The sequence below is a fragment of the Vanellus vanellus genome (assembly GCF_965231255.1).
Source record: "Vanellus vanellus genome assembly, chromosome: 2".
NCBI lineage: Eukaryota > Metazoa > Chordata > Aves > Charadriiformes > Charadriidae > Vanellus > Vanellus vanellus.
In genome coordinates, this window is record NC_138906.1 from 59,881,442 (window position 1) to 60,025,620 (window position 144,179).

At 40.3% G+C, this 144,179-nt stretch overlaps 2 protein-coding genes across 2 annotated transcripts in view; one reads left to right on the top strand and one right to left on the bottom strand.

Moving 5' to 3' along the window:
* Window positions 1-5,674: 5,674 nt before the first annotated feature.
* On the top strand, window positions 5,675-66,887 carry NPSR1 (neuropeptide S receptor 1; the record flags this gene model as incomplete). Its single annotated transcript, XM_082499052.1, has 9 exons — window positions 5,675-5,821; window positions 20,175-20,307; window positions 47,141-47,244; window positions 47,598-47,691; window positions 52,537-52,738; window positions 62,232-62,308; window positions 64,291-64,380; window positions 66,490-66,670; window positions 66,794-66,887. The coding sequence occupies 9 exons, from the start codon at window positions 5,675-5,677 to the stop codon at window positions 66,885-66,887; spliced, it is 1,122 nt and encodes a 373-aa protein (XP_082355178.1).
* A 30,934-nt stretch (window positions 66,888-97,821) lies between these two features.
* The window catches only part of DPY19L1 (dpy-19 like C-mannosyltransferase 1), a 50,164-nt gene continuing 3,806 nt past the window's right edge, over window positions 97,822-144,179 (bottom strand). The window contains exons 3-23 of the mRNA XM_082479642.1: window positions 141,301-141,325; window positions 139,906-139,993; window positions 139,122-139,259; window positions 134,110-134,230; window positions 132,312-132,405; window positions 127,160-127,217; window positions 123,538-123,629; window positions 121,399-121,498; window positions 120,049-120,126; window positions 117,904-117,990; window positions 116,284-116,343; window positions 113,702-113,782; window positions 112,821-112,922; window positions 111,998-112,069; window positions 110,524-110,573; window positions 109,391-109,415; window positions 108,160-108,279; window positions 101,461-101,635; window positions 100,558-100,657; window positions 99,093-99,218; window positions 97,822-98,100 (exon numbers count right to left, since the gene is read on the bottom strand). Coding sequence (XP_082335768.1) covers window positions 97,944-98,100; window positions 99,093-99,218; window positions 100,558-100,657; window positions 101,461-101,635; window positions 108,160-108,279; window positions 109,391-109,415; window positions 110,524-110,573; window positions 111,998-112,069; window positions 112,821-112,922; window positions 113,702-113,782; window positions 116,284-116,343; window positions 117,904-117,990; window positions 120,049-120,126; window positions 121,399-121,498; window positions 123,538-123,629; window positions 127,160-127,217; window positions 132,312-132,405; window positions 134,110-134,230; window positions 139,122-139,259; window positions 139,906-139,993; window positions 141,301-141,325 — 1,949 coding nt within the window. The 3' untranslated portion in view covers window positions 97,822-97,943. The remainder of the gene's footprint in view (window positions 98,101-99,092; window positions 99,219-100,557; window positions 100,658-101,460; window positions 101,636-108,159; window positions 108,280-109,390; window positions 109,416-110,523; window positions 110,574-111,997; window positions 112,070-112,820; window positions 112,923-113,701; window positions 113,783-116,283; window positions 116,344-117,903; window positions 117,991-120,048; window positions 120,127-121,398; window positions 121,499-123,537; window positions 123,630-127,159; window positions 127,218-132,311; window positions 132,406-134,109; window positions 134,231-139,121; window positions 139,260-139,905; window positions 139,994-141,300; window positions 141,326-144,179) is intronic.

The following is a 144,179-nucleotide window of genomic DNA, read 5'->3' on the forward strand; positions in this document are numbered from 1 at the left end:
TCAGGAGTCTGTTTCAATTCATGGGGCTTGGCTCTTTTTTCGCTAAAGCTACTTGCAATTTCAGTCACTGAACAGGGAGCAATCCTCCTCTGCAACAGACTGAATGAATGGAGAATCAGGCCCTTGCGAAATATATGATTTTCCTGGTGGTTATATTGAGGAGAACAGGGCAAAGGGATTTGAAATTTCAAGTTGTCTGACAGTTCTGCTAACACGATATTCATATTTAATGGCATTCTTCTACATGTTTTCTTTATCTGCTTGCTCTTTTCAAAGGTAATTCCTTAAGGATTACTTATTCTTCTGCAAGAGTTTCCTAGCAAAAACAGATAAATGGCTGTATATTGTTTTTGTAAAATGGACCGATCTGAATTAAGTCTACAAACTGTAATGAAGATATGAAAAAAAATCTCCTCCTTTTTAAATTTAAGTTATCTATGGAAGAGAAAAAACATGCTCATATTTTATCATTACTATTATAAAAATGCTTTGTAACAGCTATGAGTCCAGTACTTTACTATGGGTAAAATTTAGACTTTTGCAAATGATCTGATCCAAAACTTAAAACAATAGGAAGAATCCACTTGCTGGCAGTGTGGGGATCTGATTCAAAGCTGGATAGACACTGGATAGTCAGAGATCTGTCTGGAGCCCAGCAGAGAGCAGTCCTCTCATTCTCTGAAGGCTTTAATATTTCAAAATTGAATTTGTTCAGATTCTGGATGAAAATCAAATACAAATTCCTCTGTAAAAGGGAAAGGCTCTTCAGCTCCAGCTGCCAGGCTCTAACTCCAGAACTCAGAAATTTGGGGAACTGAGAAACTCAGCGGGCTGTCAGCCCCATGGCCCAAGGTGGCTCACGTGGTGCAGCTGGGATGGAGTCACAACCTAGGATTCTCTGCAGTGTGTAGCTGAGATTCACACACTTGCAAAGAGCAGCTTGGTGTGGCTGAGATTGGCGGTGTCAGCATGCTGCTGCCAGCCTCCCAGGCATCACAGATCCTGAAATAAAATGCTTGGGAGTGAGGTTAAAACCAGCTTCTGAAATCTTGCTGTGTCCCTTGAATCTTCAAATCCTGTTACAGCCATTTCATTCAGAAAGGTGGAGAATGGGAGTTACAAGTTTCTGTCAAGAAAACTCAGTGACTGTGTACTTAGTTCACAAAAGATCATTGCTATTTCAAGTCTTTGAAGATTTAGAAACAATCTTGTCTCCACCTGGAGGGGCTAAAGAAAGTGTAAAAATGTGATTGCCAATTCAGGGTGGGATAGTTACATCCTAGCTAAGGCGCATAAGGAGCTCCCTTGCTTCGCACACAGCACTGACCTCCAAGAGTCCAGAAACACGGGTGGGCGTCCCTTCCCAGCCACAGGCTGGGCTGCGGGGACACTTGCAGCCTTGGTTGGTCCTGGCTCTGAGGGTGGCACTTCAGCCTCTTTGGGTATCTCCTACCAATGATGAACAGACCTGCTCTCCTCCGGAGGCACAGCGCCAACAGAGAACAACGGGCATACCAAGCAGCTTGTAAGGTAAAGGAAAATGACCTCACGTCAAACATCACAAATTGTGTCATTAACATGTAATTTCTGCTCCTCTCCTGTACAGTGGGGCTGTGGGAACGCAGGTCTTCAGTGGTCTTACGCTCCCAGAGTCGGCAGCTGAGCCCCTCTGCACTGCCCCAGATGTTCGGCTTCTGGAGAGAAGGGCTGTGCAGTGGGAAGAGCAGACTGACCTTCCTCTTCCAAGGCTAGCATATATGGGTTTGGATAAGCATGTTTTTTTACAGAAAAGCAATTTACTTGCCTCTCTTTTAAGAGCAAGAAATATCTCATTCTCTTTCTTCATGCAGTCTGATAGCATTATTTCTTCTTTGCATTTAATGTTTATGTCTAACTACGCCAGGGAGCAGGAAACTCCAAACAGAAATAATCCAAATATTTTTTCAATTTACTCCCAATACTGCCTAAATGCAGCAAAGAGACAATTACTATAAATTCCCTGTAAAAAGTTATGTAGACTTGAGCAGATGTTATTTTCTGTCCGTTTCAGATGTACCTAATGGTTTTAAGAATTAGACACATCGGAACAGTTAGATTGACTGACTTTTGGTAAATTATCAACACCGTGCGCAACAAATATTGCCACAAAACAGCTTCGATCAAGGAGGACAAAATAGGGAAAAGCATAGAACAGGAGGAACTACATTTTCCTGCATAGTCCCCCTTTCTACTGCTGCTGGGTTTTGGAGAGCAATGTCCAGCATGTCTGCAACGGTACCCCTGCCTGGCGTGGAGTGTCCACACAGTGGCATACAAAATGACCCATTTCCACCCACTGTGTTTCACTGCTGCTGTACAGGAAAGACCAGAGTCTCTGTACGAGGAATTGCTGGCTCGAATGACCAAAATCACTGTCTTGTACCTGGTCTTTAAAAACTTTGACTCATTGTGTCTTTTTTTTTTTTTTCCCCCAAAGCACCTGCTTTTGTCTCATTGTATTCATCTCTGGATTTCACTTTCTGCAGCTCTGCAAGGTTTCCTTCTCTTTCCAGTAAGGAAAATCACGCCACCGTAGGGAGATACAAGATATGTGTTGCGGTGTCCCCTATATATCTGCACATGGGGGATATCAGTGTTGTTATACACTGCAACTGCAGAGTATTCTCTTCAGCTTTCACTGGAGCCACTCACACTCTTAGGCTTTCTGGTCCTCTGGTTCAAGGCTATATTAAAGAAAACTAAATTTGTGTAGCTTTTGAGGCCAAGATAATAAGAGTGGCCAATGAAGTGGCCTCTGAGACAAGTCCTCTCTATTCTTCTTCCAAATAATCCATTCCCCTGTTTAAATATTATTTTCCAAATTGCTTCATCTTTCCTGTGGTATAATACTAAAGTATGACTTTAAAAAAAAGCCATTCAAAAAGGTTAAGAAAGCAGTATCACATTTTATTATACATTAGGGAAAAAAAAAAAGGTCTTAGAATAATAATTTGAGAGCATTTTATATTTAAGTAGAAGGAAGACTCAATTTCTCTCTCTGTAAAACTGTATAAATCTGTTCAAGTACTGAAAGTTCTCAGAGACTTTTCAATATTCCAGCTGAGGAAAACAACAAAGTTGTAGGAACCAATCAGCCATTCCTTCTCCACCGAAGAATTGTGAGGATATGATCTTGCCTTTTATAAGCTTTTAAGACTCAGTCACTAAACTCTTCATTTCACTGTTCATTTCAGAGGTATTCAAATGGTTTGCTTAATCTCAGGGTCAGGATTGGGGTGGGGTGGGGGAACACAAACCCCAAACACCAAATTTTGGAGAGCTGGCATGACTTTGTAGAGGTTTGAAAATGAAGTGTTGTATCCTAGAGAATTAGGTTAATTATAGATGTGGTACCGTAGACAGCCCATGGCTTCAAATTCCAGGAGTAAATGGAAAGAAAAGAGTGTTTCAGCAAAACCAGCCATCAACAAACCAGGGCAGTGACAGTGACTGAGAAACACTCAAAGGCAGAAAAGCTAATAGTAATGGACGACCTGAATTACCCCTGTGTAGACTGGAAATTGCTGGAGCAGGGCATGGTATAGCCTTTTCTAGCACCATAAGCACTACTTAGAGCAAGTAGCTGGCAAAGCCACAAGAGAAGTCACTCTTGGTTAGTCCTGAGAGCTGTGCACGATGTGGCGGGCGATGTAACTACTGAAAAGCCTCTTAGTGCCTGTAATATGCTCGAGCATATCAGCTCTGTAGGAATGAGAGCACCAAAAAAAAATCCCACATTCAGTGCAATAGCTTTTAATTCTAAGCAAGAGAATTCTGTAAATATAAGAAAGCAAGATAAGAAGGAAGGAGAGCAAAAAACTGTTAGGATGCATTCAGGAAGCTTGGATTCTACCTAAATACTTCACAGCAGAGGTTCAGATTCAACCTGTATGATCAGTTGGAAAAAACTTCAAAAGGTTTTCTTCCTCTCTTTTAGATAATATATTAATGACAATTTCCCCAATGGTTTTCATCAAAACATATCGGTTCTGGGATATTTCTTTTTACCTGATCGCATTCCAACCTATGCAGCATTTGCTGCTGCTAAATATTGATCACTGGTGCATATGGATCAGTGCTGACCCTTTCTCATGATCACTGGTGCTAATTGTCTATATGGATCTGGACCAACCTCCTCCTCTGAACGACTCCAGCATCTCCTGGAGAGTTGCTGAGAATAATGCACAGACATCCGAAGGTTTCTCCGGTCCCTAGAACAGCCTGGTCCAAAGCTCCAGATCCAGACATGTCCTAAATTGGGAGGGTTCAGGGTCAAAAGCCTAGATCTGAATTTGGGCCTGTGCCCCCATCTCCTGCTATTATCAGCCCTGAGAGCTGGAGGGCCCTGCAGCCACCCCTCTCTTGCCAGGGGTGGGCACAACCCCACCTGGACTACGGGTGCGGGTGCTGCAGGCATGTTGTGGAGACCCCTGCTCCAGCAGCTGGGGAGAAGGTGTGCTGTGCTGGCCCCAGCGAGGAGTTTAACTCCTCCTGAGCTCCCACATGGCCACACGTGCTTACACACACGTAAGCGAAGGACTAGGTTCTGCCGTGAGCGGGTAATGGGAAACCGAGTTGCGGGGGCATGGCTGGGAAAATACATCATGTTCCGCTTAGGGTGGCATTGGTATTGAGGCAGAGCATCCGCACAAAGCTGAACAAGTTCTGGATTTACAGGTGATTTTGCACTGTGGTCAGAGAAGGTGTGCGCACTCTCATATGCCCTCTGGCTGCAAATCCAGCGTAACGCCGCTGGAGATGGGGAAAAACATCCGATCCAATGGAGGGTAAGAGAACTAGGTGTCCAGAAAATCGGTGACTGGAAAGGTAATTGATTACCTTGTTCTGAAGATTCCTTGAGCCTCTAAGTGACACCAGCAATCCCTAGGAACCGTACCTTTCCAGACAGGCTCTTTCCATATGGCGAAGAAAGTACTGCCTGCGCTGAGCGCGCAGCAGGTTTGAGCTCTTTGCAAAGGTTAGTGCGAAGGCCTATGTATGGCATTCTTTTTTTTTCTTGGTAAAGACGACTTCAGAAGTCAGGTGGACACTGACAGGGAAATTGTGATAGCTTAAGCCTAAAAACTTGATAGGGTTTTGCTAATGCAGGAGAGCGTGTTGATGCTTGCATGCGGATATACTGTAATTCTGCATGTGATCGGAATCAAAGCGGGCTGAGCTAGGGTAAGTCAGGAAAGCTGCTGGGTGGAATAGCCAGGCTCCTGAGCTTAATGCAGGGAGGTGGTCCGTGCTTTTACAGGTGTGCCTCCCTCCAGAGCTGGCAACTTGGGGTGGAAGAAAATCCAGAGTCCGCAAGGCACATGGCTGGGTCCACACGTGCTGACTTTCTGACCGGCTGCCGCTCCTGCTGCTGGAAAGAGCGTGTGGATGGCTGTCGTCAGAGTTGTACCGAGGGAGAGCTCAAAGGGATGATGCCAGCTTGGCTTGCCTTTTTTTTTTTTTTTTTGCCTTTTTTTTTTTTTTATCACTCAGCTGCACTGAAGCCCGACGCCTCTGGTAGCCAGTGGTGGAGCAGTGAGAAGCTGGTTTTGTTGCTGTGCTTTTACAGGAGAAGCCTGGCTGCATTAACTCTTACAAAAACAAGCACCTAGACAACTCGGAACGAAATCCAGTGATGGAGGTCGGCTCCACAGAAGCCAGCAGCAGCTCCCAGGGAGGCACCGGCTGGCTGGATCTTACCCTTGTCACCTGCACTGAAACGGTGACTTTCACTGAAGTGGTGACAGAAGAGGAGTGGGGATCCTTTTACTATTCTTTTAAGGTATTCATTTAAGGCGCGCATTACTTTTCTCATGTGCTTGCAGCTTTGGTGCATTTTCCGCACCTCTGCAGGGAGGCAACTAGGATTATTGAACTTTTTTGCCCACATGTTTGGGGGGGTTTCCTCTGCAAAGACAGCGGACAGCATGTGCGAGGCGTTTACTGAAAAAAAAAATAGTTGTAGGAATTGGAGTTTGGACTTTGAGGTGTTAGCCAATTGTATCCCCTTCCAAGAGGGGACAGTACTGTTTTTCTATAGAGGTAACGTTAATTATAAATGCACCTTTAATCAAAAGCTTGTATGAGTTTAAGACACCTTTTATGTAATTTCTTACAGCCGTCACCTTGACGTAAGGGATTTCCTTTCAATTTTTCAGCTGCAACAAACATCGTACACAAGTGAAACGGGTTTTTTGCTGGGTTTTTTTCGTTGTTGTTTTGTTTTTTTTTTTTTAATCATGAGGGACAGATTCTGATTAGTTGGTTGGTTCGTATGCTTTTAACTTGAGTGGCGAATGCAATGCCTCTTGAAGGCTGCTGTTAAGAATGCACCAGATGAATCATTCAGTAGTGAATGCTGTTGAATGACATGGGAAGTGTATTCATTCATCTCCCCAACCAAACATCACCCTTGCAATTTGCGAACGTAGGAAAAAGATGAAAGAGGTACTGAAACTCATCTTTCCCTCAGATTTCTGTGCCTGTTGTCGTTGCTTAATTTCATGCCGCTTGCCGTGTGTCTCTTCACTGTTGTGGCACATTGTACAAGTTCAAGTTATTAAAAGTCTGACAAGTTGTACCCTGCCGTTCCTCCTGGAGCTCGGGACCAGAGAGATCACTCTCAGCTGGAAAGATATAGGCACTTAGAACATTTGACAATATGTTCAGAGGCAATTTTGATTTCTGTGAGATTGTTAGTGCTCTGATGCAACGCCAGCAGGATCAGTGGAATTACAACAGGTTTGCACATCTGTAAAGGAAAAAGTTGATCTGTAGTTCTACTATTAATTAATGAGGGCCTCTTTTAACATGCTGCTGATACATTTTTTTTTCTTGATAAAACAGAACTTTCGTATCTAGGATTTCAAGGATGAAAATCCTTTGTTCTTTTCTTTTTTTTCTCTCCATGTTAGACTCCTAAAATGCTCTTGAAAAAAAGCAGAAGCAACAAGCAAAATATTTTTAACAACTTTCTTTTTATCTCCTTTCTTCTCTCCACGCTTAGGGCTGTAAATCTGAACAATGTCACGGGAGCAGTATTTTATAATGTTAAAAGTGACAATTAATTTCATGATTAGAAAGTCCCCAGGCAGAAAAATGCTCCTTAATAGGGGAGATTGAGTAAATTACAATAATTAGGAAACCGTGGATAGTCATGCATGTTCATCCATTGCTAAAGGAAACTTGATTCTGTTAGCTGAGAGCTTCTTATTAGATGTGCACTCCTCCGTCAGACGTCAAGCTCTGGCACACATAGCATGAACTTTGCAAGGAGGTTCACTGATTTTGCATCAATTACTAGCTGCTGATAGGCATGGAAATATTTTGACTCTGGAGACAAGTGACAGCTGGTGCTGCTGCAGGAAAGGAGGGATGAAGCACCTGCTCTGACGACTACGGTGCAGGGAAGGCAGGGCTCCCTGCCAGCAGTTTCAGCTCTCTGTAAAAGTTCACGTGTGGAAGGTGCTGCTGATACCTGCTGACTCGGCTGGCTGTCCTTCATCAGCATTGCCCACATTGTGGCCGTGGCCGGCAAGCTGAACGGCATCTCCTTCCTCTTCACAAGGGTCTGGTTAAGCAGCTGAAAGAATAAACGGTTCAGCTTGGAACAGGCTGAATGGATTAAAAACCAGAGCCCAGTGCTCAAAACGTAGCTATAAATGGAGTTTTGGCCTTTTATTTGGATTTTCAAACACATTGTAGCCCACGGCTGACAGTAAAGGCAGGCTGGATGAACCACAGGTTGTCTCCAGAGCCTACATGCTGGGATGCAGAAGTCCAACACAGGGAACAGAAGCTATTTCTGCTTGGGAAATGCAGGTGTAACCTATCTTATGAACGTAGTTATAGGAAAACATGATCTAAGTGGATAAATGGAGAGAAGGGAGTGATGCTCACCCAGTACCTGGAACAGTTCCTGTGTTAATGACTCTTTAATAGTTTTACCCTATGACAGCTACATAGTGTATCTCACACAGTGCTCACAGGAGCAAGCGCTGGTTTCTTCTTTTCCTCCCATGCTTCAAAAGGACAGCCTGTACCCACCTAAGGTAGTGACTGTGTTATACTGTGGTGGTAATGTAAAATAATGCACCTTAGAGCACTTCAGTGCCAAAAAGTCCTGTTACGGGATGATCTGTGAGTGCTTCCCAGCTCCCCCTTTCAGAAGCATTTGAGTTTCTGTCTATTCCTCTTCAGACCTTAACAACTAAATCCTGAACTGCTTCAGATTGGAAAGCATTTTGCCAGTTCAATTAGAATTCTTCTCTTTTTTTTTTTTCTTTCTTTTTTTTCTTTGGCTGGGAAATGGAGCATTTCATCCACTTGGAGGAATAAACGTTTGCCTTCTTGCAAATAGCTCTTTGCCCAGCTGCTAGCCAAGGCTTTGCCCATGAAGTCTGCTTTGGGACCATGGCCACGTGTGCTAACTAGGCTGGCTCTTGGGGCACAGAATCACTGCTTTTGGGGCAGAATTGGGTGCACCCACACACCACGTGGCGTGCAAGATGAGCTGGCGCTTCCCATGGCAAAGGCACTGGCTCATCCCCACCTATGTTCAGGTCTTCCTGCTGTGTCATGGCAAATGGTCCCTGAAAGCCCAGACTGTATTTCTTCCTGGGTGCCTTTACATGAGGCATCCAGGTAGCTTACTGTCTTAAACCACATGCATCAGAAGTCCTCTTGGCTGTGTCAGCCCCAAATTCGGAACAGATGTGCAAATTGGTATTAATTACAGCTGTAACCTCCCAGGCCAAAGGAGAGTTCATTACATCCCTTTACAATCTGCCTCATATGCATTTAATCTATGTGTAAAAAGGCTCTAAGCGAGTGTCAACTGCCCTCTGCCAAATACAGTAATGTGAAAAGAACGGAGACCATCTGAACATCTGTGGCCTTCCTCCACTTTAGGACCTTCTTAACTCTGCAAGCCTGACAAGGTGCAAACCAGAAACCTGCCTGGAGAGAAGCTGAAATCTCAGAATAGGTTCACCTGGTTGTCCGTAGGGCTGGGAGGCTTTGTCAGGGTTGGAGGAAGCACCTCACCTTGCCAGGCCCCCAATGGCCACAAAGCTTCCCCAAGGGCAGGAGTATGTGCTTGTCCCCAGAGAGGAGTAAGGCTCATCTTTTATGAGAGGTCTGCTGAGAAATAGGGTGCCCTACTTTTATGCAACAGAGTAAGGGTTGGAGTGTTTGAAAGGAGAAAAATCCCATCTGTTATTCTTTTCTCAGTGGGACTGTGTTCCCACCATCATCTCCTGCCTTCCAGGGGGGCTGGCTGACTTCCATGATCTAGTGCATTTTCTTGTTTTGTTTTCTGATGTGTAGAGTTGAACGCTCACCTGTGCAGAAGGACACAAAGATTTGGTCATTTACACCCAAGGTATTTTGGGAACCCCTGCCACTATTCCTCGTGTTGACATCTCACTCCCTTTGGCCCACAGCAGTGACAGCTGAAGTGCTAAAGCTCTCAGGAGGAACAATGTGCACATCAACTCCACCACAAATAGTTTTACACATGTAAGCTAAAGTCTCATTTCTTTTCAGGAAGGAATGTTTGACTCTTTGACTGTCCTTGCCCCACACTGTAGCATTCCCAGTATTCTCATTTTTAAGCCCACGTAGCTCAGATGTTAAACAGGACTGTGTAGCCATGCCAGAGTAAGCACAAATCTAAGAGTATGTGCTGCTTATCCATGGAGCCTAATGCTCTTTACAAAGGTCAGGGCTTACCATCTCCATCAAAAACCTGAGGACACCAACGCATGGAGAGAAAGTTTGCCTTGACTTGTTTTGTAGAACTGTCCAGTAACAAGGATTTGGCTTCAGGTGTCCTCAGAGCATGTTTAGGTCGGAATCTGTTGTCCCTATAATTTTCTTCAAATGCAGGAGTCTCTTTATCTCCTGGAAAGCATTCATCTATGCTATTGCTCATTCTGATTTTCAAGCACACCTCACAGAACATCCCATCATTGAATACATAATAGAAAAATAATAATGGGTGCTGTCAAATTTCTGGAGTAATCTCTGCAAATGCAATCATACATTTTAGAAAAATAGGCATATCAAATAATTCATAAATAACTTCACAATCTTTCGAGGGGGGGGAGAGGAGGAGAATTAAGTTTACACAAGTAAGGCGTCAGGAACTCCTGAACGCAGCCTCTGCAATATGCCATAATGGCTTTTGCTATTCCTGAGATGCTGCACTGAAAATGTAATAGCTGATCTCCTTGTGAAACAAATCTGCAGTGCTTTTGGCCAGGCTGGCTTCATCTAGCAGCTTAAATGCAACACAGAAGTGATTTGGCTGTTTGACAGCCTGACTGGGGGTGGCTGTGAGCCGACTGGTTTGGGCTGTTTTATACTAGCAACCCTCATACTTCTGATTTTGGCAGTTTAATACTAGCAAGCCTCATACTTCTGACTATGGTCCATGCAGCCACATGGTTTACGTCTGTCTGCCTCTCCTGTATAAATATGCCTAGAAAGTATTAATTCTCTAGTTTTTAAAGATGTTTTAATTGTACAGATTTGGCATACTTAATTATTTTACACCTTTTTGTGATTAATTAAAAACAGCATTTCACAGTTTTTAGTAGGACTATCAAAATCATACAATTATGGATGGACCATTGAGTGACCTAATATTATCTCTTCATGGAGAAAATGTTCTAGGAAAAAATAGATAGATACACCATGAAAAATGTATCTTTCCTGATGACATTAAAATTAGGGACATGCTGGAGGGAAGGGGTGCCATCCAGAGGGACCTGGACAGGCTGGAGAGGAGGGCCCATGCCAACCTCATGAAGTTCAACACAGCCAAGTGCAAGGTCCTGCATGTGGGTTGGGGCAATTCCAAGCACAATAACAGGCTAGGAGGAGAACGGATTTGGAGTAGCCCTGAGGAGAGGGACATGGAAGTGTTGGTGGATGAGAAGCTCAATGTGAGCTGGCGACGTGCACTGGCACCCCAGAAGGCCAACTGTATCCTGGGCTGCATCAAAAGAAGTGTGGTCAGCAGATCATGGAGGTGATTCTACCCCTCTACTCTGCTCTGGTGAGACCCCGCCTGGAATACTGCATCCAGCTCTGGAGCTCTGAACATGAGAAGGACAAAGACCTGCTGGAGCAGGTCCAGAGGAGTGCCACGAAGATGATCAGAGGGTTAGAGCACTTGTCCTATGAAGACAGGCTGAGAGAGCTGGGGTTGTTCAGCCTGGAGAAGACAAGGCTCTGGGGGGACCTTATAGCAGCTTTCCAGTATCCAAAGGGTGCCTGCAAGAAAGCTGGAGAGGGACTTTTTACAAGGGCATGTAGTGATAGGACGAGGGGTAACGGCTTGAAACTGGAAGAGGGTAGATTTAGAATAGATATTAGGAAGAAATTTTTCCCTGTGAGAATGGTATGGCACTGGAACAGGTTGGCCAGAGAAGTTGTGGAAGCTCCATCCCTGGAGGTGTTCAAGGCCAGGCTGGATGGGGCTTTGAGCAACCTGGTCTAGTGGGAGGTGTCTCTGCCCATGACAGGGGGGCTGAACTAGATGATCTTTAAGGTCCCTTCCAATCTAAACCATTCTATGATTCTATGATATCTTCTTCTGTGGAAGATTCTTAGGGAGCAATGGGTAAAAAAATCCTGCAATAACTGAGCAGCACTGTCACCACTTATTATCCATCTTTTACCAAAACACAGCAGAATGGCAAATATGAGCTCTCTGCTAGTAAAATTGTATTATTACCATTTGTTATTGACTGAAAATCTTGCCCTCTATACCAGTCACACCTACGGAGGATTTTCGGGCAGGTTGGGGGGTGGTTTGTTTGGCTGTTATTTGAGCTTGGAAAGATCACAGCAATTCACATGCATTAAATGTTGTGCACTGAAAGGACCCTGCCTCACCTGTGACAGTGAAGTTAGAGCTAGGAGAAACATTTTTAAAAACCTGGAGATTCACAAAATAATGTAGATACAGTTTTGCTAGATTTCAAAAAGAAGTGAAGGTAATCTTAATAACATAATTACCCCTTTCCATGAGAAAGTGTGCTGATTTAGTGAACAAGCTTCCTGTGTTTGTCTGTTTCCCTAAGTCTAAAAGGGAGAAAATATTATAGATTTTTCCTCTATATAACACATTAAAATTCAGAGAGTATGAGTGCAATACCATATAGACACAAGCTCATGCAAAACTGCTTCTCAAGTTTGGCAGAATAGAAAGCATCAGCTTGGGTCCCTTCCAGCTGTGCCTTTCTTCCAGCCATAGGGACCTGTGGAGAAGTGACTGTTGCCAGCACCTCTGGCGTGTTGTGAAGGCCTCGTATGGCAACGCATCCCAGGATCACCAGAATGACCTGTAGCTATGTGCTGGGAGGATAACACAGCCAGCCTGTGAGAAATCGTCTCAGAAAAGCAGCCTCTGTACAGAAGGAGATATGAAAACTATCAGGCATGACCATTGCCACCGAAATGGGAAAGCAGCAGTCCCAGAGGCAAACCTGGGGTTGAACTAACATTTATGCAGTTTGAATTGGGTTCCATTCCAGGCAAACCTACCAAAAAAAAAAAAAACAAAAAACAACCCAACAAAAAAACATCAACTCCTGGAGGGCCGGTTGCCTGCCCAAGTGTGTTTCTTTCAAATTCAGTCATAGTTGAAGCACTTTCAAGGACAAAATATAAAACTTAGCTTTGAATTTTCTCTTTTCTCAGCCTTTCTTATCTTCACACGGGTTTTCTCAGAGTTTTTCAGTGTCAGTCAAATTACTTTCCCAAAATTTTCAGGCACATCTTGTATGAATGCTGTATAGAAAAATCTTCTTAGTTTTGCCTTGCTAGATGGAAAATATTCTTTCAAAACACACTGGTACTACAGGAATGGCCAGTACAATTTCTGCTGCTTGTGATAATGGGGGTATAAGATTTCAATGATCTTCCCAGTTGTTAGTGTGTTTCTTTCTTGCTGATTAAAGGTTTATCTGCAAATGAACCAAGAGCAATCCAGCCATTTTTGCATTTTCCCCAAATTCTCCTTCCTTTTTATTTTTTCTTTCAGATTCCTGAAGCATTAGGAGGCAGTTTGAATTAACCACCTGAACTTTCACGTTCAGGTGTCTAACATTTACTGTATGAAGCTTACTTCTAGACGAAATATTCCCACCACTGTCCCTCTTTCGGTAAAATATTTGGTGCCCCTTATATTGTTCCTTCTTGACATCCAGAACTGCTAGCTACAACTAAAGTGTGTGTAACACACCTACAGCACACACCTGCACACCAACAGAGATTTCTGCGCTTTTTTTCACAACCCAACTTGTGTTGACAGTTTCAACACAGGAAGTATGAATGCTTCCAGTTGGCACTTTAACCAAGTTTGTTCTTTGTTATGTGTTAAAGAACCTTTATTTTGTAGCTGATAAAACCAACAATAGTGATGATCCCTTCAGTGGCATCGTACTTTACTTCTGACAACTCCTTGTTTAAGCTCGTCACACCCTGGCAGAAATTCTTCGTGTCAGGCTTCCACATAACCATAAGACAAATGCCACCTTATGCTTTTTAAGTGCTTCTTCCTAAGACTAATATGTTTGTATCGTTCCCATGCCAGTAGCCTTTACACCCATACTCTTGACTTGCAGGGTGAATTGTACTTTATGTAAAGATTCCCACACTGATCTGAGTTGTTCATGTTTGTCTCATAAAACAAATAATATATAACTTGTGCAAAGCGCTCATCTGAATACATCTGTATAAGTACCTTTTAGTTTTAAGTACATTCCTTAAGGAAATAGGTCTTATGCATACTTGTGTGTGCGTAATAATTCAGGTAGGGAAGGACTCCTGGAAGTCACCTGCACCAACCACTTGAAATCAAACTCAAACTATGCCAGATTGCTCAGGGCAGTGTCCACTCAAGTTTTGAATCTCCAGGGATAGAGATCCTGCATCCTCTCTGGGCTTCCATTCCAGTGTTTGACCACCCTCACGATGAACATTTTTTCCCTGATATCTAATCAAAATGTCCCATGTTATAACTCTTAGTCATGGTCTCTTGCCCTTTCATTGTTCACTTCTGAGAAGAACCTGTCTCCACCTTCTTTGCACCCTCCTGTTAGGTAGGCAGTAATTAGACCCTACAAGGATCCTCTAGGGTTTCTGCTGTGGAGGAACATGGCAGTATGAGACAGAAGGGTTTTTATTTATTTTTTCTTTGTTTATTTATTTTAAAAAGCTTTATGAATTTTGTCAGAGGTTGTGCCAGTACCTTTAAGACTCCTTAATTAAATTGTGCTGATGAGTGTCGGTCTTTGATTTTTTTTTTTTTCAATGTTGCACTCCAAAGTGCAATTTGCCTTAGAGGTAAACTGACTATAAATCCCTGACTGGAATCAGTCAAGCTGCATGGCACCTGTCTGCCTCGGGAAAACTAATCTTCCTGGTTTGTGGGTTGGTTTTGGGTTTTTTTTTTTGAGTGTTGGTTTTTGGGTTTTTTTGTTCCATCCTGAAAGGGGGCTGTTAAAATAGCAAATCTGTCCGGAACATTTTCAGTATTGAAAGTTCAAGGCTCCAGAAGTTCTACAACAGGGCCAAAATAATGCAAAATCCGAACTCTTCCATTTTCTTGCATGGCCTACAATTAAAGTGATTATTTCAGAGGGTGAGAAAAGATTTTTGTTTTTTTTTCCCTCCTTTAAGAAAATTTGCCACTACTAGTGGCGAGCCTGACCATGAGCACAACAGTTCCCCAATTTAGCAAGGACATTTATGTGTTCTTCTTATGTGTTAAGGAGAACATCCTTACAAAATTGTTTCGCTTGCTCCATGATTACCACTCTCTTACAATCTCAATTGCTGCAATCAGTCATACGAGGAACAAAATTTTTAAAATATACTAAAAGCAAGCAGTCAGACATTTTGCATATTCCCAGAATTTAATCAGCTGGCAAGAAGCAGCTGTTCAGAGACTTAAGCCACTACTGACCTGTGATATGAGGGATCAATGCCTCTTCTTCACCCAGGTGACCAGAAACACAGAGCAGGAAGGCACCAGGTCAGTGAGGACATGAAGGCACTATAGGCCTCCTCTCCTCACATTAGGAGAGCCAGTCACATTAGGAAGGGAGTACCTCTCCCTCTCTTTTTCTGTTTATTTGCTTATTTCTTACCTGGCAACCTATTTTTTCCGGGCTCCATCCCAAACAGCCTCAGCAGCTAGAACAAAACTTTTTCACGTTAGGTTCCTATTCAAGTACAAATGTGCTTCGTCCATTAGTAATGGAACTTCTCTATTAGGCAACTCCTGTGATGTCAGGCAAAGGTTTCTGTACCTCAAGACATGAGCAACAGCATCTCCATTGGGATGGGCTATCAGATATATCCCTGTTCCACAGCCACAGCTGGTGTCCCCCAACGGAGGGGATATAAATCCTGAGAAATGAGTGAGCAAGGAGGTTGGTTGGTGAGAACTGGAAGGAAGGATGGCACCATGGCACCAAAATGTCTCCCAGTGGCTCTGAGAGGATTTAACTACGGTCTTGGTTAAAGCTGCTCACAGGGATGATCTTCGTCTCAAATATAAAGCAGAATAACCTCATGCTAGACTTATTGCAGCCTGTGAATTCAGAAATTTTGTCAGAGAGACAAAATAACAAGCCTCCTCTACAAGCAAAGGAAAACGCACCCAATCTTCAGACAGGTTTTCTGGCTTAGATTTCCCCCATGAAGAGGCTGGCTTCCTTGACTAAAGCTGGTTTTAATCTTCAAGCAAATTAGCAAAACATGAATATGTGCTCCAGATGTCAAGCACTTCCATGCTCCAAACACATCAGTCTTGTGGAATAGCAGCGCATGCAATGGTTGTAGTCAAGCCAAGGAAATCCTCTTGACTTTGATTTGTTCTGTGACCTTAATTAAGTCACCAGCATTTTTACGTTTTTTAGTCTAAAAGAACTGGTGTGTTCTGTGTAACAGGTCTGTCTCATGGCATTCTCATGTAATGTAGTTAGCAACGCCCATTGCAAAAGCAGCTCTTCCCAAAATAAAAGCTTCCACACAGGGGTTTGGGAGATGTTATTATCTTTCTTTTTATCCAGAATGCTGCTGATGTCTGTGGAACCTACTATTAAACAATGTTTTTTGTAAATCGCCTTGCTGAATGTTGTTGCAAAAAGAGGATTTCTGCTTGATGAACAAACAAGACACAAAATGAAACACGTCTGTGTCTAAGCAACCTTAAGGTGACCAATAAACCAGAATTATAGAAAAATGCAGCTGGAGTGAAGTTCAAGGATCAAGCAGCTATCCCTCTAATCTAATAGCTACGTTTTAAGACCTTCATAGATAGGGGTTTCACTGACTCAATCAATCTACATATATGGTATATTTTTCAGTCAATTTTTTTAATATGATCAACCCGTATTCTGTGCTATATTTTTAGTTCGCTGATTTTTGGCCAATCTGCAGTAGATCTGAAGACGACATTATTCCTTTCCTTTTTTACATCAATCTTTTTGTGTCTTCAAGGTTCTGTTCATATTTCCCTGCAGTCTGCTTTTTCTAGATTAAGCAACTTAATTGATTCGGGTTTGGTTGGTTTTTTTTTTTGCCTGGCTATATCCTCTAGACTGCTGTCGATTTATTGCTCAGTGTCTCTCTGGAAGCCCGGCGCCCAGGAGTGGGCATAGTCCAGCAGCTGGGTACAGTGGAAGAATCAGAGCAGAGGAATGCGAGACTAGTGTTGATCCCACTATGGTGGTTATCACTCTCTTGGCAGGGTGACATTATTAAATCATGTTCCACTTGTGGGGCACTTTGCCTGCTGCATGCAGGGGAGATGTTTCGAAGGCTCGCCCAACCTGTTGTGATTACCCCCGTTGCACTGTGCAGTCCTGCACTTCTCCTTTGTTGAACAGCATCTTGATTTTTTTTTCCAGTGCATGTTTCCAATTCATCAAGATCATTTTGAATTTTAATCCTAGCTTCCATGAAGGCCTTTATCAAGGTGGGCATCCCATTAATAACCACAGAAGTTTTTGTTCTGCAAGCTAACACAAACTGAGAGAGACTGCAGAGATTTAAATTGCCTATTGTTATAGCTCCTTAATCCCAAAAAATGAGATCTGTTTCTCTTCTCTCCAAATGGCAGCTACCACAAATAGATTAATAGAAACTTTGGCTTTATTCCTTTGTCTATGTCCTTTCAAACTTACCTCTCCGCTATTCAGCTTTTGCACCTTTTAGGTTGTCTTTGTAGTCTGGTTTAATTGTATATTTCTGTAGAGCCTTAGCCTGAAATTGCTAAACTGTTAAGCACTGCTTTTTAACTTGGCAGGAGGGGATTTATACTGACCATATGTGCTGTGCTCCTATGGTGGAGAAACACCCCTCTAACACAATCTCTGTTGCTCCATAGGTATTTCTTCTGTGGGAATCGGAAGAATATTTGAGTGTCAGATCCTTATTCTGTTTGTACCTGTATCGGTATAATATAGGAATACAGATTTTTTTTTTTTAAGGAAAATGCTCTCCTGAATTTTATACCAGAGAATATAGGAACAAGCCTTGCCCCTCAATTTTCTTCATGAGTGAAAGATCTTTTCTGAAATGGAAAAGACACACCAAATCCAGAGGAGAACCCACTGATTTCAAGGACAGCAGTGATGTGAAATCTTAACTTTTTAAATTTTAATTATCTTCCAAAAAGACACTTCCTTCCAATTCATTTACAAAGCAAAGCATCCCTGTAAAAATAGTTCCACCATGTCTCTGACACACAATTTGAAGGGAAAATTCCAAGAAATTCAAGACATTTGCAGACACCCAAAAAAAGGTGGAGTTTTTTTGTCTAAAAGCTAAGCATCCAGCCCACACAAGTTGTCTTATCTAGGTCACTCTATAATCAGTGGAGACAGACCATCCCAAGGTAGGTGAGATGAATGGTGACTCATCTCTGAGATACTGCTATTATCTAGGCTATGCTATGACAATTTAGAGTAGTTGTCTCTCTTTAGAGCTTTAAAGTTAGGTGAGATGACCCAAATGGTAGATCAGGCTGGCAAAAGTTATCACGCTGGGAAAAGCGAAACTATCTAAATACAGCTTTCATTGTATGCTTAAGATAATCTGTGGGTTCTGGCGCAGAATGCACCCTCAAGTTGCTCATACATTGAGTCTTGCCTTTCCTGCACGCCCACGTAGCCCACAGGGTAGCGTGGCTACCTACCTAGAGCAAAGCTGAGGCTGGTTCCCACAAGTGGGACCCCAGTAGAGGAGGGACCATAGCTGCTGACCAGGAGGGAGCAAAGAGCTGACGAGGCACTAAAGCTCACAGCAGAGCGAGAAGCTCCTTGCCCTGCTCCTTTCCTGCCATATCACCTTCCCTCCCCATGCTCACAGCTGAGCTCTTTTCTCTCTGCGGGCAGCAGCAGCCCTGGTTTCTGCTCAGCCAAAGTTGTGGGTTAGGGGCTGTCAAATGCTTTTAATGAGTGCTCTCCTCTCCGTCTGCTCCATCATCAGCCCAGTCAGGTTGTCTCACTGACAACCTCCTTCCCCCCACCCCGTCAGGACAGTGCCTTGGGGGTCGTTTCTGTAGGGCCAGCAGCTGGGATGCCTCTTTAACTACAGCTGGGACCCCTCTTTAACTGCAGCCTTTATCTGTCTCCTCCATTTTCCACTAGCTCCCACATTACAGGTTTGGTATCAGGAACTGGAAGATCCCAAATGACTGCATTGATATAATCCGAGACTCTCCCCAGTTGCTAGGGTGTGAATCCAGGCAACTGACACATCTGAAGCACTGGAAAGCCATGAGAAGGAGGAGCAGAGGGTTGAAGGCTCTTCTGTATTTCATTCATACCAACTGTCTCCTCCTGAAACATCAAAGGCAGGTGTGTGCTCAGGAGCAGCAGGCTCTGGAAGAGGGGTCCCTTATGGAAATTTGGTTTACATTTATAACTACCAGTTCTGCTGAGCCATATATCTTTTTTTTTTTCTCTCTTTGACTATAATAATAATAATGTGTATGTTATTGCTGCTGGATACATTAGGGTATTTTTTCTCCTCAGCTTCCCTGCTCTATGTCCTTCAAACCTAACTGTTACTGTGAAAAATGCCCTCTCTTCTACTTGTCTTTGCAGAAGAGCGGCAGCAACATCTTCCTCCATGCCACTACATGCAGCCTTATACAGGACAGGTTTTTATAAGTGAGGATTCCGCAGAAATGCAGAATATTTTCTCCAGCTGACCCCATGCTCACCAAATTCAGTGCTTCTCAGGCATCAGAGCCAGCTGGCTGTTATGGAGAAAACATAAACTTCACGCTCTCACGTGGCAAGGGGAAACCTACAGAATGGTCACTGAAAAATAACTATCCTGCATCTAGAGAGGAGCAAATGGGTTTTGGTAGGTCAAAAGGAGGGAGAAGATTGGGTGCACGCTCACAAAACAAGCAAACATGGGTACATACACCCTTGTTCTTGCAGGCAGATGATCCTGATGCTTTGAGAGCGAGAATAACTTTTTTCCTTTCTTTTCTTTGTACACACTACCACTAGGGGACGTTTTGTCATCGCGTATCGCTCGCTACAAAATTTTGCTTTTCCTTGCAGTTGGTCATGCTTTCTTTTCAATCAATCTTGGTGCCCATCTAGATCATGGAGTGGATGTCTGAATTTTGCAGGGCTTGTGGATGACCCGGACTCACTGGAGCTGGGAAGGAGAGAAGTATTTATTTCCCCCGTTTCTCCGAAGGAGCCCATCTATCAATATTCCTTGCAAAGTGAGGCAGCTGGTTATTTCACAGCTTGCTGGAGCAACACAAGAAAACTGAGGGCTGCCTCTCATTTTGGTGTTAAGCGCCAAACACAGACACTGCTAGTGGTTTTGTGAAGATAGAAGTAATATACAGCCACTGCAAATCAAACTGGAATGAACGTCCCCAGCAGTGATGCATGTTAAGTATTTTCTGAGAGAACAAGAATATCTTTTAGACTAAATAATTGGAAATCAATTGGCAAAACTCACATTTCACTCCTTTTTTTCCATTCTCGTCTCATTTGTCCTAGGATAACTGACTGGCTTAACCCAATTCACTACCCATCTACCTACTGATACACCTTTTCCCCTTCTTTCCAATGCAGACAGAGCAGCTGGTGACTCTTTGGATTCTTTTTATTGTCACAATTGCTGGGAATGCCATCGTGCTCTTCTCTACCTGGAGGAGGAAGCGGAAATCTCGAATGACCTACTTCGTTACACAGTTGGCAATCACAGGTAGTGTGTGGGAGGGGAAAGGGGCATCTGAAGTGCACAGGAATCATTATTAAAATGACAAATAAGAAAATACAAGTTGAGTGGTGAAGAATTCAGTTGCCACCTACTGCCCAGCTCCAGCTTGCCATAAGATAGGTGGATGGCTGCTTATCTTAGGGCTTTGATCTAAAAAGATGTTGCTAGATGTAGTAATGTCTATGTCAAATGCAGCAGCTGCAACTCATTGATTTCACTGAATCTTATCTTCCAGCCTGAATTTACATCCACATTTCCCAGAAATTATGTCCACAGTTATTGTCATGGAACTGTTTAATTTAAACTAGTTTAAGATGAATCTCTTGTGTTTTTCTACTAAAACCCTTTCTAAAGCACTTCATAACACTATTGCTCTATCAATTACACTCTTGCATTCAAGAGTGAAAATAACTTCATGTTGTCTGGTTTAACCAAGTCAGGGAAATATAAAAATGTAAATGTGGAGAGGAATGCATTGAGCTAATTTTTTTTTAATGGAAAAAAGGATGTTGATCCAAGAACTTTGGAGTTTCTAAACAAAATGGAAAATGCACAGAAACCTGGTTTGTAAAATGTCAATCTCGGCAACTAGGAAAGGAAACGAGCATAAGAAGCACATTGTTTCTCTGTGGCCTTGAATGGACTAAATTTCTGGCGTTTTAAGTTTCCCAAGGGAAAATATGTGCTGTTTCTATAACAGTGTCCTGCTACTAATCCCTGCTTACAAGACAGCTGTGTTGTATTGTTTGTGTATATAGGAAATGTTTATATGCTTTCTGTTGCTTTTTTTTTGTAAGATATGGTAGGAATTACAGCACTTTTCCACTAAAGATCTATTTAACATGTGATTTCCCAGCAATATTGCATCCTCCTTTGATGTCTGTTTTGTCTCTGTTTAAACTGGAAAAACAAAGGACTACACTCTCCAGTTTTCAACATGCATTCTTTGCAAGCAAATGAACTCCTGCTCATGGTCTCAACCACATCTGCCCAGGAGCTTGTCACGTTTGAAGAACTGCTCTTGGTTGAAACAGTTAGACCAAGGTGTGCAAAGTGATGCAGAGGGACTGGCCTGTAACTACAGGCGATGTAAGAGGTGAGGAGGTGAAGGGTTGTGGTGAGGAGGTGAAGGGTTGTGGTGACTCCTCTGATGTCTGTGCTGATGACTGTTTTTCCTGTTCTGGGAGTCATCTGTAATAAATGGTTTTGCTCCTTATCTCCATTGTGACTTTCATGTCACTTCCTTCGAGTGCCAGCGGTATTTTCCGCCAGGGAAGGCATGTTGCTACAGCCTCACAGCACAGTTTGGAAGCATCAATCACAGATGAAGTGTTACAGTGTTCACAGGAGTGTGAAAGTAGCCAGTTTCTGCTCAAAGAGCTCCCAATCCCAGACGAATATATGGAAGATGGTAAAAGGTAGGCAGTCAAGCACTAGTGTGGGCAGAGCAGAAGAGCAACTGAAGCCCTAGGCGGACACTGTCCATTTTCTACCTACCATCATCAGCAAGCAGAGTACCGGAGCAACCATCATGAGAAGGGATTTGGAAAAGAGAAGGGTGGAAAATGACCCTCTGTGTCCATCTGGCACAGAAGGCACGAGGACTGGGCTTGCTGCCAGAGCAAAGGCACACGTAATACATACACCAGCATGGTACAAGAAGATGGGTCCTAAAGCGAAGAGGTCAACTAAACATAAAAGGGTCTTGTCCTAGTAAGAAAACAAATGTATTTATTGCAGCAGAGAAAAAAACAACATAAGGACGTAGGTGTCCAGTTCACAGGAATAAAACAAGAAGCAGACAGAAATGTCTGTACCAGGATAACGCAGGAGAAGGCTGGTCCACATGAGATGTCCTAGGAGGAGGCTACTGCTGTTGCTGCACTGGATAAGGGCCCGGGTGGGAATTTTGCCATTTTGGACCCATAGGAAAGGCTGACTTCTTGGATTAGAATGGAGGTGGATAGAGAGTTATTCACCAGGGCTTCAAATACCATCTACATGAAGGGAATGGAAAGCATTGCCAGGGCAGCTTGGAGGGACCTGGAATAATCAGTGGCAAAGACAACAAAGGCAAATACCCCATTAGTAGTGGGCTGCAAATACTGCTATGCAGCTGACGTTACAATATTTACTGAGGTCCATGGGTTCTACTTGCTGATTCTTCTGACATCCCCTCCCTAAAATTATCCCTGAATTTTAAAATTAGAGCTTCAAAGTGCCTGAGTTCAACAGTCTGTTCCATTTCATATTACAGAAATTCACAGAGAAAACTCGCTTGACATTCACATCTGCAATATTAAAAGAAGTAACACCAGCTTGAACAGCAAGGCTCCTTTCAAGCAGCATTGACTTCTTTTTTGTGATGCAGGAGTCAGAACTCAAATTTATCTTCCCGCATCAAGAGTTCCTGTCAGTATTTTGGCACAAAGAAATGACTTAATTCCTGAAAGGGAGCCATTTCACTTTCTTATCTTCAAAAATATTAATAAGAACAAAGCAAGCTGGCAACAGTCATCATTCTTTCACAACAAGTTATGAGGTAGACGCAGAACATTATGAAAACACTGGCTTGTCACATTGCTTTGACATGCCAGGCGTATTTAAATCCTACCAGCTAAAGCCTAATCTCCTGGCAAACAGTTTCTGCTTAGTCAATATTACTACTTCCATCTATTTTGGGATTCTTGAAATATTTATTATTTCTACCCCGGTAGCAGAGAGAAGAATAATGGATATAGCTTTATCAATGCAGGCATTTGAAAGCCATTTAAAAACTTTTTGCCTATTGATCTGTGGCTCAATAGTTGAGTAGTGTTCTCAATTCTCACGTCTTCCCACTAATGTAGTACCAAAATGAAATTAAAATATATACTTCGTGTTAGAATAAACAAGGTATTCAAAGCAAATTGTGCATAATACATGAATAGGAAATGAGCACTGTTGTTCTCCTTGACTGGTTGCCAAGCCAGATGCAGAAGAGAGTAACTAACTGATTGAGGCTTCTTTCAACACCGCCAGGATTCAGTGGTGCAAGCCACTCGGAAAATTCGTAGATAAGACTCATACTGATCCCTTACTACCCCATAATTCAACATGGTGCTCGAGGGTGCAGGGATCTGTAGGAATGTGAGTAATCCCTTCAACTTCAATGTGCTTAAAGATGTTGCTGAAGCCTGGATTCAGAATGTTTCATATTAAAAATATGCCTATACAATGCATGTGTCGGTACCGCATTTAAGTCTATGATGTTTAACTCTCAATTCATGCATAAATCTCTTTGAAATTATCTGGGAATTAAGCACTAGGAAATCAGCTAAGAGTTAACAGCTGACTTGAACAATAGTACTAATCACTCAGCATCAGCTAATTTAACGAAGAGGAATATTACTATGTTTGCCTTGTGTTCAGTCTGCTTTTGGGCATATCCCCTTTTTTGTAGAAATGTTTTTCTTAGAAATAAGCTCGTCTATGAAGGCTGAAACTAAAGCTAAGTTTCCTGCAGATTTCTATCTCCAAGGCAATTTAATTTCTCAGAAAGTGTAAGCTCTGAAGATTACCCTGGGAGGACGGTATTTCTAAACACTTTTTCCCAAATAGATTTCTTCTGAGTTTAGCACAAGTTATGCTCATGGCATAGCTATCTGTCCTGGCAGGACACCCCTCACATCTCTCCCTACCTGATGCCGTTTCGTATAACTTGCAGAGTCTCGGTGTCTTTAAGATCTTTGCCTCTGAATGAACTCGTTGAGCGGTTCGAGAACAAAGATTGCGGTCTGACAGAGAGGCGAGTTCCCAGGTGCTCTGTCATGCTGGAAATTTTCAAGTGAAACACGGTTGTTTTCAGAAAAGATGGTTTGTCCACATGTTTATATCCATTTAGATCACTTTACCCAGCTCTACCAAATGAAGGCCTCTTAACCCTACTCTCAAAATGTAAAACCAGCAGACATGAGCATGTGTAAAGCACAATTATTTGAACAGAGTTGGACAAGGAATATAATTTATTGGCTAAACAGTCCATTCAACAAAAACTGTTACTATTTGACCAATTCTAAAACTATCAAGAAATACATTAAAAATATCTGCCAAAAAGTAATTTACTTCTCAGTTTTCTTCATGCAATTTCATCAACCAGTGACAGAGGGATGTATTTAAGTTCCTTTTAATTAGTGCATAGTTTATTGAGTTTTTTTCTCCAAAATTAACATCTGAAAAGTTGGATCTGGAAATGTCATGACCATTAGCTCTGTGAGTTTCTCTTTCTACTCCAGCTTTTAGCAGAAATTGGTACCTTAAGAACAGTGTTAGATTTCGTTTATTAGTAGCGGTAGAAATGCAAGTTGGCACTTTACTGCATGCCCAATTTTAAGCTGTAGGCCAATAGACTGGATTGGAAATGCATTCTCACGTATGTATTGCTGTGGCTGTAAAGAAGAGAGAAAGTAAAAGAACATCAGCTAACTTCTGTGGTAGCCTACATATAAACAAAAAAAAAAAACCCAGAAGACAACTTGTAAAAATATTTAGCTACAGTCTATATTGTGATGTAAATACCAAATCCCAAGTCTGCCAACTAATCTGCTAGTTAGATGCACTAAAGAGGTGCATCTGACTCTACTGCTGCAATGGCTAGATGTGAACAAGCAGATTAGAAGTTGCCCTTCTTTCTTTTTTTTTGTTTTTTTTTTTTTTCTTTTTTTCCTTCCTACACCAAACCCATTATGGTTCTGGCCTCTTTAACGGACTTTGCCTGTCCTTCATAATTTTGCTTCCTTGTCTATGGGACTTGAAGGAATGAAGATGACTTGTTGCTCCCTGATCTGTACAAAAGCCTAATATAATAACACTATTACCAAAATTAACATGTAGAACAATATTAACAGATAATTGTCTCTGTTCCAGCTTTTCATCTGGAAAATGGTACTTGTAATATTTCCCCACTTCAAAGAAATCATATATATGAATTCATCAGTTTTACAAGTACCTTAGACATCAGAGTGATTATGAGCATTGGAAGTTAATTGCATAGAGCCAATTAGCAGCTAACTCAGCAAGTCACCTTAATGGAGGTGACTGTTGGCAGCCAAAGAACCCATAGAATTCCCAGTTAGACTGGAAAACTTACACCTTGCCAGCTGGGTCTTGGCTGGAACTTGCCATCTGATTTACATGATTGCCTACCCAAGGCATAGAAACCTAATGCATACTGCTGAACCGAAATAGAGTTTATTTCAACAGTTCCCAGAAATCCATGCCTTTTTCCTCTACTTTCTGCTAATTTGTTGGAAAAAAATGAAGGCTGAGGAAAGGGGAGAAGCGTTTGCTTTTTTTGTTTCCTTTTATGTGAAGGAAATGGTTCAATATCTGACCTGCAGAAAAGAAGACTTGGAAGAAGTTACAACAGTACTGCACAGTTCATTTATAAAATTGAAAGGAGGATATCTGCATTTCTTGTGTTCATTATGTCCTAAAAGCTCTTGAAACTGTAGTTAATATATGATAAGGAAACAGTCTCTGCTAATGCATCATCTGTTTTCTACACTAGATGTTCCCATCACTACTGAAAAGGATATGTCAAAATTGGGAAGGAAGACTGGGATTTGTTTATATTCCCTCAGGCACAGACACTGAAATTTGCTGGAGTACCCAATGGCAGCTAAACTCCCCAATTTTCGAAGTAGCCTGATTCCCAAACACCTAACTGGAAGTCCCAACAACTCTGCAAATCACCCGAGTGTACACACAGCTTGAAAAACAGGGAAAGAAATAGATTATATCCACCTTTCCTCTGCAGGCTAGAGAAACTATAGTGTTTAGTACGACTGTTCATTTTGTATTCACAGAATAAATGAGAATCAATTTACCAAGAGCAAAAATGTTCTCCGGGAGTAAACACAGCAATATTAACATTACTTATTCAGTGCATCCCATGAAACTATGTCTAGTTGTCTGGACTCAGAGTGAATAAGAAAATTCATTGCATGGCTGCATTAGTTGCCTGGAGAAGAAACTATCATTCTCCATCCTGATCCTGCCAAGAAGACTAATTCAGTAACTGGAAAACAACGTGGGACTTAAATTAAGTCAGGTATGTATTAGTGTATGTATCAAAACTGAGACATAACGCAGGATAAGATAAATGTGGTCACTGCCTGCAATACCCTGTGGTAGCACATGGCAAACCAGATTTGATATCCGTTGCCATTTCTAGCAATTTAATACCGCCTAGCAGAAACTCAAATTCTCTTTTGAATGTTAACTCAGATTTGAAGATGAGTCATAGTACCCTAGATTGTAATAAGTAACTTGGACACTGACGCTATACAATTCCAGTTTGATATTACGAGTCATGTTTTAGTATACTCTTAGATTTCTTGTGTGAACAGCCAGGAATATTTCTGTATGTCTATATATAATCATTCTTGCCTGCATATAGGGTTGATCAACACAAGACTCAATCTTTCCTGAGGAAAATAGAAAATATCCAATCCATGCGTCCCACTTAAAATGCATTTTCTCCAAAACCAAGCCTGAAGTAGATGGACTAAAAAGTGGAATATCCTCAGAAGTTAGGCAAGGAAACCAAGAGTGAGCATTAGCATCAAAACCGAGCGACAGAAAGAAGCTTTATGCAAAGGAGGAGACACAGTCTCTTGGGCGGTATCAGGACCTCTATTTCACGGTGTTTGGTCATACAGCCAAAGGAAAATGAACACGGAAAACAAAGTAGATTTCATGTTTTAGAGGTGAAATCACGAAGCCAGAGGTCTGACATAGAGAACTTGGCACCCTGAAAATACATTGCTCCAATCCAGTCTAGTAGTGTAAGAAGAACAGTAAAATTGAGGCTAGCACACAAACATTCGGTCTATTTACACAACTTCCTTGTAAGGTTTAACGTAAAAGAAACTGCTTTTGGTGCAAGACGGGCTCTCTTTGGAAAGGTAAAGTTATGCTCCCACAAGACCAGGTCTCTAAGAAAAAAGGTGGCCTTGGAGGACTGGCAGTAATCATGTGGTCTAAGGCAGTTGGATTGACTTTGCCTTCGCCTTCTATGTATGCAGGCAAGAGAATGGGAGTCATGGAAGTATGCTCAGAAAGCCAAAGAAACAGCGATGGAGCTGATCTTGATGCAGTACCCAGAGAGTTTTAGTCTAGAATATGGTACTCTCAAAAGCAGGCTGGTTAGTGCCCCACCAGGGAGCTCTTGTAGAAGTGGGACCCTCCGAGAGTGTAGAAATGAGCTGTAGGTTTGCTGACAACTACTTCTTCTGCTTTAGTTTCCAATTCCAAACCAAATGCAAAGTGGTTTTAACCAGCCTGAACCCAAGCCTGTGTACTCTATATTTTGGCTAATGCTCGCATGTTTTTAGACACCTTCTTAAGGGCCCACTGGGAAGTCCAGGGCTGTACACAATATTCGTGTTTGCTGTGACTCTATCCACTGTAGCTCACTGCAGTCAGAAACAGTAGCGCTGGCACAAAACCAAAAAAAAAAAAGCTGAAGTGCTGTATCCATAACAGTAGAATGCAATGGCCCTCCCATTAGTGGAAATATAAAGATAATGAGCTCTCCAAATTTGCTACTGGAAGCAAGAATGGTCATCCACTTAAAAACCCTGTAATGACTGTTATTTATATAGCCTACTTTAATCTTACAAATGCAGGAACAAGATGTCCATGATTCATGGTTTGTAATTAATGCAATCACAACACACTAGGCAGGCATCCTTAAACCAGCGTATTTCAGCCTGTTGTCTCTGAGCAGTGGTCTTCAGGTAGCAAAAAACTCTCTGCCGCATAGCTCCAAGTGTAGAGCTGAGGTCCCCGGAGACAAAGAGAACTCATGAAATAACCCCCTTCTTTACTATTTACTCAATGTACAGCATCTGCATACTCGACTAAATTGTTCCGAAAGAGGACAGTTTGTGTGTTCATCATCCATAGGTGCTCAGAGTGCAATTTTCAAAGTACCTAGTGATACAAACTCTATTCCCTCTGCAACTGCAAAACAGGAGACACACTCTCCCTGCTTGCCAATCACGCCAGTACCAGTTTCGGTGTAGGATATGGTGATGTGGGTTTTTTCAAGTTGCACAGGACTACCTGGGAGCCTGAGAATGTAGCAACAAAGATGAGATGCCCTCATTTCATCTGCATCTCAGTCACTCTAACACTCTCAAGCCAGGGAAATCTTTTTGTAACTTTTATTTTGTGGAGCCGTAACATATTTTCAGTAGAGGTGTGGATTCCTGTGCAAAGAATTTCTATCTTTCCTTATATAACCTTTGGAGGCTTAATAGGCTTTATTCCACAAATCCCCTGCTTCTAAAGCAGTGAAAAACTAGCTCCAGCACACCTGTGCATGTTCAATACAATACACAATGATTATTCCTTTCTAGTGTACGTGCATATTTAAAATCACAAGCAGGCACCAGACTTCTGTTCCTAAGTCACCCCTGAGTGGCTTCAAATGCTATCCCTAAGGCCTGGGACCCTGGACACTCCCACACTGGAAATAATAATATAGGTGGAACATCTTGTGACGATCCTATCTTCCGAAATTCTTCCTAGATCATACATTTTTAAACTAAGATGGAATCAGTTGCCCTGTTTGCTTTTCCGGGGTAATAAGTCATTTCTGAAAGGATTAAAAAACGATGAATGGACCTTAGATGCCCTATCTTCATACAAAGGCACCGTCTTCTCATTTCAACAGACACACACAGCCTAAACTTGATTCCGCTTCCCCACCTACAGATTTCCACATAGGAGACCCACATGTACCATTTCTATTATTTTAAAAGGAGCTGTCATTATTTCAGATCTTTGCATAGAAATGCTTTTCCTGACTAGACATCCGTGTGACTAAAATGAAAGCCTTTCCTTTCAGACAGTTTCTGCCAGTAGCTTTTTCCCCATCTTTCACCTTCAATGCAATTTCTCTAACCCTGTGCCGAGACCTGCGCTGTGCAGCTAAATTACTGCGCCATCGCAGCTCTGCTGATACCGGTAGGGCTGTGTGGAGATTATAAAGGTTTGCCTGGCCAACTACACAGCACTTTTGAGGGCTGTAAGACAAAAATGCAATGTGGTCTGGGCACGTATGCTAAAGTCACCACACGGTATTTGAAAGGAAACACAAAAAAGAACAACGAAATTCTAATCTCAGTAGCTTTTCTAGTTAGCCTAGTGAAATGTGAATTAGGCAAATACCTTCAGACACCTTCTTTCTCTTATAGCTAGGTGGTTGAGTACTTTGGTGGCAACCTACATTTGCAGGTCTTTGAGGCAAAGGGATTTTAATCTGTGACCTTCTTCACCTGGGGAAGTTACTGTTATTCAAGGCGTTGCAGCTTTTGCTTTATACAGCATCATTATTAGCAGGGAGAGTGGAGAGAAAATGCTCTGTTAGCTTCTTGCCACGCGTACAGAAATAGGTCTAAAGAAAGCATACGGCTCGACATCAGTCCTGGGAAGCAGAATGGTACATAACTGTCATAGAGATAATTGGATTAAGTTTCATGACTGCATTCTTGCACCCTGGTATTCATTTTAGGGATTATTCATGCCATCTATTTTAGGTGCCTCACTTAGGTATGTAAGATACGAAGTATCCCTCCCTGTGCTCCATTTATAGCCAATAGAGGAAAACACTCTGAGCTGCCTTTAAGTTTCACTGACTTGGACAGAAGGATTCAATTCCTAATTTAGATCCCTAAAGCTGACTGTATAGATCCCCCCTATGTTCATACGTCACCAATTATGCCAGGTTTACTATTTGTCTTTGATAACTATGAACCTGATATTCCACCGTTTCAATCCGACCTCAGAAGGCTCTGACTCAAAACCCACCCGCAAATACAAAGTTTTACAGACAAGTTATTTCTCAGTACTTATTTATTTACTTATTTATTAAGCACAGCAGGACATATCAACGTGTTACACATTTGTCAGTGTTAAACTGAGGTGGCTAAACTCCATAGCCCAAACTTTGAAATCCAAAAGAAACTTCCAGGTACGTCATATATTTCTCCGTTCCTAATAAGTTAGGCAGGCAGCCACAAGAAAGAGAAAAGGGTGAAGAATTGCTTAACAAGAACAGGAATAGGCAAAACAGGATGGAAATTACATCTGGACAAACCCCCAAACGTTTAACTTCCAAGTCAGACTTTTCGCTGCTTCTTAAGGAACAGGGGTAACAGCACTGAAAAGCAGAAGTGGTTGGTTGATCAAGCTGATTTCTTAGACTGATAAGGATCTTGCAATTTTTCTTGCAAGATGTTTGTAAACATCTTGATGTTTGTAAACATTTGATTGTAAACTAGCATAAGAGAAGGACAGACAAAATATTATCCAAACATGACAGAAGGCTGCAGACTAGAAGTGGGGAATAGGGGGTTTCAGCACAAGGAAACAGTTTGTTTTGAAGCTGTAGGAACCTGAAAAAAAACATGACAAAAAGAGAAATTTAACTATTTCCTAAAAAAAATATTATTTTTTTTTCAGCCTGAGAAGAGAAGGTTCCGGGGAGACATTATAGCGGCCTTCCAGTACTTAAAGGGGGCCTACAAAAAAAGGTGGAGAGGGACTCTTTATCAGTGAGTGCAGTGATAGGACAAGGGGTAATAGTTGTAAACTGAAAGAGAGTAGATTTGGATTAGGTAATAGGAAGAAATTCTTTACTGTCAGGGTGGTGAGACACTGGAGCAGGCTGCCCTGAGAAGTTGTTGAGGCCCATCCCCAGAGGTGTTCAAGGCCAGGTTGGACGGGGCTTTGAGAAACATGCAAAATTTTTAAAAATCAAAGGGCCATTCTCTCTTATTTAAAGTCTTTTACTCAAGAACTGCATGGCCATGGACCCTTGCTCATGGAAGTCAGTAGCAGATCCTCTCTAAAAGGGCTGAAAAGAAAAAGTGGCTTTTTCTGTCAGCCTTAGCACGGAATCCAGCGTCACCACTTCTGAGGCTAGCTTTGTACATAACCCTGGAAAAGTGAGGGTCGTTCAGTGTTTTGTTCATCTCTCTAAAAGGAGGCTACCATGACACCTCTTCCATCTTTCATTTACAGAATCGATTTAAATTTGGGTTCCTGGATTTCCCTGACAGAAGTACATGCAGGCACATAGCAAGCCTGACACATTTTAAATACTGGGCTTGTTAGATGGCACGGCCCATTTGGAGTAAGCCTCACAGTACTGGCTGCATGGGACCCGTGAAGACTGTGCTACAGCACTGCTTCGCTTGTCCAATGTATGCATTTCCAATCTCTGATCATCATCTCTGATGAGTTCTTACAGCTCTGTGATACTCAAACTCCCTATGAAACAGCAACTAATTTTTTTTGTGTCAAAGAGTTATTAGTGGCAAATCCCATTGCTCTAAGTCAGACACTCTCATGAAATTTTAATGTACAAAAGACAACACAGTGAAAAAAACCCCACCCACCTGAAATCTTTGCTTTGCAAAGGTATCTGATCTAATATTAATAAGTGTCAACCACATCAGTTGCACATCAACCGGGTTTCTCACAAGGATCCTCTCATAATATTATGCTGCAAAATCTTACCTCTCTCAAACACTGAAGCTTCTTAAACAAACAAATCAGTAGTGAGTCCTGTACCTTTGCAACCTGGCTATAAGCGAAGACTGTCTCTAAGTCTCCTTGCATGATTACGCCGGCACTTGTAGTTTGGCAAGTTAACTGGAATGGCAGCCCCATCACCACAAACGTGGTTTTCATCAAGTACTTTCCAAGTGCCCAGTTTGCTTTCCATGCAGTAAGTAAACTAACAGGGTTTGTTCAAAATATGGCACATTTTGCACTCTTCAGGTGTTTCTCAAAAGCCCTTTTTGTCTCTTCCACAGCAAAAACTTGTTCAAACAGAAGTTTTGAGTTGTGTAGGTATGCCACATCTCGGATGACAGCGATCTCATTGTAGAGTGGGTGGGACGGAGGTTGTTGGTCATCTTCTGAGGCCTTGGAGCAAACGGGTGGCTGATGGAAACCAGCACGAAAGTGTTTTGCGCTGTGTCTGGGGGGGGGGGAATGTGAGTGTATGCTACCTCAAGTATGGATTTTGAGTCAGCAATGACATTAAAACCATGTATTGCCCTCTGAAGCTAGCTTGCTGTAAGCACACACTGTCTTCAAAAGCACGTAGCACAGAGCAGCTAGTGTGCTTAAATTTCAACTTCAGCTCATTGCCTGCTGCCGCCTTCTGCGTACGGTGAAAACGTAAACCGCACATTTGAAAATAACTTTTAAGTGCTCTTTCTGGGAGGAACAGTCACTCTCCTATCTAGACCAAACTTGTCAAATTATCAAATATCAGCATTTAGAACTGTGAGTGGAGGATGGGGAAGGGAGCAGTGGAGAGGGGGAAAAAAAGGCAGTGCAGTTTACTCACTATGAAAAGGAAAGTGTATTCCACTAATACACCAAAAGGGAAAAATAATCTCCCTTTTGAAGGAAATCATATGCCAATAGAGAAATTGTTATTTGGGATCCAGATCTTGAGGCCAACTGAAAAAATAAATAATATGTTGACAATTTGATACTGGCTAGATTGGTCTCTGCTGTCTGCATGAAGATTTTAGATACTCCAACATATTCTGCAACCTTTATAACTGTGATTTACAGAAAGATTTCTTAGGCTACAAAACCTGGACCCTGTAGGCAGTGTAAAGTTTATGCTTAGTTTAAAGCAGAAATAGGCAAGATGATAGACAAAAGATTAAGAGAACTGCAGCAAACCTTACAGCAAACAAAACCTATAATGAGGAAAAAAAATACACTGAACTCAGGGCAGCTGCCATAATGGGAAGAGTCCCCAGTAAACTATGAGGTTTGGCAATACTCATTCAGCTGCTAAAGCTGTGGCTCTCCACTACCTGGGGAAAGCTGCAGGCCACCTGCACAGGGTCTGATTTTGAGAGAAAGCACATCCTCAGATGAACTCCCAGTTCTTTAGGTAAAGGAGTAAACTCACATGTCTGAACATTACATTCATGGAGATTGCTGAGCAAGGCATGACCTCAGAAGAGGGGAAGACATCTGTTTAATGCATCCAGAAACTAAAGTGATATGTGAACATCTCCGTGAACATCGAGGATGTGTTTAAAATAGCTCCATTACTATTTTACTGAGTGAAGTGCTCACAGCACACGGGCACAGAAAGTCCTCTTTCCCTCTGTGGCCTTCACAACTTTCCCCGAGCCCCAATTTTTGGGACAGGCTCCAGTTAGCAGGTAACCCAGAGCACCTTCGTAGGATTTGGCATCTTCTGAGGCCCCATGGTTTGGGAGGAGGACACTTCCTGGTACCAGGGAGATGCTTCAGCGTGCTTTGAGAAGGATCTTTTTGTATCCAGGAAGAGTGTATGTGCCACCTGCCTGTCATCGAGCTCCCCAGCAAACAACACTCAGACACGTGTCTTCTTGAACTAGAGGGAGAGTCAGAGTCAAATCAAAACGGTGACTGACAGGAGAGCACAAGCTGTCCGCTGGAAACCAACAGCACTGCCTCCAGCAGAGCACATCTCAAGATATTACAATGCATTAGAAGTATTAAAGCACTTCAGCTTGCGTAGTTTAGAAGTTATGAGCACAAAGGGCATTTACCTTTTAATAATGTTTTTATGAGCTGCCTGAGTGGTTTGCAAGCAGTTCAATATCCACTGCTGCATACCATTACTGATGTATTTTCTAGAAGACTGCTTGGGAAACACAAGAAAGAAAATGACTGTGATCAAAGTGAAATTACAATACACAATTGCATTTCTGTGAACGCTCTGCATAGCTAATACAAATAGACTGGAAAAATTGATTCAATAGGATCCATCACAAAAACAAAGCACTGCTTCCAAAACCATATCCCTTACAGGTATGCTTTTAAATAACCCTGTGCTTCACTTACACGGCTTAAAATGTCAATGTAAATCTGAAAGGATCTGGAAAAGGAAATTATTTTGACTTCTCTTACTGGACCTCTTTGTGTGCAGATAACGTCACAAACAAAACATTTTGCTCTTGCTCAGAACTAATTTGATCATCCTGAAACGACACAAGCAAATGGACTACCTACTCTTGCGTGATAGCATTATGCATTTTCAATTGTATTTCTAAATCCTTAAACACCCACTCGTTAGTGTATCAAATACATTTTCAAATAAGTGCTTTGCCAAGTTAGCATTGTTTTCAGCAAATAATGTTTCCACAATGTATTTCTCTATACTTTGCAGAAAATATAGTGATGTTATAAATTCATCAGATATTGCTGGATTTATACAGTGTGTGGCTTATGTTATCTATTTCTCCTAGGAGGTTGCTAAAAATATTTACATCCCTTCTTAGTTGATCATTCATTGCTGCAGAAGTGGAGAAAGACACTGTGATCTGCATGAAGCTTCTTCTACTTTTTTGGTATGAACTGTAAATAAATATAAAAGTCCATATTCATTCACTCTTTCTGAAGACATTCCAATTTCAGAAGAACTTTGCTAGGATGCTGACTTAGAGGATGTGGAAAAGGCACAAGTAAATTGATTGTAGCTTTAAATGAGAGTTGTTGTTTACAGTCTACACTCATCAATCTCACTGAATTATCTGTATATTCGTCTCAAAGATACCCAGACCCTTTTAGTCAGGAAGAGAAGCCAGGTATTTTGAAAAGACTAATTTCCTTTATGTTTTTAGCGTGCCGTGATTTCAGTTTTGGGCCGGGATTGCAACTTTGACACAGTTGCTGGCGGGATTAGCCCTCAAACCAAAAATCACATCTCATGCAAAGACTCTTGACACTGGTGGGAAACTTTGACTCCATTTTAGCAAAGCTCGGCGCAGGTCTCAGGGACTCTGCTTGCCCTCATATCGTTGTCAGGTTGACCACTCAGGACCCCAGGGAAGGAGTATGCACATCCAACGCTGTCAGAGAGGTCTGACTTGGTCATACCAACAAACAACTGATGCACGAGGTCCATACTGTGCCACAGCCCACCAACACGGTGTCGTCGGTGGCTTAAGCACACCCTTTATTTATATTAGTAACGTGCTTTGGGAAAACAGAGCAGCAGCATCTCTAAGTCTGGCTAGCGAAACGTTAGTCCTGTTTAATGTATCTTTTTGTAAATTACTTTCATCAAAGCAACCCATTTTTTGGTCAAGGCAGAATGCAAGAAGAAAAGTTGGTTTTATATTCCTATCACCCTCAGCACACACAGCGTGGTACAGTGAAGGGCAAGAAGTGAACTCGGGGTTTTCTTTGGGGCCCCAGAGCAAAAGCAGACTTTAGGATGGCTGATATTTTGATAACCTTTCCTGTGTCCCAGTGGTAGCCCTGAATATGCTTTGTAGATACACTCCGCAGCCAACGGACTGAACTATGTATTTTTTACATCAGCAGCAGTCGGCTTTTGCTGTGTCAATTTATGTCGGTTTATAGGAAGGCTTAATTCTTGTTTTGACAGCTACAGAATTGTTCTGTGGTCCTGAAGGACTGATTATGGTTTTCCTACCTTCAGCCTGTTTCAGACATTCAAATCCTAATGACAGTTGTGCTACGTTTGTTTTTGTTTTTAATAAAAGGTGCTTGGCAGCCAAGCTGTATAATCCTTTGGGTCCAACGTTTCAGCATTAAGGAGGGAAGTGGATTTCTTTCTGAATCGCTTGGAAAACACATTGCCTCTAATTTATATGGATTCCTGTTTGATTCCCTGCTGAAAGTACAGGCAGGAGTGTCATTTGACACAGGGGATGCTTATTTTATGAGAGAGTTTGACTTTATTTGATAAATTAAGCTGGGTGCGCCGAGTTTTCTACCTGGTTTCTTCATACGCTGGCAGTAAATATTAAAACAGGATTGCACGAGCATTGTGCTGCCAGCAGTACGGCCATAATGACTACGCTTTACTCAGAATCATCATTTAGGATCTCATTATCTCCCGTTAAAGGATACGACTTTAAACTTTTGACATTAGGTGTACAAATACATCATTAACACCTTTTAGTCCATCATCTCTACTGCAGCATTTCTAATCGCAATCGAATGGAAATTATGCTGGAAAGAGCCTTTGCATGCACTAAAAAGCACTGAAACAAAAAGCTACATTAAGGAGGCAGGGATTTTTTCTGTTCCCTTCTTGCATATTAAAGTAGTGATATTTATTTACTACCCTGAGTGAGACTGTCTTTGTGCCACCAACCACAGAACACTCTTTTTCCCATCTTTCCAAAGGGCTGTAGGACAAAACACCCAGAATTTTCATGCTGTACTTCCTCACCTGCTGATTTGTACAGTTCACATTCACGTGTTTTACACGAGTCACTTCCTTTAACTCCATTGCCTATCTGGTTACCAAATGCTTACAAAGGTTTAACAGGATTTATGGAATTCAGGTCAAAGATATCATTTGTGGTGCAATAGAAACTTAGTTATTCTAATCAGGCCAAATGCTCAGAAGTCCATTTTGGCCAAATTCAGCCCAGTTATAGGACTGAGGTCCAGACCATACGTAAATGATGATTCTACAAGGCAATTCTCCAATCAATCTTACCAGTATGCTTTTTTTCATGCTATCAGCAAACACCGGGGGAGACAAATCAGGTACAAAAATGGGAATGAAGATCGTTCTACTGTTTTGTAATTGCAAGCCTACGATTGGCAAAATATTGAGCTGCAACATGCAATATCACTGCTTGAGCATCGTGGGGATCTGATTTACAATTTGCTGCAAGGGTCAAAAGAAGGCTTTATTCTTGCCGTTCCTACTTAGACTAAAGTACCTACATCAACAATATCTGAGACTACGAAGACAGGATTGTAAGAAGTGCAGGTACTCGGTGACTATAAGGACCAGAATGCCTGAATTCCTGAATGCCTGAATACCAACGGAAAGTATCACAGGGCAGTCCACATTTTTTAGATTAGAATAATCATGCAGCTGCTGTTGTGACCAAGATATGAACGTGCGGTCCTTAAAACATTTGGGGTAAAGAGTTGCCAAAAAAGGACCCATTACTGGGAAATAAAAGGAAATAATGAAAGAACCTACATACAAGATGTTGGGGGAGGATAGAATTAAAATGAGCTTGTTTGGTACTTGGTATCTTAGAAGGTAAATTTCTTCTGGAAAACTCTAGGACAGGCACCACTTGAAATAAATGAAGAGGCAATGAATTACAAACAGTATGATTTCTAGGTCCTTTCAGGAGGCATGTCCTTGTTTTCCAGTGTGTAGGTAAGACAAGCTGATCCATAGGAACTTTACTTCTGCATTTACACTAATTGAGGCCATCCTCCCCTATGCAGGTTTTTTCCCCTCACTCGTCTTGTTCTTTCTACCTGTTCTGCTTTGCCTTCAGGAGAGAAAGGGAGTTAAATTAATGAGTTGCTTTTGAAATGTACTCTCCCAACAGTTAAATAATAGTGATCGAACACTTGTTCTTGCTTAACTTTGACTTACATATTCGGGCATGCATAAGTCATATGTTCATATACCTACAGAAGCTTGATTCCTATTTCAAAACCTACAGCCACAGGACTCGACTAAACAGGAACCTTAACTATGATTTTTGCAGTTTTGCTGTTACTTGTTGTGTAAACAGCTGCTGAAACTCTTTGTCCGCTCTTCAAACCTCGGTGTAAAACTATATTCACCTGATTCTATAAGGTCTGTTCAAAGAAATGTCTCTCTTTACGCAGAACTTCCCACTGAGCAACTGTATACAGCAAAATAACATTTTATCGAGTAGACCATGGTCTCATCTAAGTGCAAGTAACACATGATGGGAAGTGGGAACTTTGTCCTAACATTCAGAATTATCATCGACTTCATCTGCCCCTGCACAAGACCCCTAAGGGGAACTGCCAATCCCAAACCATGGTATTGGCAGAGGTCTGAAGAAGGGGACATTTGAATGGAAATCATTTGCCTTTACTTTCCTGACTGTTTCATGATACATCCCGATTTTACAAGAAAACAATTCTCCAATCAGTTCTTCACCTTTGTCGGTGGACTGAAACCGCCGCTGATGTGGATGACCTGGTATTATAAGCCAAGTCCTCCCCCTTGCTCACCCTCAGCTGCTTTTGATGTGCTGCCGCTGTTCCATTTGTCCTACCCTATTTTGGCAGATGCCGTGCTCCCTCCTGCAGCGCTGCCAGTTCAGTCTAGACCCCTGTGCCCCTCCAGCTGTATCTCCACAGCAAGGGTGGGGTGGGAAGGAATGGTAGGAAGAGATTTATTAATAAAGGCAAAATAAACAAAACCTTAATGCCCTTCATAGTGGCAGGACATGTTGCTTTTTCATTCCTAGGGACCTGCTCTCCAGCTCTTTTGTAAATGCTGTTTCTTAAGAGGTTAACGTTGTGCAGTACGTGCTTTTCTCAGCCCTTCATCTTTTAACCTGGATGAGCTCCGGATTGAGGCTGGAACCTCACCACATTCCCCATTTACAAAATCTAGTCTAGCAGGGCTGCCTCATCTCAGGGGGAGGGGGACCTCAGAGCAGAAATGTAAGAAATGCAATAAATAAATAAATGCTCACTGAGTGCAGCAAAAGCTCCTGTCACTTCGTATGAGCCAGAAAGAGAAAAAAAGCATCAATTCTGCCATTGAAAAAATCCACATAGCTTTAAGAAGGGAACTGAACAGATTTCCTCTTGAAAATTTTCAAGTGGGTTTTGTTTCACCCATTTCATTTCGTGTTCTGCTCCAGGCTCCCAGGCCTGAAGGAGAAAACACACAAAAGCGGTGTAGTACACGTCGTTGGTACACGTGGCAAACCTGCTGCCTCAGCCCTGCTGCAGTGCAAGCACTGCCGCGGAGCAAAGCGCTTGTGGGTCTGCTTGCTGATTCCCCACAAGAGCCTAGTGCACCCCAAATTTTGGCCCCTGCTTTTCCCCCCCTTTGCCTGGGATGCTCCAGCAGAGAGCTGGGATCCTTGCACCATTTAAAGCACAACCACATCTGCTCCATATCAACACTTCCAAAAGAGCTCAGTTTAGGGTGGGTTGGCTCACAGCAGCCCTTGGGGGTGCCAGCCATTCCCCCCCCATTGGTGCCATCTCCAGCACTGTGCCCAGATGTTCTGCAGTGCAAGGGGTTGCAAACAGCTACAAACTCAAGCAAAGGCACCTGGAGTGATTGCAACGGGGATGAATGGACTGCCGGGGTGCTCTCCTCTTGCAGAGGCACTGCAATGGGTTCCTGGGGGCCCAGTGTTTTAAGAGCTAAAATGTAGTCATTTTAAAAGGCATCTTCTAGGTATCTTGTGGGTATCTTGTCCTACTGGTGCCCAGGTACGTATAGGTACATAACCTGTTTCACCATCAGCTGCTGAATGAGAGCATCGGGGTGGGTATGTTTTCTAGCTAACACGGTCACAAAATTATTTCTAGTGCAGCAAATACTTGCAAAGCCACCTGTGGTGTTTTCAGTGGAAAGCACAGACTAAAGGAAGAATGGGAGTAAGAATGTAACGAAATGAGCTGCAGGGGTGTCTGCGGGAGGTGGGGCAGCTTCTCTTGCTCTGTCTCCCCTGCGCCTGTCCTCGAGCTAACCAGCCGCTTCAGGAGCCCTAAGTTCACTTAAATTTAAATTGCTTGCACCCTCAGGTCTGTAACAAAATCAGCTACGGGTTTACTAACTTGCAAGGCAAGTTCACAGCGCTGTCTCTTATTAGCTGACAGCACATTAAGCGTGATACTGAGCAGCAGCTGCAGAACAGCGATGGCTGCCTCATAACTTCAAAAATCACAGACAGGACCCTATTGCTGTAATAGAGCAGTGATGCCATTTTTGTTTTTAAGTCTCTGTCACTCTGTTACAGGCAGGTGTTAGTAAACTGCTGCTTCTGACACTTCCAGAGGATGTACTCTTTGGGGAGTGGCAGGTGATGGGAATGCACACGGAGAGGTACCCAAAAAATGAGCCATGGGAAAAAGCTACGCTCTGACAAGGAACTCGCACCCCCTGTCTTCCCTTAAAAAACATTGCTGCTGCTGCGGTGCCTTGTGCAGCGTGGTACCGTCAACAAAGCAGAACAAAACATCCCTCGTTAAAATGGAATCCCTCTGTAAAAGATATGAAAAGAGGGATGAAATTTCAGTAAGAAGCACAGCTTCACCAACAAGTCACGGATCACCACATCCAACTTAATAGGACTGTTCTCATCAGGGGAAAAAATGATCAAACTGTAGCTGAGATGACATATGGAGCTTTTTTACCCACAGCAGTTTACCAACAATCTGCTCTCCACTTCTTACAGAGAAGACTCAGCATCTTTAGGCTAAGTGTCTAAAGGGAAGAGTGGTGTCAGTACTAATAATCAAATGATAGAGATATTTTCTTGCAGACTTGCTAGCACAGATTTTTGTCTAAACCTCCTCAGTTGTAATGAAAGAAACATCCTGAAGTCTGCACAAGGTACATCCCTTTGGCAATGCCATCAAATCAATGAATTTCTATGAACAGATTGACTGGGACAGTTGTAACCTGTCTCTATTCCCATGCTAGATCGCTAATTACCTCCATTTGTTTTCTATAATGGACTTCTATCTCTGTGGAGGGTTTTTTGCTGTGAAAATTTGTCTGTCTCACAGCAACAGCAAGTCCACATTCAGATTTGTCCCTCCAAGGGCAGTGTTTTCTTTTTCACATTTTTGTGCTTGTCGGCCATATGAGGCAGCACCCACCACCCAAGATGCTGCGATCACCTCCTGACCTGAGTGGTTCCTGTGCCCAAATGTGTTGAGGCAATGCCTGTACTCAGTCATGCCCAGAAAAAAAATCCAAAGGGATTTTGCTGACCATGACAGACCCTTGGATAAAATTGGTCTTTAGGGCCCAGGATTTTCATAGGTTGTTTCAGTACCTGCCATATTTCCCAGCCATAGATGCTGTAGCACTATATTCAGAGTGTTTCAGTCTCCTCTAGCAATAACAGGCTGCTTCTCAGTCAGTTTTCTTGGTCTTTTTGATAAATGCTATTTAAATATCCCTCATTTTGAAATGCTGACAGGTTTGTAAAGGCAGATAACTGGTTCTGCCTTTGAGGACTGTCTGCGGCCATGGTGGCGACAGGGAGGAGGCAGCTGAAGGGTTGCAGACCTGCCCGATTCAGGCGGCTCCAAGTTGTGCAAACCCCAACAGGCTGTTTTTCCTTTCCTATGCACCCCAGGCAAAGACATCTTTCCTCCCTACCTCCCTCTATTTTTCCTTATTATTGAAGTGTCATGGAATTTTTCTTTTAAATTAGTTTATAGAAACGCCACCTCCCCTCAAGAGCAAACTGCTACCATGCCCGTCATACTAGTGCTGTTGTCTTCCCTTCAACAAGGAATGATTTTGTCTGCATAATTTTGTGAATATACATTTGGCTTATGTTAAAAGTCACAAATTATCACTTGCTGGTATTTTTATTTTCTATCAAAAGAGAATATATGTAATTAATTGATTTTCTGCCTATTTTTCTGAGGAATTAAATGAGCCTATCATCACACAGTTGCCTAGCAATACACAGAACCACAGTACATGCACCACTTCTTGGTAAAAAAAAGAGTATTAAGAAAGCAGTGGCAATGACAAGTTCTCACACAGTTGCGAATGAAGGTTGATTAACACTCTTTTCAGGAACTAACTTGGTGCCTTTTGGCCCAGGAACATTCATCAGTGAAGGAATACAAGCATTTGATGTGCAAGCCACCAGTTTAGTAAGGAGCAGTGAGGATACCAGCAGTAATGAGGACACTGAGGTTTAGAGTGATGTATCAGCTACGTTGGTTTCCTATACCTGACATTTACCACTTAGGACATCAATGATGTAATCCGGTGACATCCATCGAGGTGTAGGCTTGCCAAAAGGAACCAGGGAACGTGTGATCTGCTAGATGACATCGCTGACATCAGCTGACTTCTAAACACTAACCTCTGTCACAGCAATTCAAATTACATGGCGAATGAGGATTTCAAGACACCGTGATTGTGGCTGTAATTGCATCTGAGATGATACGTGGGTGAGGAGGATTCATCTACCAGTGACTAAAGCTCTGCTGGCAATTCATAATGTGTGTATCAGATTTATAGCGCTGGTACACTGGGGCTTTGTATGAAAGGGGGCTTGTAGGCTAAAGCAACGTTGTGAAGGTGTGAAACAACATGAAGTCTAATTATTGTGGCTGTGATGAGCAGTAAGATAATGTTGTCCCAAATCTGGGTTCTTTATCCAGTATGCAAGCCAATAACACACAGAGCAGAGGTATTTCCAAGTTTTTTCCATTAGTGCGCAGAAATGGGGTGGTCCTCCCAAAACAAGAGCACACCTTATTTTCAAAAATCTCTACTTTTATACACTGATTATTACATATTAGACTATTAATACACATTCATTGTTATTCTCTTTAATGATTGGTTGAGATTTCTTAGTGCACAGACTCTGTCTTCTTCTGTTGTTCACTTTTGAGTAAGTGGTATCATTTGGGTAGGTGGTCAATGAGTCGGTGGCCGTGATCTCCCCCTGCCGAAATTACCTTTTACCTACTTCTCCTCTGATCTTGGCAGTTCCAACTGGTTTTCTCGGTTTGCTGACCAGGCAGTGGTTTGCTGACCACAGTTCATGACTCTCTTGACAGGAATACCCTGCTTATCAACAATGCTACATTGTCTGGTGGTTAGTTCCTTAATTGAATCATAGATAAATCATGTCTAGTTACTATTTCTCTATTTTAATATTCAGTAAATAATTAAATAAGGTTGGGGCAGCATAGAGGACTTGAGTAGCAGCAGGTTTCTTCGGTTGCTTCAATTACATTTCACATTTCATTTTCCTAGTTTATGTCAATTTTACTGCAACAATAACAGAACAATGAGCAGCATATTCATTGTCTAAATCACTAATAAAGATTTGCACCAGGTACTTGTGTCACTGGAGAGGGGAGGACACAAAGCAAGAAATAGTCAGGTGGGACATTCAGGGTATGAAGTGAATACGGTGCTGCAAATCGGTGGAGCTTTCATGTATGCTTAGCACAGGGGTAAACGGTTAGCTGGCTAGAGACTGAATAATAGATGTGATACAGAAAACGATGCACAGAATAAACAGATTAGAGTGTGTACAGCAGGGAGCAGTAGCACAAATTCTTTGCTGTAATTTGTGGGTTTGCTGCATTTTTCCTGCGTGTTGCCTGACCACCTGCATGCGGCACATTATTTACTTGGTGGCCCTATGTAAAGTAACCTGTGTCTGCATGACAAATCCTCTAAAGATGTGCAGTTGGGTCAGACTGGGGAAGTCTGGTCCCTTTGAAGAGATGGGGTAAGAAACACCCTCTGGAGCAGGCGGCAGAAGAGCAAAGGAGTGAGAAAAGTTGGTCTGGTACTTGGTAGGATCAAAAAGACCGGAGAGATTTCTGAAACCTGCAGAGGGCATGAGGATGCTGTGCAGGGGAATGTTTCTATAATTAAAGAATACTGAGAAATCTGGCTAATTTGGCGTTCAGGCACAACTGGCTGCATCTGCTTTGGCACCCACGTGTGTGTTGTGCTCAGGGGCGAGCGGTTGGAAGAGCACGTGCTTAGCCCTTTACAGGGGTCCAGAAACTCAGCACAAAGAGCTCTTAAAATATACCGCTGGGGGAGAGAAGCTGAGGCTGCCAGCACAAAGAAGCTGTGAAGTTTAAACCTTGCTTAAAAGCCTCTGCAGTCACCTGAAAAACCTCACTCAAAGGCTTTCAAGGGAAAGACAGTTTCAAGTTGTCTTTAAAGCTCCCAAAGTACTTAAGGCTATAGCTATATTGGTTGATAACGCCGTGCAGAGGGAACAGACTTGCAGCATGACAAAGATGGAGCTGATATCCACACTGTACATTTGGGGGGGTTACTTTAGCTGAGTAAACCCCCTGTGGTCTGTCAGCCTGAGCACTGGCCGGCAGCTGCATGGCGTGGCATGCATGAGGGGCACCCCTGGAGAGCATCCCCAGAGTTGGCATCAGCCAAAGGGAAGACTCATTCCCTGGTGGCTTTTCCATCACGTGGGGGCCAACCACAGGTTAAAAAAATGCACTCCTGATGCAAACTAAAAAGCTGATGTGGGCATACGCTGGAAGTATGCTTCTGGGCCTGCCCAAATAGCTTGCACCCAGCAAGGGAATCTGCACCCAGCGTCCCAGAGACCACCAGGACACCGGCTCATCTCTCACCTCACCTGCAGGATCCACCTCTATAGCTGTCTCCTAATGCGTTGGCAAGGGGTGGCAAAATGGCTGTGAGAAGAGGGAATGAGGAGACTGCTGCCGCGCCTTCCCTCCTCCCTCCTTTTCCTCTAGAGAGCACGGAGATGGGTGGGAGGAAGAGCAGCCCCTGCACCCTCCTGCTCCAGTGGGAAGCTGAACCCCCATTTACCGCTTGCTTGGCAGACGCTCAGACCATCAAAAGCTGGAGGATACCCTGAGGTGAAGCTCTATTGATGTGTATTACTTTGAACCAATGAATATTTCATTACTGAAGAGAGAGAGAATATGAATCAATAATTCAGGAGTAAGGAAAGGGGAAGGGCTGGGTTTGAACCACTGCTGGAAGATGCGTTTCACTTTTTGAAACTCTGTGGTTTCTTCAAAGACCACCTTAATTATACACACCTACAATCTTTTCTGTAAAGTCTTAAAGCCATTATACCCATCAGAGGAACAATCATCCCATACCCCATTACCCTAATCAATGAGCAACATTTAACACAAGGTTTCAAACCACAAACTCTCTTTTGGAGGTCATCTCTGATCCAGCCTCCTTCTGGAGGTGGGGGAAGAGGGAAGAGAGAGAAAACAAAGAAACACCAGGAGCAGAAAGAATAAACCAGAATTAATTGAACAATAAAGTCATGAGGAGGAAGGCAATGTAGTTACATGCAACAGCAATGATATTTCTGTTCTAATTTCATTTTGAACTGAGCCTTGAAGAAAAAGAGGGCATAATGGATTACTGATACAGAAAAAATAATCCTAGCTTTCCAGTGAAGCAAAACAGGTTGCTTCTTCTGTTCGTAAGTGTCCCTGCTTATGGCAGGGGGGTTGGAACTCTATGATTTTCAAGGTTCCTTCCAACCTAAACCATTCTATGATTCTATGATTCTAAAGCATTAAGCTGAGATCTCAATTTCCAGCTAGAAGTATCTGGAATTTCTGGAATTTCAAAAGGTTTGGAAGAAACTCATTTGGCCAAATCCATACCTGTTTGCTTGGAAATTCTTGTTCAAATTGTTCACCGCTCAAAAAAATACATTTTGAAATTGCTGAAATATCTTGTTTCCAAAAGCATACATTTCAAACCAAAATCTTCTGATATAGGGGTTAGAATGCCTTTATCACAGTCAATTTTAGAGATGTTTTTCGAGTGTGTATAATGGTAGTATCAAAGTGAAACATTTTACCTCACCACTCCAAATTGTTTTTAAATACGGATGGAAGCTATTTCTTTGTATTACTTGGTTTTGTCCTGATAAATTGTACAAAATGTTTTCCCAACCTGCTCCCTCCCTTTGTGGTAAACTGTGCAAGAAGAGCATCATGCTGTGTTGCTTGAAGCGGCAAAACGCTGGACTGACGCACATTTTCTTCCATGGACAGCACTTAAAACATTCATCCTGTCCTACAGGGAGAGAACTTTCTCATTATCTTGGTTATAAAGACAAAACTTAATATTGCCCACATGTACAACAGCAGTACCAGCTTTTGCAATTCCTTTGTAAAACTTGCATTGCTGTGAGCGCTCATTTGTTCAATGAGAAGCAGAACAAAGCCTGGAATATCTCCTCAGATTTTCTCAAAAAAAAAAAAAAAATAAGAAAAGATGGCCTGAGGTGTATTTATTTTGGTGAATGCAGACTAAAGCAGAAGTACAGGCATAAGTAGGCTAACAGGGCAGGGCTAGTCACTAAATAATTAAGTTTGAGAACAAAATCCTGACAAAATTTCCACTAACTTCAGCAACATTTGGATTTAACCCCAGGTGCTTTCATAGGAGACATATTTCTTTTTACAGTGAAACGAAAGACAGAAGGACATTAAACAGTTCAATATTTGGCACAGCTGGGATCAAGCTGACGCACTTAGACACTAACCTACAGCTTCTCCAACGCTATATTTTATCCACACCTTATGGAAAACCTGGGGGCCCTCAGCAGCCGGCGTTGAGCCCAGCATGCTGCAGGATCAGGCCCACCCAGCAACCCCCTCCACGTCTCTCGTGGAGAGGCCTGAAACATTTTGGTGTACGTGGGAGTAACACTCACAGGTGATTTTTTTATGCATCTCCACTTAAAAAAAGCAAACTGTTATTTGAGGAGGAACTGATGTAATTTTAAGCATCTTTGGTATAGATGCGGATACAGACCAGGACCTGCATCCAGCGCAGGGCGGACGTGGCCATCCCAGCCTCATGTCCCTTTATTAGCAACAGAGAAAAAAAGGCACTTCAAGGGTGCAGCTCATCTGACCGGTTTGCAATGCCAGCCGGGCTGGACTGCAGCCCAGAGGGCAGTGGCAAGTCGTGCTCGTGAGAAACCAGGTGTGGGCTCTGACCTTAGAGGAAGCCCACCTTGTCTGTCTGAATGGATTGGCTTTAAAATAAAAGAAAATACATCCACAAAAAGTGTTTTCTGAGGCCCTCCCAGCTCCTCTAGCATCCTCGACGGACCAGTCACAGCATGGTTGCCCTCAAGACTGGGGGAGCTGGTACATCCCGAGGATCATACCTGCCTCTGTGCCTCACCTGCAGTCATGGGTTTGCTCTTTTTAATGTTTCTTCAGTTAATTTTCTTTGCAGATTCGTTCACAGGAGTCATAAACATAATGACGGACATCATTTGGCGCTACACTGGAGATTTCATGGCTCCTGATATCGTTTGCAGAGTCGTTCGCTACTTCCAGGTATAGAAACCTCACACTCCCCTGTATGCCCAAACTCATATGGCTTTGTGTCCCCACAGCAGTAAACCCTAACAAAAATGCTGTAAAGACACTTTTGTAGCATCAGAAGTGCTAAATGCTAAAAGTGCTCATTTAAAGTTGAAACACTTTTAATTAAATATTTTATTAAATATTTAAAATTTTGTGGACAAGATAAAGGAAAAAGAGCTGGGTGACAACACGAGGTTTTTTTCTTTATTCTTTTTTTTTTTTTCAGTAGAAGTTGTCAAATATTCTTAGTTCAGTGTTCTCACTGACATTATTTCCTGCAATAAATGTGTCTCAACTGCTGCTTCATATACCTTCTGCCCCAGGTGGTCCTTCTATATGCCTCGACTTACGTCCTCGTGTCTCTAAGCATAGACCGGTATCATGCCATAGTTTACCCAATGAAGTTCTTGCAAGGAGGTAGGAGAATTTCTGTACCTTGCTATTGCTACAGATATTATTGAATAGTTCTTTAGTTTCAAAATTCTTAACCTTGTTGCCATGAACTATTCATTCCTGCTGTAGCAACATTTGGACTCTGTTACAGTTTTCCAAATGGCAAAGGAGCTGTGGTTTCGAGATTTATTATCTGCACGTAGCCCTCAGCAGTTTTTTTAAGCATTGTGTTAGCAAAGAATGAAATGACATTTTAAAAAGTATAGAGGTTTTCATTATCTTCCAGCATTTTGAGGAGGTTATTACGGGCAAAAGCTATCCCTCGTACAACTGCACTGGCTCTAGGAGCCACAACAGCTGTATTGTCTATTTATTCACACTAAAAAATAACTTGGATAAAGAATGCAGTACTGAAAATTCATACCGTAGTTTGATAAGAGAACATCAAAAGCCATAGCATATAAATTTGGATTCCTATTGTTTCTTGTAATTTCTTCTATTTGTTATTTTTACACACTCAAATATATCCCGGCTGCTTAGCAGTACAATTTAAACAATATGATTTCTTTCCTACAGAGCCTAAAGTGGGATGTTAAGTGTGTTACACCGACTGAATAAACAGAAATAGCAGGTGGGGAGGAAGGGGAACAGTTACAAGAACCATGAGGTCTGGAAGATGCACTTTAATCAGACGCAAATATCATTCTTGTTTTGGTGTAATGATGGCTTTTGACAGCCTGCTCTATTCAGGGGATCAGATTAATGGTCCTTTCCGGCCTTAAAAACCTATGAATCAATCACAGCCCAGGCAGTAGTGCTGCTTTGGCAGATGTTAAGGTCTGAAAACTTCAAATACTTTGTGAAATTTAGCTTCATATTCCCCAGCGTGCAGACCAACTTTTTCAGAGCGGGGGGATTGATATCAAGGTTTTCTCAGCAGGTTTTGGGAGGCGCGGAGTGCTCTGCAGCTCCTGCCGGCATTGAGCAGGGCTCGGGAGGGCTCATAAACCACCCGAAGCACGGACTGTCGGCTGAGCGGGGCGAGCTGTGAGACAGGCTCGCTGACATTTCGTCTTCATACGTGGTACAGGAAAAGCAGCACTTGCTAAATTACCGCCTGGGCTTAGCAAAGAATTTGGTGGTTAATCTCTGCAAAGCACTTTGAAGTTGAAAAAAACCCCACCGAACCACCTCAAATATTTATAAAAGCCTTTTTTTTTTAATCTCAGTCCCATTTTCTATACCTATACCATAAAGTTTTTCTTTTCTTTTTAAGAGTGGAAAAGACATTACACCCAGCCGAGGGGCAGCAGAGCCATCAGCTGGGTGCAGCTCTGGGGGGAAACGGGCCACAAGCAGAGATAACGCTGGCAAAGCCCACTCGCCACTGGCAAGGGCTGGCTACACACTGATGGACAAGCAAAGACCATGTTTAAATGGAGAAAGGAGGCAGCTGTAAATTCAAAAGAACGATCTAGAGAGGTATATTTACCATAGCAACTTCCTGGAATATACATAAATATTTTGCACCCAGCTATTCCTAGCAGAGGTGTCGTCTGTGTGGCTTTTGAAATGCCCTCTTAGCCATTCTGCAGAGAGAACAAATTGATTTATGAAACTTTTTCATTGGTAATGACACAAAGAAACTTTAAAAACAGTTCTGAGTCAACTTGTGGCAAGTTTCTTTCCAAAAAGAAACGCTCATCCCCCAAAATCGTTCAATCTGGAAACAAAAGAGTTGTTTCTCCTTACCAGTTTTAAAAATTACGTTGTCATGTAGCCTTGAAATATCATTTTGGGAAAAAAAATCAAACATTTTGCTTTGAAAATGTCAAACAATTTATTTTTTTAAAAAAAATGTGGTTTAGTTAAAAATCATTTGCACGGCTTCTAAGCAAACAAACTTCAACAGTTAAATATTTTATACTCACTTTGTGAATATATAGACGACCACAGAAAGTGCAGGATGTGGAAAAATTATACATTACAACCCTAATGCTTTTACTGTGTGAGGCACCTAATTCAATAACCAAACGGGTCATTAAAAAAAAAAATAATCATAAAAGAAAGATCACAAAGAAAAGAACCTGAGAAGTCATAGCAGAAGACATTGTATAAATATTTCTCCATATTGAAAAGATGTATGCAAGCAGTATACAAACTAAACAGCAGGTGACAACAGAACTGCTTAAGTAAAAGACGAAACCCAAGTAGGTGTAAACTGTCCGTTGAGCGGCTGTGGGCTGCAAATGATGCTAAGGTCCAGCAGATCAATGAGATTCTGGAACAGCTCTCTCTCTCTGGATTTAAAACCTCATTTTCAAATGGCACTCACTTTATGGAAGGATTGCATAGCACTGCCGTTCATGGTAAAAAGGACCAAAACTCCTCCCAAGAGGTGCCTCCCCACCACACGTTGCTGGGAGCAGGCAGATGTGCACAAAACCACTGCCACAGCGCACGGGTGGTGGAAGTGGAGCAAAGGGGACGGTGACATGAAAATAACCTTTAGGAGAGTCTGTGCCAGAACTCATGACTGAGATTCCCGCTCCAGCCCCGGGGATTTAGTCTTGACCACCCCAGTATGAAAAAACCTCCATTTACAGAGAAATATTGTTTTTAAAGGAAAATACAGAGACCGGCTGAATAGACCATCGTATTTCAAAAGCTGTTATTTATTTGATTCCATTTATAATTGATATAGTTCTAGTTATATGATTTGCTGGCATTTAGAGCATAGTAGAGCATTTACAAAAAGACAACATAAAAAAGCCCCGCTTGTGAGGCAGCCAATTAACGTTAGTCTGATAAAACAGAAATCTACTTACCTCGATGCTATCAGTGCCCTGTAAAGCCCTTTAGACCAGCAAGGCCATATTTTACCAAACACGAGGGACAGTTAAAAACAAGATTAAATGAACATTGCAGGTAACGTTTTATAAAACACAAAGATAAAATACCACTCTTGCCCAACCCAAATTGCCCACTTCTCTTCAAATTAAGGGTGTCGCTACACAGTGCAAAGAATAAAGCATGTTATCCAAGTGTGATCTTTTCCCCTTAGAAATAGACACGCGGGCCCCACTGAGGCTTGTATGTATGTAGTTTAAGTAGCCAGCTCACAATCGAAAAGCCCTTTCTGTCAGGAAATATTTTGTGAAACTTACTCTTAATATTCCTTTCGTGAAGTTTATTCTGTTATGCTTTAGGAAACTTTACGTTTCTCTTCTGCCTGAGCAATATTTATAGACTTAATCTAACCCTCTCACTTACGTCAATGTCATCAGAGTTCCCTTAAGCCCTAGATTAGCAAGACTGTATTTTGCTGAACGTGGGTAGCATTTAAAAATGAGCAGGATAAGTGAATATTTGCAACTGATGTTTTATAAAGCATAAAATTACTTTTTGAATGTTTCTCTCACACACTTTTGTATTGCTCTTTGAGCTTCAAGGAGGAAAGACGTTCTTCTTGATATGCATAATTTAAAGTGATTTTCCATTTCACACACAACCTCGGGTATTTTGTAGGACAATAAAGTATTTCAACACCAAAGCTTCCTAGATCAAAAAATCTGTCCCCATCTGTTCCTCTCACAATCTGACTCAGGAGGAATAAATGCTGCTGAGAATCACTGGTACTCCACAAATCAGCCTTTTTTCCCCACACTTCTCAGCTAGAGATACATGGATTTTAGCCAGAAGATCCAGGTTCGTGGGAAAAAAAAAAACAAACAACAACAACAACAAAAAAAACCAAACCCAAAACAAAACAAAAACCCCCACACCCACCAACAAAACCAAAACACCTTGGGGCTATTTACTCCAAGCCATTGATTTTTACGAAATTGCATTGGTACTATCAGATATCATTTGGTTTACCACCAGTTTTCCCCACGTGGCAGTAGAGGAGGCCAGAAGTCAAGGAGAAGCAGTAGCCCAAACCTGCCATGTGCTTTGGGATTCTTCAGTTCCTGATCTTTGCCATGAGGTCCAGCAGGAACTTCTAGTCAATGTCAGTTGTAGCAGACAAAAGAGGGCTGAGCACTTGAGCACCAGACCACCACCATTTGCCCTGTCTCATGGTTAGCAGTCCACCCGTAGCATGGCTTGGGCATGTTCCCATCGACAGGAGTTGGGTTTGGTCTCCGCTGTGCCACGGGGAACTGCAGGAGGTGCCTGGGCTCTCCAGGACCATGCTTTTTGGGGCAGTAGAATTGCAGTTGGAGTTAAAGGCAGGTGCCTGTGCAGTTTTGTCCCAATACTGAACAGAGGTGTTTTCTGTTTCCTGATAGGAAGTGTTTTGCAAGATTTCTCACTACAAGGTGCATCAAAATGTATAATTATCATTCCAAGAAGTATATTTTCCCCCTCCAGTACATCCAGTATGCTCCAACCTAGTGTGTGCTTTAAGTAACCCTTCCTGGTCTTAGCCTTCCTCTGTTATCTGCAGCACAAGGGCTTCTTCTTCTTCTCTGTCTATGTGTCCTCCTACTAACCGTGGCTTTGCTGTGCCATGATAAGAGCACACAGTAGCGGAGACCTGCGGTCCTTTGTGTTTGTTCATGATGTTGCCTTGGTGGCACAGAGGAACCTTTCCCATCTCATGTTTCTGACTTGCTGACCCTGACGGGTGCCTTTCTCATTGCGTTTCAGATTCATTGGACCCTTAGCATCTTTAAATAAAACGTTTAAAATACAAGCCCATAACAACATAACTTTGCAGTCTTTTCAGCATCAGCCTGCTGCAGACAAAAGTTCCCTTTTTTCACCCAGTTTCCTCCCGCTCCCTGCCTTTCTATCAGTACTGCTACAAGGGGCCGGTTGCACCAGCACCCCCATTAACACCGTCTGTTTGACTCTGTTGCACAGAAAGACAGGCGAAAGTTCTTATTGGAGTGGCCTGGAGCCTCTCTTTCCTGTTTTCCATACCGACTCTGATTATTTTTGGGAAACGGCAGCTCTCCAACGGGGAAGTGCAGTGCTGGGCTCTCTGGCCTGACGACTCCTACTGGATACCCTACATGACAGTGGTGGCTTTCCTGGTGTACTTCATTCCTCTGATCATTATCAGGTAAGCCTGAACTGCTGTCAGCAAGCGTGTGGTGAAAGCTGTCAAGTGTGCAATCAGCTTAATGCTTTAATTTCTACTCATTCATTACAATTTCATTTCCACACCTGCCTTATAGCTGCTTCAGTTTTTATCACATAATGCACGGGTCACTGTACGTGCCCTGGGTGTTCTCCATGCCGTATTAATAGCCAGAAATATTTTCTCTGAAAAAAAGGACTGAATCTCTAAGTGTGTCCACTTATCTCCACGGATTCAGGCTTGAAACATATCGTTATAAATCCAGTAAGAATGTCTAGCTATTATGACAAAACATAGTTTTAATAAAAGAATAAGAGATGACACTTAATGTTAATTAAACTAAAATTAACTTAAAGTACTCTCAAGCTTCATAGTACTAGAAGAGTGTTTCTTCACCAGGATCAGAAAGAAACCTCCAAGTGTTCGAAGCTGCCAACCACTCCTAAAATACGAAAAAATAAAAATCTTCCAGTTTTGCAATGGGAAACCTGAGCTGCAAATATTTGAGACTGATTTGTCCAAAATTGCAAAGACAATCTGCAGCAGAATCTACTTATAAACTGAGGTCAATCAATATCCCAGCCTGTGCTTGGTGATCAGCAAAGTTTATTGCCTCCCTCTGGGGTGCTGCCATCAGCCACCGTTAAACAAAAATTACCTAGCCATGTCGAGCTAGTGATGCAAAGGAGCAGTCAAAAACTGATGTGGAAGAGGAGTGAGGCTTCTTAACTGCCTTGAAAGGCTGCCGGTGGCAATAAATTGTTCTCCGAGCCCAGACATAGTTCCTTTCCTTTCTTTCCCTTTTATTCTCTTTCAGTAGCACGGTTACAATAGGATTTCTTGGTGTCCATCTCTTCTTCTTAGTGGCAAAGACAACTTGCTGGGACTCCTTTTGTTCCCCATAATTTGGTGACGTGTTCTTTGGGTTGTGAGAGGAGCTGCATTTGCATGTCCCTCGGACATCTCTCATGGTCCATCTGCTTTTCCAGCAGGTGATGAGCCATGAGTTGCAGTTAGCTTCCTGTTCATTAGCACCCCAGGTGAGAGCAGGGAGCTGGGGGGGACGGCTGATCTTTTCTAGGTGATGATAGGACTGGCTACATGAGCTAAATAGTAAAGACCATGTCATGGTTTTAGTTCCTTTCCAGTTGTGTTGTGCCATGAAGTTTCTTACAGTTTGATCACAGATATTAAGTCCTACAGCTTCTAGTAGCAGAAAGTTTATCTCTGATAGAACTGAAACCACAGGAGCATGAAAACTGTGGTGCTTGAGTTCATTTAGCTGATTTTTTGAGACAAATTCAACATTGACTGGTGTTTGTCCTTAGAGAGAAGGGACAATTTTTCTACTTTGCTCATAACGCGTCACTTTGCCAGTCCTTCCATTTTTGTGCCAGATTGCACAGACAGACAAGCAAAATCATGAGAAGTTCTCCTTGAAGAAAGGACATGATAGCAATAGAGAAAAGCTGCTCCCAGATTATCCAATTGCTCTTCCTTCCTAGACAGCATCATTTCTCTTTGTATGTTTGCCTGTATCTTAAAACCGGCCTAGCTTTAAATAAACCAAAAAATATTCTTGGGAATATGTAAATAAAAACATGCATCTGCAGCGCGGCACTAGCAGCAAAAAGAATAAACACGGGCAGAAGTCACAAAAAGTTATTTAACTGTGCAAAAGAAAAGGCACTAAAAACTTTAAGGCTGGCTGTTACTGTGAGAGGAGTTTTGTTGCGAATTTTCTCAGGTAGCTAGCAATCAGGAAATTCTAGCCAGCACCTTAAGGGTTTTAGGAAAAAGGTCCATAGCCTGTCCAGTTAGCAGTCATTCCATGGGTGTGTGAATCATCTCTCTCACACTCAAACTTACAGCTTCGCACGCTTCCTATTACAGTTCAGCCACTCCTTTTTACACAGCTTAGATACTTGTTTGGCAAGAAAAGGCAAGCTACACAGCAACAAATTTTTTCAGAGCTGCTGACATTATGCTCCCCTCCTCCCTGCCAAAGGGCGATATTCAAACCAGATCAGCTCTGTGACTTGCTTTACAGTAAATCCCCAAGAGCAAGAAGGCGATGAAGACACGAGAGGAAAGGGAAAGGCAGTGAAACTGGCATTTCATTAGATTGCCCTGACAGCTTGAGACATGAATAAAGCATCCTAAAATTTTTGCGGCTTTAACCTTAAGCGACTTTCACACGAGAAGTTTATGGCAGGACAGGAACTTAAAACACTGGCCTTGGAGCCACGGGGCAGAGCAGTGCCCAAACACGTTCCTGGTTTCAGTGTACACTAACACAAATGCTCCCATGTCCTTGCCAGCAGAAGTCAAATTTTTGACAAGTCCTAAGTGGTGTCAGGCACTGGGAAGAAGGAAGGGGGGCGGCACAGGGAAGGATTTCTTTTTTGTGCCCATTTATTTCTAGTTGTCAGTGATGCTATTTTCTTCAGAATAGAGAGGATTGTCTGAAACCACATAAAAAGAGGATTACCATCAGGGCAAGGTCAGCAGAGACATTATGAGCAAATGCTGTGCAGTTTGGAAAGAACTGGCCATTTTTTAGAGTATTCTTTCAAGTTTCAAACATACAACTGAAGGTTGCAACTTCCCAGCTGATTCATCTGTAAAACATCTGTCAATGTAGCTTCAAGGCACGACATCTATTTCTTTAAAATTTCTTGGCAGTCCAGGAGTTTAAAGCTAATCTACCTGATGTGGCTGCAGCATATAAATACTCTAATAAGCAGTTCGCAGCTAAAGAACAGCAATAATGACTGTTAACATCTGCAGAGACTCAATTTCTCCACAAAAGTTTTGTTACACTGAATAGCTTCAGAGGCACAGTAGGTTTGATGACAAACGAGACACTGTTTCCTAAGGGCGAGTCAGGGAGATCATGTACATTGTGGTTGTGTGTCACTCTCTCAAAAGATTAATTATAAAAATGAAAAGTTGTTATTCAGTGAATGAAGGAAGGCATTTTGCATTTTTTTTTTAAATTTAACGGCCTTTAGCTGTAGATATTATTAAAAAAAAGGCCACAACATAACAATGGAGAGATGATCCATAAATGTGTGACTGAAAAGTCAAGGTTCAGTATCTAAGAAGCCGGGAATACGAATAAACCAGAAGCTGAGGCACACACCACACTTACTGAGGAAGTGAGGCAGGGTGCACACAGAGAAAGAATAACCTTTTCTGCAATAATTCATTTTTTTTGCGCATCTACTTTATTTTTTCTGCTGAAGCACTCTGATTTAGCTGCATGACAGGTGCCTGATGCAATGTGGGACACTGGCTGGCAGAGTTAATTCTTAATTAGTTCTGCTGCCTGAATCTGCTGAAAACCTAACCTCTAGAGCAAAGCTCTCACTGATGACAGCACTTTTTCTGGTGCAGTTCATCTGAAGTGCATACAAAGGATAAAATTTTACTTTTCAGGTGCAGGACTTAATTCCACACTAGATACGCCGCTTTGGCTGAGCGGTTTTCACTTGCTACAGTCCAGGTACCCTCATATTTTAAGCCCCTCTCATCCATCCCTCAGCTCTCTTGGCAGAGCTGATTTCATACGTTCCTGACACAGCCTTCAACTAACTTGCAGGAGTTGTGTTATTCATAACACCGCAGCCTGTGGAATTAATTATTTAGCTGATAACCTTATGCTCAGTCTGGAAAACCCTTCTACCGATCAGCTAATCCCTCAGATGTGGTGTGAGCAAACCTATAGCTTCCAAGCCAAAATACAAACCAAACCAAAACAACAATCTGTCCTTTTTTTTTTTTTTTTTTTAATTTATCATGGAATCATTTAGGTTGGAAAAGAAATTTAAGATCATCGAGTCCAACCGTTAACCTAGCACTGCCAAGTCCACCACTAAACCATGTCCCTAAGCACCATGTCTACCTGTCTTTGAAATACCTCCAGGGATGGTGACTCAACTGCTTCCCTGGGCAGCCTGGTCCAATGCTTGACAACCCTTTCAGCGAAGAAATTTTTCCTTATAACCAATCTAAATTTCCCCTGGAACAACTAGAGGCTGTTTCCTTTTGTCCTATCGCTTATTACCGGCACTCACCTCGCTACAACCTCCTCTCAGGTAGTTGTAGAGAGTGATAAGGTCTCTCCTCAGCCTCCTTTTCTCCAGGCTAAACAACCTCAGTTCCCTCAGTTGCTCCTCATAAGATTTGTGCTCTAGACCCTTCACCAGCTTTGTTGCCCTTCTTTGGAGGTATGTATAAAAAGGCAATCTATGAAAAAAACTGCAGCAGCCCTGAAATATTTAAATACTTGGGAGGTCTGTTCCCACCACTTCTTCACAACTGGAGAATCAGCAATCAGTTATCAACCAGCTTGTGGTTTTGTGGTGAGTTTTTTATCTGATTACAATACAAATGAACAAGACCTGAATAATGAAAAGAGAATGAAAAGCTGTGATTAGATTTTTAACCCAAGTGCGTGGTTATCTTTGAGAGCTGAGAAAAGGGGAGACTATTCTTTTCATGTAAAAGCTCCCCTGCTTCTCACTGTCTCAGTGCTGGTCAAGGAGAGCCACAGGTCCTGCATCAGGTTCTTCTTTACAGCACTTAAAAATTTGGCCTGTTCTTCCCTTTTACTTAGACTAACCTACCACTTTTTCTGCAGTTGATACTGTCAACCTACCAAAATCCAGGAAATTCGTGAGAATTAATTAGGCAACCTGCATTAATTAGTTCTCTCCTATTCTGGGACAAGTGTCATCAGCCATTTCTCCTATGCCAAGATATGTCAAGCAAAGCTCAAACAGTATCTGTGATAGCTGAATACCTCTGGGGCATTGCTGAACAGAGGTTAAATATGGGTCAAATCAAGATTACAGACTGTTTTCCTGCAAATATTTGCACCCCTGGGCCCCTCAGGTCCAGTAATGGTGGAAACAGGAGAGCTACTGGGTTCCTATTCTGTGTCGCTACTCTGCCAAATCATAATTATATTCTGGCACTTCCAGAAATTCAGTCTTTTTAGCTGTTATTCATGATTGCCAAATCTATTTTTTAGATTTTAACCTGATAAATGTAATACATAGGCATTTATCTAATATAATTCCAAACTCAGCTTAAAAAAAAATGTGAAAGCTTCTCTCGCAGCACAGAGGAAAAAATATCCATCTGCTGTTTAAAATCAAAATTCCAAAGAGAACAGTTGCTTTGGAGTAGCAGAAAAATAATTAGAAGAAAAAAAACAGAATCAGCTAAAAGGAAAAAATATGGAACTAAACCCAAGACATTGCAATGAAATTAAAACGATTAAATAAAAGGTATTTGTCTGAATTAAATCAAATAAAAGGAATTAAAATACCATTAATAAAAATACCAAAGGTCATTTTTTGAGCTTGAGTTAGTGAGCACAATCATTTTTGCTCGCAATTTCAATTTCTACATAAAAAAGTCTAGACCTTGCACATATGTTCAAATATCTGCCCGTCTATTCACTTACCCATTACACACGCCTACAATGGTTTGCTTAGATGAAGTTACATATGCCTTTTGTCTTTGGATAAATAGTGCTGCAAATTAGCTGCCATAAAACATAACGCAGCTGCATCACTTTGCACAAATAAAGTACAAGGAACAATAGGAAATGCTGGATGATAAATACAAGCAATTAGCAGAGAGCTTAAGTGCATGTTTTGCCATGGTAAAGGCTCATTTTACTGGCAAATACTGAGGCTGGGTGGGGATGCTATCATAATGCAATCATTTATTTAAAATAAAAATAAAAATCTCTGTTTGAAAAGTGGACAGATCAATAATTCTTATGATTGTTAATATCAATACAGAAGTTTTACCAGAAGATGTTTTATTTTCCAAACCAAAAGTGATCTATGAATTAAAAATAAAGATGGAGTGGAACTATACATGGTAATCCTTTGTATGACTCACCATAAATTAGTTATTTACATGGACAAAGAATGCTGTAATTACCAACATATTAAACAACACCATTAAGTAATAGCATGCTACAATGAACATGCTTCTTAGTCCTTCAGAATTTGGATCAAGCTAAATTGCTTTTGGAGATGCAATGAATTTAATTTGCTGAGACACATCCATAGTCTGAACCATATTCTTGTATTTTCCTGCCACCTTTCCAGATATGTATTTTGTCAGGGCTAGAAAAATCATTACATTTTCAGACCAACAGCATCTCCTTTCTATCCTCTGGTTTTCAAATTCTGAGCAGCTCCTTCTACAAAAGCCTTGAATTATTTTTCCATCCAGGTTTGACTACTCCACCTGAGCTCTTTCTTCCCTTCCATTAGTCTCTCACCTGCGAATAATGGGCCACAACAACTCATATAGTATTTTAGCATCATACTATGCATTGAAATGACTACAGGACGTGTTTATATAGCGCCCAAGAATCCCCACTGAGGGCTGGAAGACCAGTGCACTATTTACAGGCACAAAGAAACCTGATGGCATCTGGACCTAACACACTGTACATCACATCTCCTGGTGCTTTCAGTGGAGGCAAGAGCAAGCAGCATGCAAGCTTGTTACACATGTTGGAAAATGAGGTTTGTGGCAATGTGTACAGTGTACTTCTACATCTTGGCAGTGAAGGCTGAGCAGCTTGATGTTGAGAGGAAGGAAACAGAGTTTACGATACCGTCGGAATGATGCAGCTCATTGCCGAACACCCTCCTGTCCATCTGAATACCAGTCATCAGCTGTCCTCTGCTACTCTTTGCTCATCTGTCACTTCATTTTCCATCAAGTGGGAATTTATTCCCACTCTATGAGATGTCACCAACTGCCACGTCCTCCTCCGGCCACCTTTTACAGAAAGAAGCAACTACAAATGCATTCTGAAAAAAAAAAATGCTTTTCCCTTGTAAGAAAAATACAATTCTGTTCCTTAAGTGCTGTCTTTTTATTGTTGTGGCTTTGAAACACACACACAGATGCTTTTTAAGATCTTAAGCTTTGGGTGGCACATTTCTGGAAGCTCCAGTTTCTTAGCTCCATGCCAGCATAGCTGGGGAAAAAAAATAGATGAGGCACTAATAAGATCTGGAGTTCCAGAAAGATCAAAGCATAAAGGCATAATTGTGGCTGGCAAAACAGTCACTGGGAAGTGTACCTAGCATGACAAGTGACTCGTCTTTCCTGACACCCACCCTGAGCAGCTTTACACCACCTCTGGTCCTCTCCTGATAAGGAAGGCTCCAGTGGGTCCAGATATAGACAAAAGAAAGATGAACAGAGGCAAAACAACCAGTGTTGGCAGCACTTTAGAAGCAACTGGATTAAACCAGGAATTAAACTTTCCCCTGGACTTCTGAAAATTAAGGATTCAAATGAAACAGCATGTAATCTCCTATGTGAAATGCCAAGTGTAATCCAGGGCCTGATGTCACATGCCACAACTGGTCCATGAAGAAGACAGCCACCATAACTGCATCCGGTGAAAGGGATGCTCCTAACAGACTCTGCAGCCAAGAGAGCAGGATTTCTGGGGTTGGAGGGAAGACAAGAGAGGAGCCTGACTTCGTAATTCAATACTTGTGGCTTCTGGCTAGAAGTAGGGATTCTGAGTATTTTTACTACAGAGTTAGTCTCCTTTGTCCTCATTCTTAGGCAACGCTTAGTGTGTCCTGCTGGACACATGCAGGTCTGCATCGGAGGGGATATTATTTCAACTGCAAATAAAAAGGTCAGGCTAGAGATAGCAGGCTAGGGAGAAAATAGAAACAGGGCGTTTAGGAACTGGCTGGAAATTTTCTTACAATTATCATTATAACACATTCTTATTCATTGGAACAATCAAAGGAGAAATGATACATGAATTTTCCACCATTGTCGGTACAAAGTACAAAGGAACTTTCAAGTGCACCAGCTGATAAATAAACAGGTTCTTGAAAAGCCAGGAGATAAAAGGAAAATGTTCAAGTCAGCTGGGAGCCATGCTGGACCTTTGAAGAGATTAACGAGGGCAAGCCGGAGTCCGCCACAGACGCATGCAAAACCTTCGCTGGGCAAATACGCTGCTGCTCTGCTGCACAGCCTGAACTGCATGTTGAATTTCCAGCTCGTGCCTATTGAGCCTGGAAACCAGATGGTTCAGACTTCCACAGAAAGGAAACCTCCAAGGCACACAAATACTGCCTTTGCAAGCGTGTCTAGGAATTGAGGGTGCTGTAGGAAAAGGTCATGTATCAGTCTGAAAGCTCTAACAAGTGTAATGTCTCTTCTGATAACAAAAATAAGCCACATGGTAGGAAGACACATTTTTGTCTCTATGAAACACCCTGAAATAATCTCCCTAGTTGCACCTTTTTCACAGAGTCACCACTAAGGTTTATGGCAAATAATGGTCATGCTGCCCCAGGCCTTCTGTTATGATGCTTGGTTTTTACATCAGGAAAACATGGCAACCCAAGTGCATTAGCTTAAATATTTTAAAATGATTTTTGTCTTCCTTAGCATACTAAAAAGGAAAACACCAGTCAAAAGTTTGCTGTTGCTTAGTGATTTTAGCTGCACATTATGCACGCTTGCAGGAGAAAAGGCAGACAGAGCAAGGCCTTGTATTTTTTTTATGTGAAGTGCTGAAAAGGTAACATCCTCATCCGGGATGCGGGTTCAAACAGCTCTTCAGGTTGAAGGAATTATTTTTACCTATTCTATATTAAATAAATAGACTTCCAGATTTGTTATCGCCTAGGGAAAAGTCATAACTATCGAAGGTCATTGTAGATTGGGGCACTTTTCATCTTTCTCATTAAAAGTATACATATATTCTCCTCCAAATATGCAAATTGTGGAGGACCTAGTTTTAATTCATCTAACTCTTCCCATCTACCTGATACTTCTCTCCTCCTGGGTTTCAGTCACAGGACCCTGAGACCTCAAAGAGAGCACCACGGTACTTAACTGCATTTCTCATGGATCTTGTCCCTGTTGACATCCGCAGGGTACCGTTTTATTTGTCAGCTTCATATTCACAAAGTAACAATAAACCAGAAGCGTACACACAGCCAAAACAGGCCCGTCCCCTTGCTTCCGCCATTTCAGGGCTAGGGTCCTTCTTGCAGCTCCCAAGCCTGCAAGCATACCCCTGTGCAGGGATGAGGTGCCTCAGTTGGGGCTGATTTGGCCCCAGCTACCTCAAAATCCCCAACAAGCTCTTGCCTGCAGGATCTTGGCCAAATCGTTGCATTCCTCTGCACTTCAGATTTGACAACTGCAAATCCAGGACAATGATAATGATGTCCATGGTGAAAACTCTTCAGATCTGCTTCTGGAAAGTACTATGGAAGAGTCACATTTTGTTTATTGTTGTTGTCATTATTATTATTATTCCTATGAAGTCCCGTCATCTCTATGAGCTCGTTACACATAGATAAGTATATTCATAGAGCACGAATGTCTGGGATGGCATTTAAATTTACTGTAGATCATAATCTCAATGACTCTTTCCCTTCTGTAGTGTCATATACTCAATCGTGATTCGAACCATCTGGATGAAGAGCAAAGCTCAGGCTGTTATCATATCCAGCTGCCCTGGTGAGTCTCAGCACACATGTGTCTCCAGCCTCATGATTCGAATCCGTCTGGTTCCCCCAAATCCAGGAATGCCTGGACACACAGTGTCACATTGGGCTCCATCACTGGAGTGGGAAAGAGGTTTCTGTAATTGCTCATTCATAACTCTTTTCTACATTTTTTACCTTCTTTCCTTTGCCGCTAAATTCCCTTTAGAGAAACGATAGAAAACATGCATGAGAAAAGAATTAAAAGGTAAAAAAAATGTTATTCTAGAACTTAGAATCCCTATTCCTAGAATTTTGCCCATTTCCAGAAATTTTTTCTAGTGGATACTGAGGTAAGTCTTTTGCTGTGCTTTTGTATGACCTTGCAAGGCTGGATTTTGGTCAAGATGAAAATTCCTGGCTCCCAAAAGCCATAATATGAGCTGAGCTTTCCACCCCAAGACCATAAACTTTTTCACTGTTCTGATTGATTTTGGGAAAGAATACAAGCACAAATCATTTCAAGATCCTCTCTTGTCAGCTACCTTTCCTGTTAGTTATGAAGAAAAGTATGTTAATTTATGCGAATGTGTTTTACAACACAACTGGAAGAGCACACGACCAGTTAGTGCAGCCAAGTGGTGAGTGGAAACACATCAAACTAAGGGGACCAAGTTGCTGCTACTTGCCTGAAGTAGGATCACGGATCATGTCTGGTACATGAGGAAGCATCCTAATGCGATGTTGCACATATTTAGGTATCCTTATGTCATATCCTGACATCTGTCAATTATAATCTAACATTTACTTCTCTTTTGACAAGCTTGAGCAGGACTGATTTTTAATGATCCTGCCTTCATGACACAATCAGTATTAACTAGTCGTGAAAAAAAGAGGTCATTCTTCTTGTCCGAGAGGTATACTCTGCTCTATAAGTCAGTAAGTGATTTCCAGTAATATTAAGTATGGAATAATTTCAAGCTTCTAGATGGGATGTTTCACCGATAACAAGCCCAGACTAATTTTATTTACATTTTTTCCCTTACAAATTACACAGCCTTGATACGCTGTTTTTATAAGAGGTGAAAAAAGTTGTGGACACAGAGTTATTTCCAGTTACATTAATCAAAATTCCATTCCCAAGTTTGGACTACAAGAGTTTAAATATGTTTTGATAAAAAATGACCTTCTTGTGTATTCACTGTGGTGAACTAATTATTCTGACCCAGCAACATGAACATCAAATTGACATTAATAATGAAATCAGGCATATTATTGCAATCATGCTGGTACTGTTATTCAAATACAGAATTTGGTTCTCGAAGACATTAGTGTAACTTCAGAGGAAATGAGATCAACCAGCCTTGGTGTGAGACTGAATGGGATTTGCTTCTCAATTCAAGCCACACCACCTCTGAAAACCTAGTCGAACAGCATTTTGTATTTCATTACTGAGTCAACACAGAAAGTTAAAACGCGTGACTGATTATCCAAAGCACCAAAAAGAGCAAGAGGTTAAGGGAATGGAGTAAGTAGCTTTTAAAATCCTTCCAACTGAAATGCAGTTAAAAGTGAACAGGTAGCCTGTTTTGCCAGGCTGTTTCTTCTGTTTTCTTAATTACAGCTGCCAGTTCCTTTCAGAAAAGGTCTCCTATAACACCCCTCTGGTTGCGTTTTTGTAGCTGTGATGACGCATGGGTTTTATTAGACTGATACAGTTGGGCACATAGGCAGTGGTTCTCCTGACTAGATGCTGAGGATCAGGAATACCCAGCAGCCACAATGCTTCAGGAAGACCTCTTCTGCTTACAGTTGCCCTTTTGATTTTGAGTGGCTCAGGTTTTGAGTGTCCAACTTGAGCAGGCTTGCAAGTGTCCGCATTTTAGGAACCACTGAGCCCCTTCCCGACACTAGGGAAGGATGGGCAATGTATCCCTGTCCTGCCTGCGGAGGTGCGTGTTGATACATCCAGGCACTGGCCACCCTCTCTTACGAGCTGAACTGTTCTTTTCCCAGGTGGCAAAACCTCTGCTGGCTACACCAGTCGTGCGTTCATATCCAGGGCGAAAGTGAAAGCGATCAAGTACAGCATCGTAATTATCCTTGGTAAGTGACAAGCCCCATATCTGGCAGCCAGGGAGGGTGCAGGTGGTAGGAAGCTGGTCTTCCTCAGTTCCCTCCACCATCAGCAGACAAAGTGCAGTGCTCAGAGAAGGAGCTTTACTTAGACCCCCTGACTTGCCTTCTGACCTTGTCCTTCATGTCTCTTCTGGTTGATAGGCTCCTATTTTAGGCATCTGACATAAGCCTCAAAGGAAATGATAGGCACAGCCCCTCGTGCATAAGGTAAGGGAGGGACTCTGCCCAAAAGGAACAAAGGAAGGGCTCATCTGCTTCCCATGAGGGCTGCCAAAAGACTTGGCAACTGAGTTGTCTTCGAGACTATGTATGGCACGTTAGCTGCTGGAGGTGCCAGGGAGAGGAAGGAGAGGTGAGGGATGCAGAGCAACTGAATTTGATGTGAGAGGTGCGTTGCCTGCCGAGGCGGGAAGAACAAGATCTCCTTTCCTGACCGGGCAGCAGATGACTCAGTGCAGGTGTCCTCCGTCTCCCAGGGAGATGACATTATCGTGATGGAATTAGGAGGCTGACATTTTATCTCAATAAATAAAGGCAGCGTCACACAGGGCTGGTGATTAGCTGCTGGAGACAGGCAGGAAGGAGACCAAAGCTATTTACTCTCAAGGGCTGACAGCCATCCTCTACCGCTGAAAAAGAGATCACTCCTCTTCCCAACGCTACGCAAAATTCAGATGGGATGATATTGTCATAATAAATACTACTGAGGTGCTTAGCTCACTGTTTAGTGGTAGTGTCTGCAGACATGAGAGAGGCCAATGTGACACACGCTTTTCAGAAGCCCAAGAACAGCTTCTCTGTGTCTGAACTTTTCTGCGTGGCAATCAGAGCAAGCTTTTGTCAGAAACACCACCAGATATTGCAACTCCACCAGATATTAAGAGCTCACCTGGATGCTCAGTATTTCAAAGGAATTTGACAAACTTAGACACCCAGCACCTCTTGACATGCAAACAGATTAAGGCCCCATGGATTTCTTTAAAGCCACTTTAAGTTCTGTGTAGTCAGTGTTATGATCTATGCACTCACGATGCATATTGCTATTTTGCCAGTATCTGGGCATTGTCACCGCCAGTTCGGTTACTCTAGAAAACAGGAGGGGGGTTTACCTCTTCCGTGCACATTCAGTGAGTGCTCAGCTAGCTGCCAACGAAAAAATACTGATTAATGTGACAAGAAAGCAAGCACGAGGCCACCCTGTTGTCTCATTTAGCTCAGGGAGAGATCATGTGTCTGATTCCACGGATAGCTGTACGTTTGCAGCCCAGGTACTTATAGCTTAGTTGAGTAACCTGCCTGTCCCAGCATTTCTGTGTAGATCTTGAATCAAAAGCCTTTGAGAAAGGAGATGACACAGAAATTTGTGAGGGACAGATTCATTCCCTGTGCCTGCAACTAAAGGTAGATCTGTGGCCTTTATATTTCTACAACCTCTGAACAAAAGCAGGGGTGATGAACAACGCAGTCCTCTCTTCCCTTCTCCAAATTCATCTCTCAAATTGCAGTATAGGAATAAAAGAGTCTTCCTGCACGGTCCATGCGTACAGCACCTCCAGCCAGCACGCAAAATGCCACGTTGGTCTGCCATAATGTGGTGTGAAAGCGAGTCGTTTCTTGCTCCTGGGTGTCTAAGAGCCCTTTTTTCATAGGTGGCTGTGACAGGCAGCGCTGTCACGGAGCGGCACTTTGGTGCTGTGTACATTTAGATTGGCTGCTCACTCAGGGGACCATTAAAAGAGCGCCTCACTATAAGTGATGGTGCTTTAACTGGCTACCTATTTACCCTTTATGTGTTGTGTAGTGTTCAAAAGTGCCTCGATATGTCTAAAGGGAGTACTTTGAACACTTAGAGGAGCACACATAATTTATTTTATGGGCATTAAAATAAAAATAAAGACAAATAAAAGCAAAATCTAATAACTATTCTCTTAAATAAGACCCTGAATAGGGAGAGATTTTTTTTTTGCATGAACAAATATTTATGTGTTCTGACAGTCTCACTCCGCTCTTTGTGTGTGTGATTACCTCCCTAAATAGCTAAACTATCTAATGTCAAGCACTTCCTCTCTCTTCCAGCGTTTGTTCTCTGTTGGAGCCCTTACTTTCTTTTTGATATCCTGGACAACTTCAACATACTCCCTGAGACCAAAGAGCGCTTCTACGCATCCGTGATCATTCAGAACCTGCCAGCCTTGAACAGTGCCATCAACCCCCTCATCTACTGCCTCTTCAGCAACAGCCTCTGCCCCCCTTTCGAGTATTGATCCTTTCCTGTCACTCTGACTACCCTCTAAAAAGGGAGGGAACACATAAACACAGTCCGTAAACCCACTACCTATTTTCTTCTGGTTTAATTCTGACCATTCCTTATTTTCTTTAGGGAAAGAAGAACTCGAAGGCTGGGGGGGACTTTCCGGGAAAGGAGTGATGGAGGGCAGGAGATGCAGGTCCTGTCCAAACCAGAATACATCTAGCCCAAACGATGCTCCACAAAGCTACGCCAGGACATGTACCGAGGAAAGCAGAGTTCCCCCACAAGCCCCATGCACCATGAGTGGACAGACACGGACTGCACAAAGCCCACAGCTCACTGCTGTTGAGCAGCACACATATTTTGGATCGCACTGCAGCTTCAGCAATTACACACTGCTGGCGCCAAACTCAGTATGAGGGGTTTGCGTGCCACTGTTATGAGGGCTCATCTTGGTTTTCAAGCAAGCTGTAACATGTGTGTATTCCGAACTGCAAAAAAACAATGTAAATGGTGTCTAGTCAGTGTATTCTCTATTTTTCAGGAGTCACTAGAAGTCATCTACTATTCCGTCTGTCTCATATAACTGATAAATTACAGGTAATTACAGAGCAGGAATCCTACTTAAAATGAAAACACAGGCACTTTTCCAAGAACACACCGCTCTCACTCTATGTAATTATATCTGTGTTTCAAGCATAACCATTTAAGAAGTCATAGCCAGAGAAGAAGGGACTGAAGGGCTGGCCACCTCTCCTGGCCCACTTCTCAGCTTACACCAGTCCTCCCAGCCGCACTGTCTCTGCAGCTCATCCTCCCCTTCCCGTGAGGCATTTCCCTGCTGTCCCACCTTGGTGCGTTGGTGGCACCCCAGGGTCCCTGCAGGGGTCCCACATGACACATCTGGATAGTCATTTATGTCTGGGCTACTGTGTTAACAAAGTATTTGCCAGCCCCTCCCAGACCCCATGGTGCATTATATGCACAGATCCTCACGTGCTTCTGTGACAAAGGCCCTGAGCAGTCTTCTGGGGACCCTACAGGGAGTAGCCATACCGCGCACTTCATCCGCACAGATCAATCTCGCTGTCCAAACAGCAGCATTTCCCTGGCTCTTGCCCTGGCTAAATCATCCATGTTGTTTAAATTACGCAGGGAACCATACACATCTTTAGACAACCTCAGACCTGGAAGAAAACCCAAGTGAAACCATAAACCTCAAATTATGTTGAGAAAAAATTATCTGTTGATGGTCCAGTCTTGTAAACTCATTGGAGGGTCCACAGAGCACCGGCCATCAGACAGAGCTTTGTTGCACAGCACCCGAAACAGTCGGGCATCCCCTTCCCACAGCCCTTGGAGCATCCTCCTACCACACTGTTCTCAAGTTTAAGGACAAATGTTCTCACGCAGGTTCAGCAGGTGGGTGGATGATATTGACTTCAACGTTCATTTTACCGCAAGGCAGCTTATAGTGTTTGTATGATAATACACTCTAACCAGCTGTACGGCCAGTATGTTCGTTTCCTCTCGGTAAAAAATTGCATTCTTACTTAAGTGAAGTCAGTTTAAATAGTTGTGTTTTTTTTATGATGATGAACCTTTCCAATGAGTTTGTTCCCTGCAAAACAAGAACTGAATAAAATTTATTTATAATTACCTATATTACAAAAATCTTTTTTCCTAAGTAGGAGATACATAAAATCATGGGGCTTTATGTTCTCAGGAAAATAAATAAGGTTTCTCTTTATTACTATAGAGTTCTGTTATGTCTAAATTTTGGTAACAGCTTGATTAAAACCATGAATCCACACCAACCTTTACAGCCACCACCTTGGATGGATTCTATATGAGAACTAGACAACATTTTTTCTTGTGGGCATATTATAACTTTTCCCAGAGTGGACTGCTCGATTTAAGCCTCATAGTGGTATAGATTTTGTTTTTTAATTTTTTCATCTGATACTTATATACTGGCAACCTACTTTTGAACAACTAATGGAGTTTGTAGACTTAATACCTGGAAATCAGATAACATTTCTAAGCAGTACTTTGATTTGCAAATTTAACATGACTCAATCCCAATAAAATTTACATATTATTCACTGGGGTCACCACATGAACTATTTAGGGAATTTCATCTGACTCCAGTAGGTTTCTTATTCTTATTCCATGTTTGCAACTTGCTCTGCATCTGTTGACTTAATGGTGCTGCTTAATGGTGACAGGGTTGTTGTGAAAGACCCCAAGGAGGTAGGAGAGGTGGCAAAAGTCAGTGTCAAGGTCCGAATACCCAGAGAGAGAGTCTGAATACAAGAAGAGGGCACCCAGCTGGTTTGTCCATGAGAGCCCACAAGAAGATGTGTTTTTCATCTGCTATAACACTTCAAGATGGATCTGTGAGATCCTTCTGACATTCCCACAGCAACCAAAGATATTTGTATGCGTGACTATAAGGACATAAAATCCTGTATGATTATAGATTCCCAGGAAGCGTGAAAAATCAGGTACGCATCCCTCAGAGAAGTCACATCAAACAGCATAGGACTAGGATACTTTTCAGACTAATACATTAATTCAAGAGAATAGAAAATGTGTTCTTTCTGTGACAGGTTCAAATAAAATCTGAATGAGATAGCAATTTACTTGCTCTTGGACATTTTTTGATTTAATTTAAAGTTCAATTTTTTCAGTCCAGATTTCCATCTGTTGCTAAAAGTGTAAAGCAGTATTTTGTCTTTCATCTTGGTTTTGCCTTTGAAATTTCTGTCTTCTTTTTTATTTTTACTTTGAAAAAAACTAATGCAAGACAGCAAAATGTAACTTCTAAATCACTGCAAATATATATACTCTAACAATGAAGTGCAATATTCCACCTCGCAACCATGGAAGAATAGCAAAGTAAAAGCCTACCTAGAAGCATTTTGCATCCTCCTGCATGCTGCTGACCAAGCGCTCAGAGGTGCAGACATTATCAGTCAAAACAAAATTAAGGTAGCCACTGCTTGGTTGCTTGGTTGGTTTTTTTTTTTTGAAAGATATCTTTCACAGCAAAATAATTAGACATTTTGATACAGGATGATTTGTCTTCCACAGAACAAAAAACCCTAGTTCTTACACATCTCTAAGACTTTCAAGGCATGAATGAATGAAGGTACATACTCTACAAGTTACCTAGATATTTAAATATGAATTGTTTTAGTGGGAATCATGCACATAAATACCATTACAGAAGCGGACTAACACAACACGTTTTTAGAATACTGGCTATTGCAAGCACCCAACCCCTACTGATAGCAACCTCTAAGAAGGGCACATAAGCAGGAAAAGTAAAAGAGAGTCCAGTACTTATTTTAGTTCAATCACCTCTGGCATTTGAGTACTACAAAGCTTTCTGCCTATTAAGTTTTCATATTTTCTTGACACTACAAGATGCAGGAAATCAGGAAAATCCTCTCTCAAAACACAGGCCCCGATTCAAAACATAAGAACAAAGAGCCAATCAAAAAAGAATATTTTCAAAGTGACTTTGGCAGAGAATTTCTCAAGAGCTGAGTGCTTTGGAGCAGCACCGACCTGAGATAATTAAGAACAGTCTCTTGGCACTCTCTCTACAAGGAATACACTTGCTGGCAATATGCCTCAAGTTACATGTCCCTTTAGAAAGCCCACCTCACTGCTTGTGCAGATTTGTTTCAGACAAAAACCCAGAAGGCATCATGCTACCTGCCACTTCACCTTACCCCTCACAAGGACTGCATGTACTCTTCAGAAATACTTGATGAAAACAGAACAACTACAAAAGAAAGAAATTGCAGAAAGTGCAGCAAAAAAGCATATAGATGCTGTGGGCATAAGTGCCTTCTTTCAAGAGAGGAATCATTCCACAGATAAAAATAAATAAGTGCAGAAGCTATCTGCCTCTACCTTCCAACTCAGAGCCTGGTGCTTACAGGAGCAGAGATTTTAGTTTATTCATCAACCTTGGAAACATGATTGATTTGGGGAGTAAATGCAATTTTTAGTGTAAGGTAAAATATGTTTCATTTTCTTTAGCAAACTGTAATTTATTTTACACAGCGTTCAATTTAGATAAGCATTATAGCTGAATGGTTCATCAGATAATCTTTTGTCATGTTTGATGGCATCTTATTCTGAGTACGCATAAAATGCAGGGGTAGAGGGTTATGCATACAAACACAGGCATGAATTTACAAATAGACATCACTGATTCCTCAGACTGAGTTGGTTATAGTGGTACATAATTAGAAGCTTAACTGTTAATTTAGACTCAGGCAAAGCAAATGAAAATGGGCTAAAATTCAGCAGCTTTAATAAATTCAGTAAAAATGAATAGAGTCTGAGGCATAACGTAGAAAGAACTGGGTGGTCTTCAGAACCCTAATCGCAGAAACTTGGTGAACTGTACCACTCTATGTGCTAATAATCAATTACATCAATTATGAGAAATTCTGTTATAGATTTGGAGCTCATTGGCTGGAAATATCTGAAGAGAAGAAAGCCTTGAGTGTGTTCATCGGTCAGACAACGCCTGGTTACTGACAGCAACGCAGCTGGTGGGGTCAGGGGGCTAATACGATCCCAACATATACCTGGTGAAGCATTTGTCGGAGAGCTAAGGCTGTGCGAGTGTCGCTGTTACCCCCTGTTGAGACCACTCTGCACAAAACAAGAGAAAAAGAACACGGAAAAGAACAACCTGAGTTTTGGGCTTGTTGGGCTGGTAAAATGGAAAGCTGAAAAGGGGTATTTCTGCTGCCTGTTAGTACAAGGATGTCCATGGAAAAAGGATGGAGAGAAAAGAACTACTTAAAATACGTAATAAATCTGCAACAAACCCTGCTCCCTGGAATAATCTCACCATGAATAAATTTGTGTAAATTCAGCAAACACAATGATCAGCCTGCCCAGACCTTATTGCGTGGGTCAGGACCAAGCATTTTGGGAATGAGAGAGCCCTCCTTGTTTGTGCTATGGCTGTTTATTGAGATCTAAGTGCAAAGCAAGGCAAGGCAAGACTTTCTGTGCAAGCTTTTCAAGGGGACAGGGGGGCCGATTTCTCTCATTTTGAATCATGCTAATTGCCATGCCTGTGCAATGGTGCGGCAAGGAGATCCGGTATGAAATATATCAGGGTGGGACATTCATTTGGAGAGACACTATCTTCTTTAGTCAAGGTGTTGGAGCTGGAAAAGCGAATGAACTTTCAGACGCGAACATGCCCTCCCCATCCCTGCCCTACCAGCTCACATCACAGGTTTCAGCAAAGTGCAAGGTAGCAGCTGGCCTTTTTCTTTGTGTTCAGGCTTTCATGTTGAGACCGATACTGATGATAGCAGAGTTCTACAAGCATTACTCTTTGAAGTATAATCCTCTCTCCTCTTTGCCTAAGATACCGTGGCTCACACCATTTGGTCTCACACGACAACCTCAATGTTGGAGCTGCAGCCTACAGCCACGCTAGTGGCTTGCAGACAACCTGGGTTTACTCACCTGGTAGCTGGGTTGCTTCTCAACTACCTTCACGTGTGCTCACGGTTTTACAAAATAGTGCTTAAAAGCCTGTAATCGGGCATAGGTTTATGCATGGCGTGACTGGAAAACTGCACCTCCTGGGCAGCACAGACCAATGCCAAAGGGAAAAATTCTGTAGCCATAAATTAATAAAGTGTCTTTTACTTAAAGGATTTGGGTCCCTTAAATGCATTACACAGAAAATTAAAGAGAAGTCAGACTCCCTTGATCATGCTAAAAGCTAAAAGGTACTTTATGAAGCTACCTTAGGGTGAGAAATGGCTTTAAAGTGATCAAGTAGGAAAATATCACTAAGTCCCATTTGGAGCCCATGGCTTAATCTCCTCATTTTGGAGAGAAGGATTACTCCAAGAGGGTTTTTAAAAACCTAGACAGGGGAATTACTGATTTGCGTAGACATCAGGTAGGTGGAAGAAGAGTGCTCCGTTTTGATATGGTGCCAAAATAACAATTTAAAGGTGACTCTGCTTCGCTCTGTTTATAAGATGCCATAGATGTAGGATAATTGAGAGGAAAGTCAAATGCAGTTGCTCATTCAGGAATATTGGGCAATTTCCTGAACATCCCCCAGAGAACGGGCTGTGGTTATTCCCATTGGACAGGGTGCAGTGTCACTTGCGAATATTTATTGTCAAACAAACTCTGCAGGAAATGATTATTTTTGAGAAAACTTTGATTTTGAAGGGATTTGCATCCAGAGAATATCTTCTGGATCAAACAGAACAGGGAGGCACCTCAGCACATCCATGGCCATGGACATAGGTTTAGGAAACGTGCTTAGGCAAGGTCTTGATGTAGCTTCCCAGATCTGGAAACCACAGTGTTATACGGACAGGTACTAAATAAATATTCAGTCATTTGGATGAGAACAGCTCCAACAAGAGAGCTAAGGAGAGGCTTCCTGGTGACTTCTCCCACCCTGCAGTGAGAAACCCCTTTGGATTCATCTCATGACTCCCCATTCAAGAGGGAAGACCCCCAACAGAGGAGCACCCTGGAGCTGCCTTTGCTTTCACACCCCTCTGCGTTGCTCCCCTCTTTCTCAGCCTATCTTCCCTCCCACACCAAGATTTTCCTGTGGTTTGGGACTTCTTGTCGAGTCTGAAAAAATATCTGCATTCTTAAGAAAATTAAAAAAAAAAAAAAAATTAATTTCATGCAAGTGAGTTTAGCCCGAGAGTCAAGAGGGGTAACGTGGCTCTGCCTCAGTTTTCTTGAAGAGCATTGCTTGGCAGGCAAGAATCATTGCAACATATCACGTTACATGGCTGCACCAAATGCTCTTTTCAAATCCCGAAGGTGTGGGTGAGATATACCTAGTTAACGGTGTAGGGAGGCACACTGTTGATACGGCTCACACAGGGGCTCAGTAAGATATCAGGCGGTGCCTGTTGGGAGCCCAGCATTACACGGTTGAACCTGTTTAATATTCTCAGCCACATTCTCCATTCTTGTATCTCAACAGGGCTTTATCACCTTCCGGTGAAGATACGGTGGGTTTCAGATCAGGCTTACATCCATGTATCAAGGAATATACATGTGAGCCATTCTGAAGCATGATCAATCATCAGAAAACAGGCGTAATTATAATTTTATAATTATGAGAATAATTGCAAAAGATTAGTAGTCTACTCAGCTGGAGACTTTGCAAAAGCCTGAAGGCAATTAAGCTGCTATATTTTGAAAGTATCTAATGAATTTAATTTCTTTTCTTAGATAAAGCAGCACGAACTTCAGTTCTCATTGTCAGCGGAGGCCTGCTGGGTGATGAATAAATTTTACCGGTAGATCAACCCAGCCCTATCACAAGTCAGGGAGATTCTTCTCGCTGGTTTCAGTAGGAGTTGATCAGGCTGTGTTCAAGGAGAACACAAGACCCGTTTAACATGTTTACATTTACTATTTCAGGCAGGGATGAACTGATTTAATTGCCACCCCAAATCAAACTGACATTTAAAAAACAGGTTGCAGAGACTTTTTCAGGTCGGCCCAGCAAAATGCTAAGTGAAAATAGTGCACACTGACATAGAATTATCCAAGAAAAAACTAAGGTATAGGATGGGAGGAACCACTTAAATGGTGACAGAGGGGAAAAAAAAAATAAGGCATGCTTCCTAGAACAACAGGTAATTCCTATTTCTTGAAAGACTGCCCTGATACCCAGCTGAAGTTTAGTGGATTCAAATTACACTACAGACAGGAAAATCATAGAATACCAACTGTCTTGAAACAGAGCGTAGTTGATGACACTACGGGGCACAAATCTCTCTAAGAACATTCCATGAACCTTAAACATGTTCTTGATATTTTTATGGGCTCAGCAGTGGTATAATATAATTCCTGGATCACTGAGTATACTTAGAGTCACACCTGTAGGAACTAAAGGGATAACTTAAGCCTCTCCCTGCTGAAAACCAGAACTCTGCCAGATGTCAATCCTTCCCACCCCAAACTGAGATAAAGTAGCACAAAATCCATGGGACCCATTTCAAAGGTTCTGATAGACAAAAAGTCTTAAAGTCAATAAAATTTGCTACCCTGCCCTCAGGGTGTGACCAAAAGTCACAGACTTTCAAAAGCGTGTCTGGAGTATTTCACAGGTGCTGGGGTCTTCCTAGAGAGATTGGGGAGTCACCATCATCTTCTCTTTGCACCCTGGGGAAACCCTGGTTACTGCGGGGTAACTGGTAACACATGCTGGCGGCTGCAGCCTGAACCCCAGTCTGGAGAGAGAAGGAATCAGGTTGGAAAAAGCCCAGGAAAGATCAAAAGCCGCGTACAAGCCCATCATCTGAGTAGTTCTCCATATGGCACTCTTGTGCACGTGCGGGGTTACAGGCAACAAGTCAGGGGCCACAGTACCCTGACCACTCAGAGCCGGTTCGGATACCTCTGCACGCTCCAGCTGCATCCTTGGACACTGCCTCTGCATATGTGCCACCTATATGTCTAGGCCACAGTCACACCAAGCCTGACATCTGTCTTTTTAATAAAGTAAAGGCTTTTGGAGAAAAGACTCAACGTGCCTGATCGCTTTGCTGTTTGTCCGAGAGACACAAGCAAAAGGTGAGCCTCAGAGTCAGTGTGTTTCCCCCGCCAAGACATTCTTTTTTAAGATTCATGATATAGCAATCTGACTGTAATATTCCTACGGTGTATAAAAGCCATCCGCCACTCCATCTCTGCTGCACAAAGCTAATATGACTCAGATAATTAACTCAAGGACAAATGATTATCAAGCGACAGGACATTCACCAGTGGAGTCATTAAACACTTTAAACATATAACCATTGCTCTATTGACTGATGATCTTTATGTGATTAGCTGAATTCAGTTCATGATCTTTTCAATCAGTCACCAGCACAAAATGCATGGCTGTAGTTTCCCAGTCCTCCTCTTCTGAGTTGCTACATGAGCCTCCTCTGAAGTTTGAATCACAAGGATTTGTGAAGATTCTGCTGCTATCTATTAAAGTGATTTATGGTTCACACTATTGCAGGTGGCATACCTGCAAGCAGGGACAGAAGTGGCACTTCTGCTCCAAAGCTGCTTTTAAGTCCTTTAAAACATTGCTGAAAATGAGAGGAGAAAAAAGAAAGACTTTTCTAGTAGAAAGACTTTCAGGAAAGATTGTTTACTGCAACCCACAGGTACCTTCAGAACAGCAGCATGACATTTTGGCATAACAAGCCCCCACATTTAGGGCTTTCTCCTGCTACCCCACTGCAGTGCCTTAAATCCCTTACGGCGCACCAGAAATCCCCCTGTCACCACATTGCAGCGCGTCGGAAAGCCGGAGCACACAATATCCTGCTGATGGCAGTGATCCCCATTCCATCTGATCCTCCAGCTCCTGTTGCTATGCAGACAAGGAACAGGCGTCTCGGGAGGAAATGTGGGGACTAGTGGGGGACAGGCAGGGCTGCCAGCAGGTGCGCTCTCCCAGGATAGCGCAGGCAAAGAGGGCTTTGAGGCATCACCTCCCACTGAAGGTCCTTTCATCGGGACTCTTGCAATCACTTTGCTATCAAGCGTTATGCAGCCTGAAGCTTGTAGGCAGACTAAAAAGAGTGTGGAGAAATATCATATTGATCCTATTCAGTTCGCTCAGCTTTGATTTGGAAATATAAAGGAAATCACTTCTGCTAAACAATGCTGATGGCAAACAGATAACATGGATGAGGGCTGAGTGTTGACATAAGAAGGACAAGGACATTCAATAAATTAGTCCTATACAAAAGGTGTATTAGTACAGTAAAATACCGAGCTATGCATTGAGTTGACAAAAATGTCCCGTCTACGTAGAGAAAGTGGTGGTGTGGCTGGAAAGCCCGAGACTAGAAAGGAACTAGAGAGAATAATAATGAATAAACAACACAGCACGAGCTCCCAGTGTGACCAGGGGATCAAAGGCAATCGGGTAAAAGAAACAAGGGGTTGTTCGATAGCCTTCCGCACACAATGGGAAGGACAGATGTGGAGATGACACCTTTTTCAAAAATTGTTTTACAGAACTAGGGTACGCTGCCAGAAAAGACCCATAAACGCATCTGAGGATGGAAGGAAATCTCAGACAGTAAGAACGTCAAGATCAATCTCTTTTGCTTAGAGCAAGATTACCAATAACAGCACCTAAGAATTTTCACAGGGAGAAAAAAACACAGTGCCAAAAAATTCAGTTTTGTGGAGCAAGGCATTACACATCAGTGGTATAAAGCAGAAGCCTACAAATCAATTCAGACAAGAGGATCACATTTCAACAATTAAAATATATAACTACTGGAGGGAATTACCATGAGAAATACTGTATTCTTCATCTTTGATGTCCTCTAATCAAAGTTGAGGAGTTTATATTTTATAAACACAATTCAACAGTTTAAAAGTCTTTGAAAAGCAAAGTTATATTCTGCATGACTTTGCATCATCTCTTCTAGCATTAGTTAGCTGTATTGGGTAGTGCAAGAACCAGAGGTAAAATGATTGGCCAGATTCCAACCTGATGTTTGCATCCTTGGTTTTGGATAGAAACAAATTCAGAACACGGATTGTTTACATATAATCAAAAGGAATAAAATGCCCTGTTATCTTTTAGAACACGTTGAAGTGGCACAAGGAAACCAGCAGATGGGACTTTCAGTCTGGGTAAAGCAGAATCCTAACCTCATCCCAGCAGGACACAGGAAAAACAGAGCAAGGGGTGAACAAGACCACAGCTGAGTGGCAGGAAGGAACTTTCAGGACTCTGAAGAAGGTCTCCTGAGCCTGCTGCAGTCAATGGAAAATCTGCCTTTGAGTTCAAAATGAACCAGGTATGCACACAAACAGTGCTTACTTTACCTTGGAAAAGTCAGAATCTGGACAATGTTGTGATACCATTTATGCACAACTGGGACAGTTGCCTTAAAAGGACAGGAATAAGGTATCTAAAACAGAGATATAGAACAGACTGGACACTCCTATCTATTTTGTCCAATAACCAAATAAGAATGCACTAGATTCAATTAGAAAGGCAATCACACTTTTAAGCAATCACTGTAAATGCAATATTATAATTAGCATATCGGGATTTGGAATTCATTACTCCATGCTAATACTTAATCAGTTTAAATCTTTGTAAACTCTTCACTGCTTGACTGAAAAGAGCAGCACCTGCAGTTACTGTAGCTCTGGGTGGGTTTCAGATTAAAAATATCATGATTGCTATATTGCCGGTAAAAAATATCACTGGTGAGATCAGAAATAAAATTCCATTCCCTGCAACATATAGCTGTGAATGAACATCCTATCATATAGTTCTTTTGAGTCTGTCTCCTTTTTCCTCTGCTGATAAACCCAGCCAAGATCACTCTACTGGTAAAACAAGACATTCGGGGGGGGATGGTCTCAAACTCGTTTGAGGATGTCAGTTCCCCCCTTTCCTCTTCTAGCAACTGTTCTGGCTTGATGTAAATCTTCGCATGTGGTACCCTGCATGTAGCAAGTAGGAAGAGAGTCATTTTTAATTTTCACAGTGCAGCACAATGATATTACCAATTGCAAATTTAATCTGCAATGTGGACTGCTTATAGCTCTACAGCTGAGTCACTGTGATTGCTTGGATCTGCTTTTGTAATTTTGAGAAGGATTTATTAAAAAAAAAAAAAAAAGCGGTAAGGGGGGAAAATAGGACTAAACTGGCTCATTGGTGCTTGGCAAACACCTGAGTCTTTTCCTCCTGAATGAAGGATTAGTGGGCATTAATCCTTCCTGAAGGCAGTATATTCAGCAGATTCCCATGGGCAATGTGGTCCACTGTGACTATTGAGATGTTCTACTTCAGAAAAACTTGACAACGGCCCTTGTCTAAATGCCAGGATGCCCATAGCCAAGCAGGGAGAACCACCTCAGCATGTGGGACCCTGGCACCCAAGGCAGCAATGAAAAATCTGTTCCTTCCATGGCTCCACCAGCGATGCTGGGGCTTCAACGTGCTTGATCCATCCTCAAGAGACAGCCTCTCTTTGAAAGGACAAATATGTGCATCAGCATCTCATGCGTGGGAGTGCAAGCACAGGACTTACAAGCAGAAGGCAGCCTGGTAAGGGTCTTCACAATAGTTAACCTGTATCAATTTTTCATTCAATTTTTATTTCAGTTTTTAAGGCCTGAAATTGGAATCCCACAAACTAATGGCAAAGTCGTACTATCAACAAAAATACAGAATTAAGCCTGCTTTCATTTCTTCTAATTGGAACAGGAAGGTAATATTGTGAGCTTGCAGGGATTTTTTTAATAGGCTGTCCGTGTTCAACTGCATACAGGTTTGGTTTAAATATATTGCTCCCTCTTCATCTTCAAGCTCAGAGGATGGTATTTTTTGTTCAATAAGGCAGATGTGGAAATTATTCATTACCTGATGAAATACTGGCGGCTGAGGAAATGCATTCATGAATGCTTGAGGGAATTTGTTTACATGCACTCATTCATTGTCAGTGTTAACCAGGCTGAATGTCTTTGACTTTCCTTCCTTTTTTTTTTTCTCTAAACAAGACATTTGGAGATATTTTGAAGGTTAATTTAGCATTTCTCAAATGTCACCCAAACTCAGAATGATAAAGTTTATCTAATTTCTTTTTCATCCTCCATCACAACAAACTCTTAGCAATGTACTCCTTAACAATTCTCTGGGCCATAATCTCTATGCACAGAAGGCATCTGAATGCATGAGCTGAGCTCCTGGTCACGCTAGAATAAATCCCACTTCTTCGGGTTTCTTTGGTTTCTTCAGCTTCATTATTTCCACAGAAGATAACAACAGGGCAGCCATGTCCACCTACACCTCCATGCACCTACCGGGCAAGGAGGCTGAGAAAGAAGAGGCGGGCATCCCCTAACACAGCTTTTAGGCCAACAGCTTGTTAGGTTGTTTGGTTGTTCAAACTCCATGGGGTTTGAAGTCAATGGATTTTCTCACAGCTACTGAAGCTGATCTGAACCTGATGTGCCATGTCCACCAGGCTGGCAGAAAGAGAACTATTTGTTTTTGTCAGGGTTGTTTCTAGCCAGATCATTTCTGAGAACCACTAGCGTTAGCATGCAGGGAGGCGATGGGGAAATACTACAGAGGATGGTGGGAGTCCAAACAGATCAAATCTGCACCACAATCACTGCAAAGGTGCACATATCCATGTGCAAAGTTTTCTGCACCCTACCAAGCCCAATGAGACACCTCTACCTAACACAAAACTGTAGGCACCGGGAGTGAAGTCTTCATACTACCCAAATTCCTGCCTCCTTCACACACAGGGTGTAGCCTGCTGAGGTTTCAACCCTGTAGTCACGCAAAATGAACATAGACATGGGTGGTCCATGTAAAGCCTGTCTCTGACTAGCCTGCAAGGGACAGACAGAATCAGGCCCCAATGCCACGCCACACTTCCCCAAAGTGAGCCATCTCACTTTGCACAGTGTACATCTGTTACTGGACCAGTGCAGAAGACAACAGATTAGCTGATGGGTGTATTGCATCAACCTAACCAGAACTTCCACCACGAGTCCTGAAGAACAAATTAACTGCTGATGAACCGCCACTGAGGATGGAGAGGTTTTGTCCAGAGACTTGTGAAACCTCTCTGCCCCACAATTCAGCTATTACCATGCTTGCCTTTAGACACCTTTCAGTAGTCGAACAATAGCAGGTCATCACCATTACAAGAAAAAAGTCAGCCTTACCAGGTTACACAGTGACCTTGAGCTGAATTCTTCCTCAGTCAGCATAGAGTAGGGAGAAGAGTGAAATGGAGTCACCTTCCCGACAAGTTGTCAGTATCCATCCAAGAGCCTATCCAAGCCAGCTTGCCTGAAACAGATGAGGACAGCCAGTTAAACATTTGCCAGAAAAACTCGCTTTTGACAACTCTTCCCACAGCAAATTTCCAAACAATATTTCTTTTGTTGCTGAATGTGACTGTTTTATTTGGAAATACCAGCCACAATGAGCAAGCTCTGAAATACCGGAGTGAAACAATAGCAGGAGGCGGGAGGAAGGGAGGGAAGGCATTCAAAGTTACCAGAGGGAAAACCGCAATTTTCCAATCAACTTGCGAATGAAGGTTCATTGACACTGTGACAATTAGTGTTTCAATCAGCCTGCAAAGACTATTTCATCTAATTTGCTGATGAGCTCGGGCAAAGCCTTCCTGTTCGCTCAGTTCCTTGGTCTCGTGCTAACCACACGTATCGCCGTAGCTTGTGCCATCCAGTCGCGTTCCCCAGGGACTCTACACCCAAGGATAAGTGTGAATATGATGCCTGCTCCCCTTTGGTGATAGCATAGAAAAATCCTTTTTTTAAAGTCAGCGCTAATCTAAGACGAGGAAATGTATTAACAAAAATGCAGTAGTGATGAAACAGCCTCACCAGGATAACAGCTTCAGAGGAAAAGAGGCTGATATTCTCTCTACTTAATAGGCGTTTAAAGCAGCAACATAACTACTCAGGCCTCACTGTAACTGTGCCTTGGAATTTCACAAAATTGATAAAAAGAAAACACCAGGTAAAAGGTCATTGGAACACACGCAGTTTCCACGTGACACACAATCCCTTACCACACAAAAGCCTAATAAGATGGGCCAAGAAAGATGGAGAATTTGCCATGGGGAGGTCGGGCCTCAGAGAACGTGGGCCTGTGCCACAGCCGCTCAGCCATTCCCCTCCCAGGTGGGAAACTCCGGGTTTGAGTTTGGCAACTCAAAACTCTCACAGCCCTTGTTTAACCCAGTACAAATTATGGCAACGTGGTTTATCCCCTTCTCGCCTGCCAGGCAAGGAGGGAGAGGAAGAAGGAGCGTGAGCGCATTTCCAAGAGGACAACATTGCTTCTCGCTGGCTGTGTTTCTCAAAGCAAGCCAGACACTGCCCCTCCATGCATCAGGTCATCACCAGCAGAGCTCTAATTCAGGAGGGTACTTCAAAATACAACTTTATCCCACCAATTACCCTTTCTACAAAGGTTTGTGCTACCACCTTTCAGACCCCATCCTCCTGCGTTACCTGGGACATTTGCTTCAGGAGGATAAGGTTCAAGAGCAGGTATGCAGGGAAGTTACCTTAACGTGCTGGCATGCAATGAATGGAGCTGTGTATAACACCATCGATACCAAAACCATGTTTAAGTGTGTGAGTATTTGAATGGAGACAGGCTGAGTGCCAAGAGGACAGTTCAGCCCATCAGTTCCAGGTACAGGATGCTGAGGCACCTGTGCTGGAGGAGCCTCCGCTTCTCCTGCGCCCTGCCGCCCCCCCAGCCACAGCATACCCCGCGCCCACAGCAAAACAGCCCCAAGAAAGCACGGGAAACCCTAATCTGAGACCATGAGCGTAAAAGCAAGGGCAAGGAGACTCCAGGCATCTCAGTAAGAGGCTCCGTGCAGGGCTGAAGGACAATGGACCCAACCAGATGTCTACAGAAAATCCTATCGACCACCTCCGCCAGCCACAGCGGGTGTTTTTTGCTTTGCCACATAGACTGCGATTTACATGGGATGCTCAGATTTTCCCCCTCACCTTTCCTTGGGGCAGTGATGGATTTTCCCAGGGGCTTGTTGAGCTCTCCGAGTAGCTCACACAGTCACTTGCATTAATGAGAAGTGTACAGAAAAGGCCATCATCCAGGCTGGTGCACCTTAACCCGCAGAGCAAAAGAGTCAGTCCCACTGCCCCGACCTTAGCTGGAAGCGAGTCCCAGGCAACACTGGCAGAAGGTTGGCTGTAAGAAGTGAATTCCTTTACTCAACTTTAAATATTAGATACCTTTCTGAAGCAATTCCTGACCTTTTAAAAATGTCATTTTTATTCATTCAAGCAACTTGCAATACTAAATTTTAAATATTATTCGGAGGAATCCTTTGTCCTTTTCAAAATGCCGTTACATTCATCCAGGCACACATTTTTTTTTTTTATTTATAGGCCTCTTTTTAATTCTATTTTACTGTAGGACTGAAAGCAAAGTGCATAACCTTTGACTACACTTTGAGTTCCTCTATAATTGCATCGCTTCCAGACTTCATACTGCATTGAGCTCGCCGCGGGGCTCCGGGACTGTTTCTTTACCTTGTTAGAAAGGAACTTGTCCCGAGGTAGGAGTCAGGGCTGCGCTTTCCAGCCCCCTGACAATTCAAACAAGAGCCCCGCGGTCCCGCGACATCCCCAGCCATTCTCCGGGCTGTGGGAGGTCACAGCACAGCTCAGCTGTACCTCGGCGCCCGTCTGCTCTCCAGCGCACTGACGGTGCAATATTAGGGGTGCAAGTACAGCTGTGCGGTGCAACGTTTTGGCTGCCAGAGTTGCTGTGCAGATGCACGCAGAGGTGGCTTTTCATCCGGCCGGGCGGGATGCCAAGACCACCCCTACTCAGAGGCATATCTGCCCGAACATTCAGGGCCAGCACTGCTGCAGCTACTTCGCTTTTGTCATCTGAGCTATTGAGATAAAAGCTTCGCGCCTCTGCTTTTATGCCGGCTACAATCTTTAAATCGCTGACTGCAGAGTCGATACGCTCTCGACCCTTTAACCGCCCCACTCTCATTTGTACACAGGCAGCAACATCACGCCAAGGATGACTGCAGTGCTGCAGGTCTCAGGCTTACCCCCGAAACACCTCTTTGTCCCTAGATGTAAGCCAACACTTGAGAAAAGAGGGGGTTTTGGACTAGGGACAAAAATTGTAGGTGTACCAAATTTCCATTCAAAACCCTGTGGAAATAATTTGGGGTGGGGGTGGGGTGGGGGGTGTTTGTTTTAATTTTTTTCTCTAAAGAAAACTCCTGCTTGGTTACTTGCTTATCTGTCAGCTGAGGCTGTGACTCATTGTCTGTACCCAAATTAAATTATATATGCAGGAGAACAAATACAGGAAGAGTAGCTTAGCCAAAACTATAGACAGAAATAAGTTCTTTATAGTAAGTATTTAAAATCACAGAGAAAAAAGGTTTAAAATCAATCTAAACCAAAGAAAAACAAAGTAGACTATTTCCAGAATGATAAAATTCTGTTATTTTTGCATTTCCATTTAAAGTGAGAATTCTTTTCTCAGTTTTATATTAACATCTCCTTTAGTTATGCAGCACACAAAGGACAGTATTTTGACACAGGAACTTTTACACTGAAATAAGCTAAGTTTCTGAAGTTACCTGAGGGAAAACCATATTTAGAATATGAGAGGGCAAGAAAAGTTGAGGGTAATTTTCTAGAGCTCCAGCTTGCACAGTTTATAGCGATAACAGCGTATCAAACATTGAACTGAAAGTAAAGCCCAACCATTTTGGACGTGACTGTCTACCCTTTGATAGAAGCTCACGATGCGCGTTCTGCCAATTCAATATTTCCAAATTCCTCACTGCACTGATCAATACAGCAGATACAGATACTACTCTGTGCTGCCAGACAGCAAACTGATCTCCATGCTCTTGCAGCCAGACCACTATAATTCAGGATTTCTAGGTGCCAAGTGTCCTGGATGTGCAAGGCTCCTTCGGGCCCTTGGCTGTCCCTCCAGCAAACCTGGATGGTACTGGATCTGGCCCACTCCATCTGGGTTGCTACTGGGTACTGGGTTGTGTTCAATGCATCAGTTATTATCTTCTTGGCACTTCAATGCCTGACACAACAACTGCTAAAAGCCTACAAGCTTCAGGATTGAATTTAAAACACTTTCATCCCAGGAGAGCCATTGCTGACCAGTGCCAGGGAGGACACTCTGGATCCAATACCTGTCCTTCTGTGTCACATAGGTGGCACCTACCTACAGCAGTGCAAAACCTGCTTGCTTTGATTGCCCAACACAACCAGACACCAGAATCAAAAGACTTATTCTCATACTTTCTAGCAATTTTATCCCGAAGTCTCTCCAAATCTATGGCTGTTCAAGCTGAAGATGAGCAAAGTCAAGAAGAGAACTCTGCTCCTCTTGTATTTCACAGTATCACAGTATGCTAGGGATTGGAAAGGACCTCAAAAGATCATCTAGTCCAAACCCCCTGTCGGAGCAGGAACACCTAGATGAGGTTGCACAGGAAGGCGTTCAGGTGAGTTTTGAATGTCTCCAGAGAAGGAGACTCCACAGCCTCCCTGGGCAGCCTGTTCCAGTGCTCTGTCACCCTCACTGAGAAGAAGTTTCTTCTCAAATTTAAGTGGAACCTCTTGTGGTCCAGCTTGAATCCATTACCCCTTGTCCTATCATTGGTTGCTACTGAGAAGAGCCTGGCTCCATCCTCATGACATTCCCCCTTTATATATTTATAAACGCTAATAAGATCACCCCTCAGTCTCCTCTTCTCCAAACTAAAGAGACCCAGCTCCCTCAGTCTTTCCTCATAAGGGAGATGCTCCACTCCCTTAATCATCTTAGTTGCCCTACGCTGGACTCTCTCCAGCAGCTCTCTGTCCTTCTTGAACTGAGGGGCCCAGAACTGGACACAATATTCCAGATGCGGTCTCACCAGGGCAGAGTAGAGGGGAAGGAGGACCTCTCTCGATCTGCTAACCACCCCCCTTCTAATACAGCCCAGGATGCCATTGGCCTTCTTGGCCACAAGGGCACAGTGCTGGCTCATGGTCATCCCGCTGTCCACCAGGACCCCCAGGTCCCTTTCCTCTACACTGCTCTCTAACAGGTAGCTCCCCATCCTATACTGGAACCTGGGGTTGTTTCTGCCCAGATGTAGGACCCTACACTTTCCCTTGTTGTATTTCATTAAGTTATTCCTTGCCCAAATCTCCAGCCTGTCCAAGTCTCTCTGGATGGCAGCACAGCCCTCTGGCATGTCAGCCACTCCTCCTAGCTTAGTGTCATCAGCAAACTTGCTGATAGTACACTCAATTCCCTCATCTAAATCATTGATGAATATATTGAATAATATGGGCCCCAGTACCGACCCTTGAGGCACTCCACTGGTTACCGGCCTCCAACTGGACTCTGCCCCATTGACTATGACTCTCTGGCTTCTCTCCTTCAGCCAGTTCGCAGTCCACCTAACTATCCGATCATCAACCATGCCGATTTGGCATGGTTCAACCACTTTGCTTTTCTTCACGGATTTTCAGAGCTACGTCAGTGTTACTGTTGGTGACACATGAGATGGGATAACTTTGTTCTCTCTCTTTTGAGCCATTTTTGCAGTCTGAGGTTTTTCTTCACGTATCACACAATTGTTTTCTTCTCTTTATATCTGAGGAAGAGTAGGGGGGGGAGGCTAAATAAAAGTAACAAAACCTTTACCTTACACAGGGTATCTCAGACATGGATATAGTTTCAACCTACAATACAAGCTCATGCCCTACCAGCCTCCCAAAACTGGTGACTGGTCAAGTGATGACCTATATTTATCATGTACCTACGTTATTTATCACGTTTGCCATGCACTTCCCCTTCCCCTCTTACTCAAAAAAAAAAAATCTGAATATAAGCTTGAACAATTGTCATGAAACGTTCATCATTTTTTAAACGATGGAAAAAAAATTCTGCAGCTTTAATGTGGGATTTCTCTCTCTGCAGCAGGAGACCCTCTCAGGTGCTGGTGGGAGGGAGGTATTCAGCCGCGGTCAGTTCAAACCTCACACTGCTTAGTCTCACAGATGCTCAACTTCCACATCAAAACCAGACCTCACTTTTCACAACAAGTCCGACACTTCAGGCTTTACGGTGTGACTTTGTAATGTACAGCAAGTTCACCAGAGGGCTTGCTAAGGGTTTCCAGCATGTGCATTTCGCTCACCGTCAGTTCTCAGCTGTTGGCTGGACACATCCACTCCTATGTTGATGTTGCACCAGCACTTTAAGTTAGCTTTAATTTCGGCACCACAGCAAGCATTATCTCGACCAGTTCCTATATCCAGTTCCCTGTGTGGCTGCACGAACACCTCGGCTAACCAAAGGAGGGGGTGGTGGAGGGGAAGAGCCAGCGGACCATGCCTTCTGCCAGCAACAGCAGCTTGTGGGGCTCTGGGTTTGTACCCAGAAAGCAGGCAGCCTTTCAAATTGTCAAAGCTTTCCAAAAATAACTATGTGGTAAAACGTACTCTGAGGACAAAGCGCACAAGGGTAGCGTGGATGAAAATTCGGAGCCAGCCTTACATCTGGCAGTGACCCGCTATTCAGACACATGTGTCTTCTGACTGCACAGCACACAAGTGCAGTTGTAGGCATGTCCAGACACTGGAAAAAAAACACAAACGTGTCAAATTTAATCCCTCCAAAAGTAGCACAAGCCAAAATTAAGGGTATGTGTGACAATTTACTCTTTCTTCCTCCATGTGGACATAACATGATACAGAACAGAATTACTACCACAAAGCATATTTGTTTTATATAGTACACCGAACAGACTGCCCCGATTAATTCTTTTTCGTTAGTTTACCTTATCCCAAGTGTTCAGTGTATGGCCACGCACCTTCTTTACACCACACTTTTCAGATGCGCTGCCTTAGGTTTTTATTTCACACCTGTCAGCACACCACGAGCTTGAATTAGACACATCCATGAAGTTATCTCCTTGACACCCTTGGGAGGAAGCCCATCCTTCCAGTCCTACGGACACAGAAGAAGAGCTTTGTATCATCTGGTCTAAATTTATATCTTCAAATCAAACCTCCTCATGGCTTCATGGGCAGCTGCAAGTTAAAGCAGATCCCACCTGCATTGGTGAAGGGGCCCAAGGTTGAAGAAGCCTTGTTTACCCCTTAGTTTGGTTGACCTAGTTAAACTATCAGCAGATAATAAAGGGGGTATGATATGGCTCAACCACATCTTAGGAAACAACCCACTACTTTACAGAAGCACACATCCCCGCCTCACCCAGAACTGTGGGACTCTCCAGGTCAAATGGAGACACAAATGCAGACACAGACCCACGCTTCACATCCTCACTGTGAACAACCCAGTCCCCTTGAACCTGTGCACAAGACCCACACAAGTCCCTCAGCTCGCCTTTCAATCCCACACTGGTGTCTATGATTTGACACAAGTCTGCAAACCCCACAGCCCCTTCCCAGTGCCTTCTGTCCTCTTGCCCAGACTTGTCCCTCACCCTCAGCCAGCCCACGGGACTGCAGGACCTGGGGCTGGACCCACCTGCAGCCCCCTCTGGCCTTTTCTTGTGCCCTTGGAGGAAGGACTACACTCCCCACAGCCCAGATGATGACTTGCCAGAGTTTTTGTAGCCCTTCAAGTAACATTCAAACAATATCGCCATCTTGGACCTCCCTGCAGCAGGTTGTGAGCCTCTGCAGCAGGTGCTCATCCCATCTGTGCTGACTCAGCACTGCTCAGCAAGGTATGGGGTGTGCTCTGCAAGGATTGCAGCAATCGCCTCCAAGCCCTTGAGGCATGGTGGGTCCTATGAAAGGGGCAGGGAGATGCCTCCACTCCTTGAGCACAGCCTGTGGATACAAGGCAGGAGAATGGCTTTTTTTATTTTTTTCCTGTGTGGGGCACATGGGGACAATATCTCAAATTTAGGCTGGTGCAGCTGTTATGCCTTATGGGTACATTGTAGGCATCTTGATACTTTCCGATGAAAGGTCTTTCTCTTCCTCCTATGTGCAGAGCTGTGGGGAAAAGCTTTGAAATACAAGCACTTGCCAAAGGAAAAAAAACAGTAGCCCTATGAACAGTGAAGCCTGTTCTCCTTGGCTTCTCCTCCCCTTTCCTTTACCACAATAACCCCTTTTTCCCTATAGCCTCACAACAGCTGCACAAGCGAGAGACAATAGCGTTGCTGTTGAATCAAGGTACTCAGGGCAGCTATGTTCTGCTGGTGTTGCAGTGATGAGGTAATGCTGATGTCTCTTGCCTTCCTCCTCCTATCTAACAGTTTTATTAAAGCCTGTAAAAAATTATCTTTGAGAGCTCTACCTCCCCATCAAATTTCATTGAACTTAGGCATGAGCTCAAAAGTTTTTTGGTACGGTCTGACAGACACGGGACCTCCAGAAGGTCCAGCATCACAGACACTTTCAAACAGCTTAGGGTCACCCAGCCACTGAAAAAAGCTGGCGTTGACTGTCTGTGTTTTCCTCAATGATGTCTTTTCTCCATGGCTGTTCCAAGGTTTCCCATGTGATGAATGAGATTACATACTCAGCTGACATAAAACCCAATTTATTTTGCCAGGTGAGTTTTATCTGGACCAATTTCTCATCTGGTTTACTGCACTGACTGCATGCAAGTTCATGCTAGCATATGAACTGGTTGGGGGAGAATGACTTCGTCAGAGGCACTCTAAGTTTACACTGGTCTGCCACATATGTGGAATTACAGCTTTAGCCAGACTAAATCCTTCCACCATTTAAAAATCACTGAGCTGGGAAAGCCTTTAGAAAAAGATTGTATTTAACTTTCTCATACCTGTATTTTGCATTAGCCATTCTCTCTGAGTTAAATTAACTTTTTTTTTCTTCAAGTGTTCACCATTCATCTTATTTTTAATTTAATTTCTTTTTTATAAACTCGATGAAAAAATAATTTAATGTTTTTCTCTAAGTGAATGTGATTGCTGTGTTTACCCTCAGTCTTTCAATCTTTCTGAGTCAGAGAATAATTCTAGGAGGTGGTATTACAGCCTGTACAAATTATGGGTTTTAGGCTTCAGTAATCCTGAGGAAGTAGAAAATCTCTACCTCAGGGAAAGTTTAGTTTATACTCCTCTAAATTCTTCCAAAATCAAACACACGTGCTAGTACATAGACAACAAAATTTCACCTAGTGATTAAACTGAATCCAACTGCTAACAAAACAAAGCCTGAGAAAAATGGGCTCCTTGGGTGCTGGAAAAGTGGACTAAAATCAAGGGCCACCTCCCCAAAGTCACTGGAGTGGCACTTGAGTGGCATTTGACCTGGCAGTGACACCTACTATAGATGAAATCTGATTGAGTGCTGGCATGTCAGCTGCGTAGGTCAGCATGCTCCATGGTGACAGCCCCACAGCACGGTACATGAATTCCCCAGCTTTGAGTGTGTCTTTTGGATGGACCTTACTGGTTGCTCGCTGTCACCCATCTTTTTCTCACAGTTGTGAATCAGGTAGTCACGCAGGAATCAATGAAGTTCATTTACAGGGTCTACTTCCAAGAATGCAAGTAACGTTCAGAAGGATTTGCTGCAATGGACATCTGCCACCGACTGTGCAGAAATAATAGATACAGCAAATTCAATAAGCGTAAGCCAGTAAGAGAGTTTGGCTCTTTCGCCTTTTACCTTAAAATGGTCTGGCTGCTCCCTTATTCTCTGCTGTCAGCTCAGATGGCAATAGCAGAGGGCGGCCTGCAGTAATGCTGTGCCATAAAGAAGAAAATATGAAAGGGTATCAAGAGACCAGGAAGCGATGAAGGGTGTCTGTACTGTTCACCCTCAGTTGCATTTCCTAATTGTGTGTTTCCCTCATCCTTGGTTCTTACAGAGTGTAATCTGACCCATCAAAAACAGATCAGTGCAATCCTGCAACGTTGTCAGAAAACATCTTTTGGCTTTTTGGTCACTTTATCAGAGGAAATTGCCTTGACTCGTGAAGCTTTCAGTAAAACTTGCGTGTATATTTTCTGTATCTGCTTGTCACAGATTTGCAGGAGCAAGTTCCAGAAGGAAATGTAGATATTTACAGAGCAGCAGCAGAAAGTACATCACTCTCACTATCTGTTTGTGAAATGTAAAGAGGGGAGCACAGAGCAGGTAACTTTCCATCGTAGTGGCGTTTAAATCCCTTCAGCTGCACAAAGTGGAGTGTTACCTGTAACACAAAGGCGTCGGATGAAGCCCGGTGGCAATAAGGTAATGAAAAAAGAGGGGAAGCACAGCGTGAGGTAATAGGGAACGCTGAGTTCCTACGCCTCACCACACTGGCAGCAAAGACGACAGCACCCATGTGCTGCCCAGGAAGGTCTAAATGGTTTGAAACAACACCAGTACGAAGATAAACACAGCAGTTAAGCTGGCAAACAACAATGCCATGAAATAACATCACCAACCACAAATAACTCAAACTTTGTGGTTTTGAACACTCCAGACATGTCATCTTCTGTTTCAAAAAACTCTGAGCCCAGAGGGGTGATTGCATAGGTAACGTGTTCATTAAGCACGGCCCTTCACGAACGCTTTCCAACTAAACTGCTTAGCAGAGCAGAACACCACCGTCCCGCTTCTTCCTCGGTGACCTCTCTCCATATGCTTTGACATCAGCCTTAGAAAGAGGAGAAAAAAATAAAAAAGGAACCTCAGAGCAGAAGGATTGCGTAATTCATGTGGCAGCAAAAAAAAAACAAAACAAAAAAAACAATTAGCATTCAAAGCAGAAGAGCAGCTTGAAAAAGTGCTCAATTGAGGATCAGATTTTTTTTAAAACTGAAAATTTGTATCCCTCAACACTTCCAAGGTTTACTGTAACTACTGTTATACAGATAACATTAAGTAATATACCAGTAGGATATCAGTTTCTCTCCCTTTCTTTCAAACAAGATTTGGGCCTTAAAGTTTTGCTTTAAGCAGCTGGTTCTAAGTGACTGACCCGACAAATATTTCTTTCTGGAAGCCGGGCCATGACTGCACACCCTAGAATGAAGGCACACAAAATCATTCAGGACTTCTGAAAAGCCAGACCTTCACCTCTTTTGTGCTGAAGAGCGTTCACTCTCTTCCCGGAGATTAACAATCCCAATAATCCCTCATTTTCCTGGTGCAACCTTGAGAAGCGTCTCCTATAAAATTGGTAATAAATAAAAGTATTTGGAGTGCAGCAGTTACAGCAAACAGCTCTTTAATCTCCAACGTGACTCCTCTGTGCTCTTCTTTTCGGTTAATTACATTAGGCAGATCAGATTAGACTCCTTTCAAAGGATTACACCATGATACAGTATATGACATTTGTCCAAAGGGGTCTAACGTGGAAGACAAAGTATGGAAAACTTGATAAACCACCGCTCCAGCATAGCTCAGATTATCGTTCTGATTCATAATAGCTTGACTTAATTCTTCAGTAAAACACGCTTCTGGACTTACTATGAGGTTAGCAGCAATGATCTTAGTCCTCACTAAAAATAAATCCAGTTCCTACTAGGACACTAGTTGGGAGACCACGCAGAAGACAACATGGTCTGATTATAGCTGCGATACATCCACTTGGGTTCCTATCAGTACAGCGCAGCACAGCAAACTCTCGGTAGTTTACTGGGGTGAGCGCCTGTGGCACAGAAATGAGCCGACGTCTGCTACACGTGGAACTTTTAGCCAAGAAAGTTATTTTTAGACCATGTAAACAAACACAAGTGACACGTGGTGAGGGGCCTTTTTCTCCAACTGTGCTTGTTACCCTTTCTCTGAGACCCTGATGACAATGCGTACTCCAGGTTTAACCTTGTAAAAGGTCCAGGCTCTTTTTAACCCACGAACAAATAAATCGCAGTGCAATGGAGAACGACGTCAGACTACCCCAGTACAGGAATACCGGGAAACATAGGCAGCTTCCATCACCTCGTTCATCTGCATAAGCCAAGCATTTTGACAAGGTTTAGAAAAAACATGTTACCTTTGGATGACACAAATACCTTCTCAGTTTCAGCTGTTCAATTTTGCTCAATTCTATTCTGTTCAGTTTCATCCCATTTCACAGCACTGAAGTGAAACAGCGTAAGATGAAATAGAACACAGAAAAAAAAAAAAAAAAACAAAAAAAAAAAAACCCAGAAAAACATATTCCAAATAGAGTCTGACTTTATTGAAACCATGTTTCCTTTTGGCAATCCTGCCGCACCTTGACATTGCAAATATTTACGCTTTTCAATTTATTTCAATCTGAACTTTATCGCTTTGCTACTTCCTCATGTGTAAGGACAATCTTACAAAACAAACCATCAGTGCTGACAAGTTTCTTTCTAAATTCAATTATCAATTGAGTTGCACATAGAGGGTTCAAAGGAAGGCAATACATGTCACAGCCTCCTAATTCAAAGGCATCTTTACAATCCTTTTTTATTTCAGGCAAAAAGCTAATGGATGAAACAAACCTGCAACTATTCAAATAAATAGCCAAGACCTCATTAGTTTAAAAATTAGTTACGGATCCTGACAGCACCGCTTGCTGAGTAACATTTGATTGATTTTAAGCATTGAGTGTAGTAAAACCTAGGATTAAATTGCTGAATAAAGAACTTGTGGAATACAATTTACTTTTGATCGTCTTGTTACGGTTTCTCCTGTCTCAAAATATTTATTCCTTTTAAATTATGTAATAAAAAGGTACCAAATCAAAGATCCTGTATGCAGCAGCCTGTAGCATAGTAACTGCAGCTAAATCCAGCAAGAATTTAAAACAAAGAAAACTAAGGTTAAGTAAAACATCTACTCCTAGTGCTTTTGTAAAACTTGTGTTTTGAGTTGAATGCCCTTTGAAACACTCCAGGAATACAAAAATTTCTACTCTACCCAGCTACTAAGCTTGATTCTAACTTTAGCTTATTTTTTTACGAGCAGTGGAAGATAAACTTCTCGAAATATAAATGCATTATATTTTCAGAATGAAAATCAAGGAAAAGCAAGGCAGTAATTCAAGCACCATTGTAAAGCTAATTCAGGAAATAAATAGGAGGCATCCTACTCTGGGGTATTTTCCAGCCTTTGCCACCTTTGTTTAGCTAAAAAAAAAAAAAAAAAGCAAGCTGGATTTTTAGACAGTTAAACTATGAAAGCCAATAGTTCAGAAGAGGCTAGGATGTTTTGCAGACCTCAGGCAGAGATATCCACAGCAAAACACTAGCTGCTTGCAAATGATGTCTGCTAACTGCATCCTAAGACACTCTAGGGACTCGTCAAGAGAAGCTGAGCAACCAGTTGCTCAGTAACATGAAGATGCTGCTGCTCAGGTGTCTGAAGACAGCAATAATTAGTAATGAAAGTAAGAACTTGGTGCACTGGCTTTGAAAATAAGCTTGGTCAAGCCTGAAGAATAAACTCGAGTGACTTGCGTCCTTTCAGATGAACGTCAAAAGGACGGAGGTTTTCCCTTTAGATGTTGTGCTATTTCAGGCTCAGTGTTACCTTTAAATGAGATCCAGTAAGCGTTTACATATTCTTCAGGCTAAAAGCTAGAACTCATCCTTCCTGCCAAACAGGCAACGCAAGCGCTGATTGCACTCGAGAATCAATTTCTACATCAATAGGGTAGGAGATGGCCACAGGGATCCTGCCCGGGTCCTCAGCCAGATGTCAAACCAGTGTTAGTCATTCACTCACTGTGTTCTATCCACATCTCATGATCTATTGGCAATAAATGTTCTATACATGCTGTAATAGGAAGTAATAAAGTTGTTGAACTGCTACACGATGAACCCACTCAAACAACCGACAATTTCAGACACTATATGAATTTCATCGATAACGGAGAATTGCAGCACAAGATCAGAAACAGGCCAATTTGCTGAGAAGAAAGGACATTCTGCCTAACCCTGTAAATCCTTCTGCTCCTCTGCTCCAACCCAACGGGTCAGCTTAAAGCTCTGCTATGGACAGTTTATCATAACTTCGTACTGAAATGGAAGTGCTTATGTTGTATAGCTACAGCTGAGAATTCGTTTACCATAGCACCGAGAGTTTTCACTGCCCAAGCAACTCCCACACAGCTGACCCTGATTTAGAAGTTCTGCATGCCATTTTCTATCCCCAGACCTAATTTCACTCCAAGTATAGTTATTCTTTAACTCTATTAAAATTCATACAGTAAAGTCTTCCTTTCACACCTTATCTGCCATCCTACTCTTTCCTCATAGTGCAATGACAAAGCTTACATAGAAAAGCACTGCTGTCAGTTAGGGTTTGGACCCCTTTGGCCAGCTGCTCAAACAACCTAGGATCACCTTATTCTTTTGGGTTTAAAAATACGTTTTTTTTTACTACAAGTCCTTCACATCATGTAACTTCAGCATTTACAGGTTGTTATAACAGCATTATAGAGTTGGACTCGATGATCTTAAAGGTCTTTTCCAACCTTTTTTATGATTCTATGATAAAAACTATGCAAAAATGCAATCTGAAAACACACATCCTAAGCCATAATTAGCATTTTGTAATTGCTTTCAACAATGCTGATTTATGACAAACCTGTGTTTATACTCTTCCTCACCTATTTGCTTTTGCTGGAGGAGTTTTCTTTACTTATCTTGGAGCCTGGGTTATGGAACTTGGTATCTTAATCAGAAAAATCCAAGAGATACCGAGCGATTTAGTTTCCTTGTTTAAGCCGAATTGCAAAAAAAAAAAAAAAGGCAAAAGCAAAGCCATTTTTCTTTAAATGGCAGATGAGAATGATGAAGCGCAAGGCAGTATGGAAAAGGTCTTAGCATCTTGGTTTCACAAAGGTGACTCATTTCATCTCCATACTAAATATTACAGTTTGCACAATTATCAGAAGTTCGATACTGAATTGTAAATGTGCCCTTTATAATGAAGAATTTTACTGCATTCAAAGCTAGCAATATTTCAGATTCCACCAGATAAATCTGTGTGATCCAATATTACTAGAACATAACAGAAACTGTTTGCAGGTACTGTAGTATACCAGTCCTGTGCCTAAATTACGCCAAGGCCGGCGCATATTTAAAAATGAACTTACTTGGGTTACAGATTTATTGATTCAGAACTTGCAAAGGGAAAAACAACTTCAGTGAGAGCTAAGAAATCTCAAACTTCTGTTTTCTCTTTCAAGTTGCAGTGATAAGCATAACATTAATGCGGTCCTCCTACATGTAAAATGTTGTATTATTTAAACCCAATTTTTTTCCTTTGGAATTGAGAGCAAATTACTGATGACAAGAAATTCATAACATGATACACCCAACTCACGAATTCCCAGATTTCTTCCCCATAATCACAAATTGCATTTTTTACTTCATATTTTTCCATTACTAGATTTTATCATCTAAACATTAGATGATGTTTACTTGGGTTTAAGACCAGTTCAAAGAGAGGGACAGCATCATATCCCTCGACATAAGCTTAAAATTTACAAACAGGGTCTGGCCATGTACTCAGTAACAACAGCTGCCTCATCAAATGGGGAACTTTTTCACTGAAGCACATCTTTGAACCTTAACTTTCAAGTGTTTCTTCATTCTACCAGTATTTGGGCTTCACTCTGGATTACCTGGGTTTAGAAACTTAGACCAAAAAGAGAGTAATTTTGAACTGCCTTCCAAGTTCACTTTGTGTGTAAAATAGGTATTTGACATTTTCTCACTGTCTTTTCACAATTTCCTGCGCTGATATTCCAAATAAAAAGGCAGCTGGAAAGAGGCGCGTAAGTTTGGTTTAATTATCTGAAGCACTTCCTTGCATTGTTTAGGTGAGGCTTCAATCACATCTGCTGTGGCACCTGTATTAAACTTCAGTTTAACAGACATAAGAACAGAAATGTAACATCCATCAGAAACATGAGAACAATTTCCATCTTTTTCTTTTTTATTTAACCACATAAGTACATGTCAACAGTTGGCATAAACTTCATAAAAATACAGTACCTTTTTGTGCTGTAACACTAGTCACAATATGTTTATATATAAAGATTTTTTTCCTGCTTCCTTGAATTCAATTAACGTTTTAAAAAGTGACTTCCCAAAAGCCCTTTTTGTGATAGTTTCCTTATAGAAATTTTTCCAAAATCTATTCTGTAAAAGTTAAAAAGCTAATGCATTTTCAGCCATTCTCCCTCACCCTCTCAATAAAACAGATTTTAAAAAAATAAGAAGTCTTAGAATACTAATCAGTTGTTACACTACTACTTTATCATAGATTCCCATTCAATTGATACTGTTACACACATGATGGATGCTATTCCTATAGCATCTAATATTTCTAGATGCTATTAGGGCTAAAAAGACCAGTCATATCAATAGACTGATGTCTAAACAAAAACCAAAAAACAAACAAACAAAAAAAGCAAAACAAAATCCGAATGTGAATGATACACAGAGAAACATTAGACTTTAGAAGTCTTATACTGTAGAATCACAATTACTGTGATACTTCCCAATGCCAATAAACATACAAAAATTCTATCAAGTCAGTTAAACGACTAAAGGGTGTCCTTGCACTGGGTATCTTGGAAAGTGAATTATCTAAATTCTTTATTACCTATAATACTGTTGTGACACCAAGATGATAGAAAAACTGCAGAACCAGTCTAATATTGCTGGAGCAATTATACCCACACAACTGACTATACCCATATGACAATTGGGTTGAATTTCATTTTTCTTTAATGCTGATGATAAAGTCCAGGCAGGATCTAACACATGGCAAAAGAAAATAGGGCACAAATTTTGAAAGTAATTTCTTATCAAGTTAGGCGCTGAAGATCTAGTTAAGGCAGCGAAGGATTTATTTTAGTATCTTTCTAAGGCTATGACAGATTTTTCCTGAATAAAGCATTTTCCCTTAAAAATTTCATGTATATTATGCCAGCTTATTCTGAATGCATAAGAACGCTGAAGTTCCTTGGAGAAGCTAAACTATTGCTCACTGCAAATATTACCCTTATTAGTCGTCTTTTTTAATATCAATAAGATTCCAAGAACATGCACCTAAATAATGAAGTTTCAAGTCTGCCTACAGACTTTTCCATTTCAAAAGCAAGCTTAAAAGCATGTGTTAAGTGACCCAAAAGGACGAATGTTCTTACTCCTCTCAAAGAAAAAATGTATTTATCTCAGATATGACTAGTCAAACTATGTGACTTAAGAGAATTTCTAGTATCGCTTTGTCCAGAAGGGAGATGGGTAATGAAAGTGACATGAGAAATGTGATGCCAGATGCTATAGCACCATTCCTTTGTTCCCAGCTGCCAGCACCAAAGCTTTAAACAAACTTGTTTTGCTAAGACATTCTGACAGTCCCATTTCACAATATCATTGGTTTTGAGAATGGAGTTACTTCCCACAGCTACTTTTAACTCTTTTTGGATCAGTGTTAAATAAAATGTGCAAACATATAATCATTTGCATAGCAAATCTCAAGGGACTGACCCTGAAATAGAAATCCAAACTGTTAGGTTTAAGATATTTCTATAATCAGAATTCACTTAAAATGGTAAAAAATAAAATACACATTTTTCCATTTTAAGTCTAGTAGAAAAGGTATTTCTGATTTAGAATTCTTATAGTTACTAGTTTAAAAAGTTGAAAGACCGATCGTTCTTTGCATTGAAATGTTATTCCTTTGGAATCTTCAAGACTCTGTAATTGCTATTTTCAAATACTGTGATGAAATATGGCCTGGAATCCTTGCTCATAAGGGTACACAAGGGAATTTTGCCGCTATTAGCTGGATCTTCGACATCCCAAATTTCAGGCATACTGCAACCAGGCCTAGAAAACATATGAATAAGAAAAAAGAAATGAAGAAATGCTGTCAAAAGACATACAGTTTGCTGAACTCAGTTTTATAACCCCCCCATGAATACTTGATCCCGCCATCTATATTTTTTTAAGTTTGTCTTTACCCTAGAAATTCTTATCAGATTACAAAAATCAATAAATATAGTAGTAATCCAAAAAACAGTACTGAGAATGTGTAAAGTTTGTCTGCTTTTGTGGTTACATAATTAATATGAACTAATTTGGAGGATGAAGCATACAAACCAACTCAAATTATGCAATACATTTTACCAGGGACCCTTAAAACTTCCTATACCACAGGGGGTGATGTTCACACTCCTAACATTTCTAGAGGAAACTCAGGAAATAAAACACCTTTGGAAAAAAAAAAGTAATGACGCCTTGCTTTGTTATTAAGGCATGTAACCAACATCAATTCCCTGTATAGTTATCTTTCAAAATTAGAATTAATGAGACTTTCCTAATTTTGTCAAATAGCAAAGACATAGAACAGATTCGTTTCATTTTATTCTAAATGCAAAGAAAATAAAAGAACCAAACTAATCATGTTCTAAAGGCCAAGAAGGGGGGGGAGGGGAAGGAAAAACGCAAACGCATAGGATAATGTTTTTGTGCTCAAACTATCTCTTACTCTGCACCTTTTACTCATACTAGGCTTTCATTATAAACACACATCTGCTCTTGCCATCACAAAATAATGACTTGTTTCCTTTGTGAATCTCCTCTGTATTTTACAGTGAAGTTTAAAAATACATACAACACAGTTTTTCAGGTGCACACAAAGACCCCAAGGTTGCTAGTGTGGGTAAAACTATACTTAATATCTGGAGATGCTGAACAAAAATGTATTTTGGACACTTTTAATAAAGCACAGATCAACATTTCAAAACTACTACTTGATATGGATCTTAGACCACATATTTGAGCGGCATATCATTTCTGTGAGGAGAGAGATTACTCACTTTTTTCTGCTTACACACAATGACTCTTCCAGAATGTAGTAATTCACTCCTAGTTTTATCAACTCTCTTTTCACTTCTTTTGCAGGTTTTCGACTGTACATAGAATACACTACTTTAGTTCTGGCCCTTCAAAAAGAGAAATATAAAAGTTAGCTAGCAACATAGCATGAAAATGTAAGCTTTAACTTTAGACATGACAGGAAGGCTTGTTATTTCACATGACAACTACGCTAAAACAAAGTTTAAATTAACAGTGCCATTTGCTTTAATGTGATTATTTCTTCACAAATACAATGATTCCAAGAACAATGTATACAGCCCTTTGATTTCTCTGTAGCAGGAGTCAAGTTTGTAACAAGATCCACGGTTACGTTGAACAGAATATGTAAAGATGCCAAAGCAATGCATTCACCATATAATATTCAAGGCTAGAAATGACCTTGCTTGGACTGGAGGTGATCAGAAGAAATCATCTGCCCATTCTCTCTGCAAAAGGTCATACTCATTGCCCTTGTTCGGACTTTTTTTAAATGCCAAGTGCAAGACCTAATGTCTGCCTATGCTGAGTCAAGCAAAATCATCACTTGTAAACCACAATCCTGTTTATATTACCCAGTGATATCCTCCTTTGATTGTGCAAAGCACGATGTTGTTAAATCCTGTTCATTTTCTGATACTGTATCCTCTCCACCTTTTTTCCCCAAACATGCCTTGTCCTATATTTTTGTAGTTAGAATAGAACCGAATAGAATATTTCAGTTGGAAGGGACCTACAAAGACCATCTAGTCCAACTGCCTCACCAATTCAGGGCTGACCAAGTTAAAGCCAGTTAATGCCAGACACAGAACTGAGGACATAAAGCATGTAAAATGAATCTTCTCCTTTTGTCCTTTATCCCTCTTTATCTTGATGTTTTCTTGTTGTGTCTTTTTTTAACCAGTTTTACCAAATTATCAGAAAATGATGCTATGATATTAAAAAAAGAAATTCATTACCTTTTCCTATAAATCAATTTCAATTTAGAAAAATATTCTGATTTTGAAAATAAAGTAAAAAAGCTCAGTAATTCCATCACAAAATTTCAGTTTCAACTAGTCTTAATATTTCAATAATTAGATATATTTTCATGAAATAAAATGAAAACCAATCACAGAAAGCTAATAGGAATAACTATACTGGCTATCGTGAAAAAAAAAATCAAGTCTGTCTACAATGTCAGGAGTAACTAGAATGAAGAAAGGATATAATGTTATACATTAATTCAATTTTTATAATTATATTCTGATTTTTTTTATATAAGTTTGAAGCCGTATCTATCCTACAGTATATCCTTTCTGATGAACACAAATCCTGAAGAAATACTGCATGTGTTTTCAATCTGACTAAAATAAGAAATCAAGTTCTGTGGGGTTTTATAAGAGAATTAGTAGCAAATAAAAATAAATCCTCAACTTCAAAATTTACCTTAATCCTGCATCTTCATAGTGAGGATGATTTACAATAGGACGAAGTGTAGACAATTTAACACTTGCCATTGTAGGCATTGCTCCCGCAAAAACTGCATCTGAAATACAGAATGAAAACCATGTTTGAAATGAAGAATCAAGCAGTAAAAGCAGAGAAGCAATCTTCAAATATCTAAACACTCATCCTGTAGAAAAATGTAAAGAGGGTAGGGTTCTCTTTTTGAAAAGGCCTTACATAGCACCAACAGGAGATGCATAAAATCACCCTTTTTTTTTTTTTAAACCTTGAACTCAATATAAGTAATCTGATAGCTAAACATCTAAGAACAGAGATTTAATACATCTTCTTTTTCTTGAATGGGTAGGATAACATATTCATTATGACAAGTTTTCATTTGTCACTTCTTAGACCATTGTTAAATGAGCAATAAACTCTCAGTCCACTTCAGCTTTAAAGTATTTTCCTGCTAAAAAGGTAACTACTTTGTCTGCGGCTAGTTTTATGACACTTTTACTCATTTTACTAAAAGGAAGGGTGCAACCACGACCCACACACTTTGAATTCTCTTATAGCAGAATGATGATCATGGACCCACATCCAGGATTTAAGCAAAAATTTATTTTATTTGGACTTTGCGAAAACACTTTTATTGTAGAAATATTACAGCAGTGGCTAGAACCTCCAGACTGGTAGCCTGGGGCCTAACAAAGCAAGCTTTCAGTGTTTTTTTCATTTGAGATAGCTTCTATATGGACAAGTATATTTTGCTAAACCATGGCTTTAGGACAGTCCCAAGGCAAAGCCACAGATAGTAGCAAGACCTCTGCAGTCATTCATACCAAGTTCTATAGTTACATCTCACAGTAAATGGGGAACATCATACATTATTAAATAGTTTACCTTGTCTGGTATTGACTTTTATCCACTCTAGAAGTTCCTCCTGTGGCAGATTGCTAAATTCTCCCATGATGTTCCACTGAGTTTGAAGGTTTGCTGATCCCTCTATTGCCATCAATGCTAAAATAGCAAAGACCAATGTTTTGGGCTGGATTTTACAGAAGAGCCATCCAAACAACTGAAATGCAAGAATTGATTAATTTCTCGACAACAATTCTGTAATGTTTTATGCAGAACAATTCATTTTTGTTTATCTATAAGAAACCTAACATATATTACAATATGAAACATCTCTGCTATTGCTTCTCCACTAAACTTCAGTGAGACCTCATTAAGAAGTATTCACGTTTACCGAATGTAGGGCATTATATTTGTAATTCTACAATAAAAAGAAAATTGACATTAATGCAGCTTTTAAAGTTGTAGTTCAAATGTCAAAGTCTGCAAGTAAAGATGATTCAATAATGCTTACTGCTCTTTTACAGTATTTTATCTCCTATTTACATTAAGCATTTTTATCTGCAATATATGGATTAGATTGTACTGCAAACTTCTGAAAACATACCAGAAAAGCAGACTTTGGGGATATAAGGTTAATGTTGCTTTATATCCTACTCTTCCCTTTCTTGCACTGAAAAAGATGGCCCTTGCCTTTTTTCTAAAGACAGTTTGCTGGAGGTTCTAAGCAAATACTCATAAATATGTGAAACGGGTGGTTAAGAATAAAGTACTACCAAATTTGCTATATTGAAGTCCAGTTTGAGCAAGAACACTTTACCTCACCCATATCTGACCTATACCTTAAATAAGACAAAGAATGATTTTTTCCAAGCTATTGTTAATTAGAAGGCGTTACATTTCAAAAATATCAAACCTGCACTAAATAAATACATTTCATTCAGAGTATCTTTACTCATTTTTTTAATTAAAGCATGAAACGATAAAATAGTTTCACAGTTAAACCTCCTACTACGTTGACTACACCAATTAGGTAGTCTATGTTCCTCCCAATAGAAAGAGGAAACGTGTGGATGTAAACAGTTATTTTTATTGTCCATCAGCTGCCACCAGCTGCAACATTGAGGTAATAGAAAGTACAGTGATTTAAGCAATGGGCTGAAAGAACACAACATACAAAATTCTTTTTCCACGTGTAGCATGTCTTTCGCCTGTTTGCTCGTTTTTGGTTTGTGTTACATATGTTCACCTCAAGCTGACTGTTCACTAAGAAAAGGATCTCTTTTGAAAGGCGGCTGATTAACACTTTATCTATCGCCTCAGAATAAATTACTTTACATAGTGATAAATGTACTGAGTGTTAATCAATCATTTGGTCACAAGTCCCATCTTCCCCTTCTCATCTCCCTCCATCGCAGCAATTCTTCTGAGTCAATACTGCACATACAGTCAGATTTTTCAACCTCAAAATACTACTTCTGCTCATCAGCCAGTAGGGCAGAAAAAGCTCATTAAAACGCACTTGATATTTTCCTGACCCTACAAAAAAAACTAAGAAGTTTTCTTATCCCTTTGCTTGCTTAAGTCAGAGCAGTCTTAGAAGTGGTCTGATCAATAGTGGCTCAGCAGCCTTATTGGCCACTGTTTCTCTTTCACACTGAAGCCAGCCATGTACTACCTGGAAGATTACCAGCTGCTCCCTACTAAAGAATGTGTTCATCAGTCAGACCAGCTTGTCTTTCACAGGTATCAATCAGCACCAACCTAGGGAACATGGCCAACAGGCAAAAGAACCTTCACTGATAACAAGACATTTTACTTACATTGTTCACCTAAAGTTGGGTACTCTTGAACACAGGTATGTACTTCTCCCAAGGCCCAAGCCAGGGCCAGGATGATCACAGGCCTTATTTTATGGGGCAGCTGGTCATTCATCATCTTCTGCACAGAAGAACTGTCCAAACTGCAGTAATCTAAAGTCTTCCCTAGCATTCAAGACCTATTTCTATCAAGCCAATTATGCCTCCAAGATGCTGCAAATGAGGACAAAAAAGCCACTGGACCCGAGCCATCTGGTCCAACAGGGGCAGCTCCCAGAACAGGTTATCAATAGGTCATCATCTGCATTTCTAGCTTCCCGAGAAGCTTATTCTCAGTCTACAACCACAGGAAAGAGCAGAACAACCAAAGGGCCAAAATGCATTGGAAGCAGAGAAAACATTGATAAAATACTCTGAGCCTGTCCTTCCAATATTGATAACACGTGGCATCCTCTAAGGTCCAAAATGCAATGATTACCAAAGGCACTAGTTTTCATTACTGGCCTGATGACCTGAGTTGCAGTACTAAAACAAAAACCACAACGATCCAGGGTGAAATACTGTAATTCCATTACTCAAGTGCTTTAAAAAAAAGAAATAAAGATCACCAGCTGAAAACTTTAACTAATTTGCCATGTAGCAGCTTACTATATGGAAAAAAGCAAATGAGGCTACATATTAATAGGTCATCTTTCAGTCGTTACCAATTGCAAGGTACTTTTTCCTATCTTTCAGAAATTACATACAGCAAAAAAAAGCAGTATAGATTTTTTTGTTTTTCAATTCTCAGAAGGCTGAGAGGCCTTTTCCTGTGGCACAAAATACAGAAATATTTTTAATTCTACACTTCAACCACTGGAAAATTCTACAAAAATTTTTGAATAATAAGGCAGAAAAGCCCATCAATTTTATCCTAGGAACACATAGTTAAAACAGGAATTAATAACAAATTAACTTTGGACAGGAATAATTTATATTGTAATCGTTCTCTAGAAATTGTATGTTAGAAGAAAAGAGACTTTTTTCTTCTTGCTTTTCTGGCTTGTGAAAACCCACTTAATTTCAAATTACTCAGAAACACCTCACGAAAGTTCATCTAGAAAAAGTTAACCACAATGTAACTGCTGTTCCTTAAACAACCAGACCACCTAAGAGGACAACAATACAACAACAACAACTAACTAAAAGCTGGGAAATATCCTAAGAACAACTGTGAACCTTACAGAATAGCAAAAGTGCAGAGGAAATTAAATTTCTCTTAAGTCCCAATACTCAATACTTGTAACTAAGGTGGATAAATAAAGAGTTTTTGACACGTTTTTTAGCATTTTATATTTTTTTTTATATTTTATATGTTCACTGTACAGATTCATTTGATGGTGGCAAACACTCAGGACTTATAACAAGTAACAAAACAGGCATCAAGAAAGAGATGAGCACAACATTTAAGCAGACTGATACTGTGGAACCTGTCCAGCATTATCAAGGACTGTCCTTCCGTGAAAGAACATCCAGAGAAGCAATCCTGGTTTTTGGGAAACAATCATTTGTTCAGATGCCTTAGCAAGGGATAGCTTTCTCCTGTTTGCATAATTCTGTCTCATTCATTCATCTTCCAGTTGTATGACACTGGTGTCAGATGCCCCACAGACAGTAATTGCTTTCACCATACAACCCTAATTCACCTTTAGGACAGGTTCCAACCACAGATACTATGGGAAAAAACAATGTCTATCGGGCATAACAAGTGGTTGAGTCACCATCCCTGGAGGTACTTAAAAGACATGTATATGCGGTGCTTAGGGACATGGTTTAGAGGTGGTTTCGGCAGTGATAGGTTAACAGTTGGACTTACAAACTTAAAGGTTTTTTCCAACCTAAACAATTCTATGATTGTATTCTGTACCATACTGCATATGCACAAGACACCCAGAAAAAGGTTGTACATACACTGTCAGTCAATTCTGGCACTCCAGATTGCGTACGTTGTGACGTTATTCTTGTATTTCTTCAGTTTTCAAGAACAGCAAACCTAATGACTCAAGTTTGTTATTAAAATCCTAATTTTCTTCTCCAGTCATTCTGTTCCCCCACTCTGTCAAACACCTCTCTCTTTTCCTTCTTCTGTATTCTGTCTGCAACGGTTCTCAGCACTGTATTCTTTCTCCTGCTTGTGCTGATGTTCTCTACATAGACATTTTCACAAATTCCCCATCTCATCTTCCCAATTTGTTTTCCTGTTAGTAAGCCCAGCTCACTATTAATTATAATCTTTCATGCTCTCAAGGTGGGATACTTACTTTGTGTAATGCACATAACACTTTCTACAAAAATCACAGCATGGTTGAGGTTGGAAGGCACCTCTGAAGGTCATCTGGTCCAGCCCCCTGCTCAAGCAGAGCCACCTTGAGCCCAGGACCATGTCCAGATGGCTTTTGAATATCTCCAAGGATGAAGCCTCCACAACCTCCCTGGGCCACCTGTGCCAGTGCTCAGTCAACCTCACCGTGAAAACGTATTTCCTGATGTTTAGAGGGAACCTCCTGTGTTTCCCTGTGTGCCTATCACATCTTGTCCTGCCACTGGGCATCACTGAAAAGAGCCTGGCTCCATTCTCTTTACACTCCCCCTTCAGGTATTGGTACACATTGATAAGATTCTCCTAAGCCTTCTCTTCTCCACACTGCACAGTCCCAGTTCTCTCAGCCTTTCCTCATATGAGAGATGCTCCTTAAACACCCTTCCGGCCCTTTGCTGGACTCTTTCCAGTATGTCCATGCCTCTATTTTACTGGGGAGCCCAGAACTTGACCTAGCACTGCAGCTGTGGCCTCACCAGTATCGAATATAGGGAAAGGATCACCTTCCTCAACTTGCTGGCAACACTCACACAGCCCAGGATACTGTTAGCCTTCTTTGCAGAAGGGTATATTGCTGACTCATGTTCAACTTGGTGTTCACCAGAACCCCAGGTCCTTTTCTGCAAAGCAGCTTTGCAGGTCAGCTCCCAGTATGTACTGGTGCCTGCAGTTGTTCCTCCCCAGGTGCAGGACTTTGGAGCTTCCCTTTGTTGAACTGCATGAAGTTCCCATCAGCTCATCTCTCCAGCATGTTGAGGTCCCTTTGGATGGCAGCACACTCATCTGGTGTACCAGCCACTCCTCCCAGTTCTGTAGCATCAGCAAACTTGCTGAGGGTACACTCTGCCCCATCATCCAGACCATTAACGACGATGATGTTGAACAGGACTGGACCCAGTATTTGACCCCTAGGGTACATCACTAGTTCATAGAATCATAGAATTGTCTAGGTTGGAAGAGACCCTTGGGATCATTGAGTCCAACCATCTACCCTACTCTACAAAGCTCTCCCCTACACCATTATCCCCCAACACCATATCTAAACGTCTCTTGAACACATCCAGGGATGGTGACTCAACCACCTCCCTGGGCAGTCTATTCCAATGCCCGACCACTCTTTCTGTGAAAAATTCTTTCCTAATGTTCAGTCTAAATCTACCCTGTTGGAGCTTGAAGCCATTCCCTCTTGTTCTGTCATTAATTACCTGTGAGAAGAGACCAGCACCAACCTCTCTACAGTGTCCTTTCAAATAGTTGTAGAGAGTGATGAGGTCTCCCCTTAGCCGCCTCCTCCTCAAACTAAACAGTCCCAGCTCCTTCAACCGCTATTCATATGGTGTGTTTGCTAGGCCCTTCACCAGCTTCGTTGCCCTCCTCTGCACTCGCTCCAGTACCTCGATATCTCTCTTGTCTTGACGTGCCCAAAACTGGACACAATACTCAAGGTGTGGCCTCACCAGTGCCGAGTACAGGGGCACAATCACCTCCCTACTTCTGCTGGCCACGCTATTTCTAATACAAGCCAGGATGGCTTTCTTGGCCACCTGGGCACACTGCCAGCTCACATTCAGCCGCTTGTCAATTAGAACCCCCAGGTCTTCTTCTGCCAGGCAGCTTTCCAGCCACACTTCCCCAAGCCTGTAGCGCTGCATGGGGTTATTGTGGCCCAAGTGCAGAACCTGGCACTTGCCCTTGTTGAAACTCATACCATTGATGTTGGCCCAATGATCCAATCTAAGTCTCTCAAGTTACTGGCCTTTAATTAGACTTCGCACCACTGATCACCCCCCTCTGGTCCCAGCCGTTCGGCCAGTTTTCAATCTACCTCCCTGTCTGCTTCCCAGACAAAGAACTGCTTACCCTTCTTTTTTGCTGCAACTGCAGAGCTTCTAAAACAGCTATTTAGATAGAATCTGGTTCACTTCTCAAAAACACAGATACTAAAACATGGAAAGCCAGTTCTATGGCATGTTATATCTGGAGAAAAATCTAGTAATATTTTATGTTATGGATGATTTCAAGCTAGGAAAATTAAATCTGAGTTAGGCATATGACTTTATTTTTAAGGCTGAAATGTTTTCAACATGCAAGACTTCAAAACTATACTTCTGGAAAGAATTAAATACACAAAAAATATGCAAGGCAATAAACTAAAGAGCTGTGAAAACAGTGTAAACAAAGTCAAACACTGTTTGGATAAAATTAATAGTCAATAAAAAACTTGCAATGGCACAGAAGTGTGTAAATACGGTAAAATCCAGTGCATGTCTCCCTACGCTCAGGATCAATACACAGCATATTAACTTGTATAATAATGCAATTGGACAAGTCGCATAAAACAAAACATTTGCTTTATTCAGGGAGAGGGGAGAATGTAACTTCTACAAACTTATTTTTCAACAGGCAATATGATCTGTTTGGGGTTTTTTTTTGTTTTTTTTTTTTTTTTTAACTGGTGCATTCAGATTCAGCAATTAATCACATACAAATTTGCTTTAGGACAAATACCTGGGTAATACTTTAAGTAGTGAGATAGCTACAGGATTAAAAAAAAAAAGATCTTACCTGTTTTGAACACACCAAGGAAGCCATAACACATAGATGTGGTGTCAAAAACAGTTTTAGTCTCATGATTAAAATCGCTAGAACACTGTATGCCAACAGCTGCAATGCATGGTATACCAGCTGCAAAAACAAACAAACAAAAGCATAATATTTGCATACTTCTCATTTGTCTTAAACATGCAACTTCATTTTCAGTATAGCTTAAATGATGAGCTTGTCAGAAAAAGAGTCAAAATCAAAGTAAAGATCTTCACATTTCAGATAGCGATAAGGACTTTCTGTTACCTTTTTTCTAACGTGTATGTAGTATGCTAAAGTACAGAACAACAGGAATAATAAACATTAACAATAAACCCAAGAGGAGCTGGAGAAATGGCTAGCTATGCAAAAGATCCTGAAACATAAACAGGCAATAACATACGTAAAATTTCTTGTATAACCTCTTTATAGAATTGAGGAGACCTTGCTATTGAATACCTAAGATACCTAAGCCTGAAATGAAAGAAGCAAATAAAACCATCCTTGGTACTCGCACAACCACAGGCAGCTTGCTTTAGTATTCTCTGAAAAGGTTAAAAAGCAGACATGTCACTCACCAGTCCTAAGATTGAACCTACGTTATTTGTGAAAGTGCTGTGATAAATCATACAAGCATTTTTGCAATCAGTGCTTTTATCTAATGGATTGATTATCATATTTTGAATGATAAAAGCACAAACCACAAATAAACTGATGCTAAGGAAGTTTCGCCTGCCCTTGCTGACTTAATTGCAAAGAAACCATATAAGAATGCTACCATTCAATTAGATTTTTTGCATACTTTTATTAAAGAACAACATGTAGAATTATTTTCATTATGGCATATTTCAAATCAGAATTTTAACGTTATCTGTCACGTGAAGCCCCAGTAAAGGAACCAACCTCCTTCTCAGTCTTTATGGGGAAAATGGGAGGTCCAGCATAATTTCAGTGTATTGCTGTACTGCTATAGCAAAAGCCCAAAAGAATCCTCTCTTGCACTGCTACCCCACCATTAGCTAGTAATTTTTTGTTCAACATTCCAGAGTTATTCTGGTGACGTACTGGACCCAATTTAAGATGAGGGAATAAAAGATGCAAATACTTAGCTTCAAATAGACCGTATATCAGGATCAGAGCATTGCAACCTGTATTTCAATATTGAGTATTCACATTAACATACAAATAAAATTGTGCAGAAAACAAATCTTACCTCACCATGGTTAAAACGTTCCTCTCTGAATAAAAAACAGAAAATCACATTATTTGTTTATGTACTACAGAAGCACCAGTTTTACTTTGAAGTCATCTGTAGTAGAGCTCTAGACAGCTGAACTAATCCCGTAAACATGAGTCAGCACCTGCACAGAATTTTTCCCCCTCTGGAAGCTTTGAAATACATTGCAAATTAGTAACTATCCTTCTCAATCCCCATATCTATCTGGAAATCTGAAAATTAATTTTAGCTGTTTTTTAATTACTTCCAGGAATTATTTCATATATAGAAAAGCTTATTTAGAGAATAAAACTTCAGTTACATAAAATAGGCTTAGCACTGGTACCAAAAAAAGAGTCTATCATTTACTCAGATAAATTGGTTTTGGATTCTCAGAAGGACATACAAATGTGAAAAGAGTCAAAATCATGTATCCTTGTTGCTCTCCAAAACATCTATGAAGACAGGATGCTGAATCCTGCTCACATCTGTTGAGATCTTGATAATGGTCATTAGACTATGGAAAGCAGAGATCACTGAAATGATCAGTGATAAATTAAAAAACAAAGGAAAAAAAAAACAAATCAGGAAGCAAAAAGATATGTCAGGGAATGACAAGATTCAATCGCACAAATTGATTGCTCTTGAGCACAGCATCAACAAGTGATGCCAAACGGCTGTGATAGAGCATGTACTGCAGATATTTAGAAGATAAAATCAATACAGTTGGGATCCCTTCCTAAAGATGAGACTCGGGTACCTTGTAACCCAGAAAAAAAAACAATGGGGAGGAAAGAATTTGCATTTACTACTTATAGAAGAAAAGCAAATAGACACAAGTAAATCCTGGTTTAGGAACACAGACGAAAAATAAATTATTAAATAGAAAATATGCAGGTAAGAGGATTAAGATGTCTAAAACTAAGTTCATCAGCTAAACTTAGTTCTAGACATCTTATAAAAATATCATATATAGCACATCCAAGCCACTCAGCTACTGAACTATACATAATTTACCCTTCAAAAAGGACCAACATAATTTAGAATTCTGAGTTGTCTAGCATATAACAAATCAAATAAACTTCCAGCAGAAAATTCAGTTTTACATTGAAAAAGACAACAATATTTACCTTTCATATTGGCCTGCCTGAGATAAGGCCCACATAAGATATTTAATTGCCTGAAGAAAACAAGAGCCAACAAAAAGTCTGAATAAACCGTCAAAAGCATTCTAAAGCATTTTCAACATTTGCTAAATTAAATTACACCTGGGTAACCTCATTTTGAGATAATGCTAAGATAAAGACATGCGATGTTTTAGCTAAAAATTCTTTTTGAGGATGTTTAATTAGCCAGGCAGTTAGCAGTTATCCCATCTGTTCCTGTGTAAACTGTAAGCTGTTTTTATACAAATTATACATAATCAAATTTACAAAAACAGTTATAAACTTCAGTTATAGTACTCATCAGCTCAGCGACAGAAATTTTTTTGGCGCTTAACAACTAAACAAGTTTTACCACTCACTCAGGACTGGACCTTTGCAAAAATCTATGTAAAGAGAACACAGAATTTTAAGCAAATATTTTTGAAAACCTGTGTTTTACCTAACTGTACTGGGTTTATGTGGCAAGGTTTTGGTAGCAAAGAGGCTGCAGGGGTGGTTTCTGTGAGAAGAGACCAGGGGCTGCCCCCAGGTCAGACAGAACCAGTTCCAGTCAGATCCAAAAAAGATCTCCCGCTGGCCAAAGCTGAGCGCCATCAGTGACGTTGGTGGTGCCTCTGTTGGTACTGTTTAAGAATGGGTAAAAAACATTGTGTGGCAGCTTTAAGAGAGACCAAAGAGAAAAATGGGAAAGAAACAACCCTGGAGACATCAAGGTCAGTGAAGGAGTGGGAGGAGGTGCTTCAGGCACCAAAGCAGAGATTTCCCCGCATCTCGTGGAGAGACCATGGTGATATAGGTTTTCCCCCTACAGCCCATGGAGGACCAAGGTGAAGCAAGTATCCACCCCGCAGGCTGTTGAGGACCCCATGCCAGATCAGGTGGACACAGCCTGAAAGAAGCTGCAACCCATGGACAGCCCACACAGGAGCAAGCTCCAGACAGGAACTGCAGCTCGCAGAGAGGAGCCCACAGAGAAACAGGTTTTCTGGCAGGACCTATGACCCTGCAGGACTGTACCCTGTGGAAAGGAACCATGCTGGTGCAGTTCTTAAAGAACTGCATCCTGTGGGAGGGACCCATTGAGCCTGGAAAGAAGGAGTAGGTGGTTTTAGTTTTGTTTTTGTTTCTCACAATCCTACTCTATTTTTAATTGACAGTAAATTAATCAGTCACAATTTGAGTTTGTTTCGCTCATGACAGTAAAATCGATGAGTGATCTCCCTGTCCCTGTCTTGACCCATGAGATTTTTTCAACTCTTTTTCCACCCTTGTCCTGCTGAGAACAGGGAATGAGAGCACGGCTTGGTGGGCACCTGGCAGCCAGCCAAGGTTAACCCACCACGCTAACTTTTTCCCATCTCAAAATACATAGCAATCCCTTCAAAAAAACTAAAAAGTAAATTCAAGGTAAAGGTGATTCACTATATCACTCACTTACCCTTTTGATGATTACCCCAAAAACCACCAGAACAACTGGTAATAGCAGAGTCTTTGTGTATCTTACTGGAGTCTACAAGACAAATAAACTGCATTACTTTCACTTCACCTATAATTATTTCAACGGTAATTTTAAAGAAAACAATACAATGTGTTCTTCCTCAAGTAAAATGTAAATTTAAACATTCAACATGAACAAAGTAAGCTTAGAGAAACTCAAATTTAAACTCCACCCAGCAATCACACTAGAGGTCGTAATATTAAGGTCACTAGTAAATTATTCCCAGTTCTTCTGCAAGCCACCCAAAGACTAAAAGTAGATTGTATCTCATCTGAATTTGAGTACTATGGGTTGAGTAACCTACAAACATTCTAAATGCATATCTAGATACTGATGAACTAAAAAAAGTCTAACACCACATTTAGAAGCTTTGATGCTCTTCTGTAGTCTAAATCTACCACACAAGACCTTTGCAGCTCTCAGTACGTCTTCCATATACTCAAAAACAGTTACTGACAGCCACATAAAATCTTAAGTTTGCAGAACAGTAACCTTTCATTTATCACTGAGCAAGCCCTTCTTTCATCCACGCAAGTACATTTCTTAGATCCAAAAAATCAAAACACTGTTTTGGTTTTAGTTCATTTAAAAGCAATAAACCTAGTTAAATTTAGCTTAAGTTCATTAATATCTCTAACTTCATGAGTAAGCACTTGAACTTATGATGGCAGTAGGAGGTTATGGCTCTCAGATGTTTTAAGTTATAAATTCAGACAAAACTAAAAGTTCCCTCTTCCATAATCATCTATTTTGATCAAATTACCTCTTTTTCCATGAAGTCAAACTCTGCAGCACAGGTATACATTAATGTATCAAAATCCTTGTAGCCAATAAATTTAGATTTTAATATATTTCCTATATGAGCCTGGTAGGATATACAGGGAAAAAAAAAAAAAAAAAAGCTGTATTAAGCAAAACTGTTGTTTTCCACAACAAAGTAGTTTAAATGTATACGAGAGATTTTTAATTAGAACAGACATTTATACCACTTACAATATTGTTATAAGAGTGCCAAAAATATATTTCTGGTACATTAAATGACATCTTTGAGTGTAACACAGATTGGACTGTGTTAAATAAAGAGCAGAAAGCAGCAGAAAAAGGGTGTTGCCATCGCAAATTGGTTCAACGAGAATATAGTTTTGCATGTTCCTTTTTTAAGATATGAGCTCCCCATCTTTTGCCCCTTGATGCACATCTGCAGATAGGTTTTTAACAGTAGAACCTGACAATAAAGGGGCTGAAGTGAAGCGCAGAGTCCTACTTACAATAAGCCTTTCAAAACTGTCTTAAAAACTAGTTTCAGAGGTAAGTGAATTAAGATATTGAGTAAATAAGGAAAATATGGTGGTAGAATATATCCAAAATAAACAAAGATCTAGAAAACCACATTTAAAAACAAACACACAGAGCATTTACTAACTCAATAGTAAAAACATTTGTCTTTTTACAAACTTTGGTAATAACACCTCAAATCAATAATACATAACGAATGAGAAAGCAAACATGCAATCCCTCTGCCATGTCTGCAAAACAAAGCTTGGAATTTTAGGAAAGTATATCAGTAAGATGCCAAAATCAAAGTGTTAAGCATTATAAAAATTTTGAAAGACGCCACCCATATACTGAGATAAGAGAACTTACATCATCAGCTATTCCAAACGCTAAAGAAGTTAGGTATTTCAAGGTGACTGTCCCAAATAACCAGGCACATCCTTCAATGACCTTAAACAAATATATTCAGAATGAAATAAACATGTCTCAACAAACCTTTAAAGAAACCTTTTTAAAAGGCTTATAAAATTTAGCTACTAGTTACAAACTCTCCCATGTTATCACAAGTACAGTAATTTCTAACCAATTAGACTTCCCAAATTTCAATACACTGGGGTATTTTAAGGTTTTTTTATATTTCTATTACAGCTTAAATAATTTTGAGCAACCGACTTACATTACGGCTGCACTGCTGCACATGACATCATTATAGCAGAGAAGGTACCAAAGTTAACTTTAAACAAGGGCAGCCTAACTGGCAGTTCCACCTGTTTTTGCATACACCAGTTTGTAGCAATTATTTCCCACCCACAGCCTCTTCATATTATCAGGCTGCACTACTTTGGTAATTCAAATCTTCAGAGGAATTTGCTGATTTATAGTATCTTCTCAAGATAATCTCAAGTTAGAATTTGAAGGAAATATAAAGAAAGTATGTACAATTACTACTTTTAGTTACATATCATGTTTATCCCTGTACCAGAAAGATTAAATTCTTGGCAATCCAGCTTAATCTGTCTAATTCTTTATAAAACTAGACCAACTGAATAGGACAACCTGGCTCAGTATCTTGTATCTGGGACCAGCAGCAAATGCTTTCAGAGAGAATATAATAAAAAAAAAAAAGGGGGTTTTATGTGACGACAGGTTCCATTCAATCATCTCATTTAATGGCTGCAAATGAACCTAACTACCTAGGAGGTACCTAATCCTTTTCTGAATGCCTTTCTTTTTGTTTTGCTTCCACAGTACCTTTCTTCTCTCTTACAAGCTTACTGCTGCTAGCATAAGGGGCACTAAATAAACTATAATTATATCCTACTTCTATTCACTGGCTTTGTCATATTTACCTTTATCTTACAAGATGTAGAATTCAAGCCTAATTTAAAATATCAGCTATTTAGCAATTCTACATTAATAATTAATTTCATACTCTCTCTACCTAAATCTGATGGTAGTACATTTTGGGGGAAGGCATTCTGTTTATTTTTTTTTTTTTTTTAAGCAAGACACATTGACTGAGACTGCATGCATATATTTAGGATGCTAAATATGAGCTTACAAAATAAAAAAAAATATTTTCAGCTTTCTTTCATGATTTCTATCATGTAATTTCCTTTTTGATGCCTGCTCAGTAATGAATTGATACGTTCAGAGGACTTTTCATAAGAATACCAAGATTTCTCTGCTAAGTGGCAAGGACTTATTTAGGATCGATTATTTTATATACAGACTTAGGGTGGTGGTCTTCTTTTGAAAACTTACCATTTAATCCCACCCTTTGTTTCTTACCTTCTAACATTCACACCTTATCCAATGGAGCTTATTTTCTTTTATAGTTCCAGTTAGATATCTTCCCCAAAAGGTTTCTGAAATTCAAGTGCATTACATTCACCCATGCACCCTTATCTACATCCTTCAAAGATGTCAGACATTTGCGAGGTGTGACTTGCTTTCACAGAGGCTGTATCACACCTATCTCATCATACTGCATGTACATGAAGCCTTAACAACTTCATCACTGTTGATTTTTTATTTTTTTACGAAAGTTACCCTTATTGGTCTGTAGTTCCACAAATGCCTTTGATCTCCTTTTTAAAACCTGACACGGATTTGCTGACATTCCCATTTCTCCTGGTACCACAGCTAACTGCATTGGCAGGTTATACATGCACTGCCATTTGTAATATATTTTTTTATTCCTTTGTATTCTAATTCCTTTATAATAACTGTCTGAATTCCATCCAGTTTGGCGAACAGGCTACCTTCATTTAACAAGAACGCCTGTCTTAAGCCAGGCATAGCCATGGTAGGCTCCCGTTTCAGGTGGTTTTACAAGTTAATGTTATGTGTTAAGCAGCAAGTTGCCTCTCATGGTTACTACAACGTTATACTTTATTTGTCATAGTTTTGACGGTGTCCTCCATGTTTGGACATGATTTGTACTGCCCTCGAACCCCACCCACACACCTTACAGAGTTTTACTCTTACTTTCTTCCTTTATTTGCTATGTAATTCTAAGTTGCTTGCTGTTGTTATTAAAAATATCCTAAAAAATTTATATAGGACACATTTTAGTGCGGTATCTTAATTTCCATTTCTCCAAGCACTGTTAGCTTTTTACTTGCCTTTTCTAAATTGTCCTTTATTTTGAAGGGATTTTCATACAGATCTTAGGTTTAGTAAACATGTTTAAATTGGTAATTTAAAATTAAACGTGTTGCTATTTGAAGGCTATTTCAACTTTCTAATATAAATATGTTTATGCCTCTTTTCTTCCTTCAGTAATACAAGATTAATTTCTGGGAATATGGACAATTTACTTAGAGAGTAGTTCAGCTATATTTCTTTATTTTCAACTATTAGAAACAAAAATAGAAGTTATTTCCATATTTCATCAAAAAAAGAGCCATAGTACTCTTCTGAAATTCAAAATATATGAAATTCCTTACCCATAGGCAGACTTCTCTTCTGCTGCTTTTCAAGACTTTTGGACTCAATTCAAGAATTCCCTAATAATAAAAATGAATGTACATTCTCAGGTAACATAGTAACAGCAAGATATTCCAATACCCTGGATGAGTTTGTTTCTTTTTTTGTTTTGGTAAGTGCCTATTGTACCACACAGTTATTTATTAAAAAACCCTCCATAATTAATACAACCTGAAATATAAACGTATGCATAATATTGTGATTTCACCCTGCACTGGCAAAAAATGGCAACATAAAAACTCTTACTGCAGTTTATATACAATTAATGGAACACTACTCCTTAACAAGTAAGATTCTGTATTACACAGTTGTAAGCTTCTTTAAATCAAAACTGATGGGAAACTGAATTATGTCTGCTTCCACAAACAACAAGACACTTCTGAAGCAATAAATAAATTACTAGGTGCATAATACAAACACTTTTCAAACAAGGCAACAGAAGATGAAGCGTGGTAGGAGTTACTGGTATTTTTCTGTTTCACATTACGTTCCTCATTTTATGACAAAAAGAAGGCTCACTTTAAGCTGATTTGATGAAAAAAGTAATTAAGAAAAACTGAGAATTAATTTAAAAGCTTTCAGAAACACAGTCCATATGCGACGCTAAGACTGAGGCTGCTATAAGCACCCAAATAACAGATGAGGCCACTATAAGCACCCAAATAACAGACAAACAATAAATATTTTTTCCAAAGCAGTAAGTAGGCAAGAAATTCAATGTACCTGTACTTACTATATAATTACAAAAGCTGCTACAAGAAACTACAGTGGGTTTATAACAAGCAAACTATACTTGTAGCAAATACCAGTAGCCAAGGCACCTTATTCTTAGTGTAAGACTTTGTTGATGGACAAAATATAAACAAAAGAAAAAATAATCACTGAGTTCAACCCAAGCTTCTAGGAGAAGCAAAAAGAACCAGAAATGGAGGTGACTTGTAGTATACTAAGCAAGATCTGTTCACAGAATCTTATTTCCCATTTTCTATGTACATAATTCCCTTAAAAGAAACCGTATGAAATTGAAAGCAAGCTGGGGGTTGTTTTTCCTATTTAAGAAAAAATTAAGATAGCGAATGATGAAATGATGAGTCTTCAGTGAATAAATTCACTAACATGGCAGTATGACTCAGCAGGTTCAAATAGTCTAAACCATTGTCATATATGTTTTAGTCATTTGTTCTGCATCTGCAGTTTCACAATCAATGCAGAATCATTTAAATCAAACTCCTCCTTGCTCATGTTCTTGTTTTACAATTATTCCGGTCAGAAATAGATACGTGGAAAATCTTTTATTTTTATAAAAAGAAGAGAACTATTAAAAAAAAAAAAAAGAACTGAGCCTTAAATGGATTTCTTTTATTAAGAGGTCTTGGTGTAAAACCATGATTTTTTTAATTTTTAAATTTAAATTTTAAATTAGTATTTACCCGTTCTCCAAATATCTTTAAGGTCTAATTCTGTTTGTCATGTGAAAGATTTCTCAACTATCTGATAATGCAGCAGTTTCACATTGTCTATCAATACATGCATAACAGTACAGCATTAAGGTCTTACGATTTTTTTCTTAAACAACTTACCCAGATAACTACTAAAGATGCGGCATAATATGATGTCAATAGCATTGAATTACCAAACATCAGAATAAAACACACTACAAGAGATACCTGAAAGAAGAAAATAAAAATAATTAAATTTAAAATAGAAATGGAAAGAATTGCCCAAGTATAGAAATTACCTTCTATCAACAGGCTTAAATTTAAAGACAGCTACTTCGCAGCAAGTGCCAACTCAGCTTACAGACTTGTTCTGAAAATACTGATTATAAGATTATAGGGATAATAACATCAATCACTGATTATATGACTTAATGGCAACAGGTAGCCAAGTATAATTATTATGTTAATTTATATTTTAAAAGTACTTATAGACAAAAAGACTTGATCATAGGACTAACTCATCTTACATGATATACCAGCTACACTTTTGAAGTTATTCCTAACAATCATTTTTTTCAAATTGTTGTATTATTCCTCCATCCTATTTCTTATCTCTCAGAATCCTGGACAAATACAAAAAATGTTGAATAAAATGTTTGTTGTCTTCTTTCTTCCAAACTGAGAAGCATATATTTAAAATATAATCACCACCAAAGTCAAGGAAGCAGAACTCTGACTGTTTGATCATACGTATTTAAATACATGATGCTGAAAGTCAAGGTTGAAATACAACTTTTATCAGCCATCCTGGTCTCCTACTGTGCTTTCTTTTTAATAGAAAGCAAGCTGAATTACATTTTCTAACTTGGAGAGCAAAATCAATGATCATTCTCTGCCTTCTTCTATACACAGGAATAAGGAAAAATAACGTAGTTATTTGTAAAATGTGCAGACTTTTGTACTCCCTACCTCACATAGTTAGACTTTCCTTTTCCACAGAAGAGCGGAGGGGGGTGGGAGGGACACAACCAAAAATTGAAAACACAACAAAATAAAGACTGGAAGTTTACTCGGCCTCATTAAGCTCTCTCTGTAATATAGCATGATTGTTTATCTATCTGAAAATAGGCTTTTTATGACACTTTGGCACCAAAATTTTGATACAGCTATTGACATAAGCCAAAAGGCTGAAGTATGTCATCCGGCTTCTGTCAAAAAAAAAAAAATATTAAACCAAGATGCTTATTTGCAAATTTACCTGGTAAATCTGACTGGGAACAGCACTTGGTATCCCAGGTTTACATCAGAAATTACTTGCTTAGAACTTACTACTGCCTTTAATTTATCAATTACACTATTTCAAAACATGTTTGAAAACGTGAAATACAATTTAGCTCAAAGCTTCTTTTTCCTCTGGTAAACATTCTATTTTTGGCCACTGAGTTTGCATAGCACAATTTTAGCAAAAATATATTTTTAAAGACAACCGCATTTCTCCAAAAAAGTTGTTCACATCTTCCTGTATATTTAAAACTATAATCTCACTTCAAAGAGCAAAATTCCTGGTAAAAAAACTTGATCATTGTCATAACTTTAAAAATGAAAAGCAGATATATTATGCAGAAACTTACATGCCTTTTTTTAATCATCTCCTTCATTTGTTGACTTTCTCAACCATTTTTGAAAAAAAGAGTTTTTCCTCAGACTAACAGTTTCTTTTCTTTGCCTTCCTTTCTTACTATTTTTCCCACATAGTTCAATCACAACATCTTTGCATTGTCAACACTACAGTAGTCTCCAAAACCCGATTTCAATTAGGGTTCTTCTCTTTCAGTGATAAAGACATATTAACAGTAAGTTTTGACTTACTAACACCTCATTTTTTTGTTTCTACTAACCTATAGCATGAGATGAATGCTGCCTTTTCAACTTTCTATTGCTCACACTCATTTACTTGCTATGTTTTCTAGACTGTTGTTTGAGACAGTATCTTCAAGCCCATGTAATGAGTAGAGACAGAAAGGAGAGGCAAATATTTCTACAAATCTCTTAGGTTGGTAATCTTCCCAGAGTTCAAAAATTCCTGTGTGCCAGAGGGATCCTAGTTTCTGACACTGTGATATAAATATACATAAGATCAAATATTCAAATCCAGGCCACTCCATCCCTTATTATTGCATCATTTCAACCATCTTGCAACTAAGGAAAACACTACAGACAAATGGCCTCTTTTGATGCTCTGACCTGTTTGAGGGGATTTAAGTTTTTTTTTAAAAAAAGTATTACCATATGAGCAGAGAGTATCTTCTGTAATTTGCAGGAGTCAATATAACCCATAATACACACAGCAAATAATGAAGCTATCTAGAATGAAAAGTGAAAGATAAGTTAAAACAATTTGCAGTGGTGTACTCTTTCTAGCAGAATACACGTTCATATCAAAAAGTGATTATTGAAACAATTATGAACTAACTTTTCTTGCTACTTTTTTGCTAAGTAAATACTTAGGCATTTCATAATGGTTTCTTTCAAAAACCTGTTGCGGTGCTCGGAATAACAATTATCAAATATATTTGACTATTTAAGAAGTAGTCAGCTTTACAAAAATGCAAGTCATCAAAACACAGCATTGACACATCACCTTTCACCTTGTATTTTTAAAACCAAACCAAACCAAAAAAAAAAAAAAAAATCATTATTTAGCCTTAATTTTTCAGCAAAGTATGGGAACATCCATAACTTACTGCTGAGGAAAATGAGATTCATTGATTTGGCAGCTTGCTAAAAGTCACATGGGAAATTAATGAAATTATGAATTGAACCTGTAATTTCAAATTTCAGGCCCAGCATCTTAAACAGGTTACAGTGAGGAGTTTCTCACAATATTTTACAGAATTTAATGGCTTCCTCTTCTCCAGTTAGAAAATTTGCATCCCACAGCATATATTGATTGTTCAAAACTAGAAACTCAGACAAGCATTATCTGCTTCAAATAGGACAGACAAGTGAAAAGGTATGGAGACATAGACGGATTTCAATCGACAGGCTACATTTAAATCAATTTAAACACTAACAAAGTATGCTGTATGACAGTATCCTATTGCTCACATTAGCATTTACTATATTTCAACTCTAGCTAAAGTTACCTCAACTGTCCACGCTCTCAAGACTGTAAGATTATGCCACTACTCACAGGCTCATCAAAATTAAATAGGAAATCATGCAAAATCATGCTAGATACTACATGCCATGCAAACATTGCTCCATTAAAAAATATGGAATAGCCTAAAAAGATGCAAGATCAATGCCTTTTTTAGTTTTGCACTTCAATATACAAAGTTCTTTCTACTGCACTTATTCTAATGTACTGATCTTAGGCTGGAGGCTGCTTTTAAGAGAAAAGTAAAGATTTTAATTCTGGAAACAGAAGACCGAGTGGTGTAAATGGTCAACTTTTAAATTTAAGACTAGGAAAATATTGATGTGATAAATGGTGTGAATCTTTCCTGAGAGCAAGACTGAAATCTGGATAAAAAGAAAGAATTGGTACAGTTGTGAATTCGATGGCCGTCTATACAAAGCAGTCAATTTGCCCAGATAAGACAAAGAGGCTATTTTAGAGGTGAATGGTCTTACCTGTGTTAGAAGAACAAACTGAGCAAACTGCCAGGGAAGCATGAAAAAGATATTAGAAACACACAGTGCAATCAAGCTTCCTGTATTAATATTCGGAATCCTTGGGAAAGAGAGACAGAATAAGCATCAGTAAGTAAAATTACACAGGTGTTTGCACATTATTGAGAAGTACAATAGAGAATACAATAAGAACAAAGTTACCTTGGAAGTTCTATCAGTATTGATCAACTACATACAACACTGCTCAAGTAAATTTAGTATCCATTTTCCATCAGTTTCCAAAAACAATAGTTCTGATGCCTAATGTTTAACTATTTGATGAGTCACTCATTACCAAACAAGTTTTCTCCTGGCAGCAAGTAATACAGCACACCAACCTATGTCACTTGCAGTGGTTCACCTTCTTGTAACAACTCTACAGTCAAGTCTCAACCATTTCCATTTCAGCTGGGATCACAACTATTCTCAGAACAGTCTGCATTTGAAAGTGATTTCACTCCTCTCTCACGTTTCTTCCATAATTACTCTCTGCAACTTTCTGCTAGCAGTCCTGAGTGAGGTTTCAGCGCAGGAGACAATGACAAATACATGAAACTCATCTTGAACTGAAAACAGCCCATTCTCCGTTTCCTGCTATAAGTGTTATTTATTTAATCCTGTGTTAGCCTCAAGTTCACTTCAGAAACACATCATGTTTCAGATTTCAGTAAGTGGCCTCCAACAAAATGAAGGCACCATAAATATTCTGCTGTAAAACCCAAACCAAACAGATTACAGCAGTCTCACCAAACCCTGTAAAATTTTCTTCAGCTTCTTTTACAAAGCCTCAAGATTAACTTCTATTGGAAGTCATGCTGAGCATGAGCCCAATGTATTAAGTAATACATTATACAAATGTGATGCAAGTCATACAAATAATGGAGAATTTAAGTTCTAGTCTCTGCTTCAAAGACAGTTCCTATATTTCATTCAAATATTGCTATACATAAAACAGAGCTGCTCTTGAAGCAGGAATTATAACTGAAAACAAAGTTAAAATGTTTTATCCCCTTTTTGGAACCTCACGCTGAAATGCTTAGATTGAATACCTGGGTAGACAAGCCCAAGTACTATTTTATGTACCAAAATTGAATCTATCTAATCAAGAAGTGTCATAATCATAGGTACAGAATATATGTGCTCTGATCACCCTAACATAAGTGGAATTTCCTAATTTTCATTTGACCTCACAACTTAGCATTAAATGAACAGGTGTCTTTCTAATATGAAATCTAGCAATGACTCTACAAACTATTCCTCAAAATATTTTTTGAGAGAGCATGTGTCTTTTCCTCACCTAAAACCCACAAGTTTGTGATAAGCATGAAATATTTTTGGTTTAATCATCAATAACTACAAATCAGTACGACCTAATAAAGGAAAATCTGGGGTTACAAATACAAAGTTCAGCTAAATCATAAATACACTGCAAATCTGATGCAACAGAGTTGATGGAAAAGCCCTCAAGTATTAACAACCATGCTTATTTTTCAAAACAGAGGCAAGACAGTAACACAATCATGTTGCAAGCCAGAAAAAAAACACTGAAAAGCAGGGCTAATGAACTCAAGAGCATCATCCCTGCATTAACGTAATTAGATTGCTCTAAATCATTGAACTAGTTAATTAGACTAGTTAATTAGTCATGAAAAACATACTAGCTTATGGGTGACTATAGCATCCTCTGTTGCATAGCATAGGTTTATTCCAAGTGCAACCAACATACCACTCTCCAAGAGGGACAAAAACCAATTGATGGAGTATCAGTGTGTTTCTCATAGGAAGGAAGTGACATCAACCAAAAATTCTGATTTTTTAGTTTAATACATATTTGTCAACACAGTAATTCTGATTTTTAATTTAATTGTGTCTTCAAGTTGCAAAGTTTTTCCTTTTAATAAGTGAGTAATATGACTGCAGTTCTACTGGTGCAGCGTCTGCAATATAACAGCCACAGGAAAGTTTCTATGTTAATGATATCATTGCTACAGCACACAGCGGCACTTAAATAAATATTTAAATAAATGCATTTAAATACATGTTCTGTGACATTCAATTTTTTAAATCATTGTAAAGAGCTAAGTATAAATCGAGAGGTACCTGAGAATATAGGTCAAAAGCAACATCTGAAGCACAAGGAATGGGTATGAGAAACTTTCACGAAGAGGTGGAGTCCACATGACGCGAGTGCACTAAAAATAAGAACTGGGTTAGATGATAACATTTGCTGCTACATTTCTATAAAACAATGCATTTGTATTTCAAAATGAATGACCACAGATACTTCAATAAAGCAAAACCCAAGCTACAAGAGATTTTATGCACAAACTTTAAAAAAAACAAGCCAGGCAGCAGAAAAGGGGAGAAAAAAGGAAAAGCCTTCCAGACTTGAGGTCTATGATGCACTGTTCAATTAAAACGTATCACTGCTTTTCCAAAATTAAATGTGGCAGATAGAGAACATCCAAGAAAAAAGCCAGAACTGCAGCTGCTTGTCTCGGCTTCTGCTAAAATTAACAACTCATTCAGGTAACTAAAACCATTCTCAAATTCAGGCAGTAACTTGCCACACTTGTATAGACAAAGTGTGTGGTGAGAGGACCTGAAGGATAAACCAACACAGTCTTCATTATGCTAGAGTTCTCTAGGTTATAAACATTTCACATTTCTACTAGCAACAGCACAGGAAGTATAAAATGTGAAGCTGCCCTCCAAAACAGGTCAGTAAAATTGAACATATGGAATTAAGCTCTTACAGAGCTTATACTAACTTACATACTTTGTTCTTTAACCCTAATAAAGCAAAGCATAATATGATGAAGTCAAATGAATAGCTTTTTCATCAACTTCTTGGGGTTCGTGGCAAATGGCCTAGCTATAACTGTCATCTCCAATGTTCATATTCAGCTCTTTATAGAGTGCTTGCAGATGGTACTGAGCATCAAAAAATAATTATAACTTGACAGAACAAGTATGACATACAAACAAATGGGTTCAAAATGGCTATCAATAGACTTGCACTAAAAATTAGAAGTAGGTTCTTTACAACTATAGGACAAAAACGCATTTCATCTTAACACGAACCATAATGAATCTATGAAAGCTTATAGGATGTTGATGCCAGGATGTTCCTTCCCCTTTGCTTCCTATAATCTTAAAAACATTTTTAAAAATACTATTTTACCACAGAAGTCACTAGAATCAACATTATACAATTCCTTGCTTATCATCTTGCTATTTCTCAAATATGTTAAATAATAGGGAAAAATAAATTTGTAGAAAAAGTGTAAAAATAAATGCAAAGTACAGAAGCCCATCACATTAATCAAACACAGCCTTTGCTGTCTAAGAGCACTCTCTGTAAAAGCTGCACCCTGATTACCACTAAAATAAACCTTTCATAAATGTATATATACTAATGTGCTGTCTTCTGCTGACTGCAGAGATGTGATTAGTTAAAATTATTTTTATTAGCAATAAATATAATCATGATTATTCTAAAGCAGTGTAGTCTTTCTGATTATTTTTCAAGACTACAGCAACATTCGATTTACCAAATCTTTTGATACTTGATGAGATAAAGACAGGAAAGAAGTGATGAGCATATACAACCATAAAAAGAAAGCATTACCTTAAAAGTGGATTGACTAATGTAGCCCATGCTATTTTTCTACATTTGGAATGTAATAAACTTAATCATCTGTGCTGTAAACTATCTTTGCTGCAGGTATAAATACATCAGATCTGTCTAAGCTTGAAATCATTGAAACGCAGTAGCACAAGCACACCACAAACAAAACCATCCTGCCTTAGGATCATCAGCTCAGCGCCAGAAGGCTAACCACTTTTACACACCATTAGATCTGAGATACCAAGACTTGCAGATCAGGCTTACTCATGTAGGTCAGTCCTTTCCTTCCAGAAGAGGAAAGCAAAATTTTTAGTAACTGGTCTAGCTCCACTGTACATATTGTGGAACCACATGCAAGATGACTTCCACAGAATCAAAGGCATATCAAAGAGTTAAATAAAATATTTTTTTTTATACACACACGTGCGCACGCACACCCCTTGCACGTGATTCAACAGTACGCACAGTGAGGCTAGATCACCTACATACATGTAACTACATATATTACCATGACTCTATATACACACCAATATCAAAACCACTGAGTTATTTCGTTAGGTACAGTACAAACGCAAAGTGCCAGCTGAGATCTGCACTCTCACACCTCCGCAAGTGAGTCCTATTGCTCTCCAGAAATCCACACAGCTCAGCCTGAATCAGGCTCGCTCTACTTTAGCTTTAACTAAGCACAGACTACGCCTGCGTAGAGCTATGCAGACCTAATTTCATGCCATTCTCCAAAATACACACATTATGTGTTTTTTACCCCCAAAGTCAAGTCATCCATAAAGAGATGGATGTCTCCTACAGAGACTCCTATGGATAGAACTGCCTGTGCCATAGTGAAATAAATGCTTCTTTTCATTATTGCCACCACTATCTTTGAAGTTTTCAACTTGGTCCTTTCTGAAGTCACACTTTATCACAGACTTGGCAAAACAGCGTGCACTCTACCAGTATTTCCTAGCAAAGGATAAAACATTCACTTCAGAATCTCATTAAGAGGAATGGAAACCCCCACAAAACTTTGTATCTACACTCTTATATCACCAAAAACGTTTAGAAACTCTGTAACATTTACCTGGTCTGGACCAGGCAGTTAACATCCATGGGTGAAAATTCTTCACAGAGGGTATTTAGAGAAAAAAATTTCAAATTAAACTTAAAAATAAAATAGCTATTTCATCACGAAGATTTTTCTTTTATAAGAAAATTGTCAAAGCTCACTATGAATAGAAGCATCTTTGAATCTGTTACGTGCAACTACATATTCTTACTACTCAAGAGCTTTCGATAAAGTTCAGCTTGGTAAAATAAGAAAACTAAACAAGTACATAACTTTAACCCTTAACAAGATCATAAGGCAGCACTTTCATCTAGAAAATCTTTACAGTACAGCTGCATTTTAAGTAAAATAAAACAAGTATTTATATTAATTTATATACATAAAATAACATTAGAAACCCCAGAAATATTGCCCAAGGGTACCAGAATAAAAGCCATGAGTTTTCTTCCCAAATATGAAATAATGACATGAACAGCATTAGCTGGGGACACAGGGAGATGTTTTAAGTGACAGTTTTGGGTTTGGTTTTTTTTTTTTTTTTCTCTGTAATGCAGCTTACTAAAGAAGTTTAGCATTGGAATCCTCTATATACATATACAATTTCTAAATTTTTGTGTGTGTGTATTCATGAATTTCTGGTAAAATACATAGCAATTTAAAAAAAAATCTCCTCAATTTCTGAAGCTTGTTCATATGGTACATGTAGCCCAGTTATATGTGCAATGGGCACAAAACCAGATTATTTTGATGTTTTGAAACTTGAAGTCATTGTACTACAAAGATTGCAATCTCAGGACCACTTTACAATCTATTTCCCTTCTGAATTATTCTTTTTTTAACATCTAAGGTGACACACTGGACTGTGCTATATATTTTTGAGCTATAGCCTATTTTGTTTTCAATAATATCTTATTCCCTTTAAGTTCATCCCCTAATAGATAAGCAACGTCACTGCATCTAATTAAATGAGAATTAGTTTAAACTTAAAAAAAAAAAGGGGGGGGAGGTTGGGGAGGGAGACCTACCTCTCCATGGTTGAAAAAGAAACACATCACAGTAACAAGGCCTCCCAGACGGCTCCCACTGTGAAAAGAACAGGAAAAATAGGTACAACAGAATCTCATAATAGTCAGTGCTGCTTAAAAATGTGAAACAGCACTTATGGACACCTAAGGTTGGGGGGAGGGAGGAGAGAGGAGGGAATGCTTTCAAGCCTCAAAGGAATAATGTTTGAAAATTAATTACAATATCAAAATACTTAACCAAAATATTAAAATACAAGTTAGTCATCTAATGTTTATTTCAGAGCAGACCATTCTTCATATATCACCTCTTTTCTGCAAAACACCAATTTTAACACAACTTGGAAAATGGTTATTCCACTCCTCACAAACTTTGGTTTAGATCATTACATCTGGTGCTTCCTCTGCTGTACCCAGAGCTTGGTCTTGAAAAGTGCCAGGCTTTTTTTTTTTTTTTTTTTTTTTTAACTTAAGTCAGTATAAATGGAGTATTTCTTCCATAACATGTTGAGCAGAGAACTTTAGAATTCACATGCTCAATCAGCCAACAGGGAATTTTGGTCTGAATCTAAGACTATGTTAGTGTAATCAAATCAAGCATGTTCAAAAACCATATTTAGAAATTAATTCATAGCATGGTCAATGCAAGATGCCCTTGACTTTTATATGTTTCTAAACAAATCAAATTCACCTGTTGAATAATTAGCACCATGGAGTCAATACTAAACCCAAAGGTATTACTTAGATTTATCCCATCTCAAAATAGCAATAGATAAGGTTCCTATTAGTTTGACTCGATTTGTAATTACTCATGTCCTGTGATATAAACCAATGAACATTTTTGTGCACACAAGTGCACTACTACTACGAATGACAGAATACACCACTTTTCCTACTAAAAACTAACAGCCAGCTTTTAAGATTCTTTAAAAAAAAAACCAAACCTCAGATCCTCTCAAATCCTTCATCCATCACTAATATACAAGTCAAAAGGAATCAGTGAGTTCTGGGTACAACATCTGAGGATTAAAGATGCCAACTGAGTGCTATAACAATCTCCAGGAACTGTGCATTCTTGCACATAAAACTCACCCTTTCATTCCAAAATTCTAAAAGCATCAACATTGAAACCCAAAATGACTAAAAGAATGTGCTTACTATTAAAAAAAATGTTAGTCTTAGAAACAAAGCAAACTAAAATTTGCAAAAACCACCCAAAATGAGAAACAAAATTAGAGGTCTATGCTAAAGGTTAACATTGTGATAAAACCTTAAAGTCTAGAATACAAAAGTCTTAATTGTATTATGAATGCTTTAGAACTATCAGCTTCTATAAGGGATCACTATTTTACCACATGAGAAAAGGTCGGCAAACCTATAGTACAGAATAGGGAAATGCACCTTATTAGTATCTTTTCCAGAAAAGGTAGTGAACAGAGACCGTTTCACAGACAGTTATGTATAGTGTTGGGTCAGACTGATTATCTTCTAACAATGCAATGCCATCAAGTAGGAAATACAGTAGTTAAGCCTTCCTATGCCAATATAAAAGATATAGGATAACTCCACTGAAACTCCCATACCATACTACAATTGGTGAAGTACATACTTTTCATAGAATCATAGAATTGTTTAGGTTGGAAAAGACCTTTAAAAATCATTGAGTCCAACTGTTAACCTAGCAGTGCCAAAGCCACCACTAAGCCATGTCCTTCAGCACCACATCTACAAATCTTTTAAATATCTCCAGGGATGGTGACTCAACCACTTCCCCGGGCAGCCTGGTCCAATGCTTGACAACCCTTCCAGTGAAGAAATTTTTCCTAATACCCAATCTAAACCTCCCCTGGCACAACTTGAGGCCATTTCCTCTTGTTCCATTGCTCATTATTTGGGAGAAGAGACTGACCCCCACCTCACTACAACCTCCTTTCAGGTAGTTGTAGAGAGTGATAAGGTCTCCCCTCAGCCTCCTTTTCTCCAGGCTAAACACCCCAGTTCCCTCAGCCACTCCTCATAAGACTTGTTCTCCAGACCCCTCATCAGCTCCGTTGCCCTTTTCTGGACATGCTCCAACACCTCAATGTCTTTCTTATAGTAAGGGGCCCAAAACTGAACACAGTATTCAAGGTGCAGCCTTACCAGTGCCAAATACAGGGGTACACGATCATTTCCCTAGTACCTGCTGGACACACTATTTCTGATACAAGCCTGCTACTGGTGTTCTCGGCCACCTGGGCACACTGCTGGCTCATATTCAGCTGGCTGCCAACCAATACCCCCAGATCCTTTTCTGCCAGGCAGCTTTCCAACCACTCTTCCCCAGGCCTGTAGCGCTGCAGGGGGTTGTTGTGACCCAAGTGCAGAACCTGGCACTTTGCCTTGTTGAACCTTATACAATTGGCCTCAGCCCATCGATCCAGACTGTCCAGATCCCTCTGTAGAGCCTTCCTACCCTCAGGAAGATTCAGTTGGAACCTACTTCCCTGATGTTTAATACAGAATAATCTAAATTTAATAAATAGTTAGTAATTTTTAAAGAACTGCAGATGGTCTGAACAGTTACACTTTGTCTGGTAGAGTCAGCCCTAGAATAATAAAAGAACAAAAGAACTAATCTTTTGACTCCCTGGGTACAATAAGCTGAAACTTAAAGTCAGCTGGGGAAATGCTGTAATTCATTGTTGATTGGCATGCAAGAAAAAATACTAAAAAAGTTCTATCAGAAGGAGATACGGAAAATGTACTAGTAGTTCCTCAAAATGCAGTATTTGACAATCACCTTATGTATTGTGTTCCTCAACTACAAGAATAGAGAAGCAGGGAAGGTTGGGGGAAGGCAAAATCTTACAATTGCATAAAGTATTTATCATCCAAATGCCACTCCTTTGTCCATGAAAAAAAAAAAAAACCAAAACCAAACCTAAATGGCATGAGTTCTGCCTTTTTGCTTCAGTTATCTTAATAGAGAATGCTCCAGGGCTTGAGACCAGCTTGCATCACCTAGGAAGGTTCCCAAGTGCATTTGCATAACCAGACACTATACAGAGTGCTAGGGCAGGGACATCCTATGTCTGGCAATCTTCTAACCTTGTGGGGAAATTGGTTAAGGGAGCTAAACAGCAAAAACTAGTCCTGCACCAAAAACTAGTTCTACAAAAGCAACTAGCTTTCTGCTAGCTTAATCCTTTGAACAAGCTCATTATAGAGTACAACGAGCACAGAAGTGAGAACACATGCTAGCCTGGAAAATAACGATAAGAAAGTGGTCTTCCACTCTCCTATCACCTTCCATCTCTAGTCAAAGTTGCAAAGAGACTAAAATCAAGTAAAGGCTGAAATAAAAAGATTACACATTCTATGAACATATGGGAAGACAAAAAAAAAAAAAAAAAAAAAACTAGAACAAACAATTATGTAAGCTTGAGATTGTTACTGCTAACAAATTCCAGAATGAAAACATGGAGAGAACACTAGAGGACAGTTTCCCACTATCAAATCAGTCAGGCTGTGAAAAACACTTTCAAAATGCATAGCAGAAACAAATCAGCTTTACGAAAGAGACTTATGCCAATTCTACTTCAGTGTAGTAGAACTGCATTACTCCAGATTCAGTTCTTTTATTTTTCACATCTTATGGAAAAGCCTAAATATTCTGGTTTGCTTTGACTAAGAAGAACCTTGAAACAGCCATAATAGCTAGGCAGTCATCTAGATCTGGTATCCAACTATGAATACTCTTCAGAATAAATAAACAAGCAAGATCAAAATCCTTCCTGCAGGGAACTTCATAGTCAACTTGTTATTTTTCATAACCCCAGACAGCTAACAGCTTACACCTTGACAGAACTGCATTTATATTCTGGTTATCTTGACTAGCTACACTGCAGATCATTTATATTAAAAACTGAATTACTAGCAATACTCAATAGTTATTTATATTCAACACAGCCCAAGTCTAAGGAAAGTACTGAGAAATTAAGACCTTACTGATTTTTCAATAACATTAATATATAAAATGTGGGTTTCCATACACCTCCCCTACGAGAAAAATGAAAAGGTAATGATATGAATATTCAGTTATCTACTTCCTCAAAACATGAGGCATTAATTTCCTATGTTAAAAAATAGGAACATATATGCTTTGCCCACACTGTCAGCTCCTGCCCTGCACCATCCTTTATTTGAACTACCAGCACGTGCTTCAGAGAGAGCAGTAAGAGAACAAAAGACAGTGAAGCCAAGGAATGAGGGGGAAAAAACAATCACACCTCTAAGGAAAATGTAACAGTCTCTTGCTTTTTTGCAAAACTGACAAATGAAAATAGAGGTAAACAGAAAAAATATTTCCACTTCTGTTTTTCTGCTGAATGTGAGCAGTTTTGTATGAAAGTGGATTACAGTTCCTGAAATTTAAGGACAGACACTGAAAACAGAAATTCACAGAAATAGGGAAGTCTATACATATCTCCAAGAGAGTGCAATATCTTAAAAAAAATATTTGACCTTCCCAGCTAAATTAAAATTGAAAGAAATGCAATATCACTTGAGGGAAAGCACTGTGAAACTCCAATCTTGGTTAAAAGTATACTGTCTTTCAAGCATTGTTTAAAAACGAGTTGCACTGATAATTTTAAGACGACAAACCTGTCAAAAGCTGTTTAAAACCTGCATAGTATTTAGTTTTATCTACAACCCTGTTGTAGCAAAGAGATACCACTTCACTGAATTTTCCACAACTTTTTCCAGCATTATTATTTAACTTGAGTATAGGAAGTTCCACCTAAACGTGAGGATGGTAGAGCACTGGAACAGGCTGCCCAGGGAGGTGATGGAGTCTCCATCTCTGGAGACATTCAAAACCCACCTGGACGAGTTCCTGTGCAACCTGCTCTAAGGTGGCCCTGCTCTGGCAGGGGGGTTGGACTAGATGATCTCCAAAGGTCCCTTCCAACCCTATGATTCTATGATTTTAAGCAACAAGCTTCTCTATCCCAGTGACTTTTTAGTGACAATGTCTGTGTAATAAAAAGCACTACTATTGTACAAACAAATAAAAAATACCCATAAAGATATTTTAGCATCCACTTTTTAAAAATTAGTATAAAATCTGACAGCTAGTACCAACTAAATAGCTCAGTCTCAACTGCCTTACCTGAGGTATGTACCGTATATGAAGAACAGTGACATCATTAATCCATTCAAAAGAAAAATCACAGCAACATAAAAGGAAGCAGGGTCTCCCAACCCTAACAAACAAACAGTTAACACACGTTGTCAAATATAGAAGAAAGGTCATATTGCTTATAAACCACCATACAATCAGTACAATACAGCACACTACCTTAATATATGCACAGAAAGAGACAACAAAAAAAGTTTATGTCAACAAGATTATTCTGGAGGTTCAATTGGAAGACTACACTTCTGAAAATAAAAAGAAAAAAAGAGGAGGGGCAGACACAGCATTGTGGCAGTCAGCAATAGAACAAGCCAAGAGGGAAACATTAACTGTAAAGAAAACCCTACAATGTATAGAAGGCATAAGCATCACTAAAAACGTTCTCTACAGACTATGTTTTGACTTCATAGAGCTTTTTAGAAGAGGTTTGTACTCCCTGTACTCTCACTTCCCATCTCTTGCAGCAGTAAATCCATCTTTAAACATATCACACAGAATGCTCTTCGCTTTCTTTGTTTTGTTAGAAGCCAAGAGATTTTCCAGTAACACAAATCTTTCAGTTTATTCATTCACAAACACTTCTGCTTTCACACTTCTGTTATTCTCTTTCCCATTATTTCTTTAAACCTTCCTGGCTCTAATAATTTCAGCAGTACGGCATAAAAAGCCTCATTTATTATAGAGAAGGTAGCAAAACTTCATAGTTTCATATGCAGAAATGATTATTCGCCACTGCAGAAAACACAGCAAGACAGTTCTCTAAAAGTAAGATGATTATATGCTCACCAAACATGGTAGTCTCAATAGTTGGTGTTTTTGTTGGTTTGGTTTTGCTTTTACGAAAACCAGGAGTAAAAAGTTATACCTTTATTCACTATTTATTGCTTCTGACAAAATTAGAGAAAGTGAATCATTCAAGCTCTGAAGAAAGCTCTTACAGACTTTGTGCAAAGGAAAAACGCTAACTTGTCACCACACAAAGACATTTTAAATGATAAAATGAAACAACTTCACAAGCTACCATCTATCACTCAGCTTTAACGGACTGTAGAACATCTCAAAAGTGTTTCTCGGCAAGGTATTTTTATTGCATAATACTTACTTGACAAGCCAATACTTTAAATGTGAAAAAAAAAAAAAAAACACAACGAACCCAAACAAAAAGTGGTAGCATCCAAGCTTTGGTATTAAAATTAACATGTAAGATTGAAATTCTTATGCTGAATAGTAGGTCACTAGAGGAAGAGGATTACTCCCAGCAGAATCACTACACAAAATCTCTCCATAAGGAAGCCTTGTAGTTACATTTTTCTGCTTCCTCACTACTCCTCAAGTTGTAGTTAGAGGAGGAAACCCAGAGGGTGAGGTTTTGAAATGTAGGAACTTAGAATGTATTGGGGATTCTACAGAAGCTACAAAAATTTGATACATGTATACAGTGGCCTCCAATTACATTTAGGACATCTTCTTCTTTATATCAGTCCATCATTATGAAGGCTCAAGCTACAACTGTAATGTTTTGAAGTGCAGTATAGGAATTCAATGTAGGTAGGAGGAGCTATCTAATAAGCAAAGCCCATATTTTCACCCAGGTGTTCTTAAAAGTATCTTTTTCATGCTTGTCACTTACGTTGTGAACCTGCCAAAACCACAGGCTTAGCCAAATGATAGCAAGTCAGTGATAAAGACACAGGAATATTTATTACTTCTGAAATATATAAAGCTACAATTATACGCTTCCAGGAAGAAACTAGAATAAAACACAACTCACCCTCGCAGCTTTCAACAGGACTAAGCCCTTTTCCTCTATTTACAGTCCAACATGTCTTTGTTGGTACACCAAGGAAATCCATAAAGGCAGTATATATGCGGTACCAGCTGGCAAGGACCACCTAGGCGGAAAACAGGATTTGAAGTTTCTGAAAAGGAACTTTGAGATTAGCTCAATGCCCTCATGACAACAAACATCCCTCATCCAGGATGTTTTTTAAACTCAGAATTTATCTCAACTACTTAGCATTGTGACCATAATTTCCTAAAGGCAGCATAGACCAAGTATTCATTAATAGACTAAAATTACGCCTGCTTTAGAAGAGAAATAATTTCATGCATTAAACTGAAGTATTTGAAACAAAATTAGACATTTCAATATTGTTTGAAAGGTTCTCCATTTAAGTATTTTTGTTTATCAGACATTAAAATCCCAGATTTTGTTGACACAAGACAGCCAAATTAAATCCATTAAGGCAAATTAATTTTTTTTTCCCCACCTGACAAGAATATTAACACACCAAATCTTTAGGGTTTTTACTCAGATAAACTCTAATAGGTTCAATTTAAGCATGCATTAGAAAGGCTTCCAGATGCAACGTTAAGACAGCACTTCCATTTTCCATGCAAAGGTCATAATGTTCTTATAACAAAAACCAAATTACATCTCAACACCTGACACAGAAAACATCAGTATTTTACATACAGAAAAATAATGATTCATTTCATGGCAGAGTCACTAGTTAACATTACTAAGTTATTCTGTCAGGATATAACTGACTTCATAGAGTTCGTAAATGAGTAATGTGGCCATTCCAATTGAGCTGTTTTGAAAGTTATAACGCAGGGGTTCCCAGATTGGAGATATGTTTCACCACTGCAGTATTAACTGTCTCGGCCCTGTGTGACAGAAAACACGTACAAGAAGGATGAATCCCTCTTTTCTTTCCCCATGTAATTAATAAAACTCATTATGTACTTCTATCTTCAAGAAAGGCAAGAAGGAAACATGGGGAATTACACCTTGATCCCTGAGGATGCAATGGCATAAAAACCTCCTGGAAACCACTTCCAAACATACTAAGGACAAAGTGATTGGAAGTGGTCAGCATGGATTTACAAAGGAGAAATCATATCTGCCCAACTTCATAACCTTCCGAGATGACTGTCTTGGTAGATGAAGGGAGAGCTGTGGATGTTTTTTTTTAATCTGGTACCAATTCTGTTGACATTTTTATTACGACTAGATGATGGCACATGAGAACATCCTCAGCAAGTTTGCACACGATACAAAATTGGAAGGAGTGGTTAATGCTTGTGTTGCCATTTAGAGGGACCTCAACAGGTTAGGGAAATGGGCCAGCAGGAATGTCACAAAAGGTGAATGCAAAGTCCTGCACCAGGAAGAACATCATGCACCAGTAGAGACTGGAGTTGACCAACTAGAAAGCAGTTCTTCAGAAAGGGACCTGTGAGTCCTGATGGGCAAGTTGTACTTGAGCCAGCAATAAGCCCTTGTTGCAAAGAAAGCCAAATGTATCCTTGGCTGTATGTCACCAGGACAAGAGAGGTGATCCTTCCACTCTACTCAGCACTGCTAAGACCATATCTCCACTGCTGAGTCCAGTTCTGGGCTGCCCAAGACAAGAAGAATATAGAGTAAAGATGACCGAGACAGACTCTTTTTGATTGACAAGACAAAAGCTGAAGAGCACAAACGGCAATACAGCAAATTCCACTTGTATGTAAGAAAAACCTTTTTTACTTTGAGGGTGGTCAAACACTGGAACAGGTTTCCCAGAGGTGGAGGTACTCAAAACGAAACCAGAGATGGCCCTGAGCAACCTGCTCTCTACTTCACCTTGCATCAAGCAGTGCTGAGACTAGATATCTTCAGACATCCCTTCCAATCCCAACTGTTCTGTGATGCTATAATTCGTTAATTTTTAATACCAAGGCTCCAATCATCACGACTCACTTCATCTGTGGCCTTTACACTCTCACAATGCAAATCTTGTCTATTTAAAATACAGCTACACCTTTCTAGGCCAAGACTCCCTGCCTCAATGTTGTGTCCTGCAAGAAGTACACTATCCCGGATTCCTGGAGGCTTCCTGAACATCTATGCCCTGGCACTTCTGACTGTGCATGTGTGCATACATAAATGAGACACTTGCCCCATCTCCAGATAGGCAACAACAGGACTGGGGAACCAAATCCAAATCTTTCCTCTTATCACCTGAATGTGGTTTGTACACTGCCAATAGAATGCATATGACAACTTAGAGACATCTGTCTAGCATATTTGCATCACCAGCCGTGAAGAGGACATTACCCTAAGCACACAGAACATTGTTGCTGAACCAAGCTGCACAAAAAAAAAAAAAAGTATTAATTTATCAACTTAACCTTTTTATGTCGCAAATGCCCATGTCTGCTGCAGATGTTACCACACATAAATACTCTCTAACAAAGTACCAGGTTAGGTACTTCACGCAAAACAGAAATATTTTTTGCCAGAAGTTACTTTACATGTAACAGTTAACGTGGCCTTAAAAACAGAATCAAATCAACAGTAGAAAATTACTAGGTCAATTAGAGCACAATGGCATTTTGGAATTCTACTGTCCCATATTACATGAGGCAGTAAATGCAAAACTTGGAAAACAGAAGACTGGCTCTCAGACCCAGGAAATCTCTAGGGGCCAAGAGTCAGTCCCTTTTACTAGTTGCCTTTGAGTAAGCATTTTAACACGAAGTACACAAGTCTTTGCAACACTCATCACTCCAACTCAAATTTTCATCATCACTGCCACACACAGAAATATCAACTGTTCCGTAATGATGAACGGCCAAAGAGTAAACACCACATTATCTCTCCGCAACAGAATTTAAACACATTATCTCTCTGCCATTTTGCATCAGGTATCACAGGCGAAAGCACCACCACAACTACTGGAACAACCTGACTATGCAGCAACAACCTGGAAAATCAAGACTTTATTGGGACTATAATATTGTACAACTACAAAGACTGACTTGCAGCTTTTGACAGATAATTTTACTGCTTATATTTATAATTTACACAGAAGATGTAAAGAGTCCATAGCAGTCACTACCTTTTTTTTTTTTTTTTTCTTTTGAAGTTTTCATGGCTAGTACCAGCTGTACATGCAAGTGAATTGTTCTACTTTTCTTAATGGGTTTAACATCCTGTTCGGTAAGGTTAATTTTGATGCAATTAATTTTGAAATTCACTAAACAAACAAACATTTTATTACTATTCAGCCTTAATGCTATTATTGGGCTGAAAGAGGTGGAAAGATCCTAAAATATCAAAAGAAAATGAAACACTTTCAGAAAACATGACTGGATACTAAATACCAGAAGGAAAAATTTCACTGCCAACAAATAAATCCACAAGCATCTTCCCACCACCCAGCCCCATTATAATCAAAAGTAAAATTAGATAAATTTGGAGAACATACTTCAAGTGTCAGGTTGCACCTATTGACAGTTTATAGATGTTGTTATGTGGAAACAAGAGTACTCAAGAAATACACTTAAAAAAAAAAAAACTATTTATAGGAAGGCTAGACATCAAAGCATAAATGACTGAAAGGAGCAGAGGAGACTATCTGTCTGCTTTGCATGCCCACACAGGCACAAAGGTATTAATTCATTCATCTTTTATCACTAAGTTCTATAAGCCAGTATGATCCTAGAAAACTCTGAATGAACAGACAAGCCTACACATTTTGCACAGTAATCTACCTAACGTTCTTACAGAATGTGAGCCACTATATCCGATTGTTCTTGTTTTGATTTCATCATCCAATTTACTTAGTCATCTTTCATGGTGATACTGATGATTCTCTACGAGCAAATTCATTTGACCAGTTACCTTCGATTTTTGCAAGTCAGACTATAGCTGAAGTAAATAAATCCTTCTCAGCTAAAGAAAATAACTTTAGAGTATTCAGATAAAAACAAAACAAAAAAACCAAGCCCAAAACCAGGGAGAGGGTAATAAAAAGCACTCATCTATAGCATTTAGCTCTTCCAGAGCAAGGAATTAAGAAACAAATGAAACCACTACATGCAAGCTGTATAAATACATGCGTGCTGAGAACTCTTACACATAAAGTTCCTGAAAGTAGCTCTGCTCCGAGAGAGTAGGAGAATGAGTATAAATGTTACTACCCAACAATTACAGCCATTATTAGTCCTTGGTTCTGTAAAAAATAAGCTGTTGCTGACACACAGAGTCACAGAAACATACATTAACCAAAGGATTTCTCCCTTGGCAAAACGTTTGAGACACAGTGGCAAAACCATAAGAGAGATAAAATCAAACATTTTTGTATTTAAAGTCACGTTCTTTTTAGCGACAAAAAAAAAAAAAAAAAAAAATCAGAGCAGGAACGTAATCCAACCAGGTAACACTTCTAACATCAAGTAAGTACAAAATAACAGCAGGCAGTCTTCTACAGAGGAATTTCTTCTGCAACATGTAAGTAAACTATTACCATTCATGGATTTTAGGGCCACAGTGAACTGTGATGCGTTAGTTCATTGTCCTACACAAAATGCAAACCAAAATAACCTCTCAGTACCTGTATCACTGCAGGCATTATTGTCACATACTACTGATGTTTCGTATGTCATATTTCCTGAAGTACACAACGTCAGCAACTTACTCGCTTTCAGTGAAAAGAATAAAAAAAGACAAGTAGTATAAAATTTGATTGCAACTTGAGGGCATGAAATACTAAGATCTAGAAAGTAGTCGCATTTGATTGGACATACTTGAAGTCTGAGAATTGATCACAATGTATGAAGTAACTTTCTCATTTTAAATCTGGAACTAAAATACAGTACTTAAGCAACACTTCATCAGTCACTGTATCTTTACGACCACATTTTCCAGAGTAACATTTCTTAGAAATTCATAGTCAAATCTAAAGAAAGCAAAGATCTATCAGAAGCTATTATTTTTAAAACATAGCTCACCTCTGGGTAAAGATTGAACCTTTGTAAGGTGTTAATCACTAAAGGATATTCAGTTATTCTGTCATTCATAATTGCCCATACTCCATTCCAAAATGATGGTGCCTCAATAATGATCTTGAAGTAGGAATAATAAAGACCCTACAGGAGAGCAGAATTGTTTTTTACAATTAGAGAAGTCACTTCTGCTTCATGAACTGCCACATACAAGCTTTGTTTTTAAATCAAATTTTGTAATATAACAAATAGAAAATGATTCAAGATAACTATCCAGTTTTTCAAATCTCTTCTATTAGTGCCACTGAAACAAGCAACATGCTTTTCCTTTCACCTTGTTTCATAGCACATCTGAAAATCTTGCATTTGGGCTGGTAACTATGCACTAGCATAGTACTCTGCAATTCTCAACATAACAGCAGCCAAAAGGTGTATATGTATGCAATTAAAAAAGTTTAAATTAAAAAAAAAAATTAAAAAGTTTTTAAAAAAGCTGCATAACAAGACTATAATTGAAAGTAAAGTACAAAGTACTTGCAGTTTTATATTTTAGGTCCTCTAGAATCATACTTTAAAATTACATTTTAAGTGAACTGTGAAGAAGTACATTCACAGCAATCAGCTGCAAGACACAAATGCTCTGCATGTAAAAGTGTAAAGCATGTTAGTTGCAAGATATCAATATATTTACTTATCCAGAAGGTATTAAGAAATTCGGGAAAGCCCATGATCACAAGATTACAGACAGCAGTTTTCCAATCACTGAATTTTTATGGAAACATAATCTAACCATTTCCGTGCGAAAAGCCATTTCTCTTTCTAGCGTTGACAGGTGAGAAAAATGACGGTCATTTTCGAAAAGAGTTGTTACGTGACACCTGTTAGAAAATAAAAGTTAAAACTGAATAAAGAGTTTTAGAACCTGTACTAAGTCATATATACAAATGAACAGCTGACAAAAAAAAATAATCAATGAAGACCCAAAGTTTACTTACAAACTGCTATTTAATTTACTCATATATCATACCAACATTCTCCTCTATTCAGATTATTTTACATGGAAAAAATATGAACCCATACAGCATTTATTAAATTCTACTGTGGAACTAGTTATAATACTCTAATGTGTTTTAACTTAAGTGCAGATGCTTAAGGATCATAAGTTTAATGCTATTAAAACTATCAAGTCTACATATTAGGAAAGAAAATGTAAATATCTGACAAATGAAAAGAATCACAGATTACAAACTGGTGAAAATAATGGTGCACATAACAAGTAGCATATGTTTTTTCCATAAAAATCTTTCATGACTTGTATTTTAATGCAGTTATCTGCCATTATATACAGATGAGCTTACCACCAAAAGTATATCTAAATAAAGATGCAACTACAGGGAGAAAAAAAAAAAGCCAGGAAAAAAGCAAATCATTTCGGAGGCAAAACTTGCAATGTCCAAGAGGAGCTTCATCTCCAGAAAGCATGGAAAAAGAAAGAAACAGCGCAGTGCACATGACTCTGCTTTTGAATAGGAATTTGCAAGAAACAAACCACTAAAAATCAATAGTTCTTTTCCAGCTAGGAAACAAAAAACAGAGTGGCAGAAGCTGTTACTTTTTATCTGTGCAAAAGCAGCTGTTGAAAATCACTACAGAAGCCATTCTATTTCAAGTCTATACTACAAAAAAAAAAAAGGGTGAGGATTAGGACGGAACATGAAACACAAGGATTATGTTGACAAAAAGTAGCTGAAAGGCCATTCTTCTATATACAAAGAAAACATTGGCCAGAATTCTCTGAAGAGGTTAGAGAAAACATGATGTAAAACTAAAATTAAAGGAGAATCTAAATAAGCATAACATAGGAGAAAGTGTAAAGGATTTACCTGGACTTTCAAAATGCACTGAGAGTAAAAAGGTCTGGTAGAGGAAATGCACCCGAATTTGTATAGCTAAGCAACAATTTTCCACATGGAAAGCAGGCTTCACTCCTCGCTGAACAGGTTTAGGAAACCTTTCACATCAGCTTCCCAAGAACAGAATTATCCATCTTACAGACAACAATTTGGTTTTCAGATGAAAGATCTAAATATAAGTTACCCCAACAGCTTGTCTAAATATAAGTCAAAATGATACTTTTATTATTTTAAAATACCATATTACTCTCTAGCAATAAATTTAATCTTACCAATGTAGGACTCCTGCAAAAGCAGCTGTAAAGGAAACAAAAGGTGTCAAGTTACTCAAGTATTTAAATAACTGAACATGAAATCATGTTCATTGAACTCATTACAGTACTACTTCAGGGACGCAGAGAAGGTACTCAGCCTCCATAAGAACAGAAGAATAGAAACATGTGAATTAACTTTCACGGCCAGTTCTTTGAAAATCTGCAATTATGCTGATGGTATTCAGCAATAAGCAATGTTCCCACCCATATCCTGCATCACTCAAGTCGATCCATCAGAATCTAATCCACCCATTTCGTCTACCACCAAGAAAAATGAGTTATAAGCATTTTTAAATAAGCATAAATATTTTTAACATCTTCAAAATACCTACTGTGACTGATTGCTTAACTCCTGCTCACATTTTGACTAACACACAGCTCATGCTAAGGCCCGATATATGCTTGGAGCAGCACTGTTAGGTCAAAGCAAGGGCAACACATAGCCAGGACACAGTGGCCAGAAAGAGCAGCCATTATCACCTGCAGCTTGCTGCCTCCTGCAGCCATAATCCTTGCATATTGACTGTCTGGCAGTTTCTTCAGAATCTGTTAACTCATGGAAATGGTATAGACCAAACTTCCATGATGGAAGGTATAAATACATCAGCTTACCCAAAATGTTTTTGAAGCAGATCCAGCAGCAGCTGGACTGCTGAGACTTTTGTGCTTCCTGATACAGGGGAAACCTGCACCATGACGGAAAAGGACGGATGAGTACTCCCACCATTGCCTAGGTAACTGTTTTGCTCACAGGTACACAAGCGAGGAGTTACAAGTTATTAGTACATGAATTCGAGAACTTCTAAGTTAGAAATCTCATGCCTTAAGTGATTAATTAGTGCATTCCATGTTAGACTAGTCTGTATAAAGCAGACTGAGCCCTTGTTTGTCATGTTTGTTTTCTTTCCTAATGAGTTCATAAAATAAAGTTTAACTGACAGAGTACATTGTCCTGTAAATTTGAGAGATTCAAACGGACCACCACAATCAAGACAAATCTAATTGACACTATAATTGCTAAAAAAGGTAGACTCTGCATGTAATAATATTCCATTTGTCCATTTGGAGACTATCTGCACTGTTGTCACATAGGTACAGAACAAGAGAGAATCTGAGGGACAAAGGGAAAAGACAGACAATGATAATGAGGTGGATAAACAGTCTAGGTCTCTGAGTTCTCGAGCACAACAAGATCCAGAGACAGTAGAAGCCACTCCATTTTGCTTGGGCAGCATTCACAACATACCCAGAGCTCACGACAGAAGCAAAGTCAGCATGAGTGAGGGATAAAGGGCAGGCATTTAGAGGGACAATGGTGCTCCTTCTAGACTGGAGATGTCTTGGTTGCCTTCCAGGCACACAGTGGCTCTCTGCCATGGTTAACATAGAGCCCTCTTATTCACATAGGTTATAGGGAGCAGAGAGAAAGTGAAGAGGACAACCACCCCCCTTGCTTACACCCAGCTGGAGCCAGGAAGGTGCTGAGCACCGTGTCCCTCTCCAGGGTGCTGATCTGCACACACCTCTGACAGCCCGCAGGCACGCGGGCACAGCCCTCTCCTCCGTGACAACACGGAATAGGTCAAGTTGCTTGCACATAGGTAAAACATACATCAAATGCCTGCACACAGATGCAGAATATAGTCAGAGAGTTAGTGAATGCGCTTGTGTTCGGACCACATGTTACATGCGTATGGTGGTCTGTTTCTGGAAAGCAGCAAGGACAAGAGAAAGAAAAACACCTTTGCAAAACCACTAAATTTATGTGGAAGAGGAGTGGTCTGAATACACGCTTCATGCCCTACTATATATTTCCAAACCACATGTTTCTCCAACACAGGGCCTGGAAGTACTGCTGCTGCTGGCAGTACCTGTTATCATTGTCACCACAATGCTGCTGCTGGCAGTACTTATTGTCACCACAGGTCATAATGAAACAACCTACATTTATGAACCTCAATTTTAATGTTAAAGTTTTGTGTACAGTAATGTGTGAGGTGAAACTGGTAAGACAGAAAAAAAAAGGAAAAAAAAAAATTACCTAAGGCGAAAAAGAATTTCTAAACTACCTGCCTGTACAATTTAACATTTACCTCACATTACATACTTCACATAGTAGTTCAGGCTGTACAATAACACACAGGAACTTCCTTAAGGAGTTTTTCAGCTCCACTTCAGTCACTGAAGTAGTTTTCTCACAGAGCAGCCTGGATTTCAGTTAGAAAATGAATATCACATGCTTTCATTTAGAATTTTACATTTTTACACATACTTTCTAGAAAATAAAAATTCACTGGAGGATTGCTCAGCGTAGTTATCATTAAGTGGAATTTGATGTCTTAGGAAAGTCTCGGGAGCTGCAGAATTTCATTTTTTTTAATACCACGGACATTTACATTAGTTCTCATGGAAAGCTGCAAATTCCTTTTTCAAAAAAGCAGATCTGGATATGATATGGAATTCCAGGTAAGCACATTAGCTATATCAGCAACACAGCAAACCATATTCCATAAACAAACACATTTTGCAGTAATTGTATGAAAAGAAACAGATCAGTCCATACCCGTCTTAGTTACTACTTATTAAGTCTCACATTTGCACAAGGCATTATTTCATTTCTCAGCAACATTTCTCAGATTCTCAATAAGATTCCCAATTAGATGCTGAAATACATTTACATGCACACACACCCAATCATATAAAAAAATAAATATCAATTTTAAGACAGATTATGTTTGGTAAGAATATACAGTAAAGTCCAAGTAAATGCATATTAGCTACCAGTACTGTTCATGATGTCAAATTCATGTTGTTCCAAATAAGCCAATAGGCAGTAT